Raw genomic sequence first — 122,072 nt, forward strand, 5'->3', positions numbered from 1 at the left:
GGACAGTAGCTGTTGTGAAAAGTAAAATTAAAATTTATGTTATTGAGATACATTACATGCTACAGTACAAATTTATGAATTAGGTAAAATTGCAATTCAAGAAATTAAGTCAAGGTATGTGGTGTGGAGATGAGAAAGTTAGAACTTGAATCCCAACAGATCCTTTCGGAAAAAGATTGCTTTAATCAACTTTAGGAAAAGCACAAAAGGAAAGAAATAGGAAGAATCATTTCATCCAACACCAAGTCATTCTTGATTCTACTCCTTCAACAAAGAGCTTTGGTCTCAACGAATGGTCTAGTGTGCAAACCCTTTTTTCTCTCAAATTCTGTTTAACGGCCGATTCAGATTTTTCACTGCTATCTAAAATTTGTCTCACAGTTACTTATTTATCACTAGTGACAAAGCCAAGAATTTTATGTTGAGCCCAAAATACTGTTTACAATTGTGAGAGCTCACAATGAGATGATTATGAGAGAGAAATAATTAGAAAATTAGTGATGGAAAGGGGGTCGAGACTATCGATCAACACAAAAATTAGGGAGATTATACCTTTTCATATATGATTATTTTCTTGTCATTTACTTTGGAAGTCACTGTTGGTAGGTCAGGGTTATAATTTCAATTTTGTATTCGAATATTCATGAAATCAATTTGCATCTCATGTGTGCTTTCCCTTTTTAACTGGGCCATCTTTTTCTTGGTGATTTAAACTGCTAGTCAACGCGTTTTACTTTTAGTTGAAGATTATATAGATTTTTTCGTATTATAATTCTTGGCTGGTTGAGTTGAAGAAAATGTAAAATTAAACATTTAGCTAGGCAATGGCTACTAAAATGTTCTTACTAGTTAGGCCTCTTTAATGTTCATTTTTAAAAAAATGAACACAAACTACATATTGAGACAAGAATTACTCGAATTTATGTTTGATTCCGTATAAATTCGAACAACTAGTAGTGTCTACTCAAACAGAAAAATATGGAAAACAATTATGGGATAATGATTCCAATCAGAAAGGTGTATTGTTCAACTTTTTCCTCATCATCATGTGTCATCATAAACCTTTGGAGTCCCACCTCCCACTTTCATTTCAAGTATAAAATGTTACTACAAGATTATATTTTATTGTATCCCGAATGCAAGCTGTTAAAATATTTGTATATCCGAGGTAGGAGAGAGATTGTCCATATGGCCCCCCTTTAGCTACTTAATGAGATTGAAAAACATGATAATTTGGCACTCATTACCTCCTTTTAATGCTTTGCTTAACACAAAACCTTCCATTACTCATCATCTTCACTCAAAACACATAGTAGTAGATATTTTCTCCCTTTCCAAAAAAAGGTCGTTGTAAGAGAAGATGACAGATAACGAATCCACCATTTCGAGTCAAAACCCATTAACAAGTGGATCCAGTCCCCCACCAAAGAAGAAGAGAAATCTGCCAGGCACCCCAGGTAATTAACAAAAATTCAATTTCTTTATGGGAATATTCTTGAATGGGAATACATGTATGTGTGCAGATCCTGAGGCGGAGGTGATAGCGCTGTCGCCAAAGACGCTGATGGCGACCAACAGATTCGTGTGCGAGGTATGCGGGAAGGGTTTCCAAAGGGATCAGAATCTGCAGCTGCACAGAAGAGGCCATAATCTGCCGTGGAAGCTGAAGCAGAGGTCGAGCAAGGAGGCCAGGAAGCGGGTGTATGTCTGCCCCGAGAAGGCCTGCGTCCACCACCACCCGTCCCGGGCCCTCGGAGACCTGACTGGGATCAAGAAGCACTTCTGCCGGAAGCACGGCGAGAAGAAGTGGAAGTGCGACAAGTGTGCCAAGCGCTACGCGGTGCAGTCTGATTGGAAGGCTCACGCCAAGACTTGTGGAACCAGGGAATATAAGTGTGATTGTGGCACCATTTTCTCAAGGTTTCTTTCTTTCCCTTTCCCTTTCCCTCTCTCCGTATATATATATATATATATATATATATACATGTGTGTGTGTGTGTGTGTTTGAGATTATAATTCATGTGGTATAGTAAGCCCTCAATAACTATATTTTGTGCTTTGACCTTAGATTAGAGCTTTCTAGACTATATTTGGAGTTGTACATCTCCAAAATTGGATAGGGTAGCCTAGTTCGGCCAAATCAACTGAGCATTTTTATTAGTTATAATGATAATGAGTTAATTAGAATGGATAGTACAGATGGTCTGCGTGCACAGGTAGCTCAGCTGGTGTTCAAGGAGGTAATTAAGTTTAAGGTCTTGGGTGATGGTTTTATTTCTAGTTTTCTGATTATTATCACAAAATAGATACCTTATCAAACTGTGCCTAAAAGTGCATCTACATTCATCATCACAACTGAACTAATTAATCTCTGTCTTTCTCTTTCAGGAGAGACAGCTTCATCACCCACCGCGCATTTTGCGACGCATTAGCCCAAGAAACAGCAAGAGTCACAGCTGCAACACATGCGCCAAACCTCATCAACTATCATTTCCTAGGCATGCCCCAACACTTCCCCTCCATCTTCAAGCCCATCAACGACCAAACCCTCGATCCGATCCACGAACTCACTCACTCAACCCAAGACCACCATCCACCATTCGCCAACCCATCCTTCTCGAACCTTCCACCACCCACATTCTACAACCTAAATTGGGATATCACCCACACCTCACCAAATATCCCCAATCACAAAGAAGCAACCGTCTCATCATTGTTCAGCACTCATCAAAACCAAACCAGTAGCAACCACGAAGCCGAAGCTTCCGCAAGGATGTCTGCAACGGCTTTGTTACAGAAAGCTGCGCAAATCGGGGCGACCACGACCGATCCAGCGATGATCTATGCGGCACGGATACGGATACGCGTATCAGTATCCGAAGGATACGGATACGCGGATACGGCTCTTTCCCAAACAACCCGATACGCGGATACGTTTTAACTATTTTTTTAATAAATAATAATAGTGCATAATAAATTACAAAATAGATATTCTAATGTTATTATACAAATAAAAATAATAAAATTACAAAATATTAAAAGCTAAAGTCAATTTCTTTTATGGTCGATTACACCACATCGATTTTTTGGTTATACTTATCCATATTACCAATAATATTGATCAAAATATTTATTTATAGTTACAAAATTAGACAAAGTTAATGGAGTAATAAATTGGCCCAAAAATGAGCCCCAAATATACTCCTTTTCCATCGTGACTACTTCTTGCCCAATTCATTCTCCCATTTCCAATTTTCTTCAATCCCTAGTTGAGGCAATAGCGGCGCCTCCCCCTTCTTCTTCTTCTTCTTCTTCTTCTTCTTCTTCTTCTTCTTCTTCTTCATATCCGATTAACTGTCAATTTTGTTCCCAAATCGGATTGAAGTTCGTAAATTGAAAGTTGCGAAGTTCTTCGACAGAGATGGACGTTGATTTCGAAGAGGAGAACCTCAGATCTTTGCAGATAGAGGAGGATGAAGGCCCAATACGGCCCAGCTCGCGGATACGCCGAAGGATACGTATCGAATCTGAGGTTTCCCGGCCCAATACGGCCCAGCTCGCGGATACGCCCAGGATACGTATCGACGGTGTATCCGTCGCGTATCGGTATCGGATACGTATCCGATACGTGATACGGCAACAGGGTGGCGTATCGGTGTTATATAGGCGATGATACTAGGGAGTTTTGGGGTGAAGTGCAACGACATTAATGGCTTGGATGGGAACAGGCTTTGCGGGTTGTACAGTACAAGCTCGGTGACGAGCGGCTTTGGGAGTGATGTGGAGAGCTCTGTGAATGAGAATTCGGCGATGAATGGGCAGTTGCAGATGTACAATTCTTCGAAACGACGTCGGGTGCAGAGCTATGAGGAGGAGGGAGGGGAGACGAGGGATTTTCTTGGAGTTGGGATCAATCCTATTTGCCACCCCTCTTCTATCAATGGGTGGATATAATTTTGTGGAATTTCACAAACAATAGTGGAGGGAAACACCTTTTTAACTCCATTATTGCTATCTTGATTAATTATGTTTATTAATTAATTGTTGTTGATTGTGGAAATAAAGAAAAGGTGTTACAAAAGGCAACATCAAGAAAGCGATTGTGTAACCATTAATTAGTGGAGTTCTATTTACAAAAGGTGTCACAATCCTAAAAGCAGCCACTACGTACTGCTATTCAAAAAGATACTAAAAATGGCTGACATTCTCGACACTTCTGTTTAACAACATGCGGTTAGTACCACTGCCGGTACTCGAATCTAATTATACATTTAATTCAGTTTGGAGCCGTTCGGTTTGCCCGATTTGCCCAAGATTCTATTTCATGATGCCTCAATCTACTGTTCGGTTGCCGAGACATAGATAATCTCGGCCCGTAAGGCCGGCTTCAAGCCCGTCGCAGCTGACATAGATAATCTCACATTGTAGTGTTCAGGTCCGATTATTTAATCGCACCACATACCCTACGATTATTTCTATCTTACGCCTCTCTCTTCTATGTCTCACTTCCTCTCCCATCCTTTGCTCCACAGCCTCCACTTCCACCCCTCGTGACTTTCACCCTCTCCATCACTCTTCATGATTTACCGAAGTTAGTTGATTTTCTGCAATTTTGTTGGAGAGATTGATTGATGCAGGTTTTTTAGATATGGTAATTGTTATGATATCGCTTTTTTGTTAAATTTAGATTAGTGATTAATTTGGGGAGAATTTTGTTCATGAATACAAAATTTGGAGGAGCAGATTCGAAGAATTAATATGATGAGTTCATGAACAAAAATTGGGAATGAGGAGGAGATGGGTTGGTTGGGCCGTTGGGGGCGTTGGTGTGGGAATATTAGTGTTGTTATTAATATTGTCAACCAAATATCAATATAAAATATAGTAATACTAATTTAGTCCAAGACAAAGCCCATCTTATCTTATCCTATATTGAATCTCATTATTATTTTATCTTTACAACCGAACGCCACCTTTATATACTACTCCATACATCCCGACTCCTAATTAGTTAGGCCACAAGTTTTAAAAAATTGTAAAGAAAAGTCAACTGAATAAATTAGTAGAATATGAGTCTCACTTATATAGTATATTACTTTTATACTAAATGTGAGTGGAATATGTAAGTGAATGTGGGGCCTATTTACTATTTATAGTAAAAGTGAAATATGACTCTTAAGATAGGACAAATGAAAATGGAAAAACAGGACTCTTAAGTTGGGACGGAGGGAATAATTTATAAAATGCAAACTGAATTAGTTCAAGTTCCATACTCGGTGACCCTCGATATTATAGTATTCGTTATAAGTACAATGTAGAAATCTTGTACATTATATATGTAGTAAAAAGAAATTGCAAAATTATCAAATTTCAAAATCTCTATTTGTTGCAATTCGCCAATAAATGTCTCATTTTAAATCAACTCAGATTTTTAAAAATTATTTGACTTTATAAAAGAAGGTAGGTAGGAAAAGTTAGTGAAATCTTGACCTACTTTTATATATTGATTTTATAATAAAATGTGAGTTAAATGAGTTGGTGAAATGTGGAGTATAGTTAAGTGAAACATGACATTTAGACTCAGTGTCATTAGTCAACACTATAAAGGACACATAGTTAGTACTCCTTGCAAGTGTAAACTAAGTTTCGTAACCTTAATTAATAGAAGTTGGACGGTCTGTGGTTAATTATGACAATGGGAATCCGAAGTTTGCTAATCTTGATTACGATACCAGTGTGAATAACATTGAATGAATGCACGTTTAAGTCTTTCTTACTTAAAAGCGAAAGATGATACCTCAATTATTATAAGTTTTTAATATTTCTATAGTATTATAATGAATATACGATATAAATTACTATAGTATCTTTTAATTCAACAAAAATGGGAGATATTTTCATAACTCAACAAAATCCTGGAATAAAAGGTTGTACCCAATGTTTATTGGGCTGATACAGAGTCCTATTGGTGGCCCAATTATGTAAGTTCATATAAATAAATACATGAATGATGAATAGCCCAAATTACATATAGACCTTAGTATTGTTGAGTTTTAAATTTTCAGGTCTCTAAAACAATTGTTTGAGCCTCATTAGTCTTTTATAAAATACGCTGAATAATTATGTGAATTTTAGTTTTTGTAATTATAAAACTCTATATATACCAACACATTTCACTCCTTATTTTTTATGATTTGTAATGGATTAATTTACAATGATTTTTCACTCATCTGATTAAATGGTTTGATTTCATGTCGCGCCAAATTCTGTCAGGATAGTAACATTTCATTCGATCAGGATTTCCACGTGGTGTGGTATGACAGTAAACACTGTAATCCACTAAGATTGTTTGAAAATGGGCCGAGACTTTACAATTATGCGTCGAGACAATTATGGATATTTATTTTGAAGTAAAACGTAAAAAAAAATACGTGGATAACCGATATTATTTGTAGAATGTAGACAACATCTAGTTCTGCAAACTATTATTTGAAAGAAAACAAATTGCATTAGTCACTTTCATTACATTAAAGTCTAAAAAGGTACAAAATACTTGTGGCCACATAAATTCCTTTTATACCAAACGATGGGAAGAAAAATCTCCACTTGTACAAAATTGTTCACATGCAGGATTTAATGAAATTCCAATAAAATTTATAGTGGTATAAGTTTTTGAGTTAGGTTTATTTTATGATTTAAACTAAAGAAATAAGTATTTAGCTTTGATTTTGATGTGATACTCATGTAGTAATAGCGAGGTGATCAATTGCTAACTAGTTAACAATCCAAAATTAATTGATATAATGTTAAATGGATTATATTTTAAATTTAAATAATTAATAAATAAAATTAAAGGTATTAATATCAATTCTCTCTTATTAAAATTATCATAAAACTTTAAATTTACGTAATTCTCTCAATTTAAATTATTTTTTCGCAAAAAATATATCAAATTAAAGGTAATTTTATAAGGATTCTAACGAGATCTCAATTGCATATGTTCCGACGTTCGGATGATGAAATTTGATGATTTTTATTTATGTTTTCGTATATGTTGATAAGCAAATTTTTTATCAACAAATACATCAAAAAATCTCAATATAATGCATATAAAATCTCAATATAATGTATGTAAAATCTCAATATAATGCATGTGAAATCTCAATAAATCCGTGTTGATATTTTGTCTACTATTTATTGAGATTCGTAAGATTTAATCTCATCCACTCATTTTAAAATTTAAGGATGGAGATTTGGTCTTGATTTTGAATTATGATGCTATTAAGCAAGGAGCCGCTAGTAATATGTTATAGGTTCAACTATTAAAAGTATTTTAAAAGGCCAGAACATTGCTATGTAGTTTGATTTAATTTGCCTCGAAATGATTTTCTTCATGTGTCGTATATATATAGACGCATATCATGTATTTAGGAGAGTCGTCATCCTACCACTGATATTCCTATCGTGTGTGATCGGCCCGAGGCTCAACGATCAATTGTTCGCCGCGGCCCGCGGGGATCTTTCTGTTCACCGGAACTGGAGCAAAAGTAGGGGTACTTTCTCACTTGTAGAAGAAAGGAATGACATTCAATAAAAAGATATTTGTATTTCTTGATTAATTAATTCATTATAAAAGATTCTATATATATTTATACATATAGATTAAATCATGTCCTTGTATATAAAAATGGTAAATCTCTAAAATATCTAAATAGAATAACATCATATAGAGGCTCGTATCATATACATTGACATGAATCTTTCTATATACATCACGGCTAAAAACATTGTTTATAGTTTTATACACTATGTTCGAAGTGTTGTTTTGTTTATGACCAAGAAATCTCATACTACAGGTTGATTATCGTAGTCACATATCTAGCCTGAAAAACTATTTTGGGCCATAAATCAAACTACGAAGAAAATTTTTTTGACTTTAAAATATTTTTGATGATTGAACTTTACAGTGTTATGGCTATTTAAATATTTCCAATAGTTAATAAGATTAAATAGCTTCACACAAAATCCAGATTTCAGACTATAAAGTATACTGTAATTATTTTTTAAATAAATTCCACATACACTTTTTTTCTCGCTTCTAAGCTAACAGTAAATTATACTACTCCAGTAAATTATACTACTCCGTACATCTGTTCTACTATTAAAAATAAATTATTTTTTTTGAATTGTTCAATAAAAATGAAACATGTTTTAAAATAGAAAAATATTATTTCTATTTTTTTCCCTCTTTAATTTTTTTATTAATTTATACAAAAAATATTAAAAAAATTTAATACTATAAAAAATCATACTTTATAGGGAGTACACAAAGTCTCAAAAGTATATATAGGAGTAGGATTATGCTAAGATGACAACCCTTCTTAAAGTGACAACGTACCACCAATCTCGTGCTGACACATGGCAAGTTATCAAGCAATATTAGAGACGTATCCAACAATATTAATTTAGTATGCGTTTACAGATTGTATGATAGCAAGGACGGAGCCAGGAATTTATAATGGGAGGGGCAAAAATATACATAGGCAAAATTCAAGTATTTTAGATGGGGCAATTAGTGAGAAATTAAACTAATTAATTTTTATATTATATAAATTATATATATGTGAGGAAAATGGAGGAGAGGGCCCCTTCTTGATACATGTTGGATCCGTCCCTGCATGATAGTAATAGGTGGATTGCAATGTAGATTGTTGAGTATTGCAGTATAGGCATAGAATGTTTCAATTGCAGTATATATATAGACATATTGCTTTTTTATACCGTTATTTTGCATTATTGACAATAATGCAATACCCAACACTCTACAGCGCAATCCACGTATTACTATCATGCAATCTGTAGAAATCCATCTAAAACGTTTATTATGATATTACTGGATACGCCCCTAATTGCTGGATAGCGTGCCACGTGGCAACATGAGGTTGGTGATATGTTGTCACTCTAATTGTGGTGGCACCTAATGCTCCTCGGTAGGAGTATGCATAAGTATTTGGGTTCACTTTTTACACCACATAATTTGGGGGATGGATCCCCTGCTGTTCCAAAAACACATCATATTGTGCTATGCACAAAACGCACAATCATAGGTATGAAACACAGCCCATTTTCTTTTTCTTTTCTTTAATGTTTTCATTCTTATTTAATACTCCAACTACGTATTATTAGTATAATATTGAATGTTAAAACCCATTGTAAAATTTATTTGTTAATATATTACTACTTATTACAATTATCATTTTTAAAATGAAATGATTCGCTGAAAAATGAGTTATCCTTATTTCTTTACATATATTGAACTATTTAATTATAATTGATGATTTCCTCAATATTAAATTAGAGAATATATTTATCATTCAATTTTGAATATTTGAGTTAATCATTTTATTTCAGAAGTGATTACATAATTAATATTTTTATAGTTCGATTTTACAATGTTTTTTAGTATTTAAAATTGTACTAACATTAGTAATAATGAAAACATTAAAGAAAAGAAAAAGGAAATGGGCGGCGTTTCATTCCTATGATTGTGCGTTTTGTAATGTGCTGTGTTTTTGGAACAGCAGGGGATCCACCCCTAATGTGAACTTACTTGACCGGAAACAATGACACGTGCTATTCTAAATGACGTCATATGGAGTATTAAAGATATGTTAGGGTCAGATTTGATGTGATTGAACTATTATTAGGTCTCGTTCAGTTCGCATGATATGCCAAGAAATGGCATTAATTATGGGCAATACAGCTGTTTGGTTTACTAGACTCATTTCTGGAAGGCCCGAGTATTGTCAACCGACCCGCACTATTCCTCTTAGAAATGGTGTTTTTGAATTCTTGGATGGAAGATGATTTTTAATTCTGTTCTTGAAAAACACAGCCAGAAATAAAGCTAAACTTACTAATATACCCCTTCACCTATTTCTACTGGGCGCAGATTTTGGGGCATTTTAAAAAATTTAGTGGCAATTTAGTCAAAGTCTACAAAGTGGCAGTGTCATTTATTACCACAGAAGGAAATCTTTTGCCAAAACCGAATCCAAACCTTACAACATGAACACTAGAATTAATTAAAAAGGACGTGAGCCCTACCCAATTTAATCTCACAAGAAATAATTCTACTCATTCCTAAACAAGCAAACTGAACGAGTCCTTAGTCTATTCAATTCTATGGGCATGGGCTAAAAACGTTGCAAAATCATATATTCTTCTGTTCTTAATTAATTACTTCCTCCACCCCATAATAAAAGTCTAATAAACAGTAAATAGGTCTCACTTTCCACTAATTCACTTTCACTCACATTTTATTATAAAACCACTATAAAAAAGTAGGCATCATATTTCACTAATATTTCCAACTCACTATTCTTTACTTTTTTAAAAATCGGTTCACACAACAAGAGTGACTCATATTGTGGGACGGAGATTCTCATTTTAATATACTCATGAAAAGTACTCACTCCGTCCGACCTAATTGAGACGTTTTTATTTTGGCACAAGATTTCAGATAGTGGTGTTTAGTTGATTAAATTATTAATACTAGTAAAGTAAGATAAATTAAGAAAAAGAAATTGAAAAAAATATGTGTGAAAATAAAGTAAAAAAGTGAAAGAAAGAATAAAGTAGGAGAAATGATAAAGTAAGACAAATACGAGAATAAAGTAGGAGAGAGAAATGCGTTAATTATTGCCAAAAGAAAAAATATCTCACTTAGATTAAAAATATATCAAAAAGGAAAACGTTTCAAATCAAGAGTCTAAATCATCAGCCCCGAAATGTTAATACGTTCAACAAAAAAAGTCAATAAGGGTATTAAGGTCAATTTACAACAAATTAGTTGGAACTAACTTTTGAAAAATAACACATAACTTTAAAATGCATATAACTTTCTCGATTTAAACTATTTTTTTGCACAACATATATCAAATTAAAGATAATTTCATAAGGATTCTAACGAGATCTCACTTGCAAATGTTTCAATATCAAAATTTGAAAAAAAATAGAAAATCTTCAATTTTTTCGTACAACAACAAATGTCAACATAGTATATAAAATATGTCAATATAATACATGTAGAATGTCATTATTAAAGCAATGTGTTGACATTCTTAAAACATTGTGTTGATATTTTCAACTCACTATATTGACATTTTCATCCAAAACCCTAATTTGGTAGTTTTTTTTATCTTTTTCGATTTAATTAATAAAAACAAAAATTACACGTGACAAATTTTAGACCACTAGATTTCTAAATCCTATGGTCTTAAATTAGTTGTAGTTAGCAACTAGAGAGTGAGTTAGCAATTGATCACTCCCCATATACAAAATATATTAAATTTTGCAATAATAAAATATAATAAAAAATACATCAATAACATTAAATCTTAACTATAATTAGTTATATATGTGAAATTATAAAATATAAAAATATTAAATACAGTGAATGATAAAATATAATTAATTTTTTTTAGTATATGGAGTATATATTACTTTCTCCGTGCCTGAAATTTTATCACATTTTTCCATTTTTGTCTGTCCCACAAAATTTGTCACATTTCACTTTTTACCATTTTTTATAACGGACCCCACATTCCACCAACTTATTCCCACTCACATTTTATTATAAAACTAATACTTTATAAGTAGGACTCACATCCTACCAACTTTTCAATCCACTTTCTATTACATTTCTTAAAACACGTGTCCGATCAAACTATGACAATATTTGGGGGACGGAGGAAGTATTAGTTAGTGTATATACAAATTAATATTTTAATATAAAAATAGATAAAGTTCATAGCAGTTATCATACACTCCTCCCATCCCACAATGATTGTCCCATTTTTCTATTTTCGTCCGTCCCACAAAATTTATCTCATTTCACTTTTTACAATATTTTGTAGTGGGGCTCATATTCCACTAACTCATGCATACTCACATTTTATTATAAAACTAATATATAAAAATGGGACCCACATTCTACTAACTTTTTCAACTCACTTTTAATTACATTTCTTAAAACTCGTGCCCGGTCAAAGTGAGACAATCTTTGTGGGACGGAGGGAGTCTTATATATAATTAAAACATGAATTGTTAGTTAGTTTTGGTAACAAAAAACTACTCCTATATTAATATCAATAATTAGTGTATAATTATATATACTACTTTATGGGAATATTAGGGTGTCACCATATTTAGAGTGATATCATACCACTAATCCTAGCCCTTAGATCTACAAGATGAACGCGATGAACGCTTAGGATTGAGTTGATAAGAGTTCGGATTGCTGTCTTATGTGTTGGATATTGCTGTCTTATGTGTTGGATATTGCAGTCTTATGTGTTCGGATTGCAGTCTTATGTGTTGGATATCCCCAAGGACATCCCGACGGACTTCCCACAATAATAAAAATTCACAAATTCACTGAATTAAACAATTTACGGAATTAAAATTTCGACACAAATAAGGAGAAATTGCAACCACTTTATTTAAAAAAAAAACATAAAATAATCGGGACGTCCGCGCGGACGTCCGTGGGGTCAACGCAATGGTGGACGTCCGCAAGGACGTCGCCACGGACATCCCGGGAACGCCGCGGAACTCCCGTCTCCGTGGCGCGCCCATGCCCCCCGCCGCGGCTCTCCTTACTGTGGACACTCTTAGTTGGATACACAACAGAAAACAGTTTATTTTGTTTCACAAAATTTGAAACCGGAAGTGTACTGGGAGGGTCTCATAGTGCCCTAGTTGGTGGTGACAGGATAATATAATAATATTCACACGTGAATCTTTGAATAATTTGGTCATATAAGTAACACACTTTCTTTTTATTAAAATATCTTTGAGTTGGAGTCCAGCGACACTATTTCTAAATTTCTTTTATAAGAATTATATTCATTATTTATATGTATAAAAATATTTTCCGTGAGTCAATTTTTTATTTAATTTTTTTATAATAATCAATTTATAGTACTATAAAAGAACTTGCAAATCATCGAGTTCCAATTTCTTTTATCCTGAATAAATTGTACAACTTGCTCATAACTTAAAAGAGTTCTAATTTAGTAACAAAAATCATTTACGACCAACCGAATTAAAATGATAAAATCGTTATCCATATATTTGCATTACAAAGCCAACTAAAATCCGATAGTAGCATTTCATTAAAAAAAATCACGATGAAACAACTTCACAATTTTCTTAAAAAAATTGCATCCACACGTTCACAAATCGCACATAGTGTTCCATAGCATATATATGTATGAAGTGTCTGTGACAAGCCAAAACAAAAGATATAGAAACAAATTTGCAGAGGCCGCCCCCTCTCCTACACAAATTGTGGTCGAAACCGTTTCTCTCTCTCTCTCTCTCCCAAAGCGTAAACCGAAAAAAGGAACACAGCGGTGACCTGTACATAATGCACTGACCTGTCTGCACTGCTTCCATTATTATTTCAATTTCATTCAAAAGAGTTGATAATTCAAAATTCAGTGGGGATTAATGCTCGCAGTGAAGCATGAGAGAGGAATCGAGGCATTCTCAATGGAAGACACAGAATTTGAAGACGAGAATTTGCTCGACACCATTAATTTCGACGACATTCTCATCGGAATCGGAGACGGCGACATGTTGCCTGATTTGGAAATCGATAACGAATTCTTCGCCGAATTCTCAGGCTCCGAATCTGAGACGAAATTAGAGAGTGAAAATATTTCGCTAGAAGATGCCGCAGCAGATTCAGTTTCCGATGTCGATTTGGAATCGGTTCAGAAACCCGAACCCGAACCGGAAGTGAAGGATCCGGATTTGAAAGAAGCGGACGACACGAGTAAGGTATCGTCGTCTCGCTGTAAAAATCCACCGGGGAAGAAGAAAACCAAGGTACTTAATGTTGCATAATCTCTGCTCAATTCTGTTGCAATTAATAAATGTTGATTTATTCAGTCAGAAATTAGAATTGTCTCTGTCGCTATAGGTGGATTGGACGCCGGGTGCAGGCGGTGGAGCAGCTAGGGATTGACAAGGCGGTGCCGTCGAGAATTCTAGAAATCATGGGAAATGACTGCCTTACACGCCATAACATTGCCAGCCATCTTCAAGTATGCTTCAATTCTCTCATTCTCTCTCTCAATACATTCCACAAATTGAGTACATGTCAAATTCTTTGCCTATGTCCAAAAAAATTAGCCACAATTTGTTTGGCATCATAAATCAAATATCCAAAAATTTAATTAAACATATATCGAATAAAATATATTAACATAATTAATTATAATCAGATAACATCTTAATTTGACACACCAACGTAGATTATATTATCAATTTTGAGTTTTGCTTTATTATTTTTTAATATACTAATTGTTTGCAATAAGACACGTCGTCCCCTTCATCTGCATTTTTCAAGTTAATCATTTTTGCATATCATTTCAATGCACAACACCAATTCTCAATAGTTAAAAATGAAGTAGATAAAAAAATCGTGTCAAATTAAAATTATGAAACACTACTACTCTCTAATATCACCCGTATATATAGCTACGAAGACTAAAAAATTGACGTATAGCTAGGAATCAAAAATCCAGAATAGATCAAATTCTTTTTACGTAATACTCCATTCATTTTTTTAATTGAAACACTTCTTTTCAATAAAGAGATTAAAAAAAGATGTTTAGTGTATTAAAGTGGGTGAATAAAAAATACTAAGAGAAATAATTAAGTAAGATAAATGAAGAGAAAATAAAGTATGAGAGAATAAAATAAGATAGATGAATGAGAGTATATAGTGTATATCTAATCTCATCTCCACAAGTCCGAGTTAAAAGTATCAGGTTTTTTTCTCCTTTTGTAGGAGTATTTATTTGATCATTTCATATCAAAATGTCTGGGTAAATAAAGAAAGTTACATCTCATCTCGTATCTTACTTTATCAAGATATATTACCGACAAAATAGTAATGTCACCTTATCAAATGTTTAATATACCGAATTTGATTAGAGTCTTTATTGAAATTATTGTGAAGTTGAAAACAAGGCACTTAGAGCATCTCCAATGGTCGGCGTCACCACCGGAGCGCCGATTTTTCGCCCACGCCGGTTTGACGCCGAACCATTGGAACCGGCGTGGGCGAAATCGGCGTCAAAATCGGCGTCGCCATGCCGATTCCCGCGCTGACGCCGGTTCCCACGCCGATCCTCACGGGCGCCATTGTGGCTCCCGGATCGGCGCCAAACCGGCGTCGGATTTAAATATTTTTTTTTTTTTTTCGCAAAACACTATATATACGCGCGTTGAACCTCATTTTCATTCGCACCACTTGTTTTAACGAGTAAGGGACCAACGCGTTTGTGGCATGTCGACTGCATTGCTGATATAATGTATGTCTGTATTATCATGCACAACATGATCGTCGAAGATGAAGGTGTACAACTGACTGATTGGGCCACCGACGATAATGAAGCAGGTCCAAGCCACGGCGTCATCACCGCCAACGTACGAGGTGGGGTACCGCACGATGAAGAAGCCCTCCTCCAAGCACATGCCGACATGCGTCAGACGGAGGCTCATATTCGACTGCAAAATGATTTAGTTGAAGAGTTGTGGGCGCTGAGGACTGCAAGGCGGTAGTTTTTATGCAAATTTATGTAATTTTTTAAATGTAATATTTTTAATTATTGTACTTTTTTTATATTAATGTAATAAAAAAATTTTAATATTATTATTCGAATTTTCCGTATTTGTCTCGTAATTTAAATTCCGTATGTTGATACAAGTGTAAATTAAATTATATAATTGTTATTAGTGATGTGGATAGGTAGTGTGAAGGCTATTTGATGGCTATTTGATGTCCAGTTGATGTGGCAAGCTGATGTGGCAGGAGAATTGTAGTGCTGATGATGTGGCAGTGTGAAGGCTATTTGACGGCTATTTGACGTCCGTCAGCATTGGAGATGCTCTTAAAAGTGTCTGGTAGCCCATCGTTTCATTTTCTTGGTCGATTTGTGTCAACGTGGAAAAGCGATTTGCTGTATGATAAAACCTTTTTTAAATGCTAGCTAGTACTACTAATTATTTGATAATGTCGTGGACTTCTGGAGATGACTACATTAAACAGTAAATTTTATATTTCTGTGGATCTTTATTAGTAATTACTTTTACTGTAGTTTGGAAATTGTAATTCGTTTCTACTTTATTATTCAATAGATCAAATATTGAAGCCAAAAGTTATATGCATGGAGTACAACAATCTTATTTTAAACTTAATTAGAATTTATTATCTTAGATTCTTTCTTTTAATCATAGTATTAAATTAGTTAGGACGAATTCCAGATGATTTTCTAAATATGATTATTCGATATAGTAGTGTAGTACATTATAGTGAGATATTCCAGATGGAGTTTTTCACTGAAGTAGTAAATAATAGAGGTTGAAATTCTCTGACCTATGTGTACCATTTTGAAATATTTGTACTAGTATGTCATTGAACTTATTATTAAGGAGTATTGTTTATTGAGTTATGCTGGTTTGTTTTGTCTCTATAGTGCTTTGGTTTACCATTTCCTTCGTGACTATGTGACTTGCCCTTGGCTCTTTTTAGTCTCTTACTTTGGAGTATATTTTCTTTTGGTTTTTATCTTTTGCTTGATGCATATAGGTCATATTTTGGTCATGCTCACCACCTTGTTCGTTTGAGTGTTTTATTACACTTATAAAAAAAAAGGAGTAGTGTTTATTATTAAAATATAAACTTATAAAATAAGGAGTATACTGCAATTAACATTTAAATATTAGTAAGGAGTACTAGAAACAGTTTTAATGATGAAATAATACTGATAGAATTATTAACTAAATAGTTTAGATTTTAAAGATTAAGATGCCTAATTGGATTGATTTGGTACAAATATTACAAAATGTACGAGTAATTTAAAATTATATTCCAGTATTTAAGAAAAACCAAAATTTATTAGCCAAATACCTAAGTAAAAATAATTTTGCAGAAATATCGATCTCACCTGAAACATGTGCAAGCGCGGGAAGCAGAGGCGGCGAGCTGGGGTCGGCGGCGGCAGATATACGGAACCACGGCAGATGTGAATCCTTGGATTGCACCCTTCCCTCCGAATTTTAGACCCTTACATGTATGGGGTCATCCATCCGTCGACCAATCATTGATGTACACGTGGCCTCCACCTCACGCTTGGCCGGCTGACCCATCATCCCTTTGGCATCCACATCACCAATATGTAAGCCTTTTTTAATGTTTACAACACCAATATTCACTCAAAACTACTAATATACATTTGTGTAATTATGTATTTATAGGTTCCGCCGCCGGCCACAATATATTTTCCGCAGCCGCAATTTCAACCGACGGTCATTATATAACTCGCTCTACTTCCATTCTTGATGTTTCAGTGCGTGCATTTTTAAAAAAAAAAACTTTTGTGTTTTTTAATTTGTTTCCCTGCAGAGATTTCCACGGCCGCCCACTGGAGTGCCGGCCGTGCAAACGGCGCCGCAACCGCCTTCCGATGTTCATCCGGTGAGCTTTCACTTTTCTTCCTTGATGATTTTTGAGTTGTCTTTTAAAGATAAAATGCAAGAGGAAACTCAAGTCACAAAACAACATTTTTTAAGTCTACCGTAACTATTAATTTAGAATAAAATCCATTTTGACATGGTTGAAAATTATAGTAGGAGTACTATTTATATTTCATTCAAGGATTCTAAAACATCTAAACGGATTCCTCAACTTACAGTCTAAAGAGAGAATAGATGCAGCCATTGGAGATGTTCTAGAGAAACAATGGCTGCCGCTGCCACTCGGATTAAAGCCCCCGTCCATGGATAGTGTGATGGCCGAACTACGGCGCCAAGGCGTATCAAAAATACCTCCCACTTAGCCTTTGATAATCAACTTGCTTCCAACTTCTCTTCCCAATAAATATGTGAGTTTTTATTTGAAATTAATTATTTGCATGTAAATGTGTTTTTACCAAATTTCTTGTAGTGTGTTTGATTTTATGAATATGTGTTTGCAGGCTAGTAGGAGTACTAGGACTAAGATTTGGTGTGTGGAGTGGTAGCGGATATGTTTAAGTTCATCATATAGGGAGTAGATTATGCGTATTTGGTTGTTAGTACAAAGTCGGCTTGTTTCAATAGTACAAGCAATTGTGCGTATTTGGTCACTAGCTACCACTAGAATAATTGTATAACTAAATATTAAAGTACAAAATTGGGAACTCTCCATAAAATGAATACGACCTAACTCCACATACATCTTCGTTTTTGCGGACTTGCTCCGTTTTCACTGCATTTTTTCTTTTAGAAAAAGATGAACAAAAGGGTTTATTGCATAAATGAGTTTATATACGCTAGTTTTTTGCTAATTAATTTGCAAAAGTAATTCATTTGGATAAAATAATTATTTTGTTAAAATTCAAATTAATTATTTTTATACTTTAGGCTATAAGAAGCAATCACAAATTATTTAGAATTCTGGCCCTACTGCTACTATAATTATTACGTCCTTTAACTGGTTTAGACCCACTTATAAATTTTAATATTATGGAGCCCAAATATAGGCGGTATTATATCTAAAAGCCCAATTTTATTAAGTAGGGATGAGACTAATTTGGATTGCGTAGTAAAATATTTAAAAAAGATCGAAAGCCCTAAATTTCTTGGAAACATTTTTAGTTGAGTTTATTGAGCCCACTATTAATACTTTACCAAAACTAAAATACTTACTAATAAATTGCTGGTTAATTTAAAGTTGCGCTCCCGTTCCGTAGGCGTTTGGGCGATGGTCGATGTACAACTCTACAAGAACAAATTTAGGTGGTAATGAGATGAGATTTGGGGATGGAATAATCATGAGAGTGGAATTTGAAACGAAATAAACATTTTTATGGATGGCAATGGTATATTAGGGGTTCCATAAAATAGGATCGATAAAAGGAGTGACTAATAGTACTATTTAATTAACTTAATTAATATCACAGAAAATGGACTTAGTCACTTATATGCGTATGCAAGGTAAGTTTATTTTGGGAGGAACTCGGAGCTCGACGCTTGGATGTGGGGATTTGGAGATGGGGATCCAGTTGATGGCGCTCGACGCCTGGATAAGACGACATAGCACCGCTAAGTGTGGTTGTGACATTTCGATCACTTCCTCGTAGGTGACAAATTTTATTAAAGTAAATTATTATTAATACATCAATCTCATTTTTTCCCTCTTCGTTATAAAAGACATACTTTGACTTGTATCGAATTTTAAGAAAGATAATGAAAAAAGTGAAAAAAATGGATCATATATTAATTTTAAAATAAAATTAAGTGAAATGTAAGATCCATTATTTAAAGTATTGAAAAATAAATGGGATGATTATTTCTAATTACCATTTTTTCTCTCACACCAATATAATCAAATATATTTTTCTCTGTCTTAAAATCTTGTGACAATATTAAGTGTGATATTTATTTTGAGACGAAAATTGTAAAAAACTATGAAATGAATAAATTAATAAAAGCGAAATAAATGGACTAAATTTGAAATGACAAAAAATCTTTCTTATTGCAGGGAATAGTATTTTGATCCCAACATTTATTCTGTATATTTGTCAAACGTAAATATTAAAGTAGATTTAAAGAAACGGTGCAACTGCAAACGCAATCAACGCTCGCACTTAGGTGTGAAACATGAAATTAAAAATTGATGGTTAGAAATTAGAATCATATCATAACTAACTCAACGGCCGACGCTATGATTGATCCCTATTGCTTTAATTTCGTGCTGTCCCATTCGATAATTAATCTTTCGACATCTCTAACTATTTTAGAAGAAAATACAACACTTTTTTGACTAGATCTTGTTCAACACAATTGCTACTTTCGAATCTAATTATTGACCCCCACCAATTTCCTAAATGACGGACATTCCTACTTCATTTTGAAATTTTGCATGTTTTTTTCACCTTTAGGTCTTGTTTAATACTACTATAGAAAATTATGGTAAATGTATATAAAGTGCTATTTACAAAACCATATTCATGAATATGTTATCATTTAAAAACCAAATGACGAGGTGAAAAACATATGAATATGCTTACTATCTGTGACTTAAGTTATAAAAAAATCACTTTTTATTTGTCCGCGTGGTAATAATAAACACACTATCCAAAAACCATAAAATTTATATAAAGAACTCAATCCAAAAAAATGGCGATAATCATGGTATAGTGAGATGTTGATGCTTTAGGCTCATGACTCCCACATGCTGCTTTACAAAATGTCGTAACAATAGACCCCACATTTCTTTAATTTCCTCAATTTTCGCATCACATTTCGCCTAACAAACCCAACAAACATTCAAGTTTCATTCTTACATATCCCTCTTTATATACACATATTACATACTATAAATCTTCACATCAACCAAATCAAAAAGCCACTTCAGTTTCTTGCTCTTACCACCAATGGCAACACTTGTCAAACCAATTACTTATTTCATTCTGATAATTTTAACGACATGTTGCCCAACTCAAGCTAGAGAGAGCAAATTCTTCTCCAAATATGCTCACCTAGCCACAACCAATTTTGTGTCAGTACCTAGTAGTACTAATCTCAAAATAGATGTCCCCTCATCTCCATCTCCATCCTCAGCTCCCTCCCCATCCACAAGCCATATCAGTGGCGTCCCAGCGGGGTCGCCCACGGCCCCCTACTCCAGCCCATCCCCGTCCCCTACAACCCTCGGGGACGAAGAGAGCCCATCCCCGGCCCCCACCATTGTAGACACCGAATACAGCCCGGCACCTAGTCCTACCGGGGCCGGAGAGAGCCTTGCCCCGACTCCAGAGTACAGCCTGGCACCAACCCCTAGTGTGACAAGCTCCAGAGATAGCCCTGCCCCGGCCCCATTTGAGGACGGGGAAGAAGAGGAGGAACTGAACAACAACAACAAGTACTACTATAACAACAACAACAAAGAAGCCTACACATATGCGAAGAGCGGGGCACAAGGCATGAGTGATACGAGAATAGAAGACAACAAGTACTACTATGACAACGAGCATGAGCACGAAAGCCAACCAGAGGGGATGAGCGATTCGAGAATACAAGGCAGCAGTGAGTACTACTACAATACCAAGCACGACAGCTACAGCCGTAGTGGCCGCGAAAGCCAACCACAGGGGATGAGTGATACGAGAATAGAAAACAACAAGTACTACAACTACAGCCCAGTGGGAGGCGAGAGCAGCAATGAGGAGGGATACTACTACAATGGGAGCTACAACAAGTCCAAATATGAGTTCGATTCGATGGAAGAGTATGAGAAACAGCAGGGTTATGCAGATGTTCAACAGGAGTTCATCAATCCTTGAACCATTTAAGGGTATCTTTTTGGTGATGACACAAGAGTGTGTGGTTTCAAATTTACTTGCAATGGGGTTCTGTTGTAGACTAATACTTCCAACTTCTTTGCCTTTTTTTGCTCTGTTTTTCCCTTTGCATTGGGCAATTGCCAAGTTGATGAATGGAACTTCTTGCAATTAATTACTCTATTTTTTCTTTCTATATAATATTTCAATTTAATATATACTCCTATATCAGTTGACAGACAGAAAAGAAAATTAGAAGGAAAAGTTATAGATATAGTATATGGTTCGTTACTCATGCTGCCATGCGAGCAATCAAGTAAAAATAACTTCAACTACAAGGTAGGCACTAATCATTTCAACTATAACATTCATCCACTGAAATAGAATGAAGCACTTAGTTCCGACTTCTTTTTGAAAAACCAAAGGACTACTGTCTAAAATATCAATCAAATTAATTGAGATTTCATACTTTTGAATTCATCAATTCAAATAAATTTGTAGTAAAGTGACAATAAATTCTAGAGAAGTACTACTATATATGAAATTTTAAACAGTAACTCTGTATAATAAAAATTTAACTATGTCATATAAGTACTACCTTCGTCCACTACCGATAGTCTTGAGAATGGACTTATGACCACTATCAATAGTCTTAATAGTTGACTTATGAATTTTAATGTAAAATTGGTTAAGTAAAAGTGAAAAATTAGTAAATGAAAAAAAGTGATTACGTACTTGTTAATGAAAAATAAGTTTCACTTCATTTTATTAGAGATATAAACCAGCCAAAAATGTACAAAAATTGTGCACAATTTCTGTGAATTTATCAAAATGGAAAGATATAACTATTGATTGAGGACGTGGCTAGTACAAAATTAAATCTAAAGGTTTTTTTGAAAAAGTTGAACACTGGACCAATAAAAAACCAAGAAAAAAAAAGTTCCAAGAATGATGGTGAGTGGTGATGTGTTAAAGGGAGAAGTTCCTTAACTCTAGATTTTGATCAATCTGGCGTCAAAATGGGTTTGTGCGTTTTGCACGTTTGAAAGGAAAGAGAGTAAGAGAAAAATAAAATTGATATTTCTTAAATGAATAATATGAATAACAATGTTCACTATTTATAATAGTGGATACTAACTTAATGAGCAAGACAAAAGATATGGAAAAGATATGCAAATTTATAATTAATTAACTAACTAAATAATAATAATAATAATAATAATAATAATAATAATAATAATAATAATAATAATAATAATAATAATAATAATAATAATAATAATAATAATAATAATAATAATAATAATAATAATAATAATAATCGTATCATGATGCTTGTGAAATCGTCAATGTTGATATGTCATCATCACAACTTGGTAAAGTCGATGACACAATACATCAATGTAAAGTCGATGACGATACATTTCTGTATCTCCGAGAGAAGTAGGATTAAGAAGATCCAGAAATTGATAATTGCGAAAACATTCAGGAACTTATATTCATTTTGTAATTCTGGCCATATATATTCAAGCCATTGCTAAGGGTGTCCACTATAAGGTGGACACGCCCAATAGCCCCGCCCCAGTTTTTTGTCCATAGCCCCAATTTTTTGTCCATAGCCCTAATTTTTTGTGTCCGCCACTATAGTGGACACCTCCAATAGTCCCAAATTTTATAATCAACTTTCATTTTATAATATTTCAAGTAATTAAGAACAAATTTATCGGACTCTTATACGAATTAAAAATAAAAATAAAAATAAAATACAAATTAAAATTAAAATTAGAATTACACACTAAATTAAAATTAAAATCACACACTACATTGAATCTAGTACAAATCACTACCAAGTTTACACAACGCCACTACCTCCCCTACGTGCCCACACTTCTTCAATCAAATCGGCCTGCAGTGTGTTCATTTCCGACCCCAAATTTTAGTGAGAGAAATTTGTATAGATGTTGTGTTTGAATGGTGTGAAAATAATGAATGGAGTGGGGTGTATTTATAGGTGAATTGAAATGTAAAAAAAAAAAAAATCGCATGCAATAGCCGCGGCTTCATCTTCGTGCCACTATAGGCGCCGCGCCTATAGCCCGGTCGCCGCGTCCTCGCCCCGCACGCGGCGATTCCGCGTCCGCCGTCTCTCCCCTCACCCGCCGCGTCCACCCCCACGGCGGACACCCTTCCCACTATAAGCCGCCCCGCTCGCGGCGACCGCCGCGTCCACCTTATAGTGGACGCTCTAATAAAATAGTAAAATCTTTGAAATTTTGGCCCTATCAAAAGAGGACCTGCATATATGGACTAAATTCCTGCGAAGAAGTTGGACCAACGATGTATACAAACCTCTCCAACGACATTTCAATAAATTTATTAGTATAAATTATTTTATTATAAGCGTAGCCCAATAGATACCCTTAATAGAACCATCATTAGACTATTTAGGTTTTCGTAGCGATAAAATAGATGGGGCTGGTCAATGTGTTTATAGCACCAAGCCATTTGGACTGATTGAATAGATGGGCCTGTAGACAAATTTAAGGAGTAAACTCTGATATCATGAAAAAGAAATGCTGAATTAAATATGTAATGGTTAAAAACTTGCAAAGTAACATAGGAATGACGATGACCGAATGAGAAAGACAAGAGCAATTAGATTAAGTGAGATAAGAACGTATTGATTTCACAATGTTGGAATGGACACGCGTCGTACAGAAAGTGGGCAGCACAGGAAATATTGGGCCCTCTGAGTACGGATAATCCGAGGCGGCTGCGGCTGCGGCTGCGGCTGCGGCGGCGGCTTATTACTCCCTCCGTCCCGCACTACTCGCACATTTCCTTTTGGGCACGGAGATTAAGGAATGAGTGATAGACAAAGTCAACAATTACGGCTGTAGGTATAAATTGTTACTAAAAATAGAAAGAGTGCAAATAACTTTGGATGTCCAGAAAGGAAATAAGTACAAGTAATGCGGGACAGAAAGAGTATTACATTCCAACATGGGCGGCCTACTCCCTCCGCATCTGACCTTTTTGTTCTGCTACCTCTTCTCCATTCTTTTTTTTTTCTTTCTTTCAATTTCAACGCCCCACTTTCTCAATTAACTTTTGTTTAGTATGCGTAAAACAATAATTGGACATCTCTTTATTACTAGTAATATTTTGTTTTTTTTATTATTATTTTGATCAGCTAAGCTAAGTGCAAAGAAAATCTAGGCGTGGAATTGTATACGAAGAATTAAAACCTAAAGCGTAATTAATCCCGCACACTGCACTCAACCACTCGGGCGGCGCCTCCCCCTATCCACGTCAAATACCTCGCTGAACGCGCCTAACAAGGGGCCCCACCACCAATCCCCATAACCGCCCCCCCCCGTCGCTATATATTTTTATATACTCACATCCTTATCCGCTGCACTCCAATTTTTAGTTTAAACAGCACAAAAGTATTCCGGTAAAAACTAAACGACAATGGCGATGAAGGAGAAGCCTGCAGGCGCCAACGAGCTCCACTATAGGGGGGTGAGGAAGCGGCCGTGGGGCCGCTACGCCGCCGAGATCCGCGACCCCAACAAGAAGACACGTGTCTGGCTGGGCACCTTTGACACGGCCGAGGAGGCCGCGCGTGCCTACGACGCCGCCGCCCGCTGCTTCCGCGGCTCCAAGGCCAAGACCAACTTCCTCCTCCCCACCGTCGAGGAGATTCAGTTCCTCCGACAACATCAAAGCGGCCAGCGGCTTTTCTACATGCAGCCGGAGGAGGAGCATCAAGCAGAGGGAGTTGAGGAGGCGACGGAATTGAATCTTGATCTCAATCTTGCGCCGCCTTTGGCAGCTTGAATTACACTAGTTTTTTTTTTTCTAAATGAACTGACTTTTCAGCGTAGTAGTTTGATTATTTTTGGACGTATTTTGGTTTTCATCAATCAAATCTAAGCGTTTGATTCAATCGGTCTGACGTATGTATTACTACTATGAAATCTGATTTGTACGGAATACCAGAATTGAGTGTTCAAGTCTATGAATCTCAATCATACCTTTGTTACATACTGTCTACTCGTCAACAATATCCACAACTCCTTCCCCTAATTATTTATGAGTGTCCGACTCGTTGGATTATTGGGCAAGTTCTGGTTGGTCGTTGACTTCCTTCGCCAGACTGCTAAGTTACCTCTAGTTGAACTGATTAGCGTCTGCTGACCAGCATTTGTGCATTGGTTTGTCTCTCTGTCTTCTATCTTTCATTTTTTTTACCATAAAACTCATCAAGCACCACAAAATACTAAGTGAATGATAGGAGCATAGATTAAAGCACACATAATTCACACAATTTACCTCAAAACAACCGAAGTCTAACCCCTTACAACATCAATAACAATGGTCCCTTAGAGCATCATTAACGCAAGGGGCCGGGCCGCAAATCGCGAGTCCCGGCCCGAGACGCGCGTTGGAGGGGGAGGATTTGCGGCCTGGGCCGGTCCCGGGGTCCGGCCGGAGGTCGCGTTGGATGGTTCGGGGCCGTGACAGAGCTGCAATTTTTTCCAAAAATTGGAAGAGGGAGGAAGAGGAAGAAGAGGGAGAGGGAGATGGGTGACGGAGCCCAATTTTCTGATTTCTTTTGCATTTGGAAGAGGAAGAAGAGGGAGGGGAGGAAGAAGAAGAGGAGGGGCGGCGGATTCAATTTTCTAATTTTTAATTTTTTTGCATTTTTTATGTTATAATTTTTAGTTTCTTTGCATTTTTTGCATTTTTTATGTTATAATTTTTAGTTTTTTTGCATTTGTATTTTTTTTCTAGGATTTGTAATTTCTTTTTTCAAATGAACAATTTATTTTTCCGATTTGAATTCTTCAACGTATTGTATTTACGAGTCAAATAGGTTGAAGTTGTGAATAGTGTCAATTATTAGTTGTGGTCCGGGTTGTGGCCTGCAGGGTTAAAGCAGTTGGGGCCTGAGACTCAAATTTGGGAGAATGATGACGTGGAGAGGACTTGAGGCCTGAAACCGGGCCGGGGTTAATGATGCCCTTATTCATTCGATTCCTTAACCATACATGAGCTTCATATAACGTGGCTTTACCTATGGACAACATCTACAACCATCTATCTAATCCCTTCACCGTTCATGGATCTCATTATTTTAATTCTTCAATTTAAAACATACTTAATTAATAAAACAACATTTCATTAATAAAATTTCATTAAAAATCCAAAAATTACGTAACAAATTCCAAAAACAAAACTAGAGAGAAAAAATAAGTAAAAAGAATTATCGTTATTTATAGATAGTTTTAGAATAAATTGAAAGATAAAAAAAATAAAAATAAAAAACAAAATAAGCTAAGGGACGTGACAGCCCTCTAGACCGGGAAGCTCTGAAAGGATATGGGCTAGATTAGATTAATATGGATTAAATAATTATAGTTGGGCTACAATTATAATTAGTCCATAAGCCCAACAATCTAATAACCCTAATGACTCTTTGTCTATATATAATGATTATTTATTCTCCATTGTGGAAGAAGAAAAATAGCGTAACATTAGAGAGAGAATACGTAAAGCTTTGTAGAGAATTCCTAGCTTTCTCTATAGAGCGATTGTACCGAGGAATTGTTCCTGCATCGGATCAGAATACACGTGGACCTCGATAGTAGTGGATTCAACTTGCAGGACACAATCGTAGAAGAAAACAACACAACAAGTAAGATTTAGTTCCGTTGTGTATTACGTGCTCAACTTGCAATATGATTATGAATCTAGATCTGTTATTCTTGTCTGCAATTTCCGCTGCGCTCATTAGATGAATACAAGAATTACTAACAGTGGTATCAGAGCCCAGGGCTCGATTCATAATTATTTTGTTTACGAATTATTTGTGGATTAACCGTGGTAATGTAATTGGAATAAATTTTGAATTCTGAGAATGTACAATCACATGAGAAATTAGATTTCAAGTTTGAAAATTGAAATTAGATTTCAATCAAAATTTATAATTGGATTTCGATTTACGTAATGTAATTGGATTTCCATTTAAATAATGCAATTGGATTTCAAATTTACGTAATCTAAATTAGATTTACGTAATGTAATGAGATTTCCTTTTAAAATAATAAGGAAGATTTCCTTTCAAAATTTACGTAATCTAATTAGATTTACGTAATGTAATTAGATTTCATTTTAAAATAATAGTATATCCCAATTACGTAAATAAATATTAATTGGATTAGTATTTTATAATTTTATATTAATTTAGAATTAATATAAATAATTAAATCCACATTTAATTAAAGAATAAAATTTGATTTTATTCGTTGAGCATTATTTGATATCCTATGTGATAAGCATGCTATTTGATTTATGCTCATTAATTTAACTATAGTAGTTAGAGACCGTTTTATTGTCTGGGTAGGCGGCGCCCAGTATGTGTAGTCCGTGTTATACTATGTCTGGGTAGGCGGCGCCCAGTATTTGTAGTCCGTGTTATACTATGTCTGGGTAGGCGGCGCCCAGTAATTGTTTGAAATTTAATATTGGATATTATATTCACGAAACTAGTATCACACTTTTCCCCATAAAATATAAGTCTTGTTTTGATACAAACGCATCGTCCATCATAATTGTTTGATGTTCCTAGCCTTTTCGACCACGAGTTTTACGCCAAAGTGTTTACTCTAAATCTACAAGGCCTAGGCTCATTCATAGATGCATGGTTGGCATCGTGTGATGGGGTTGACTTGCTTAAATTGTTTAGTGACGCCAAAGCGACCTAAATAGTTTATGGATGCATATTAATTGGATTAATAAACCAAGAATTGCAAAATAGTTGTTGCAATTGGCTTTGAGGCCTACCTTGTGATATTATTGTAGTGATCAGCCAAAGCAGGGGCTGCAATAATATAGACTTGGATCTTGGACCACTAAAATTTATATTTGATATAAATTCGTATTTTATGTTTGGGGGACATAATATATGTTAAAATTAGTGGGAGCTAATCAATACAATAAACCCTTGTTTGATTAGTGATGCGAATGTGATCTTTGTATGCTTTTCTAATTTGCTTTTCGTTTTATTTTCTGTTCAGATAATATGTCAAACTTATCTTATGAGTGTATGATGGAAACAAACAAATTGACTAGGTCAAATTTCACGGAGTGGCAGAGAGACTGCCCAAAACTCAAGGCACAAGGTGCAATGAGTGGGAGTTCAGCTATGTTTGTCATTGAGATAAATATGTCTATGAATAACTCACAATCCTGGGTATTGGATACCGCTTGTGGTTCACACATTTGTAATAATGTGCAAGGTTTAATTGACAGCATGAAAGTGAGACCTGGGGAAGTAGACCTACGTGTTGGAAATGGAGCAAGGGTTGCTGCCGAACGCGTAGGAACTTATAGATTAGATCTTCCCTCAGGACATAGACTAGATTTACATAATTGTTATTTTGTTCCAGTTATTTCAAAGAATATTATTTCCATTCCGATGTTGGACATCGAAGGTTTTTCCTTCCATTTTGCAAACAGCAGATGCTCGTTTTCTAATAATGGATTGTTTTATGGAAATGCCTCTTTAGAGAATGGATTGTATATGCTTGAATGCAAACGGGACATTCTCAATGTGCAAAATAAAAGACTTAAACTAAGTAATACGAATAATGCAACTTATCTTTGGCATTGCAGACTTGGTCATATTAATGAGAAAAGAATAGCAAGATTGAGAAAGTTAGACTATCTCACTTCATTTGATTTTGAATCATATGGTGCTTGTGAATTCTGTCTCAAAGGAAAGATGACTAATAAGCCACTTTCTGGGAAGGGGGTGCGTGCTAATGATGTGCTAGAGTTGATCCACACAGATGTGTGTGGACCGTTTCCAACTCAAGCAAAAGGTGGTTATTCGTACTTCATTACTTTCACTGATGATTTGACAAGGTATGGATATGTGTATCTTATGAAACACAAATCTGAGGCCTTTGAGAAATTTAAAGAGTTTAAGTGTGAAGTTGAGAAACAACTTGGGAAAAGTATCAAGACTCTCCGATCAGATCGAGGAGAGGAATACTTGAGCAGGGAATTTCTTGATTACTTGAAATCACATGGAATTCAGTCAGACTGGACACTTCCTGGTACACCACAATTGAATGGAGTATCTGAAAGGAGAAACCGAACATTATTAGATATGGTTCGATCCATGATGAGTTTAGCTAGTCTTCCTTTATTCCTATGGGGTCATGCCTTACTAACGGCTATTTACATTCTAAATAGGGTTCCTTCTAAATCAGTCGAGAAAACGCCATATGAGTTATGGTATGGCAAAAAGCAAGTCTTAACCATATCCGGACCTGGGGTTGTCCAGCTTTTGTTAAGAAAATGATGACTGATAAATTGGAAACTAAAAGTGAGAAATGTTATTTTGTGGGATATCCTAAAGAAACTAAAGGGTACGATTTCTACTGTCCTGAAAATCACAAGGTGATAACATCAAGGAATGTGACGTTCCTTGAAGACAATTATGTCTGCAAGGAACAAGGTCAAAATACAGTAGATCTTGAAGAAATTCAAGAACCACAAGTTAACAATGAGGATGAGGTATTATCCACTGGATTGGACAATAACTCAGTGGGAGTTTTTGATAATCTATTGGGAGGGGAAATTACTCTTAGAGAGGACCTTAGAGAGACTCTCGAAGGACCACCTCAAGACAATGAGATGCATCAAAGACAAGATGATACAATAGTTGCATCACCTCTACCTCAAGAAGATCATAGTGATATTCCTGAACCTTCTCACATACAGAATGAACAGCCTGAACCAGAGCAAAACCAACTCAATAGGCCTAGGAGGATTCGTCGTGCACCTGAGAGACTGAATCTAATGGTTGAGAACCAAGATGATGAAGTTGATTTAGATGACGATGAGCCTAAGACCTATACCGAGGCGGTGTCGGACACCGATCGAGAGAAGTGGCTTGAAGCTTTGATATCTGAAATGGACTCGATGTACTTCAACTTAGTCTGGGAACTAGTTGACTTGCCAGATGGGGTTTACCCCATAGGCTGCAAATGGATCTTCAAAAGAAGAGAGATGCAGATGGCAAAGTACAAACCTACAAGGCTAGGTTAGTGGCAAAGGGTTATAGTCAGCGCGAAGGCATTGACTATGATGAAACCTTTTCGCCCGTTGCTAAGATCAAGTCCATTCGGATATTACTTGCAATTGCTGCATACTACAACTTCGACATTTGGCAAATGAATGTCAAAACCGCATTTCTCAATGGAGAATTAGAAGGTGATGTCTATATGACACAGCCTGAAGGTTTTGTATCGAAAGAAAGGCCGAATGCAGTGTGCAAGCTAAAGAAGTCCATCTATGGACTTAAGCAAGCTTCGAGGAGTTGGAATATTTGTTTTGACAGAACAATCAAATCGTTTGTTTTTGTCAGAAGTAAAGAGGACCCATGTGTTTATAGTAAACGCGAGAATGGAAACATTGTCTTCCTCATCATATATGTTGATGACATCTTGATTATGGGAAGCAATCGTTCCATGATGCAATCCGTGAAAGAATAGTTGTCTAGTTCCTTTATGATGAAGGATCTGGGTGATGCTTCCTACATCCTTGGAATCAAGATCTATCGAGATAGACCAAATAGGATGTTAGGATTATCACAATCCACTTACATAGATAAGTTGCTAAGGCGCTTCTCAATGGAGAATTCTAAGAAAGGTTTTCTTCCTATGGGACATGGCATTGTATTGTCGAAGAAGGATTGTCCTTCTAATGACAAAGAAAGAGACAACATGAAAAGGATCCCGTATGCTTCGGCTATAGGATCTATTATGTATGCCATGATTTCTACTAGGCCAGATGTGGCCTATGCGCTTAGCATGACAGGCAGATTTCAGCAAAATCCCGGTGAGGAACATTGGAAAACTGTTAAGACTATTCTTAAGTACCTTAGAAGGACTAAAGAATATTTCTTAGTCTATGGTGGACAACCAGAGTTATCAGTTATTGGGTACACTGATGCTAGTTTCCAAACAGACCATGACGACTATAAGTCTCAGTCTGGATATGTTTTTGTCCTCAATGGTGGAGCAGTGAGTTGGAATAGTTCCAAACAAGGTACAACTGCCGATTCCACCACCGAAGCCGAGTATATTGCTGCATCTGAAGCTGCCAAAGAAGCTGTTGCTTTGTTAGAGTTCGTTAAAGAACTGGGTGTAATTCCGAGTGTCAATAGTGCAATACCTTTGTATTGTGACAACACTGGTGCTGTTGCGCAAGCAAAAGAACCCAGAGCTACGAACAGGAACAAGCATGTTCCCAGAAGATATCATCTGATCAGAGAAATAATTGAAAGAGGCGACATAAAATTAGAAAGAGTACCCACTGATGATAATTTGGCTGATCCTTTCACCAAACCGTTATGTATAGCAAAACACAACAAGCACTTTGAGAGCTTAGGTGTTAAGCATCTTGGTAGATGACTTTGAATCAGTGGGAGTTACAGTTTTATATGTCTTAGAAACATTTTGTGTTGGGACAATATTACTTGATCACATTATATGAAAATTTCATTTTCTATGGGTTTTGTGCACTTATTGGAATAATTGTTTTAAATGTTTGATTTTATTCTAAATATTTGTTCCCTTGAATTATGACTGTCGTTAATGGTGTGAGACATTAATGATATAGTATAATTCTAAAATAGCCCTAACCAATGATCATTAAGAATGGGATATTGATGATATGTTATAGGTTAGCATGGGGTTTGCATCACATTCTTCGAGAATGTAGTTGTTCTCACAACTATGAGATATTAGATACTCGTGATGGACACATGATATACTTTGGAGAGTATTGGTATACCCTACTATTAAACTGTTTTGTTAGGTGTCTATAGTTTATTGGTGCATGAAGTATGTAATAGTCCTTGGATCTGAGGTCATTACACATTTTGTTTGTTGAGTGGTGTGCTTTGATCTTGTCCTACACTTTGCCTCCCCTCGGAGGATTAAGATACGGACTTGTGTTGGGTACATCATAAGATAAATGGAAATGGTAGTTGAGCCAAGAATGAGATTCATTCCTCGATTAGAATTTCGAGAGAACACTCAAATTCTCTATATTACTTGACCATTAAGTCATTGGCCAATGCAAAGATATATTCAATTAAAGTAATTGAATATGATCGAATGGGTCATTTAATAAAGATGAGATAAAGTGATTGAGCTATTTGGATGACACATGACAAATCTTAGGCTCAATCGGGTGGTTCGTGAATGAAAGGATGTTACTATAAACTTTGTGTAAAGGCTTGTTTACCGGATTCACGTAAACGTCCTTCATATATCGAGCTACGCTGCCAACGCAGTCTAGGAGTTTTGTGCAGACTTCGATTAGATCGTCGTCGATAATGAGGGCCTAAAGGGTCACACTATAAGTGTATTTTGGATCCGCTCAAGGGTACAAAGTTGGAACTGCGTATTATATCTAATGCTAGTCCAAGTGGGAGATTGAAAGGATATGGGCTAGATTAGATTAATATGGATTAAATAATTATAGTTGGGCTACAATTATAATTAGTCCATAAGCCCAACAATCTAATAACCCTAATGACTCTTTGTCTGTATATAATGGTTATTTATTCTTCATTGTGGGAGAAGAGAAATAGCGTAACATTAGAGAGAAAATACGTAAAGCTTTGTAGAGAATTCCTAGCTTTCTCTATAGAGCGATTGTACCGAGGAATTGTTCCTGCATCGGATCAGAATACACGTGGACCTCGATAGTAGTGGATTCAACTTGTAGGACACAACCGTAGAAGAAAACAACACAACAAGTAAGATTTAGTTCCGTTGTGTATTACGTGCTCAACTTGCAATATGATTATGAATCTAGATCTGTTATTCTTGTCTGCAATTTCCGCTGCGCTCATTAGATGAATACAAGAATTATTAACAAGCTCATGGAACGAGACACCTACAATGGCATCCGTTAACCATCCCGTCCCAGAGGGACGGAACAGCCCGCCACAAAGGGCAACGTTGCAGATCGATTCTCTTAAAATATGTAGATTCCATGTTTATCAATATAATGTCTTCATTGACAAGCACTAACAAACTCATGATTTATGTATTTTTAAGAGCTTCAAATGACTTGGTTTGCTTAGATTTATCCTACTATTTTTTGTTAGTCTAATATTTCACTAATTGAGTGCTTTGGTGAGTTTTTTGGACTTTGACAAAACAAAAAATCTAAAATGGGTAATTTCCAATCACTCTCCAGTGGACACCAATGTCTTTCTCTTCAAAATAATTTCGTGTGCATATCTCGCACATCTCAACTAGAGTTCGGTAGAAAATGTTGGGGCGCCGTTTTATGAAGATTGTGCAAGATCAGGTACTTGGCCGGGTCTATTTGTGTCAATTAGTGACTCGGCCTATTTACTCATGAGTCAGTTGGTGCAACCAACACACTCAGTCGAGTGGGGTCGTAAATGCAAAAAAAATTTATTTTGAAGATATGTACTCCCTCCCGTTCACCAAAAAATAGTCTCATTTGTGGACCAAGAATATTGTTTTAATGTGAAACTAGTAAAGTATAGAAGAGAAAAAAGTAGGTAAAGTAAGAAAGCTATGGGAGAAAAGGTCGATAAAGTATGAGAGAGGGAAAAAAAGTAAGTAAAGCAGGAGAGAGATACTTTTCATTTATTTGAAATGAGACTAATTTTTGTGGACATCCTAAAATAGCAAAATGAGACTATTTTTCTTGGACATTTTAGGATTTCGAATCATAGTAGATCTTAGTCTCATATAACTTATTGTTATGATCTTTTAGGATCTAAATAAGGACTTGTAATTATAATACTTTAGGAACTATACTTCACATATAACTTATGTGGAGTACTATTATTTCATCATATGTACGCGTTTTGAAAAGATTAAGCAGAGCAAGGAATTTACAGAATATGGAGGAAGAATCAAAATTTTGCGCCATTCACCATCAAATTGCAATCATCCACCGTTTATTGCATGGTAATTGAATTAATAATCTCCGGTCGTTGGTCGTGATTTCTTGCAGTATTTGGGAAAATTCAACTTTTAAATTTCATAATAAAAAAAGTATTTGCAATATTCCATAAAAAGTACTCCGTACAATTCCAATAAAATGACCTGTATTTTTTTGGGCATACGAATTAAATAATTATACTTTTATGTCAAGCTGTAGAACATACCAAATTTGAGTAATTTTTCGGATATAAAGAGTTTTTTGTAAAGAGGCCGTTTATAATGGGATCGACTGCAGTTCAGAAGATGAAATATTGCTTTTATATGCTTATTGGGATCATGGGATGAGAGTATATGAATGAGTTTATATATAAATGTTGTTACGCACATCTAGGGTGCAGTCCGCAACCCGTGTGATAGCCCGAATAGCTCATTATATAGCCAGTCCCCTTATTGCAAATGAAATAGAATTTCGATATAATTGAGGCACATTGTAGAAAAAAAAAACTATCATGTTCCAAAAAAAAGTCCCTTCATTTTCGATCTAGGGTGCAGTCCGCAGTCCGCAATCCGTGTGATAGCCCGAATAGCTCGTTATATAGTCCCCTTATTGCAAATGAAATAGAATTTCGATATAATTGAGGCACATTGTAGAAAAAAAAAACTATCATGTTCAAAAAAAAGTCCCTTCATTTTCGAACAAATTCCCAAATTCAATTTAATTGAGTATTTAATTGTTGAAAGTGTATGAATAGTTGAATAAAATCTACCATTATAAGAGTAAAAATCTCAAAACCTCATTTATCACTCCCCAAAAAGTACCAATACAAGTATCTTTTTGAAAAAAAAAATTTATATTCCTATTTTATCTCATATACACACCATATTTAATACTAGTATGATGGATGCACTCGTTTCACAGCTCGGATATTGCCGCAGATAAAAATCGTCATAAAAATACATAAATATGATATTTTATACACAGTTGAAGTGAATCTATTTCGATGACAGCGAAAGGAGTCGTAACTGAAACTCGCAGAAAAAAAATAGAAACTAAAATAGTGAAAAAAAAGTTGTGTAGACGATGTACTGTTTCATATTCTAGTGGTCGTATATAAAAGTTGAAACGGAACAGCATTTCTCGTGTGAAACCATATCCCTAAACCCACAAAAACAAATCGATGCCGCCGCAGAACCACCGCCGCCACCGCCGCAAGCGCACGCCTACTCGGTTTATCAGTGGTGCTGCTCCGCCGCCTCCACCTCATCAAGAACTTCAACATGCTCCACCGCAGCAACCACAAATTCAAGAAACTCCACCAGCAGGTTTCCTTATTTATTTTACGTGTTTCCTTATTTATTTTACGTGTTTCCTTATTTATTTTACGTGCACGCCGATATTTATCGATTTTGAAAGAATTTATGTTTGTTTATTTTAATTTATTTTCGTTTTCGAATAATTAATTTTTTTTATTTTTCACTTCAGTCTTGGAGTCCGACGATAGTGTATTTATCGTTTATAAGCCCAATTAGGTTAATCAATGGTAGCAGTATCTATTGTTTCGTTTATATGTACATGCGCTCAATTAGGTTAATCAATGGCGGCGGGATCTATTGTTTATCTGCACATGCGCTCAATTGGGGCAATTGAGGATAGCGGTATCTATTGTTTATATGTACATGCGCTCAATTGGGGTAATTGAGGATAGCAGTATTTATTGTTTATATGTACATGCGTTCAATTAGGGTAAATCAATGGTAGCGGTATCTATTGTTTATCTGCACATGCGCTCAATCGGGGTAATTGAGGATATCAGTATCTATCGTTTATATGTGCATGCGTTCAATTAGGGTAATCAATGGTAGCGGTATCTATTGCTTTGTTTATATGTACATGCGCTCAATTAGGCTAATCAATGGTAGCAGTATCAATTGGTTATCTACACATGCGCTCAATTGGGGTTATTGAGCATGGGTGTATCTATCGTTTATATGTACATGCGTTCAATTAGGGTAATCAATGGTAGCGGTATCTATTGCTTTGTTTATATGTACATGCGCTCAATTAGGCTAATCAATGGTAGCAGTATCAATTGGTTATCTACACATGCGCTCAATTGGGGTTATTGAGCATGGGTGTATCTATCGTTTATATGTACATGCGTTCAATTAGGGTAATCAATGGTAGCGGTATCTATTGCTTTGTTTATATGTACATGCGCTCAATTAGGCTAATCAATGGTAGCAGTATCAATTGGTTATCTACACATGCCCTCAATTGGGGTTATTGAGCATAGGTGTATCTATCGTTTATATGTACATGCGTTCAATTAGGGTAATCAATGGTAGCGGTATCTATTGCATATCTGCGCATGCACTGAATTGGAGTAATTGAGGATAGCAGTATCTATGGGGTTTATGTACATGCGCTCAATTGGGGAAATTAATGGTTGCGGTATCGATTGTTTATATGCACATGCGCTTAATTTGAGTAACCGAGGATAGACATATCTATCGTTTATATGTACATGCGCTCAATTGGGATAGTAGACAAAGGTAGATGATATCTATTGTTTATTTGCACATAGGCTCAATTGGCATTTCTTTCAATGATCCATTACTACTTCCTTCATATTGTGTGTTAAATTTCATTTTGATTTAAGTACACATATTTTGTGATACCTTATTAACTTTATATTTTCATTTTTTATGCAGAGTCATTTCTGTGTCACTTTCTGAAGTTCGCAGCAATGTGCAATGCGTCATTTGTTTAGGTACCTTTTTGTGTGCGTTTCACTACTTACATATATTAGAAATGAGATGACACGAGGAGATTTGACTATTTAGTCGAATTGGTGAATTAAATATTATACTACATATATAAACACAGGCATATTGAAGAACACAAGGACTGTAATGGGATGCTTACACCGCTTTTGTAAAGAATGCATAGACAAATCTATGAGGCTGGGGTACTTCACTCTTTCTCTCTCCCACTCTCACACACACATAAATATGTGTGTCATGTTTATTTAATAAATTATTTGATATTGCCTGTTAGGAACAAGGAATGCCCTGCTTGCCGTATGCACTGTGCAAGCCGTCGCTCTTTGAGAGACGATTTACTCTTCGATAAACTAATTAGCTCTCTGTTTCCAGATTTGGACTTGTATGAGAAAGAGGTACCTCTCTCTCTCTTTCTTTCTTGAATGCCGTATATCATCTGTTTTAGTTCATTTGATAAGATTAATTGGATTACTTGTTTAGGAATTGGTTCTGTATAATGAGGAGAAGGCAGTTAATGAGCAGGTTAGATGATGAATTTGATGTGAAATGTTTTGCTTTGAGGTGTTTCATTTAAATGTTAACTGAGGCGCATTTCTTGGAAGCTTCAAGCATCAATGAATGAATGCTACCAACGACAAGCAGAAGCTAGCAGGCCGCGTAAGGGTAAGGTTGCAGCAGCAAGAGTGGATCAAGAATGTTCCAGGCAGAGTGGGTCGAAATTAGAGTTTGGTGGTCCGAGCAATGGAGATACGAGTGGGCTGATCTACAAAGATAATCATAATCAGCCTACTGTCTCTGCAATCCCAACTCCTTGCATAGTTGCTGATCAAGAAGGTGCAGAGGGCGCCTCGTCTCCAGCAAAAACAAACTTGCCCGGCTGGGGTGGAGCCGGCTTCAGAAGCCAGGCTCGACGTGCTGCAACTGGCAAAGGCACGCAGAGCAGCAGAGTGGACAGACTGGCAGAACATCTAGCAAATGTGGAGAAGAGTGATCACAAGGTATAATTGAGTAGTATTACTTTCTTGGATTGCTGATTTAAAAGAAAAGTTGAATGTGTACATTTTCAAGTGGATGCATACATTTTTCAGTGTGTTTCTATTACTATTCTCATATATAGTACTACTTCAATATTTGCAGCATGTTGTGACTACACACCTCCAAAGTGACGCACTTATATGGCTCAAGGATTACAATGATTCTGCGTTGCCCGATGTTGAGGCAAAGGCGAAGGCGATGGCGCGGGCCAACGAGAAGATGAAGGCGCCACATATTTCAGGTGTGTGAACTATGATTCATTATGTAATAATAATAATAATAATAATCTTATTATCACAATGAATATTATTGACATAGTTAAAGCAGTAGCGAAATACTATAAAAATATGAATGGCAGAGTTTTCAGTTCATCTGATTAAGTTAGTGTTGATGATTCTTTGTATGAATTTGCAGGGTCTGTTTTGGATCTCGTGTTGAAGGGGGGGAGGTTATTGGCTGAAATGAAAAATTAAATGAACTCGTAAGCAAACTACAACATATTTGTAGTATTACAATTGTTTGTTTGTCTTTGATCTTTAGAGTGATACTTACATACTCAAACATTTGAGATTATTATTCGAAATTTATAATCTATCAATATCTAAAGGGACAGTTTTTGGGAGTCTATGTGGCACATATTTGAGCGGGAAAACTATCTATTGGGCAAAAAAAAAAGGTAAATATTATTAGATAAAAATTGGCCCAATGAGATGTAGAAAAAAATGGCTTCTATGAGAAGTTTAAGACATTTATAAACTTAACTTCATTAACCCTGGCCATCATTCTTTCTCTCTCTCTCAACTGGTTTTCTCCAAATATGAGTTTGGTGGCAGGGTCATACGAGCGTTTCATTTGGGGCTACAAACTGAACCGTTCACTAACCCTAACCCCACTCTTCTCCTTCCCCTCCCACCTCTCCACCATCAAAACCGTCGCGGTCGCTGTCCCAGACGGCAAAGACGACTGCGTCAAAATCTACGACCTCGGCGAGCGTTGCCTCAGCTCTCCGATCTGGGGAGTTCAGGCCAAAAAATTAAAGACGGAGAAATCAACGGAGATAGGAGAAGCCGACTTCGGCGAACTCACCGGGGAAGCGAGGAACGACGGCGGGCGAATTTGAGAGAGAAGCCGCTGCTGCTGTCCCCTCTCAATCGAGGGCTCGACTGGTAAATTTGGTTTTGTGAAAGAGAGAAAGAAGGATCGGAGGAAATGGAGGGGAACGGAGCTGGTGAATCTCCGGCGAGCCACGCGAATGGCGACTCGCCGAGAGAGAAGAGAGGGTGAGCGAAGAAGAAGAAGAAGAAGAAGAAGAAGAAGAAGAAGAAGAAGAAGAAGAAGAAGAAGAAGAAGAAGAAGAAGAAGAAGAAGAAGAAGAAGAGGCGCCGCTGATTTCCTAGAATATGGTTTTGATTTGGGGAAGTTTTAACAAAAAAAAAGAAACAAAAAGAATGAGAGTGAAGGAGAAGTCGCGTACAGCAGGGAGTATAAATTGGGCCTCCTCACCAATTAATTAGGTTTTGCCTGGAGTATAATGTTTTTTAGGTTTATTTGTGTTAAAATTTTAGTCTAAGGAATGTATTATTTAGGCTTTATTTTTATTGGATTTATGATTTTGAAAAAATTTATGAAAATATAGTTTTAAATTGGGTGTTATGTATATATCATTATATTTATGTTTACAAATTAGGTTTTAATTTTGAACTATTAATTTATTGGACTTTGTATAAATATTTTTAATTTAAATTCATCTTTGTAATTAAGTTTATGTATTGTTATTTTGCCTTTTATTTGAGTTAAAATTAGAATTGTGCTAAAGAGTTTAATTTGTCTTCTATTTGGGTTAAAATTAAAATTTTATTCATCATTGTAATAATTTCTTCACTGAATTAATCTATAAACTAAATGGCAACACAAATATATAATTTAATTTTCATGCTATATTTATTTAATTAAAATATTTAATATTTCATCCTCATAAAAATAAAGACATTTTTTATATTCAATTCAATTGAATGGCTGAAAGTTTTAATTATTCTTAAGTTTAACTGAATATTAAAATAATACTACTATTTTTATACGAAGTTGTAGTATGTCATTGAAGTGTAATTGCTCTATATGTATTATATATTTTAAAGTGTTTTAGTTAATATTTATTTTAAAATTTATAGTTAATTAATTAAAATATTTTTTGAATTATCTAATATGAGTATACTGTTATTGTACGTTTCTTATTCCAATTTCTACTTTTGATCTTTACTCACACATATTTTCTTTATTTGTATATTTATTCTAATTAACTTATATTCTTTGATCCTTAGTTACACATATTCTTTTTGTCATTAATTTTATTGTTTTTACTCCACTTGGATCATTAATTAAAATTGTATATAGATAATACATTCATTAAGGAGTAGTACATTTTTTTTTAAATCTTCACATTGCTTTGAGTTCTTCTTTTCTATATTTTTATTATATTTTGTATTCATTATTTGGGCTTTAGTTTAGCCTTTTTAGGTATAAAGTGGGTTTAGTGGGTTGGATCTAATGGAGGATTTTAGATTTAAATAATTTGTAATCGTAAATTTTTATTTGAATAGAGTTTTAGTTTGGGTGTTGGGTTCTATTATTATGTATTTTAAATTTTTTATGTATTGGGCTTTGTAAATATATATTTTTTAAATTAAATACTTTTTCATTAGCTTTGATTTAATGTATTAGATTATATAATGTTTTTAAGAATCTTACTTATATCTTTGGTCATGCATATCAAGTTATTCCATGGTCTGAAATTAAACATAAGAAAATAAGTAGTCAGCTAAGATGTAATTAATTAAGAAAATATTTTAAAAAAATCAACTTTTTGTGTTTAATTTTTATTCTTACAAATTTGTAAAATCTCATTTTAGTATTATCTTTAGTCTAAATTACAAATGGAGTTTTATTTAACATTAATTGAACTCCTACTTTAGATGTAGTTTGATGAAGTTAATTAGTTTATAATCTTTTTGGATAAATATGATGTTCGTGTTTATTTGATTGAGCTCTGATAGTATATCCAAGTTTGATACAATCTCTAATTATTTTGCTGAATAATTTGAAGTCGTTTGGTATTCCTAATCATGCATAGCTTTTGAAGGTTGGTTTTCATGTTTTGTTGATAAGGAACATTGATCATTCTAATGAGTTGTGTAATGGAACTCTGTTGATAATCACACGTTTTGGTAATCATGTTTTCGAGGTGAAAGTTTTGGTTGGTCATAACATTGGTGAAAAAGTTTTGATTCCTATAATTTCTTTAACTTCTGATCCAAAATTGTCATTCAAGTTTTACGCACTGTCAATTCCCTTTGACTATTGTCTCATGGGTGATTTAATTTGAAATATTTTAGTACGCAACCGTTGTGATTAAAGACATTAAGGTTACTATTGTTAATATTTTAATTATAATATCCGTGTTCCAAATTATTCATCATTTTTATTACCATTTGCATTATGGGTATATAAAGAGGATAATATGGAAACGATTGATAAATTTTTTTATGTCAACGTATAGATAGAAATATTTAAGTGTGCAAATGTGATTATAAGAATTTTGTTTAATGCTACATAAGATTACGTAAATATATATTTCCACATGCATAGAATTTATTTTTTGAATACATATGTTTTGTTGATTAAAATTAATGAACTATTTATTTATTTAAATTATATGATTTTTTCGTCTCATATCCTCATTTGCACATGTATTTTCTTTTATTTATATATCTTATTCTAACTAACCCACTATTTATCATTAATCGTGTATCTCATGTTTGTCATTTGTTTTATTTTATTTTACTCAACTCATATCATAAATTAATATTGCATAAAATCGTTTGCCAAACATAAATATTACATTTCTCTTTTTGTTACTGTTTATAATATTTTTAATCCTTTATAATGTTATGAATACTTATTATAATTAACACATTTTTTTAATCATAAATATTATTAATTCTCTTTATCCTCTTTTTTTTTATTTTTCTTATATTTAAATTTAACTTCATTATTTAAAAATCTTATGTCCCGTGCATAGCACGGGTGATAACACTAGTTTGATAAAATTTCAACTTGATTGGCCCGTAACACAAGATGAGCTTATCCAAAATTTGATAGGCTCGTTCAATTGTTTGTTTCTCTTTAATCTTTAGAGTGATATTATATAGGTTAATTTAAATAATTTTTTTGTGTTATGTTTTTTTCATCGACTTGACTTCAAAATTTTCTGATCTAATCCGTTGTAAATTGATATTGTACTGATGTAGAGTTATGGTTTGAAATGTGATTTATATAGGGCTAATTTGCCCTATCTGAATTGGGATAGACTTGAGTTTAAGGGATAAGATAGCTTCAAATTCTTGCCTGATTCAGAAGACCTAGAGCAACTTAGCGGACCGCTGGGCAAGACTTGAATGGTTGTTGACTCTGGTCGGCAGACCGCTGAGTCAACCCATGTCAAACTTGGCGGACCGCTAACTTGTGGTAATGTGTTAGTTTAACTCTGCTCTTTGTAACTTTTTGCTAGAGAAAAACCTACGTAATTCACATGGAATGTAGTTAAAACAACTTGCACCCAATCCCTAAATCATGAACATTACGTGTTTATCGCCAATTTTTCACAAAATCAAATTTTGTCCAAATTAAATTCAATTTGGTAATTCAGAATGTCCAAATGATATTGTCTTTACCTAAAGTGATAAATCGGAATGTCTAACTAGACCAAAACTACTTCGTTTCATCACAAAATACATAATAATTTAATTTTAATTGAAAAATGACTAAAGTCTCATTTTGGTCCTTAACATATTGTGATTTTTTTATATTGGTCCAAAACATTATCTTTTGAATTATTCGGTCCACTGCCACTACATTTCCCCTTATGAAACTCGCCCTCATAGACATCCCCATTGGTGTATGCTTGAACATAACACCCGGAAATGACCTTCTTATCCGCCTTCTGCCTCGAACCAATCGACCAAAGCACTGGAAAATGAGGTCGGCTCACCCGGCCCCTGGCATTTAGTAGGACTTGGCAAGCACCGGAAAATGAGGCCTTAGGCATGGTTTCGGAGTATATAGGTTTTACACTGGTGACGTACATTCTCAACGGAGGGGGTGATGATGTAAGGAGGGGGCGAGGCTGAGGGATGAGCCGGTGACGACGGTGGTGGGGGCGATGAGGGGGAATCGAGAGGCGGGGAGGGCGGCGGAGATGGTGGAGATGCTGGAGGGGGGAGGAGGTGGGGGGGGGGGGTTATTTTATAATTATTATTATTATTTTTGAATTAATTAAAAATGATTAATCATGTCAAAATCCGATAAATCCACGTTGACTGTTAAATTTTAACAATTTCGTCCATTTCGGACTAAATGTGATCCGATTTCAAATGTGAGGGACCAAATAATTCAAAAGATAATGTTTTGGACCAAAATCAAAAAATCGCAATATGTTAAGGACCAAAATGAGACTTTAGTCTTGAAAAATCTATCTAATTAATCAACAAAAGGATATTGTCATGATGTTTTTATTTCATTTAACATTAGTTTTGTCGTGTTATCTCTAAGTATTTACAATTGTCAATGTATATACCACATAGTGTGATTCAACCTTATGAGAACACTTGATCTTGGCAAATTAGCTACGCATTAGAAATCATACAGTAGTAGTATTTTTTTCCCCAATCAAAAAAATTCTGAACACATTTTTATCTAGTAGTCCAATAGTTTACAGCTCAAGGTAGTGAAGATCTTAACTGACATATAACTAACATATTTTTGGCTAGTAGCCCAAAAGTTTACAGTTTACTACTCAAGGTTTGTAAAGAGAAATATATATAGTTTGAGATATATTTTCATAAAACGCTATAAATTCAAATATTAAATCACAATTTTCTATTACAACCATATATAGTAAAATATTTACTAATGAAAGCGAAAGAGGCCGAAACCGTATAAGATTTTGATTTGATATGGTCAAAACACGTTTGCGTGTTGTTTGTTTATCATGCACTTTCTTCCATTTTGTATGTTTATCTAATTTTGGTAACTGGTTTCAATAACTGCTACAAATAATAGATGGAACATGAAATATATCTCAACACTTTTATTTCATTAAAATGAAACCTTATCACAGTGACTTCACTAATGCACCCTAAAACTACGTGTCACGACGCGAGATAGAATATTTTTTAAGACTAAACTAATTTTAAGAGAGCGAACTCATTTTTATAGGGAGTAATTTTAAGAGAATTTTTTAAGATCAAACTTATTTTAAGACAATTTTAAAACTCATTTTTCATTGAAATCGAACTCCCAACTTATTAATAGTATTGATTTTAGTTTGAAATTTTATTTTGATGAATACGCTGAAGCAGAGTAAAAAATGTTATTTGAAATTTTATTAGTGCATTAATTAAAAAAATAAATTCCATTATGTAAATTGAATTTATTTTTCAATGAATTTCATATTTGAAATTTTCATAATACTATATTTTTTAATTTCAATAATATGTAATTTTAAAAATTAATTATTTACTTTTCTACTTTTAATAATGTCCAATTTTAGAATTTTAACTATATATTTAACTTTTAAATTTCAATAATTTTTGTATTTTAATTAAATTATAAATTTTATTTAATTATAATATACTGATAAATACAGTACTATAATATATAAACGTGAATAAAAATTAAAAAAGTGAAAATGCATGAATAGTTTAGGCAAAGAGACGTTAGTTATTATTTTTTAAATAAAGAATGAAGTGAAAAATGGTAATGAGATTAATTTAAAATATTAATGAGAGATATTGCGTTATGAATGCTCTAACAATTAAAGTCAATGGTTTGACAAATAAAAAATGCCCCCAAAATTTCAATTTCACATGCTGCCGCCCTACCTAATAAGTTAATTAGTCGATAATCTTTAGCACGCTAATCAATTTTGATAATCAATTATATAATGACCGCAATATTAGGTTACCAAATGCGCAGAAATTTCTTTTCCTCTGATCATGCGGACATTTACTCTGCCTTTTAAATTTCTTACTTAACTCATTTATGCATATTGATGAAAGAATGCAAAGTTTATACTATTAGTTGTCAGTTATTAATGAAAAATTATTTTACTATCTATTTTCAATTTTAACACAGTTTAGGAAATATAAGATCATCACCTTCCAATACTTTGCAATATCAATAACCATCATTTATTCCTAACATTAGAAATTTTGCATATTGAACGCAATTATTATCGAACTCAAAATGTCGTGCAACCGAATTGTGGTCACACCTGATTCGGTAAGGGTCATGTTAATACTTTAACCACTTTAAATTTTTGTTAATTTTATAGTAATACAAAAATAAAATACAGTGATATTATTGCACCGATCATGTGAAAATTGCATAATGAGTTCAAACAAGTACTCCATCAAGCAAAATTTGAACAAGAAAATAAAACAATCTTTTACATTTTGACTAAAATGATATAGCTGATTACTATAATGTCAGTTTAGCCTCTGAAGCAGCAATAAACATCATGATAACCATTTAAAATTATTTTTACACCCAGGCAATGAAATGAATTTTATTATACACAACATTATCATCACATAAGAATTATTAAAAATTACATAAACCCAATATATAAAATATAAAATCTCCATGATCCTCCTACAAACTGCAAAACTCTAATGATCTTCGTTTCAATGAATATCTTTAATTAATTCTGTATATTTAACAAAAAACGGAATTGATAGGTACAAACCGGAGAAGCACATGGCAGTTAGACCAGAACAGTTGTACATCCATTCACTGCCTCTCTAGATCGGGCAGCCCGTCTTCCTGCCCGCACGACTGACTCTGGATTCTTCTAGAAGATCTCTCTCTACTCAGAATCCGCCGGAACGAGCTCAATCTCGAGCTCGATCCGCCGCCGATCTTCGCTTCCGACGTCCCCTCCTGCGGCGGAGCCGTGGCCAATCCCTCCCTCGGCTCCGCCACAAGGCGCGGCTCCGCCTCCGTCCGGCACACCGGACACGTGGAATTGGATCCGAGCCACCGATCGATGCAATCTGCATGAAAGGTGTGCTTGCAATTCGGCAAATTCCGAGCGATCTCGCCGTCTTCGAGCGCGCTGATGCAGACGGGGCACTCGACGGCGGCGGAGGAGGCGGATTTGAAGAGGAATTTGGGGAGGGAGGCGATGACGGAGGGGTCGACGCCGGAGATTGGAGGGTCGGGGGGTCGGAATGTGCCGGGGGAGGAGGCGATGAAGCCGAGGCGGCGGAGGGAGGCCTGGCGGCGGGCTTGGCGGCGGAGGACGCAGCGGGCGTAGATGTGGAGGACCGTGACGAGGAGGACGACGACGGAGAGGGAGACGATGGCGGTGAGCATGATCTTGCTGTTGAGATCGCTGTAGTTTTGGCGAGTGAAGAAGTCATCGTCGTTGTCGTTCATTGACATCACTGAGTTTGGAATTTGGAATTGGAGTTTGTTTGATCACTTAATTTAGAGTCAGAAATGAGGGAAGCTTTGTGTGAAATTAAGGAAATAAATAGCGTCGATTTTAAAATACAAATACTGTTTCAAAGTTTTTTTAGTCAATTTTATAGTCTAGTATAGTAAATCTTTATATTTATCCGCGTAACTCATCTATTTTTAACTAAATTATTTTACACTTTAATTCAAATGAAATACATACTAATTAGAAAGTAGATGACCCGTTTATAAATAAAAATTATCTATTTTATCATAAACCTTTAACAACATTTATATATTTGTGCCTATATATACTACGAATTTCGATCTCCATAATCTAACATAATTTTATTGTGTTTTCACATTATCTGATCACTAGTTAAATCAAAATTGGCCCGAAGCTTGTACTCCAATCCATATTAAAATAGGTTAGTTGATTTAAAAATACTATAGTATTGATTTAGTTTAGGTTTAAATATAATGGATCACTTTTTAGTCTCAAATACATATAACAAAGGCATGTTTCAGCGGCGAGACGCAAGAGGTTGACGTGAAACGAACAAAATTGGTTTGATTTACGTAATTTCCTCTTCGAATGTTCAGTGAGTGACAAAATTTCAAATGCATATTTTCTTGGTGAAATTTCTTGGCATTGAACATTCTATTACGTTAGATTTGGATATTAAAATCTGATTATTTTGTAAACCGATTTCCAACATTAGTCCTTCAATATTTTGGACATTAAATCTCACGAATCCACCGCCACATAATATCTACACACAACAATAATATTGACATGGTTAAAATATTTTGTTGTCCGTAGTAGGGCTGGGGAAAAATACCGAAATGAAGAAATACCGGTCTTATCGTACCGAAAAAATACCGAAAATACCGAATTTTCGGTATACCGTGATTTTCGGTACGGTATGATACCTTACCGAAATATTCGGTAAGGTAAAGGTATGAATTTTTATATACCGCGGCATACCGAAATTCGGTATATACCGTAATTTAAGGTATATACCGTAAAATATGAATATAATAATATATAAAGTATTTTATATATTTTTAAATTATAAAATTTATTGTGAAATATAATATAATATGAATAAAATATACTAGTATTTAATACCCCGTATATTATTTAAATTACTATAAAATATAAATAGTATTCTAAAAACTCAAATATTCAATTTTCATTGATATTGAAAAGTAAGGTATACCGCAAAAGTATGGTATACCGAACTTTGGTACGGCATACCAAAAATGAGGTACGATATCGGTATGAAAATTCTCCATACCGAAAATAAGGTATACCGAAGTTCGGTATACCGAAAATTTTGGTAACATAAAGGTATGATTTTTTTGCATACCGAATTTACGGTAAGGTATACGGTATTGTGGTTTCGGTAAGGTATACCGTACCTACCCACCCCTCCGTAGATACTTACTCTCAATAATATTGTGAATGTGGATTTTATTTTGTTTAGTCACAAAAATAAGATATACTCCATCCCTCCTTCATTTTATTGTCTACTTTTATCATTTTCATGTCCCTTGTTAATTGTCCACATTCACCTTTTACCATAAATGAGAAGTAAGCTCTACATTACACTAACTCATTTCACTCACATTTTATTATAAAATTAATATATAAAAGTAAGACCTATATTCAACTAACTTTTTAATACACTTTCTTTTACATTTCTTAAAACCCGAACGGAAATCAAAGTGGACAATTATTGAGGTACGGATGCGTATGAACTAATATAACTATATAAATATATAATGTGTATCAGGGGCGGAGCGCCAAGTTTTGTAGGGAATGGGGCAAATTTACCTATGAAGAAAACTTAAGAATTTGAGGAGGTGCATTTAGTGAAAAAAAAAATTTATAATCGGTAATATATATATGGAGTAGAAAATTTGAGGTGGGGCAAATGGCCCTCATATGGGCATACTAGATCCGCCCCTAATGGGCCAGGACCCACTTTTTCTATCTGCTCTCTGGCAAGAGCACAACACCCACAGCTGTGCTCTTCCGCAAGGACGAGCACAATTAATTTAAAATTTAATTAAACAATAACATTTCCATAATAATAAAATTCATTAAAAAAACCTAAATAAAATTACAAATGACAAATAAAATAAAAATGACATAATTAAAATCCTAAAAATTACACAATTAAAATACTAAAAAATAAAAAAACACTACTCGTTGCCGAATTTCACCCACATGTGGTTGATTAGGTCTTCTTAAACCTGAATGTGGGTTCGGGTATCGCGCATTGTGTGCCTTGTCTCGATCCTCTGGCCAACCGTCGTATGCTCACCTCGGCGTGGGGGAGACCTCGCTGTTGAGCTTCCGGCTTCATCCTCGTCGTAGAAGCTAGCCGCCCTCGGCCCTTCGTCGATTTTTTTTATTTTTTTTATCATTATTTACAATTAAATACCGATTTTTAAGTTAAAAATTTTTTTGAAGGCAACGGCTATGCCGTTGCCCAATCCCATGCCGCCACGTCAGCTGCTCGCTGGCGCGGCGCGAGCGCAGCGGCGGCGGTGCTTCGCCTTGCCAGCGGCGCGGACGGCGGTGGCGACCGTCGCCACCGTTGCCGATGCTCTCACTGTAATTTGTAATGTTATTTCCCTCACAAAATAGGGGGAAATTCATTAAATTTTAGTTTTGGTTAGTAGTACTACTTTTTTTTTTAAATTCAAGTAGCATAATTAAGCATATTAACTATTTATTCCTCAAGAATTTTCGATGAAGTCCTTAGTCTTTTAGCTTCTGGATTTGTAAAACCATCTCTAAAGATACTCAAAAGACTAAAACTAAAATGGAGTACACTGTTAGCTCTAATGGTACTATAAACCAATATCATTTTAGGTTTTTGACTAAAATATAGTACATTTGTTTTTTTGTTTTATACTAAAATAAGCTCAAAATCATGTTTTTAAATTTTGTTAATAAAATAAATAGATATAGACAATATTCTTTTAGGTTTGAGTTTAGTATAAATAATTGGAATGAAATCACTAATAGATTTACACTAAAATGAAGTTGAGTTTAGTACAAATAATTAGAAATGCTATAAGAGCATCCACAACCGTGCTCTTGCCAGCGGCACGGTTGTGGGCCCGGGCGGTACTATTCATGTCTGCTCTCTGACAAGAGCACAACACCCACAACTGTGCTCTTCCGCAAGGACGAGCACAATTAATTTAATATTCAATTAAACATAAATATTTCCATAATACTAAAATTCATTAAGAAATCACAATAAATATTACAAAATACAAATAAAATAAAAAAGACATAATTAAAATCCTAAAAATTAAAAATTACATAATTAAAATACTAAAAATTAAAAATTACATAATTATTGGCTAATATTACCCGAGGAAGACTACTCATTCGTGGGGGTCATAGATGACCTATCGGCCATATTGAGTTGGCTTAAGAGCATCCACAGCGAGTTGTTCGGGGGTGGAGGTGGCACATAGGGAGCAAGAGCGGCTTCGGGAGTGGCTTTGGGAGTCGAGCCGCGACGACGGTTGGCCGCCGCCTTCTTCCTTCCTTGGGGGCGGCGTTGGGAACCGCTCGGTCCGGCGTCGGGGCTACCCAAGTTAGCTCCGGCGAGTTGGCTAGCCACTTCTTCCGAGCCGGAGTCGGATAGGGCTACCGACCTTGATCGTTTGGAGGAGCCGCTAGAGGAGGATGTTATGCCTCCCTTATACTTCGGGTGCGTCCGCGTCTCCTGCCAAACGTTAAGATATTTGAACGACTTACCGTTCATGGATTGGTAGGTGCTCAGCGCGGCGGTGATGATGTCGACCTCGCTTCGGCCGCTCCCGGCATTCCGGGACTCCTGGATGAAATAGCCGTTGAACTTGCCAATTTCTTCGTTGGCTCGGCCGATGCAGTTGCGCACCATACTCTCGTTGCGCTCGATCGTTCCGGGCGGCCGGTTTGCATTGTACCGGCTAGAGACGCGCCACTAAAAGTGATCGCCGGATTGGTTCGTTCCAACCACCGCATCTTCGGAGATTTCCAAGTACGCCTTGAAAAATCTTTCCATCTCCGCCGGTGAGTACGGTGTGCAGACACCGGCGCGAGATGGAGGAATCGGCATTTGGGAAGGGGCGCGATGCCTAGGCTCCGGTGTCCACCCGTAGCGCCCTTCGGAGGCACCTTGGTCGTCGATTGGGTATGGACGGTAGCCACCCGGAACGGCCGAATCTTGGGTTTGAGGAGGGGCTGAATATTCCGTTTCCGGACTAGAAAACGGTTGTGAACCGAACCATTCGGGGTTCCAACCGTGGGAGCCCGAAGGGTTATCGTCTTGGCCGGACATAGTGATGTTGTAGGGTATGAGAGAATGAAGATGAAAATGGATATGAGAGAATGGAGATGAGAATGGATATTGGAGAATGATGATGAGAGTTGTGTAGTTTGATGTGAATTTTTGGGGTGAAATTGGGGGTATTTATAGATGAAAGTGTGTATTTTTGGGGTAAAAAAAATGAAAAAAAATTAAAAAGGTGTAAAAAACGGTTATAAACGGATATATTTTTTTGGGGAAGTGAAATTTTTTTTTTATTTTTTATCGGTTTTTTTAATAAAAAACCAATTTTTTTAAAAAAAAATAAAATTTTTTTAAACACAACGGTCGAGCCGTTGACGAATGGGAGCGCGCCACGTGTGCGTTCGCTGGCACGGACGTGCTCGATACATCGAGCAGCGCCGTGCCAGATGCGCGAGCGCAGCGGCGGCGGATGGCGTCCGTGCCAGCGGCGCGGACGGCGGTGGCGACGGACGCCACCGCTGCGCATGCTATAATGTTGTCATTTCTTTCATTCCGCACATAAGAGCATCCACAACGGAGAGCACGCGCTCGTCCGTCCATGCCAGCGGCGCGGCGCGAGCTGGCATGGCCCTGCTCGATGCATCGAGCACGTCCGTGCCAGCGAGCAGCGTACGTGGCAGCGTGTGATTGGCCAACAGTATATCCGTTAAAAAATTATTTTTTTATTTTTTTAAAAAATCGAAAATAATACCAAAAAATAAAAAAATATATTTTCCCAATCCCAAATGAATGGCCTTTTTTTGCCCGTTTTTCTGTATTTTTTTTATTTTTCCCCCCAAAATCATCTATAAATATACACATTCATCATCCATTTTTCACATCAGATCATCTCTCATTCATATTTTTCACACAACTTATCTACACCTTCATCTATCACTCAAAACCTCAAATGGATTTCACTCATCTCATAGCGGAAGCGGAGCGCGAAGAACAAGAATACTACGAACAACATCGTGCCGCTTATGAAGAATATGTCGCAGCGAATACCCCTGCCCCTCCTCCTCAACTAACTAGATCAACTCGCCGCTACATCCATCGTGACCGGGAGGGAGCCCACGAAAGGCTCGTTGCAGACTATTTTGCCGACCCGCCGTGGTTTCCGGAAGATTACTTTAGGCGCCGTTTTCGCATGTCAAAGCGCTTGTTTATGCGTATTGTCAACACATTATCCGCCCGTGTAGAATTCTACCAAACATGTCCAGATGCAGTCGGTCGGTAAAGTCTCTCGGCGTTGCAGAAGTGTACGTGTGCCATCCGACAACTCGCTACTGGGAAACGGCCGACCTCTTCGACGAGTATTTGCATGTCGGTGAGTCGACTAGAATCCTTTGTCTTAAACATTTTTGCGAGGGCGTTCGTACAGCTTTCGGTGATGAATTCCTTCGGGCACCCACCACCGATGATTGCCAACGGTTGCTTCGTCTTCACGAATCAGTCTATGGCTTTCCCGGTATGCTTGGCAGCATTGACTGCATGTATTGGAGGTGGAAGAATTGCACGACTGCTTGGAGGGGGCAACACTTAAGCGGCCACAAAGGAGGCGGCCCAACACTTATCCTTGAAGCGGTCGCCGACTTTCGCCTATGGATTTGGCATGCATATTTCGGTGTTTCCGGATCCAACAATGACTTGAACATGCTCTATTCTTCACCCCTCTTCAAGGATGTGTTGAATGGTGTAGCACCGGCGATCAACTTCACCGTCAACGGAAATGTATACCACATAGGTTACTATCTCGCCGATGGTATCTACCGAAGGTGGTCGACTTTCGTGAAGACGCTCAGCGTCAAGAGTCCGGGCGGAAAGACGTCGAAAGAGCCTTTGGGGTCCTTCAAGCCCGATTCAACATTGTTAAGGTCTCGTCTCGGCTGTGGTACGTGAAAAATATCGCCGACATCATGTACACGTGTATTATCTTACACAACATGATTTTAGCCGACGAAGGACCGAGGGCGGCTAGCTTTTACGACGAGGATGAAGCCGGAAGCTCAAGCGCGAGGTCTTCCCCACGCCGAAGTGTGCATACGACGGTGGGTGAGAGGATCGAAACAAGGCATACAATGCGTGATACCCGAACCCACATTGAGCTACAAGAAGACATAATCAAACACATGTGGGCGAAATTCGGCCACGAGTAGTGGGTTTTTTTAATTTTATGAATTTAATTATGTAATTTTTTATTTTAGGAGTTTAATTATGTAATTTTTAATTTTTAAGATTTTAATTATTTAATTTTTATTTTTTAAGATTTTAAGTATGTAATTTTTTATTTTTAATGTATTTTGTAATATTATTCTGGGTATGTTTAATGTATATTAATTTTGTGGAAATGTTTTTATTTAATTTGAATAATGGAATGGTGAGACCCTTGTGCTCGTCCTTGCGGAAGAGCACGGCTGTGGGTGTTGTACTTTTGCTTAAAAGTAGGCAGAAAAAGTGGGGTCGTGCTCACAAACGTGCTCGTTGGCAAGAGCACGATTGTGGATGCTCTAAGGTGTGAATGAGTTCAACTATGATTCCACAATATTCTGCCCGTGGTTAAAATTTAATACTACTGTCTTGTTTTAAAAAATAGTCCATTTTTATCATTTTTGATCATGCTCTAAAATTAATCCATTTTTATTCTCAGTAATTTTCTTTTAATTAAGTGATAAGTCCTATTTTTTACTAATAATATTTTAATTATTTTTAATCTCTTTTATTTTACTAATTTTACAGAATCCTTGTGGAGTATTTAATTCGAATGACAACAAGAAATGCAATAATAATCACAAACATTTAGTTAAGAAATAATCTTTCAAGTGGATCTCTAAACAAATTTATCATTCTTCAATTTTGGGCGAAACCGGTCTAAATCGGCATTTTGGGCTTCAAGTAGTATGGTACAGCCCGTCTTCAAATTAAGGTTTAATCGGGCTAAATCGGCATTTTGGGCCTCAAGTATTATGGACCAGCCTGTTTTCAAATTAAGCAAGATTAAACATTTATAAATATAGGTAATTAGGTAATTCAAATCACATCCACAATTAATTTTTTTTTTCATTTTCACTTATTTATACGCACTCCGTCCATGAAAAATAATCTCATTTACGGACGACACGGTTTAAATGATAAATTAATTAAGTAAGAGAGTGTGAGTAAAAGAGGGTGTAAAATATGATAGAAAATTTTCATTTATGAAATGAGATTATTTTGGTGAACATTATAAAATAAAAAAATACTACTATTTTACCACTTTCTTTTAATCATATCATTATTGTTTCAACCATAACGATTTCAAACTAACACCGCCGGACAAAATATACTCATAATTTTCTTTCTACTAGTATATTAAATCTAGAAATCCAACTGCCTAAAAATGATGGTCGTTAGTTGTTATATTCGAAGTTGTAGTTATCATTTTTAATTATATCCCGTCAATAAAATATGTATATGGATTGTGACTTCAATTTTATAATAAAAATAAGATATACGAACTATAATCCCATACTCTCAAAGAGAAGTTGATCACAAAAGGAAATTCACCAATTGCCCTTATTTTACTTAATTCTACTACTCCTATAATCGGCTCCTACTACTAATTTAATATACGAACTATGAATTTTTTCTCGAGAAGCCAGCCACCTTGGCTCAATGACAAATCATCCTTTCCTAAAAATGTGCAGACATGAACTTATTTTATAACACACAACAACCCACAAAACATATTATTTTGAATATTTTCTCTCTTTTTTTTATCCTTTGCGAAGACAAATTAAATCTATAGGTAGTTGTGCACTACAATGTGATAAGGTTTTTGTTTATGTTGGCACTATTGAACTATTACACGTAAAAAGGTTCCTTTTTCTGATAATATAGTAGTTTGCAACTAATTCTAGTTTTGACTCTTCTAAACTGCTAATGCTAGTTAGTCACAGAGACAAAATTGTGTATGGGGCGGTTCGGGCGGAAAAATTAAGTGTTGGTGGAATCTCTTTTTATATTACTAATACTCCATTTCCAAAAATGCTTGCATATGGACTGACGTGGGATCCTTAATTTTGTTGAAATTAATTATTAGGCTTCTTGGATTATCTTATATTAACCGTATATAATATCCATACCACAATATTCGCTTAACAAAGATAATCACATTGAATATGTTTTTGTCCATCAATTTTTATGAGGTGGGTGCACTAAGATGACCATAGAATATTTGGAATATTAGTACTCCGTATTTTGAGTGTTTTTTTATTTACCATTTTAATTAAATTACTTCTTTTAATATTTCGACAATAAATTTTTCTCATTATTTTATGATGTAGTTTTTGTGATGGATAGATAGAAATTGTTTACCCTAGCCCAGTATCTTTCTTCTCAGCCATTGACTAGATCAACACAATTGCAACGGGTTAATTTGAATTGAATTGGACACATAAAAAGTAATGTTCGAGTTTTTTTTATGTGAAATTCGTTGCATTTAGACATGCATTATTTTATTTGAATTTGTAACTTTTACTAAATAATGGATTGTTCGTAATAGTTTATTTCTCAATGATACTCTCAATTATAGCATGGATTTTCTAATGGGAATAATTGTACTAACATTTTTCTGTTATATTTTGATTGAAGTCCTTCAAATATCTATATGGGTTTTTTTATATTGCTTATAGCATAATAATACAAAATTAAGATCTAATCTATCTCCTTAGATTTTAAAATGAGTGTATGGGATTAAATCTTACGAATTTCAATAAATAATAGACAATATATCAACAAAATGGTAAGATCGTCATTCTGTTATCATATCATAATTTTTGTCTTTTTTATATATATTACAAATATCAACACAATAACATGAATATTTCAACACAAGTACATAAAAACATCAACACAGTTTTATTGAGATTTTATATGCATTATATTGAATTTTTTTTATGTATTTGTTGATAAAAATTCTACTTATCAACATATACGAAAACTGAAATAAAAATCATCAAATTTCATCATCCGAACGTCGTCGGAACATATGCAATTGATATCTCGTTAGAATCCTTATAAAATTACCTTTAATTTGATATATTTTTGGCGAAAAAATAATTTAAATCGAGAGAGTTACGTAAATTTAATTTTATGATAATTTTAATACAGTAAGAGATAAATGACATTAATACTCTTTAATTTTATTTAATAATTATTTAAATTTTAAACATAATCTACTTAACATTATATCAACCACTAAATCGCCTAATGTAATGGTTAAGAATTAGTCTTAATTTTGAATTGCTAATTAGTTAGCAATTCATCACATTCCTCTCTCTATATAGATTGAAATATTCCAGGTTTAAATTAGTGGGTTCAAACTACTTTATGCTAGCTAATGGATATACTTTATTTATTTTTGTTTGATTTATACTTTTCATTGAATTATTAATGAAATTTAGTATTTTTTGTGTGTGTAACTAAATAAATAAACTATTATGTAACCATAGAATATATAACTTTTAATGTATAAATTAAGCAAAAGAGGAATAGGTGAAACGACACGAGGAATAGGTGAAACGACACTCTTTGCTTTTGAGCAAGATGCGATAAATCTCACATGTAACTCACTCACCAAATTTCAATTGAAGACAAAGCTACACGTTTAATTGATACTATACAATTTAAAAGGAAGCATCATTTTGGATATGGGCCCTAATCTATTTTAGGACCTCCATGTTATCTTAATTATAACTTAAATTTTTTTTTAGCAAAGCAATGGTATTACTTACTTATCTTCTTCCACTTTCTCAGTGTACATTTCAATTTTCATATGGACACGAGATCGTTATATCGATAGTTCAAAAGTTTAATACTTTTAGATATGTTTTTTATATTCAAATGTGGTCAAAAGCTGGGAGTGACACATCATGAGGTATTTGCAATATATCAAAAGAAACAAATTTAGAAAAGATTTTTTAAAACCTTTCTTTTAATTAGATCCACAATTCAAATATCGTTCAAGGAAGTAAATCAAAATTCAAAGAGTAGAATATTCATGGAAATAATCAGGTGATTATTTTTCTTAATAACATATCCTATTTTCATATAAATATTCTACCTTCGTTTGTACGTCTATTCTCAATTCAATTAAAGGGTGTATCAACTGTGACGGAACCAGAATTTAAATAAGTCGGCGCTGATATTTTAAAAATATATATAGTATGAAAATGTTTAATTTTACATATAATGTCAGTACAATTTTTACGACACACTAGATGATACTCCCTTTGTCCGCGAATAGGAGTCTTGTTTTTCATTTTAATCCGTCCGCGAATAGGAGTCCCGGTTCCTTTTTACTGTAAATGGTAATAAAATCTCACATTCCTCTAACTCATTCCAATCACATTTCATTTTAAACTAATACTATATACAAGTGGAATTCATATACCTCTAACTTTTTTTCACCCACTTTTCTTAACATTTCTTAAAACATGTGCCTTCAAGAAATGAGACTCCTAATGGTAGACAAAGTAAGTAACTGTTTTCAGCAAATAGTCATATCGCTAAGAATTGTATATTTTTAATTTTTTTTAAATTTCTTTCTCAGTCTTAGACAACTAAGATATCATTCCCATTTATCTCTCATTCTACTTTGCAAATCTATCTTAATAAGTTGTATCCAAATTAGATTAAGTCCAAATCCAAGTACCAATTAAATTAAGAGGCATTGAGTCATACAAAATTTCTAAACATGAAAAGCACAATTACGTACTGCACTATTGCTGCAAGTCAGATTATTTTATTCGATTTTATTAGATTTTGTAATTTTATCAAATAATTAACATTTACATACCCTAATTTTATTAATTTTGGCTAATTATGTCAAAGCATCATTAGTTAATTTTAGCCCTAAAGGCCAAAAATAAAAAGCAGCCCAAAAATAATGATGCTTTTTGTCTTTGTCTTTGTCTTTGTCTTCTCCCCAAATTCAATTTCAGAGACGAAGAGAGCGGCGGTGAGCGGAATTCGCTGGAACTGGACGATTGGAGTGCAGGGGCGGATGCCGGTAGGAGGAAGGCCGTATAAGGGGGAATCGGGGTCTGGCGCCGCTGTGTATAACTCTATAAATGGAATACAAATATGGTATGAGAGCAGAAAAATCGTATCATATACTTGAAATTACTAGAGCTGCTGGTCCAAAGCAGTTGCTACATTAATATACCTCCTAAACCGTCTTCCTACCTGAATTCTCAACTTAAAAAATCGCTTTTTACATGATAACTGATGAGTTAATGATAGATTGTGGATGTTTATGGGATGACTTAAGATAATGCGAATACTTCATATTATTCATATAAAAAGTTGAAACCCCAACCCTAAGGGCCCCCACATCCTAATCCGACAGTATTGTGAGAGATGTTAAATAAAGGTACGCAGTGATCCGCTGAGGGTGAGAATACTTCATATTATAAATAGTGCAAGGGATGGGGAAAATTGATATCTTATCGTAGATGCCCTTACGCTTAGAAGCTTTACGGAATTAGGTTATATTTGAAAAAAAGGGCCTAAAATTGGGATTATAGGGGAGGTGTGAACGGGGGAGGTCTTTTTAAATAGAAAGAAAAAGAAAAGGATAAAAAAATAATACTACTACTAATATTTTAATGAAACGATGTCGTTCTAATAATCACAAATAACATTACTTTGATCATCGAACATTTTTCGATTACACATCACCATCGACTTGTGGAATTGACTAGAATTTAACCAAAAAAAATTGTAAATTAAAGAAATACCATCCTTATATGTTATGTTTAATTTCTTAAACTGCATTTAAGTTCGAAAATTCCACAGCATTCCTCTGCTCTTCACAAAACAATGAATTTATATTCAGTAACAAAACTAATTATTTTTGGATATAAGTATTAAATAAATTTTCAATGTAAAGAACTTTAAATGTTAATTCAAGCATATATCACATAGATTGTGAGCGAATATCGTGATTTATCAAATTTGTCCTATCCTAAGTTAAATAATTTGCGCCGCCAAGCCATGATAGAAATGCGTAGCCAACAATTAATAAAAGATATAGCATTATCAATGAGAGAAAGCGAAGCGTAGTGAAAAAAATATTTGACCAAATAGATAAACCAAAGATGAATGGGATAGATTACAAAGAATTTGTCGAAATGTAAAGAAAAGACGACAATATCTATAATCGAACAATATATGATGACACCGTCAAACCAATGTGATCAATTGTAATAGGATTGCAAAGCTATAGCTGCATCGAAAATCCTAGGTTTAGTATCTCATCAGATGTGACCCTTTCCCACTTCCTACTTTTGGAAATATCCATTTCAAATAGTTTATTGCAAAATTGTTTGTTAATATATTACGACATATTGGATGGTCTACTGATAGAATCGGACTAAAATCTACTTCCTTCGTTCAATTCAATATGTCCATATTTTCTTTTTAGTTTGTCTCATTCAAGATGTTTATTTTCATTATTTGGAAATAAATCTCTCTCGCTCTCTCTCTCCTTTCTTCTCATTAAAATATTCATTTGCTTTTTCCACTCTACTTTATCACAAACAACTAATTCACCTAAAACTTTATGCTACTAAAAAATGTGGACATTTTAAGTGAGACACAAAGAATACTTTATTTTACTCCACTTTACTCCATTTTGTAACTGTGGTAGTAATTTTACTACTATAGACATTTTTGCCAAGAAACAAGAAAAATTGGTTATTATATAAAAAATCCTTATTTTCAATTCGTTGAATTTATCAATGTGAAAGGGCACAAGAAGTCATCTCTTAACCATCTCACCTCACCCCAATGTTAATAGAGTTATTTTTCAATTTTGGGATGTTTCAAAATAATTGAGTCATTTCTATTTTTGGCAAAAAATAAATCTCTTTTACTATATTTTTTTTATAAAAAAAATGTCTCTATTAATAAGGAACGAAGGAAATACTTGATATTGCATTTCACTATTATTTTGTCGAACGAACTGAAACTAAAAAAAGGGATATGCACATCTTAAAAACACTTACTAGAAAAAACATTTTTTTAAACGTTACTTTTACCATAACACTAACATTTAATTTAATTTAATTTAGTGGAGTAACTAATAAAGTTGATCTAATAGATCCCCATGCGTATGTATAATACTCCATGTAGATAACCTTCATCAAATAAATAACCAGATCAACTAAAAGCAACAATTAAGGATTCTCAGCCAATTATTCCTTGTCTATTAAATATTCTCGAACCAATTTATCCTTGTCACATTGGTACTGATACTATATGGAATAAACAATCATCCACGCAAGAACTTTTGTCCATTTATTAAAGAAAACGGAACCCACATTTTCTCCACTATTATCTGTCCCCTTCACTCTTTATACACTTTATCCTATAAATAGCCATGCAAACCTATCATTATCCATGCAAAAACTAGGGTTTCATTTCTCTATTTCTCCAATTTCACTTGCTTTCACTCCTAATTAATCCCAATGGCTTCCTCCACAATTGTCTCCTCTCTTATACTCTTCTTTCTCCTCCTCTCCGCATCCGCAGCTCGTGTACCCTTAGCCATGGCCAACGAGGCACACATGCAACTTTTTCAGAGAAAAATGGGGATTAATCGAGTTGAGTTCGAATTGTATATGAGACGATATATGAAGATGGGCTCCGATAGAGTCGCACCGGGTGGCCCGGACCCTCAACATCACAATATTGCACCAATATCCCCATGATTATCCTCAACATTTAATTAAATGCGTCATTTTGAATGTTGAGGGGTTTATTAAAACGGGTTGTGTGTTTGTTTCATGTTTTTTTTTGCTTTATTAAATGTTACCTTGGCGAAATGTAAGTTTATGTTTTGCTATAGTTATATATGTATCCCCCTCTCCCTTGAAAAATGCAATGTTGCTCCGTAAACATTTATATATATTTCAATCTTTGAGTTTCTTCCTCCTTTTATATTTCATGAAAAACAGGCTGGCTAGTGAATATAGACATAAATGCTACAAGACCTTATTTTTCCATCTCATATTATATTTGCCAAAGTAGTCAAACTAAAATTGATTTGAAATAGTACGAAGACAACTACGAACGAGTACATGATGACACTTACTTTCAATTGCTAGATATAGTATCGAACTAATTCAGTTCTATCACTACATTAATTCCATTAGTTGGACTTGATTTGATATTAATGCTTAAACCGATTATAAGCTGCATATCTCTTAAATTCTTAATCCCACCAATTAAAGTATTATAAATTCGAATCCCAGCATATTTCAGGTCAAGTATGTCAAATGATCATGCTTCGGAGATGATTAGATATTTAGATCCGAGCAAATTTTATTTATAACGCACTTAGCATTTATGAATTTTTCATGTCATCAGCAGATAAAAATAAAATTCATCGATGTATAATAACACAAGTTTGGTAGAGTGTGATGAGAATGCGAATAAATTCAAACTTGGGGAACGTACATTTATGGACTGTTAATGAGTTAGGGTATTAATTATATTACTGATATTTTGGTTTTTATTATTAGTCTTAGTTATCTTTTTATTTAGTTTTTTTACTAGACGTTATCTTATACAGTAAATATTTATCCACGACATCATTTAATTTTACAATGGAAAAGATCAACTAAAGTTACTAAACAAATATTCCCCGGTAGCTATAATTTATTAAAGCGTTAATCCACATGATCACGGATCAGTTTTCCACCCCATAAACAGAAAGAACTTTAATTTTTTTTTCCAATTAAACAATTGAACATATTCTTTTGATCATTTCATGTACTATTAGAAAAAAAAAGCTAAGAACTCGTTATAAAAATAAATCAAATCTCTTACTATATGTTAATCGACTTGGTCAAAATCTCTTAACCATTAGACCTAAATTACACTTCAAACAAATTTGAATATAAATAAATATGTATTACATCTTATTCTTGGAACCTCTTTTCCAGAATATTCATTGATACACTTTAAAGGGCAATATGACAAGTATGAAACACACAGATAAGACCATGTTTCTCTGATTTGGATCCACATAGGACATATAAAATTAAATATAAAACCCTTGGATTAATTTATTAAAGTCAAATTCCAATATCAATTCAACTACTAGGCATAGCATTAACTATTTTCAGATAAACTTTTCGCTTTATGTATGGACAACTTTCTGTGATAATGAGAGGTAGTTTATCGTTTTACAAATAGTACTAATACACTAAAGCCAAGCCATGGACTATTCTAACATCGACTAATTTTATGATGGTAATGAGAGGTAGTTTATCGTTTTACAAATAGTAACACTAAGACTATTTTGATACATGAACTAATTTAATGGGAGGAACAAAAATAACAAAATATATAGACTATTTTTTAGGAAGGAATATGCATTAGATATGCAAGCAACAGATGGTGCATGCATACATCTAAATAAAGATATTATACATGGTGCATACATGGAAATAGAGACTGAGTGTTGTGTTAACTAGAGCTTGTTTGTTTGTCAACAAGTAATGTTATTGGAGATTATGATTCCTGATACATTACTATCTTATGTTTGGATATATCAAGAAAAGTTGTTAGAATTTTAAATATATATTAATCAATTAAATTCAATTATTTAATTGACATAATGACTGAATTAACTAATTGTCGTAATAATCGGAGTAAAAATATTTTAATTAAATCTTTGACTAAAATTATAACAATAGTGATAGTAATATAATTTAAAAAATTAAGATTTGATTAATAGGAGTATTATAGAAACATAATACTAATAATTTCTTTAAGACTTGTTATTATAACTATGTAGTATTGCAATACTAACATAATAATAACAATAGTAAATAATATGATAAAAAAGTGTTATAATTATAATTATACTAGTTACTTATTAGAAGTATTATTGTTATTATTAGGTATGATTAAAATGTTAAATTAAATTAAAATTTTCTTAATTAATTATTAATTTTGAATGAAAATAACTACAACAATAGTGCTAATAATAATCATTATTTTTTTATATTATGATTCATAATTTGAATAACATTATTAAATTCTTAACAAGTTATTATAGTTATAATTATAATTAATAATTATACTTTCTCCATCTCGGAATGTGAGTATCTTTTTCACCTGACTCGAATTTTAAGAATTGTAAAGATAAGTGGGTTAAAAATTAGTAGAATATAAGTCACATTTTGTATACTGCTCCTAGTTTTATAATAAATGTTAATGAAATGAGTTAGTGAAATTTGAGATCAACTTACCATTTATAGTAAAAATGAAAAAATAAATTTATTGTGAGACGGACCAAAATGACGAGAAATGACTTATTATGGGATGATGAAGTATTATTTACTATCATAATTACATATGACTCATAATTTTAAAAATATTATAAGTTTTTCTTAATAAACTATTAATTTATAATTGTATTATTATTAATATTGATATCAAGTATAATTGTATAAGATAATAAAATATATAATTTTAAAATTGGTAAATAAAGCACCTAATAAAAAATAGAGAAATCAAAATCCTGCAATCTTTTTTTTTCAAAATTCAAATTACTTTTATAAACAGAATATTGGCAAATAAAAGAATTTTTGAATTTTTCTCTCACATGGCGAACAGAACACAAATGGAGCTGCGAAGAGGTGATTGACGGGAGATATTGGGGCATTTAGTAGGATTTAATCATAATATTTTTCATAAAATAATACGGAGTAGTACTTATTTTATTTTCTGTGAGTCCCAAATAAAAAATTAACCCTATAAAATACCAGCATTGGGCTGGGCTGCTTCTCTTTCACATATTCAAAATGAAGTGTTAGACACAGCAAATCCAGTTGGGCTACCCATTATCAAATCCTACCACATAAGATAAAAATATTATAATTGTACTAAAATAAATAAAGTGAATATTATGAAATAGTAATAATAATTGAATGAAATTTGTAATGTTGCAGCCGGTGGTGAAATCGAGGGCAATGCTCTCCGCAGCCATACACACAGTCCTCTTCCGCCGCAAACCGCCGAGATGCCACCAATGCTTCTGCTCTCTCGCGACAATCGACTATCCCCCGCTCCATCACCAGCCGCAGTGGTCCGGCCTCCACAACTGGCGGCGCTGCCCGCTCAACCGCGACCGCCATTGGGGCCCAAGCGGACCGATTCACCACAATAATGAAATTGAACATGCTTCATCAGCTCCTAACTTCACCTCTTGCTCTTCTCTGGCGGAAATGGCCGCCGTAGTTCTCTCCACCCCAGACCCCCTCGCAAAAGCTAAGCTTTCTCACGCTGCTTACTCCAAATGGCGACGCGAGGGTTTTCCAATTGGAGTCTCAGATGCCCCTTCTAGGCCTGCTCTCCCTGCTAAACCTCAATTGGTATGTTTCTTCGACTGCTCAAGGCCTTTGATTTCTGCAATGTTGTGGAAATTTATGAATAGTTTTTTCGTAATTTTAAAGGAAGCTCTACATTGTTAGAAATTGGTGGTGTTGATTATCGACTGAAATTTTGGTAGATTATCCATTTCCGTGGAGGATTTGTTATTGATGAATTTCTGTTTATGTATAAATGACCATGATCAAGCTTATGCGCTGTGCCTCAAATCACAATGATTCAAGCTTATGACGAATTCCCAATATTTACCTTTTGATTCTTCCTCAATTGTTCTTGGAGTAACATAATCTGTAGATTGGTTGAAATTGTTAGCATTTTCTACAATTGTTCTTGCTCATGCATCATTTATGCGAGTGAATAAATTGAAGCAGTTTATGATTCGTATCTTGCTTTTTCTCTCTCTTGTCCTTTGATTCAAGCTCAGATTTTGTATGGATCGCACGGACTATTTTCGCGTATATTCACCAAGCTATAGGGCGATAGGCTTGACTTATTTTTTTGACTCTTGATCTCAGTTCTCCCCTTGATCTGTTTAGTTTATCAAGCAGAAAGAGAAACTGAAGTGAAAATGATGATGTTTTGACTATGAGATCTGCTTTCAATTTTCACTAAAATCATACTCCATGATGAATCTCGATCGGTTTTCTTTTATCTAGCTGGAAGACATGCTAAAGTGAAATGTTACTTGATGCTCTTAGTTTTTTGTAGATGTGCATCTAGGTATGTTTATTTCTCTCATCGACTCATGGCATGTCTTTAGTCCAGGTTTCCCCAAAAGACATTCCCTCGCCAAAGAGTTCGGGTCTACCTCTCAATGCCTACATGCTTCATAACCTCGCTCATGTTGAGCTAAATGCTATCGATCTTGCATGGGATACTGTTGTTCGGTTCTCACCATACCTTGAGCTTCTTGGTGAAGGTTTCTTCGCAGACTTTGCTCATGTAGCTGATGATGAGAGCCGGCATTTCACTTGGTGTTCACAAAGACTTTCAGAGCTTGGATTTAGGTAATCTGTAGGTCAAGCTTGAGCCTTGGTAGTGAATTCATTTAGTTTCTGCAATGACCTTCGAATTCGTCTTCACTTAGCTACGGCGACATGCCAGCTCATGGTGTTTTGTGGGCTGAATGTGAGAAAACATCGGATAATGTTGCGGCTAGGCTTGCATGCATCCCATTGGTTCAGGTAACATTTGGATATCCCATAGTATTTAAAATGAGTAAAACAAATCCCTAATTCATTGATACTGAATTAGGAAGCCAGGGGGCTAGATGCTGGACCACGACTTGTGAATAAACTGACCGGCTTCGGGGATCAACGAACCTCGAGCATTGTTGCAAGGATAGCCGATGAAGAAGTTGCTCATGTTGCAGTTGGTGTGTACTGGTTCGTCTCCATTTGCCAGAAACTGGGCCGTGCCCCGAGCTCTGCTTTTGCAGGCGAGCGGTGTTCTTACTTATAATAGTATCATAGTCAATTTGCCATAGAGAAATGTATAGTAACCATATCAATGGACTGTCCCTTGTTGTTGAGCAGATATTCTGAAAGAGTATAATGTAGAGATAAAAGGTCCATTCAACCATTCAGCTCGAGAAGTAGCTGGTATTCCTCGTGAATGGTACGATCAAAGCTACGTTCTGCACTTGATATTTTTGGACTCTGATGAAATGTGTTATGATGTTTGCAGGTATGACCCTTCTCCTGCAAGTGCAACTAACAACGAAAACAAGCTTTCTGAGGTATCATACCACAGCCCATTCTATGTTTAATGTTGAAAGTTCGTGCTTTTTCTCAAGGATACTATAATTATTTCGTACTGTCATAATTGTAGGTATATGAAAGGCTTGCTTGCATCATCTCTAGACATCACCAAACCGAACCGGCCCAGCTGAACCGGCCCGGAACCGTCACCGGCGGTTCCGAACCGGAACCGGAACCGTCGGCGGCGGTTCCGAACCGTGACCGGAACCGGCGGTTCCGGCGGGCCGGTTCAGGTTCATGAAATTTGCGAACCGTAACCGGCGGTTCCGAACCGCCGGTTTTCACCGGAACCGGCGGTTCCGAACCGGCGGTTCGCCGGTTCCGACACCTTTTCAGGCTACCACCGGCCTAGACGTAGCCTTTTCAGAAACCGGGTCAGAAACCGCCGGTTTTTGTCAGAAAACCGTTGACGAAACCGGCGGTTTCTGACCAAAAACCGGCGGTTCAACGAGTAAATCGGCGGTTCCGGCGGTAAACCGGCGGTTCCGCCGGATTTCAAAAATTTGAAATTTTTTCTTTTTTTTTTCTTTTTTTTAATCACATTTTTCCCCTATAAATACCCCCTCATCTTCATTTTCTACTTACCCCATTCTTGTGTTGATAAGAATTTCTCTCTCAATCTCAATTTCTCTATTCTCCATCCTCTTTCTCTCAAGTTGTTTACGTTATTTGCGCTCATAATTTACTCACGTTGTTCTTGTTTACGTTAATATCACATAAACACTACTCTCTATTCTCTACTTCCAATTTCCATAATATCATGTCTTCATCTCGTCGTGGTGGTGATCGGGGCAAGGGAATTGCCCAAGATCAAAGTGACTCTCGTCGTCGTCGTGCCCCTTCTAGAGCACAAGTTGCGGAGGAGGTGGGAAGGCGAGCCGCTCTTCGATTACAAGTAAGTTCTAAACTTCTAAATTAAATGTTTTACTATGTTAATATGTTATAATAAGTTTTAATATGTTAGTAGTTTTTTAATATGTTTTATTATGTTATATGATATAAGTTTTAATATGTTAGTAAGTTTTAATATGTTTTAATATGTTATATGATAAGTCTTTAATTTGAGAGCACCATTTGGTATACTTGCTCGGAAAAAGATTATGTGCGGACTACCGCCTTTTCTTATATCCTTGTGCAAGATGGCCTATTGTGGAATGCCTCAGCGTCGTCCTTCCTTTGATTTATATGTTATAAGTTTTAATATGTTTTAGTAAGTTTTAATATGTTAATATGTTTTAATATGTTTTAATATGTTTTAGTAAGTTTTATATGTTTTAATATGTTTTAGTAAGTTTTAATATGTTTTAATATGTTATATGATAAGTCTTTAATTTGAGAGGACCATTTGGTATACTTGCTCGGAAAAAGATTATGTGCGGACTACCGCCTTTTCTTATATCCTTGTGCAAGATGGCCTATTGTGGAATGCCTCAGCGTGGTCCTTCCTTTGATTTATATGTTATAAGTTTTAATATGTTTTAGTAAGTTTTAATATGTTAATATGTTTTAATATGTTTTAATATGTTTTAGTAAGTTTTAATATGTTTTAGTAAGTTTTATATGTTTTAATATGTTTTAGTAAGTTTTAATATGTTTTAATATGTTATATGATATGTTTTAATGTGTATAATTCTCGTAGGAGGAAGAAGATCGAAATGCGGCCTTGTTACTTGCCACCCTCGGCGACGAAGAGCCACATTCGGATTCGCGTTTCGAATACGATGTGAATCTATCATCGGACGAAGGCGACGATGGATCGCATCAATTCCCACCTTCTAGCGCCGGCCAAGTTGGCGAAAATGACGAGGAGGCCGAACCTCCTCCTCCTTCCGGGAGACAAAAGAAGAAGATGCCTCCAAAGTTGAAATCCGACATCTTCACCAAACATTACAAGAAGGTCCCGGTGGTAATTTCTAATCCTGATGATTCGACCACTACCGTGGAGACAGGCGAGTTCAAAGCTTATTGCAACTATTGCGATAAAGTCTATCCATTTGTAATCGGTGGGGGATATGGTACTCTCACACGCCAATTGAAGGCAAAACACCTCGTGGAATTTGGGCATTCTAGATCCCAAACCCAAATCAACTTCCCCGCCGGCTCATCGTCTCAAACAGGTACGCCACTATTTAAATACGATCCCAAAAATACTACCGATACCATGGTAAGATGGGCGGCAATGAAACATTTGCCGTTTAATTTTTTTAATGACAAAAAATATGAAATGACTATGCAACAAGCTTTTAATGTTGCTGCAAAAAGAATTTCCCCCTCTACTGCTCAAAGATCTAACAACCGGCAGTATTTTGAAAAAAAAATGGAAATTGCAAAGAGTCTATCCACCTTGGGGCACAAAGTTAATATTTGCTCCGATGTGTGGACGGATTCTTTCCAACGAAATTCTTACATGGGTATTTCTTGTCATTTTATAGACAATAGTTGGTCTTTAAATAAACGTTTGATTGGTTTTAGACAATTTCCTTCCCCACACACCGCACAAGCAATTGCTTCTTTAATTATTCAAGTTTTGAATGAGTATGAGTTATGCAACAAGATATTTTCGGTTGGTTTTGATAACGCAACCGCCAACACCGCAAGTATATCCGATTTAATTGCGGCTTGCTCCCCGGTGATAAGTGGTAAGTATTTTCATCAGCGATGTATTTGTCATATTTTAAACTTATGTGTACAAGATGCTTTGTCTTTATGGCAAAGACATATTCAACCTATTACTACAGCTGTATCCTTGATCCACTGGAAGCCTCAAATTGGCAAGGCGTGGAAGAAGTATTGCCACTCGAAGAAAATAAGGTACACAAAGTTTACTTTAGACGTTTCTACTAGATGGAACTCTACATATGACATGTTGCAATCTACAATGGAGCATATAGACTATTTAGTTGATTTTTATAGAACTTACCCTGTTGATGATTTATATCTAACATCTTCTTGTTGGGAACAAAGCCTGAGTTTATTTAAATTATTCAAAAATTTTCGAAGTGCAACTATGGAGTTATCGGGTGTGTGTTATTGCACATCCGTTCGTGTTTTAGAACATTGCATGATCATATCACTTGGTTTTAAAACTGCAATGAAAAATTCCGCAAACAATCTTGAGCTTATGTGTGTTTTATATTACATGGTTGAAAAATGGCTCAAGTATTTCAATGAGATCCCAACAGTTTTTTTGCTTGCCAAAGTTTTGGATCCAAAGTGGAAACTAGTTGGTACTTTCAAAATTTTAGAATTTTATTACAACAGTTTAGCTTCTATTGATCTTGAACCACTCCGAGCTTTGCAAACTGACGACGACGACAACTACATAAACCTTGCCCAAACATTCCAAATAAACCTCCCCCACCTCCCAAGCCTCCAAAGAAATTTTGAGTTCGACTTGCGGTCTCTCTTTCACGATTACGAAGTCAAGTACAACACTACCCACCAAGTTCGACCTAGACCCCCCCGTCAAACACAGAACTTTGGCTTCTTCCAAGTTGATGACCCCGACACCCAATCCCAATTGGCGGACCTATACGCCTTCAGCAGCGGAGGAAGGACGGCACATTCGGTAAGTGAGTTAGATTTATATTTAGACTCACACTTTTCATTCAATGAGGAAGAAGGAGGTCCCGTTCCCCAACAAATCGACGTCCTAGATTGGTGGTCTTCACACGAGAAAGATTTTCCCATCCTTGCATCAATGGCCAAGGAGATCTTTTCGGTTCCGGCTTCCACTGTCGCCGTCGAGTCCGCCTTTAGTGTTGGAGGCAACGTCTTGGACGACCGAAGAAGTAGGCTCACCGGACAAAACATGGAAGCCACCATGTTACTTGATGATTGGTGCTCCGCCGAAATTAGAGACCAAGAACCGGATTGGGACAAACTAGTAGTACAACCCGACCAAGACTACTTCCCCGACGAAGAAGAGTAGGCGCCAATACTTCCGATCAAGCCAAATAGGTAAGCAAGGTAAGAGAACTACGTGGACTTTGATTCCAAAATGCAATTGAGCATTGAGGATACGTAGGCATCTCAACTTATATTTCAACTTAAATTTTAAATTTAAGTTTAAATTTAAGTTGAGCTCAAGTCCTTTTCCTTTATTTCTTTTTTCTCCCCTTTATTTCGAATATGTAATTTTGTAAATTGTAATGAAGACTTTAAGTCTTTTGTAATTTATAATTTTGAAATTGTAATTTCTAATTTTTATGTTGTAATTTGTAAATTTTAACTTGTAATTTGTAATTTTAAAGTTGTAATTTGTAATTTTGAAGTTGTAATTTGTATCAATAAAATTACATTTGTACATCGCTTCATTCTAATGTTATTTACGCAAGTTTTTTTTACATTTTAAACTTGAATTACAATTTACAAAATGCAAAAAAAAAAATAAAAAATCAAAACGAACCGCCGAACCGGCCGAACCGGCCCGGAACCGGCCAATCACCGGCGGTTCCACGGTTCACTTGAACCGGCGGTTCCACGGTTCACGAACCGGAACCGCCACACCTTGGCCAGGCCGGTTCAGGTTCATCAATTTATTGAACCGGAACCGGCGGTTCCGAACCGTGAACCGCCGGTTCCGGAACCGTGGTGACGTCTAATCATCTCCATGGAGCAAGAAAATTCAAGTTTGGGAAAGCCACCCAAATGAGACGATCTATTTTTGTTAGTTTTTTGACTATGTAAATCTATTAGTTAGGTTGTTTCCTTCCTTTCTTTAAATATTGGTAGAATGATATAATGGAAGCATGAAAATTTATTATATTGAACTTAGTATGAAAATATGTTCTTCAAGAACTACATTACTTTGATCATCTGTTCTTCAAAAACTACAGTACCACACATACAACACGACACTAATCCACACAATCAACAGAAACACAAGATTGACAATGACACTAGACACACACTCTCTATATGTCTTTGCCAGTGCCTTTGTACGTCTCTTTCTCGTCTTCATCTTTCCCAAGCAGAGGATGCTGCCCTGACACAAGATCCTTTGTCGTCTGCCCTATCTCAACTAGAGTCTCGCCAATCGCCCGCATGATGCCCCCTCCGATTGCTCCTTGCTTTTGTCCGCCTTCTCCTCTGAAGGTGTCACGCTCTTCCTGCTCCCCTCCCCTCTGCTGTTGCCAGTCTCCGCCCTCTCTTCCTCCTCCCCATGGTTTGCCTTCTTCTCCTCCCCACTGCTCCTTGATCTTTTCAGATGGGCGGTAGAATCCCTCTTTGCTGAATGTTTCTCCCCCTTCTTCCTGCATAAAACCAAAACTTGGACACCAACCACATTTGCTTATGTTCAATCAAAACAGTTGTATTTTGATTACTGTTTGCGGTGACGATCTCTTCAATTCAAGATCCCTTTTAGCCTCCTCATTCTTCCTTGCAGCATACTCCGCCGCGCTCTCCTCAGTTGCCACCACCGTATCCTTCACAGCTGCGAGCTTCTCCCCTGCATACCCCGCTACCGCCTGCCCTGCTCCAGCAACCTTATCCTTGGCCGCCACCACCACATCTCCCGTGTACCCCGCCACCTTCGAAGTCACATTCGCCACCGTCTCAGTCGCCACTGCCGTCTTCTCAAGGGTGAAACGCGCCGCCTCCCAGCCTGCCGCCACCGCCTGATCCTTCACCCCTGCAGCCGCCTTACCCGCATATCCCACAGCTCCTTTGCCGCTCTCAACCGTCACATCCTTCGCAGCAACCGCCTTTTCTCCAATGTACTGTGCAGCAGTCTTGGTTGTATCAACTGTTGTATCCTTGGCTGCCGCTGCTTTTTCAGCAGCGTATTGTGCAGCGCTCTTGGTCGTATCCATCGTCGTATCCCTTGCTGCTGCTGCTTTTTCAGCAGCGTACTGTGCAGCGCTCTTAGCTGTACCGACCGTTGTATCCATGGCTGCCGCCGCCGCCTTCTCAGCTGCGTATTGTGCAGCAGTCTTTGCTGTATCCATCGCTGCAGCGGCCTTCTCACCGGTGTATTGTGTAGCAGTCCTTGCTGTATCAACCGTCGTGTCCTTCGCTGCCGCAGCCTTCTCAGCGGCATATTGGGCCGCCGTGAATGTGGTATCCACCGTCGTATCCTTGGCCGCCTTATCCTTCTCAGCGGAAATTTGAGAAGCGGATTGGCCTTTACTAGAAACCACATCCTTAGCCTCCACCGCCTTGTGCGCCGCGTAATCCTTAGCCTGTTGGCCTTTCTCCATCACCGTATTCTTCGCCCCAGCCGCCTTCTCCGCGGTGTAATCCCGAGCCTGTCCGCCTCTCTGCGCGGCCGTATCCTTCGCTTGAGTGGCCTTCTCCGCAATGTAGCCTTGAGCCTGTTGGCCTTTCTGCACCGCCGTGTCCTTCACCTCCGTCGCCCTGTCAGCCGCTTGTCGCCCTTTCTCCGCCATCTTACTTCTCCCCTGCTGGCCTCTCTCCGCCGCAGTATGTTGAGATCGCGCCTGCTGCATCCCTCCCTTCTCCACCGCAGTATGTTGAGATCTTCCTTGCATCCCTCCTCCTCCTCCTGTGCCGCCGCCTATCTTCGCCTTCTCGTAGCACTCCTCAGCCGACCGGATCGCCTCCATCGAGTTCTGCTGCGCTTGCCTCCTCATTCTAGAAACTTCCTCCAACGACGGCTGCTGCTGCTGCTTCCCCGCTTCCCTTCTCGCTCCGCCGCTCTCCACCGTGATCCCGGCAACTCTCACCGGAACCACCTCGATATGAATCGTTGTCTCCGCACCGTGATGAGGCTGATGCTCTTCTTTAGCCTTATCAACCAGGGATTCGAAATGAGTAGCCAATTTCGGAACTCGATCTCTCTCCACCTCAACTTTTGGTTCATCCTTCACATGCTCACTCCTCGCCTGTTCCGACGCCATTGTTGCAAACTCTTTTTCAATACAAACGCACACTGGTAAGAGAAAATATATTTGTATGATGATATGATTGTTTTTTGCTGTTTGATTTGGTATAAAAAGAGCAGCTTGGGTTTGTACTATTTTGGCGGGTCAAATTTGAAGATTCGTCACCTCTTTTACGCCACGTGTCGGAAAGTGCAATGTGTGTTGAATCTTACGTGTCGCCGTGCATGAGTTATAATTTTTTTTAACGTGCTAATCTTTTTTAAGTCTACCAATCGTGAAATTGGTTTATATCCTATATTGGATTGGATCCTCCGAACTCTTCGCCAAGTTATCTACTCTCATACTTTCCTATTTTTATCCACTCCCAGTATAATTGCAAATTTGCAAGTGTTTACTTATTATACAAGTACTTTCCTTAATTATCACAATCTTTGATATTTTTATTAATGTAGAGCAATTAAATTCCTAGCTAATTATGTGGTAATTCATTTACTAATTTATTAGAGAGTAAATGGTACTCCCTCCCTTCAACGTATTATATTGGTTGAATTATATTTTTTCAGATTGCAGAAAGTATTTAAGTCATTTTTTTAAGATCGTCCAAAAATAGTTTTGAGTCGTTGTTTTCTATACCAAAATGTTATTTTCTCTCCTATTTTACTCTTTCTCTCTTTTACTCTATTCATTTTAATATTTTATTTTCTTCCTTTTAAATACCCATTTCTCTTAAATACTCATTCTCTTTACGCTGAAAAATATTATGTCCATTACTAAAGTGGTTGGAGGGAATATACATTAATTTAACTTATTTATTGGTCCATTTCCGATAAGCAATGATGAATAAATTAATTAACTAAGAAATGCAAACTGTAATACATATGAGAGAATTGGAAAATTTAAAAACTATATATCATACATTGGAAAAAAAGTTTTTATTGCTATGCAGCATAAAGCAATTAGAGCATCCACAATGGCGCCTAGCGCACCGCCTAGCCGAGCGCCGGCGCTAGGCGAACCATTGGAGGAGCCGAAAACCGCCGAGCGGTTTTCCGGAAATCAATTTCGCCTAGCGCTAGGCGGTCAAAATCCGCTGGGCTATGCGCTGGGCGATCCGCTCGGCTCCATTGCAGCGCATAGCCCAACGGATTTTTTATTTTTTTATTTTTAATTTTCGAAACACTATATATACGCGATTTGCACTTCATTTTCATACGCGAGGGAGCCGGCGAGTGATTTTTTTTAAGTAATGTACTTTTTGCGATTTTGAATGTAATTTTTTTTTATTAATGTACTTTTTTAAAATTTTTGTACTTTTTTTAATTTATTGTATTTTTTTTAAAATTAAAATAGTACTATTAATGTTTTCCGTATATGTCTCGTAAATTAAATTTCGTATATTGTGTTATTAGTGATGTGGCTATTGATGTGGCTGGGCTATTTATGATATGGCTAGGCTATGACTGAGCTATTTATGATGTGGCAGGAGGATTTTTAGTATTGATGATGTGGCAGGAGGAGTTTGTGGCTAGGCTATGGCCCAACTATTGTTGGGCTATAACCACTGTGGATAGGCATGCACAAACCGACCCGGCCCGGGGATTAACCGCCGGTTCGGGCCCGCCGGTTCATGAACCGGAACCGGGCCCGGAACCGGCGGGTTGAACCGGCAGAAGGGTTGAAGGGTCGGAAGGGCCGGTTCAGGTTCGGCAATATATTGAACCTGAACCGGCGGTTCAAAACCGGCGGTTCGGCGGTTCGAACCGCCGGTTCAAAGGGTTAAATAGTGTTTTGTAGGTTAGGGGTTCGTAGGGGTTTAGTATAGCCGTTGGAACCGGCGGTTCGCGGGGTAAACCGCCGGTTTGAGGGGTAAACCGCCGGTTTGTCGGGGTAAACCGCCGGTTCGGGAGCCGGTTTCTGACGGTTCCGGCAACTTTTCAGAGGCTAGGCCGTAGGGTCAGTGTGTAGGCCTGCAAAACCGGTCAGAAACCGGCGGTTTTCTGACGGAAACCGTGGACAACCCGCCGGTTTAGGGTTGAACCGCCATATGTTTTTGTATATGCAAAAACAATTACATAATTGTATTTGTATATACTCTAGTCGATGAAGTATATTTCTCTATACGGCTAAATGAGGGAAACTTTTGACAATTCTACTATATTTGTTGATTGTTAGACGAAACTCAACATTTAAAGTTGAATTGCTAAAGGTGTCCTTAATTTAGTTATGTAGAAAGATCTTCGCCGGTTAAGAGTATATATATAATACACTTATACGTTTAAGAACTTCAACATCGTTTCTTGTCATTTGTAATTAGTTCTTCACTAGTAGTCTCATTTGTATTTAAATTTTGTTTAAGACTTCAAGACCGCCATATGTTTTCAATTTGTAATTGTTGTAACTTGTAACGTGTAATTTGTAAACATGCAATTTCAATAAAATTGCAACTTTATCCGTATTTTTTTCAATTTTATTTACTCACATTTCATAAAAAAACAAACTTGAAAAGTGTAATGTAAGTTGATTAAAATTGAAAAGTTGAAAAATGCAAAAAAAAAAAAAAAAATTCGTCGAACCGTCGAACCGGCCCGGAACCGGCGGTTCAAGCCGAAAACCGGCGGTTTTGAACCACCCCGTAACCCGCCGGTTATTTTAACCGGAACCGGAACCGCCGGGAGCTAGGCGGGCCGGTTCAGGTTCATACATTCCCCGACCCTTGAACCGCCGGTTCATGACCCTGAACCGCCGGTTTTCGACCCTTGTGCATGCCTAACTGTGGATGCTCTTACATTGACTACAATTTATGTCCAGCGCACCTCAATTATTTTTATTTATTTATCATTTTATGCATGTCCCGTGTGCCTTCATTATTTTTATCATTTACTAATCCATATTTTAGAGTATTATGCCATATTATCCAATTCACATTACTTTTGTGTTAGAAAAATGTTATTATGATGAATTGTACATATTCAAGAATTCCCAAGCACATCCTTTATTCTTCGCATCTCTTTTTCCATTCATACTTTTATTATGCAAAAACATAGTGTTACTGTTAGTGATTAACAGTACTGCCTAAAATGGAAGTAGAAACATACATACAGTGCCTAAACTATCATCTTATTCAAATATTGAGAACTTAATACCATTCCAACCGGACAGAAACTGGCAATACTCAGGTACTTCGTTATAGATGGAGTATCATATGATTTTTATGATATTGACATATAGAAGCAAACAATGCCTTCACTTCTTTTTGTTGCATGCTAGTTTAGATGCAGAGCACATCATCTTCTCCAATTATTCACAATTTTATAGCATCTTCATATTCATATATAAGAGAGCCCTTCTAAAGAAGCTCCCAATCTGATTCAACACATTCACAAGCTGACAGTTTCTGTTCCTTGGAATCATCAGCACGAGCACGAGCTCGAGCACGACCACACCTCTCTTGCTCACCTTGGGACGGTACATGCTGCTCATCTTTCCTTGATCTCAACTTGGATGAAATTGCTTCACGGATCCTTTTCTGAAATACATTTCTCCACTCAATAAAATGGATGTAATGCAGAGGGAGAGGGTGAGAGAGAGAGAGAGAGAGACCTTGTATGACTTGTGTTTCCTAGTCCCTTGAAGATCAAAATGGAGCTCGTCTCCATTCACGAATATACAGCTTTCCTCCAAATCATCCCTACATTCATCGGTCTCAATCGGTTCTTGTCTCAGCTCAGAAACCTTGTTGTTTTCTACAAACTCCTTATCAAAGCTATCTGAAAGCCAAAATGAGATGTCAGCCAAGGTTGCTAAGAAACACAACCAAAAACATTTTATATAGAACTCCCTCCGTCACCAAAGAATATGCACTTTGGATCCGGCACGGATTTTAAAGTAAAGTTGATAAAGTAAGAGCGAGGTAGAGAGAAAAAGTAATTAAAGCATTGTTAGTGGAGAATGAGTCACACCTCAATAGAGAGAAAATACTTTCCAAAATTAGAAAGTGCATATTCTTTTGGGACAAACTAAAAAGGAAGGAGTGCATATTCTTGTGGGACGGAGGGAGTATATTTTTTGTGAGTTCTTTAAATGACTACTGTATAGTATATCATTGTCCATGATCAATTGATCATATCGAAGTTCCCAGCATTTTACTCATAGTTCTCTGCAGCTAGCAATACACACTATCCACAATTTTTTTTTAACTCGATAGAACTTCTCAAACCAAAATCACGATCAAACAGATAGTTTCAAAGTTATACACGTCTAATTTAGAGTACCTTTAGTAGTTGTGATGAGATCCTTGTTGCTAGACTCAGCATTGCATGATGGAGAAATAGCAGTTGACAAGCAATCTGTAATGTATGTACCTGCAATAGGAAAACAAGAAAGTTGCTGATTTGCTCTAATAAGGGCTATTGTTCACGGATGCACGGTGCAGAAACTTGTGTAGATCTACGGATGCACGGTAAAATCAATCCCAATTAGGATTTATTTGTGTCTAGTTAGGTTTATTAATAAAAATTAGGATTTAATTAGAGTGTGCCTAAAACAACAAGAGTATACATACCTTCACTAAACACAGTAACTCCATTTTCCTCATATTCAGGACTGCAAGCCTTACTTCTAGAACCCGAGCCCCCAACAATATCATTCACAGACGCACCTATGTGAAGTACAAAATATTTATTCAGGAGAAACCACTAGTAATAAACTAAGCAAAACTATTGATAGTATAAAAATACCTGTCGAATCTGCAGGCGAGCATGAACAGGATGCGGTAGACTCAGGATCTCCTTCCAACCGCACCGATTCATCTGTTAAATTATTTTCAGAAGCAGGAGGAACACAATCAGAAATATGTTCAATTTTCCTCGTGGATTCGGTCTCTAGAACTTTTTTGGAAGCAGGACGCTCGATTAGATTATCTTGGGGAGCCGTGTTTCCATTTACTGCTTCACCAGGTTGCTGCCTCACCGTGTCCAATGAAGTTGGCACAGTCGAGTCATCAGGGGCCACCCTTGAACTATCAGGCCTTACAGATTCAGAGGATAAAATTTTGTCAGAAGCAGGAGACTCAATTGGATGATCAAGACATTGTGCATTTCCTTTCACTGCTGCTTTCCCAGGTTCACACCTTCCAACGGAGTCCAAGGATGGCGTAAGGTCCGTATTGTTAGAGGTGGCCATGGACCTAGGGCTGTCAGAAGTGGCCCTGGACCTAGTTCTCGTTTCGCAATTCGCAAGCTTGCTCCTCTTATCTTCTGATACAGAATTATTCAAACACAAGTCTTTTGAAGGATTGTTGCTTTTGGAGATTCTTTTAATGCCAATTCCACGCCTCTGTATCCCGATTTTCTTAAATTTCTCAGGGGATTTATTCTCAATATAGATTCCAGGGGACTGAGGCAAGAAAAGGCCTATATCTCCATCACTTGGCAATGATCCTTTTTCTGCAGTTGTAGTCGAGAGAACTTGATCTTGATTATCTTTCTTCTTTATATCCCGATTATCACCCAATATACCTGGTGTCGGTTTTTTGTTGACATCAGCATAACCATAAGAGATGAGAGACATGTCATCAGAAGTAGCGCCTGTGGGATCTATGCATGAAGGAGGATGCTCACTGGATCGATGCATGTCCTCCATTACTTCTGAACAGAACTTCTTTACGCTAACACCAACTTTCTGCGCCTGATTTTCAACGTACTTAACTGTATCCTGTCAGACCAAACAAAAATATGTGTTTTAGCCACCAATATGACTACACAACTTACTGAGAAAACGCAACAAACATACAGCTAACACCATTGCAAACTACATCAATTAATAAAAATTAACTTTTATAGGCTACTAAGCTCATTTATTCCATCAAGAGATCACCAATTAGATTAAACAGAGAAAGTGGGAGGATATGAGCTAAAGAGATTATGTTTCTCTTGACTAGATGTCTTTTCCTATTTCAAGTTGGTATAAGACAAAAAAATAATGATCAGCAGATACATTGGCAGCATCGGCAGTTAAAAATTTTCACATTTTTCATCTATATACACATAAGAAGAAGAAGAAGAAGAATAAAGATCAAAAGTGCAGAGAGACGAAATATAACAATTGTAGCATACAAGATATGAAATAAGTTCTATAGAGAGAGAAAGAGACAAGTGGGAGAGAGAAGAAGATGTAGAGAGATTTCAAGACTCTCTGTTATTAACGCTCGTGAGTTGCAGCATGAGACCGGGAGAGAAAATTTATCTACCTGGTACATAGCTTCTTCCACCTCCAAACACATAGCCTCAAACTTTTGGTATACATTTCCAGCCCATGTTATACCTTTGAAAGACAAAGTAGGGAATGAATTTGACATCATGCTGCTTTCTATGCCCGCAGCCTAGACAAGTGGCTAAACAGCTGCAAGAATTCAAACACAATTGAGTCATTGAATTAGCAAGTTTCATTCAATTCTCCTTTATAAACAGAATGGCAAATTTTGTGCCAGCTCAAAGCAATAAACATATAAGGATTCAACCAATCATTTTTAGGATAATATTAACCTCTTCAAATTTATGATTTCTCAGACAAGAAAGATTAAGTCATTATTTACCCAGAAAGAGGGTAAACAAGGTTCTTCAAATGAGAAATCAGTTAATTATTCATCATCATTCATTTCCCAGAAATATAGAAGTTAAAGATGCAATGAAACTGCAATTCAATGTACACAAGGATGAATATTTCACACTAACTGCATATGTTAAGGTGATATAATTACACAACCAACAAATCAGAACCAAGCACTACAATCTCAGCAGAGAACAATAACAGATTAAAGGGTACTCTACCAATTCCTCATGATATATAAGACAAGAATTGTGGAAAGGCCTAAAAAAACTAAATTGCTTTAGCTTGTTGTGTTCTGCAAAGTGCAAACCCAAACAAAAGGACATCAACAGTTAGAAACATCCTCGGACAAGAAAGCCCTTACCTTAACTTCAGAGAATAAACTCCAAGATTCCTATATTCTATGGAGCTACAAATACTTCTCCACAAATTTTGCCCCAAAACGAAAACTTTTTGAGCCCTCTCTAATCTCTATGTATTTGGAATAATTCCTCAGAATTCTTTTCACACCTTCAATCATATACTGCTATAACCATAAGCAGGTTGTTTTCAAATCTCAGCTAAACAAGAACAATTTTTCTCAAAACAATTTCTATCTTAAGTCAATCATCTTTATCACAAAAGCTCAAAACTTTATTCCATAATTGCCAAGAAAGCCAATTTATTATGCTAAATATATCCCCTTCAGTTTTTCTTTTTTTAAGTAATAATTTATCCGTAGATAGAACATACGATCAAGGAGTCAGCATCAGGGCTCTTATAGAAAGTAAGAAATTTAAAATAAGCAGCAGGGATTTTATCCTAGACATGATCAAAAGCATAAAAGCCAAGAACAAGCTCTTATAAATAAATAAACAACAGTAGTGAAAAATATAACTAGAAAAAAAGTGGAAGAAGATGTGCTTACAGAGTAAAGATGAGAAAATCCCAGGAGCAGAAACTTTCATATATCGAATTCTTTTGAGATACATACAAGTGAAAAAACGAGTAGAATACAAAAACATACGCGAGAGAGAGAGAGAGAGAGGGTTGAGTAAAAGAATGATAAACGTAAAGGCAGAGTTCATCGGGTTTCCATCGACATGGGATCTTGACACGTGTACAAAATGGTTGCTGATTGACCCTACAAATAAGTTTAATTACGACAGATGTCTACATTTATCAATATTTTTAAGTGCCACAAATTTTGATAACCCAATTGATTTGTTACGGTGTTGCTATTAATTACTCCCTCCCTCCGCCGGTACTCTTTATTTGCTATTTTACTCCCTTAATCATTAGAAATCTCAATTCCCTTTTTCTTTAAATATTCACTTTTAATTAATTCATTTTACTCCCATTTTATTATAAATCAATATATAAAAATTGTCCTCATATTTTATTATTTTTTCCCACTCACTTTCTTTTACATTTTTAAAACACGTGTCAAACTCAAAAATGACTCCTAATAACTGACGGAGAAAGTATTTCATTATGTATTCAATTAGAATTAAGTTTTGAGATTTTTTAAATTGCATAGACTAATTGATTATTCATCTAAGATCTAATATAAGATACTTATAATCTTTTGAATCGGGCAAGTCTCACAAGTCTATTCAACTTGATCATTATAATGTGTAATGGCTTAGTTTTATTTATAACGTCTATAAAAATATCTTAGTAATTGATATTATAGATTTTAATATAAAATTAATAAAATAAGAGAAGTAATATTACTAAAACACAGAGTCCACCTCATTGAGAAAAACTTACATAATAGATAGTACTACTACAATAATACGTTGGATAGTGAAAAAAATATTAGTAGTACTACTATTTTTCGTAAATTAATAATTGGATATATCAAATCTCTTTTTTGGAGTGACTTGTACTTTTCAAAATGACATAGTTTATCCCTCGCGTTTAAGTTATTCAATTCCTTTTTTGTTGGTTAATAAATCAGAAAATAGAAGTTATAAGATTACGCGCCCAATGCGTACAACTGAATGATATACCAACATAAGTAGCATATCTTTGGCGATTTAGTTTGATTAATTAAAAGATCAAATTCGAGTGATATTTGAGAATTAAATGAACTGAAAATTTGATTTTAGTTTTTTAAGTACTTGAAATTAGAGATGTAGAGAGAGAAACTTGTTAACACAAGTGGTGCGAATGAAATAAAATTCAACGAGCCGTATATATAGAGTTTTAAAAAAAGAAAAAAATTTAAAAACGGGACGTTCGACCGGACGTCCGGCTGGACGCCACAATGGCGGACGTCCACCCGCCCGTCGTGCCGACGTCCGAGGACACCCGACGTCCTCACGGGACGTCCGTATCCGACCCTAAACGCCACAATGGCGGACGTCCCGATCGCCCGTCGCGACATCCGACCGGATGTCCGACCCGACGTCCGCCATTGGAGACGCTCTAAGTCCAAATAAGTTTCAAAGTGGCATACATATATTTGTCCACAAGCTTATAATTGGCCGACGCTACACATGAAGCTTTAGTGGATGTATTTTCGTGATTTGGCTTTATCCTCGAATTTGGAATTACATTTGATAAAGAACTTCAATATCATAGCGAATACATGATATTTACTTTTTTGGTCGGTAAACTGTTCTTTTATTAATAATAATAATTTTTACCCACGTGCGATGCACGACTAAATATTTTTTTTATCATACGGTTTTAAATTGTTAATTGATTAATACAAGATCAAGTTTTGATTCTGAAAACAAATTGGTGATATTGCAAGTTTTAAAATTGGACGATAGCTTTTCAAACCTCAAAACGGTTTTAAAATTGTATTTTGAAGTATAAAAATTGTGTGTAATCTAATATTGTCACAAAATTGTGTGTAATCTTTTTCGTATTTTGTATCCATTTAAATTAGTACTATACTTTATCATAGTCGAGCTTCATTACATTGCAATATAGTGACCCTAATACGCTAAAAACCCAAACCTTGAAACCTAAATCCTAAACCCTTAACGTTAAAATATAATCATCATGACAAACAAATGAGTCAAATATAAATAAAATCCTCCCTCCGTCCCAGTTCAACTTTACTTTATTAATCACTTTAAAACAAACTTTAATAATAGAAAAAAAATAAAAAGAATATCATAACTTCATGTTAAACAGTATGAAGAGTATTGGAAAATATGGAGGGAGTGAAAAACGTGATGAAAAAAATGTGAGTGGATAAATTACCAAATGTCATATATCTATAGTCCAAAAAATAGAAGATAACTCCGCAAAACTTTTTCACTTTCTTCACCTATTATTAAAAATTTTAAAACCTTTTAATTTCCCAAAAATTAAAAACTAAGTGTTACGTAAATGTTATCAAATTTTGGAAAATGAATGACAATAATTTCCGCCATTGTATTTGTATGAAATGAGTAACGAATAAATGTATAATAAATTTTGGAAAATGAAATGGAAGGCCATTGAAGCAATAATCTCATAAATATGGCTATGTGTGAAACGAATTCGGGTCTGAGTAGGGCCGCAAACCTTATCAGTCTGTGTACACTGGTGGGATCGGGAGCTGTCCTTGCTAGTCGGCAGGTCTCGTGGGCGAATAGTGTGGCCACACTTTCGTCGCACTGTGGAAACATGATGTGATTGTTGGATTGTTGAGAAAGTGAGGGAGATTGTTTGTCTGGCTAGACTATGAAACTGTTTTGGTCTCTTGAAAGCAAGTATGAAAGCAGTAATGTAGTTCTTGAAAGCAAGAGAGGTAAACCAGTCTGTCAATATCTTGAATTGTTTATAATTTCATGTATATTGAGTAATCGGTGATGTGATAATTCTACGAGTTAAGTAAGGTAAAACCGAATAGCCGCAAATCTCCAACTAAACTATGTATTCCCATATGATAATATCTATTTTTTTCAAACCAACAGTTTGTGGATTCATATCTTGGTGTAGAATTGTTACTTTTGAAGCTTTTTCAAGGCAAAAGTATACCTACAAAAATAAGTGAAGATTTTACAAAATAGTTGCCCACATATATTTTTTAATTGTTTGTAATAATATAATGAATAGAATAAAATTAAAAACAGAAATTAGATTAAATAGCTGGGAGAGAAAGATAATACTCCACATGATTTGACGGACAGAAGCATCTCTACTGAAATAGTATTTTTTTGATTAATAGAATTGGTATTTATAGAAGATTTGATAGTAACTCAATGGTATAGTATTATTTATTGTAAATTAAATTAATAATAAATATCCTTTATATATTGTGACCTTTCAAATTATTCAAGTGGAAGTGAAGAGACAAAACACATTTTTTTTAAATTAAATTTGGCCGCTTGTAGCGGCACACTACGCACCTTTGTGAGAAAGTTTTTATTCTTAAATGTCTAGATTGTAGTATTTAAATTATATATTTAAGCTTAAATGATAATTCCATAAATACCCCAAAACTCCCCCTTTATATATAGGTTAAGTCTAAATTAATCCGTAAATTTGGCAAAAAGAAATACACACATATTACTATTAATATGATGTTAGTCTAAATTAATATACTTATGTTTGTTTTATGAATAATAAACATTTACATATCAATACATTAATAGAATTTAAATTTTACTATACAAAGTGTATTGATGTGCTAATGCAACTAATAGTTACATATATATTTTAAAAAATTAAGGTGAGCAAAGACAATATCATTTTATATTTACATGAATGTCATTGTATATTATTTTCATTTAATAATTACAAATACAATATTAAAATTCAATAAGACAGTTTAATATTATAACGATAATTTACAGCTAAAAAAACTTTCATCAACCTCAACATGGCTATCATTTTGTGCATTTAATGCATAAGATTGTGTGGCCGATTTGGGTGTATCCATTTCCATAAGTATCCATTTTTTTGTAACCCGCGTATATAGACCAGTATTTCAAAAAGAATCATTTTTTGTAACTCGCGGATATGGTAAATGCCATAATGTCAGGAAAGACTTTCATATAAAATAACATAAAAATATATTTTCTAGATATTTACATTTAAAATATTAGTAACCAATACTAACAATAGATTTCAGTCAAAAAATTATAACAAATGACAATACACTCGAGAGTAATAATTCACAAATTATTAGCAATACTATTCGCACTCTAATATACTTACCATATGAAATTAAGTAATAGCAATAGAAAAACGTATCAACACGTAAGAAATTGAAGGAAAGGGATTGTAATTTTTCTAATTGGCCAAACTATTTACAAAAAATATAGAAATATCTTGGACTTTCGTATCATCAAACATGAAAATGTATATATGGAGTACTTACAAACATTAATTCTAGCCACCACCATCATCACCACCTGTACACTAAATACTCTTTTCATATTGTTCTACAAATTCCAAATCCTTTGTCACTGCAAACTTCAAGACCGATGTTAATTCTATTTTTTCAAAACGATCGTCAAATGAAGACCGACGTTAATTCTATTGCTCCAACACTGCCACTAACTGAAGTAGTAGCGCTTCCACCTGAAAGGTACTATTTTGTTCAAACATGTTGTGGTTTTCAATTGTGGTGCAGATTTGTTAGAAAAAAATGTTAAGATATGATGTCAGTTGAACTTACATATTGCTCTTTTCCTCTTCTAATCTCTTCTTTCGTTTTCTTGCGGCAGGCCATGTTGCTGCAAAAATATAGGTTACATGATATTGCAAACAAATATGAAGATCTTCAATATAAAAAATATATCAAATCATAAACATAGAGAATACAATCTACATATTAAATTAAAAATCATTAATCGAGAGACGATGATATACAATATAGACATGCATTTGATTAAAGGAATCCAAATTTATAGAAAATGTAATACCTTTTGGCATTCTTCTCAATCTTAATTATTTGCACTTATCCTAATGTCATTTATTATGGAGTAATTTAAACAAATAATTGGTACTGCAAAAATTTTTTGACCTTTCATATGATGTAACTGCAAAATTAATGTAGAGGCCCTTTAGAGATCCTTTAATCATATAGTTTTAATATTCATTTAAATATTTATAATGGCACATTATAATCCCAAACCAAAATTTTTTATTTTTAAAATGCTCCAAAACTCAACTTTTATATATATATATATATAGATAATAATTTTTTATTCATCATAACAATCGCTTATTATAATTGCTTTAGCATAATAAAATTGTTTCTATAATTCGTAACAATTGTTGCTTTTATAAATTAGTTGCTAGTCAAACTTCAAAGCTAATCGAATCGCACAAAAACGTGCATTTATTTAGTATGTACCGAAAAATAGTGGTTGTAATTTATTTGTTGGGTCTAAACAAGCACAGCCCAATCAGATTCAAATATCTAAGGCTAAGAAAGTGTATGCCTTGGGGAGGGAAGTTGATGGAAACAAATACAAGAACAAAAGAGAAGCATCAAAATGGCGCCGTAGCAGTGACAGTTGTGTGCCTAGGATCTGTCATGGCTGTCTGCACGTTGGCGAAGCCGGCTTGCTTCATCACTCCTTCAAGATCCGTCAGATAGTACTCGTCCAGAAAAGGCTCCGTGCTCTTCATCAACGTGAACAGCACCGGTGATAGTTCCTAAAATTTGCCATCAAATGTTATCACCATGTTGCTTGCTTGCTAGTATACATGAAAAACAATCACTCCAAAGTGTTACCTGAAGAATCTTGGATTTTGGCTGCAAATATGCAAGAAACAAAATATTTAGAGCTAGCTAGTACTAAATATTTATGATGTATATTTACATATGTATCATATTCATACCGAGTTATCTGTCACAGCAAACGTGCCACCCGGTCTAAGCAGCCGGAGAGCTTCCTCCACCATATTCTTGATTGCTCTTTGAGGGCACTCATGAAACTGCATCAAGCAAGAAACTCATCATCATCAACTTACAACCATACTGTCTCAAGTAAGACAATGAAACAGAATCAGAACAATGGAAAGGAAATGAGGCATACCACATAAGCAATTGAAACAAGGTCGAAGGAGTTTGAGGGCAACCCCGTGTTTTCACCATTTCCATGGACCCATCTCACTCTATTCTCCCCCTCATTTCTCCTCTTATCGTTGCGTTGAGCAACAGCAAGGAAGTAAGGAGATAAATCGAGTCCCTACACATATACATCCACACTAAAACTTGTCACACTCATTCAAGAAAGTAGACCTATAACAATATGGACTACTACAAATTAGCATACAGTTATTTTGGTGGAGGGGAACTTTTCAGCAAGAAAACGCGTGCTGACGCCAACTGAGCATCCAATATCAAGAATTTGACCAATTTGCAAGCCTCCGGAGTGCTTCAAATGATGGTCTTCTATAGCTTGGAGCCAATTTCCGCGAACAATTTGGTTTGCTTCTTGGAGGGATGGGGCAGAAGGTACAGCCCTTCTGACCATTGACATGGTGGCCGCCTCTGCTTCTGCTGCAGCCTGTTCAAGACAGAGAGCCTTAGTTTCACCAAAATCTAATCATCACAAAAAAAAAATTGAAAATCAGTTAGTACCAGCCAAGAAAGGTTCCCCTCATCATATGCATGGAAAGGATTGAGATAATCTGCACAAAAGAAATTGTTTTCTGTAAACACATCACATATTGATTATAATAGAAAACAGAAGTGATTAAGTGAAGATAGAAGTTGAGGAGATTACAATCTGGATAAACGATTGAGTTATCTTCAATGGAATCTTTTTCCTTGTAAACATCGGACTCCAAAATCTCCTTAGTCATATCCCTCCAAGGAATGCTTGTTTTCTCAGCTGTACTGTCCAAATCCGTACCAAATATAGAGTTGAGAAGGAATTAATTTGTACTAGTAGTAGTAGTTTGTTTAGTTGGATTAACATTTACCTGATCAAAACTTGTCTAGCGCCAAGCTTCATAACAGAATAGAGGGGTTTGAAGGAAATCAGAGCTCTGACCAGCCGAGAAAGCGGCGTCTCTCCGGTCCATTTGGGTCTCTCCAGCTGCCCCTCTTCGAAATCTGCCGTCACTCCGCCGCCACTCGACTTGGGCGCAAGTCGGATTCTTGGCGGCGCACTTCCTCTGTGAGTGCAAGAATCGCGATGGATGGCCCAAGTAGTACCATTGCTGGGCTTTGAGATGGTGCTGAATGACATTCTTGCGGCGGAGTGGTGGTATTGGAGTTGGTTGGCGGCGGAGAGGCTCATGGGCGTTACGGCGGTTGGGAATGGGAAAGGCGCCTTTGAAGCTAGCTAGAGAGAAGGATGTCATCCGCTTGCAAATCTAGTTACCCAATGATATTGCGACACGTTGGTAGGAAATGAGTGTATGACCGAAACGAAGGTAATTTATTCGTATACGAGGTTTTGAAGTTTTGACACTCGGATTCATCGATGGAGTGATGAGAATTGCAAACCATCATCCATAAAAAGAACATATTTAAAGAGTAGCATTTTCTTATTCATGAGATCATATCTGAGAATTTTTTTTATTTCAAATTTGATGCATATTTCTTGCGTTTTATTCAGATTAATATTTTATGAGTTAACAAGTAATTTTCATAGTATGTATTTTGTTTAAACTTTAAAGTTCTCTGTTTTTTTACGTGAATCGATTCAATTCAATTCGATTTTAATTTCCTAAAAAATTCGATCAGGCAAAAAATTGATTCAATATTGAGCTTACATATTTAAAAGAATATTTATGAATGATTCTTGATTGCTAGTATGAACGTATAAGAGACTAAGAGCATTCACAATGAAAAGGTAAATAGTGAAGTAAAGAGAATTAATTAACTATCAATTTTATCTTTTTAAAAAATAAAATAAAATTCATTCTTAAGTGGAAATGATATTTGAGAAGTATTATACATTCTTCAATTTTGAAGATAAATCTTTAATATTCTTCACATAAAATGTAAAATATTAATTATTTTTGTTTATTTTTTTTAATTTACTTTTTTCTTTTGAAGTTCGTTATTTTTTAAGAAGATATATTTACCTTTTTGAAAAAGTAAACGAGAAATATAACTTTCTATTTTATCTCACTACAACAAAAAAAAATTGTTAAAGACATTTTCAATATAATTAAGGACACTAATTTGTGTTACTAAATAACCACCAACACTTCAAAAAATGTCATTATTGTTGGTGTCCCAATTAAAATAAAAGGACGCAAATGGAAGTGTCCTAAAAAGTAAAGAATTAAGTTAATCTATGTCTCAATTTTGCTGCAGCGTGCTGGTGCCGGATTTCATCACAGGGATGTCGCTCACCGCTGGAGTGATGGGGGCCTTCTTCCTCTTCTCCGGCTACTTTCTCACCACCGATTCCATACCGAAATGCTGGAATTTCATGCAGTATTTGAGTGTTTTCAAGTACCCTTACGAGAGCTTCGTCATAAACGAGTTCGGAGGGGAGGAGGGAAGGGCCAAATGCATGGAGAGAATTGAAGGTCAATGCTTGATCTATGGCCATGGATTCTTGATCCGGCAAGGGTTGAAGGTGTCTCAAAAATGGATCAACTTGTTCATGATGATGAGTTTCATTATTGGTTATAGATTTTTAGGTTATGTGTTTCTATGGTACAAGTGTTACAAAACTAGAAATTAAATATTTTCGAGACAATAGTTTTACTATATTACATAAATGTGTGCATAAACCAAACCTAAAACATTTTGTACTGTCCATGAGTAGTTGCTTAGAAAAACTAGTGTACAGTAAAAAAGAAAAGAAAAGAATTGACTGGATGTAAATTCGCCAAGTAAAACCAAATTCCGGTTTTTGCTGAAATTTATAAATTCGGTGAGTGGTGTGTTTTAAAATTCTTCACAAATCTGCATTGAGTCAGAATTCTGACAATTCAAATGGTTGAAATAAGCATAAGCAGAGGACGAATTTGAGGATAGAATGGAGAAGTATAAGCTTTTTAAAAATTGATTTGTGTAAATTGTTAGAGGATTCCGATATCTAGGGCGTGGCCGCGCCGACCACCAAGACGAGCTTATTTTTCAATTCTTTTTAAATTTTTTTTTATTTCTACTCTATATATAAAACTCATTGCACTTTATTCTTTTAATATTTGATACACATCAATTAATTTTGTACTTGTTATTAATTTGATAAAAATAAATTAAATGGGAGGGCTAGGCTAGGCTTAGGTTGTGGCTGAGCCGTGGGAAGCCTAGAGCATTGGCTAGGTTGGGAGAAGGGCACGATAATGTAACTGTTGAAGTTTGTCAAATTTTCACAAATTCTATATCCCACATCGGTGGGCTATCACTTGTTTGGGGGTGTGGCTGCCTATAAAAGGAGCTCATCCCCCATTTTGTAATACATCCCAAATTTGTATTCTCTTCTCCGTCTATATATAAGCGGGCTCTGCAGAGGGTGCTCGGAGACGTAGGCAATTTGGCCGAACTCCGTTATCAAAGTTTCGGGTGTGTTCTTTCTTTATTATTTATTTTGTTCCGCATTTATTTCTGGCTTTATTTTCTGTTGGGATATTGTATTCAATATTATTTGCGAGTTTGGTAGTAGTGTTTTGTACGGTTCTTTTGGGTGTTTTTATATTGTGATAAATACACCGACTGATAAATTCTGTTAGGAATCTGGTATTTAAGAGGGACAGTGTCCTCACCAGTCTTTCCAAAGAATTTATTTGGAGAAGTAATTTTATCGAGTAGACCCAATTGGGTTAACTCTGAAATTAATGAATCGGTTCATTTCACTATTTGAGAGAAAATTATCCAGTTTTCTCAAGAAGTGGTATCAGAGCCAAGGTTCGTCCTTGGTTCTATTTGTTTGTAATATTGAATACTTTATTTCGAGTCTGTAATGGTGGGGAATGATCAAGAAACAAAGACTAGTTCTTCGTCATCGTGGTCGAGGTTTCCACTATCAAACATGAAATTGACGGTGGAGATATTTGATGGTACTGGCCATTTTGGTATGTGACAGGGGGAGGTTCTAGACTATCTTTTCCAGCAGGGTCTTGACATTGCCATTGAAGAAAAGAAACCAGAAGATATAGATGATAAAGATTGGAGTACTATAAATCGGTTAGCTTGTGGAACAATTTAGTCGTGTCTGTCCAGGGAGCAGAAGTATGCTGTCAAGAATGACACTTGTGCACATAGATTGTGGAAGACACTGGAGGACAAATTTCTGAAGAAGAGTGGTTAGAATAAGCTCCTTATGAAGAAAAGGTTGTTCCGATTTGAATACCGACCAGGTACCACTATGAATGAACACATTACTTTGTTTAACCAATTAGTAGCAGACCTGCTAAATTTAGATGTGAAATTTGAGGATGAGGATCTGGCATTGATGTTGTTGTCGTCTCTACCTGATGAATTTGAACATCTGGAGACCACATTACTCCACGGTAAAGAGAATGTGTCTTTAGATACTGTATGTTCTGCTTTGTATAGTCATGAATTGCGAAAGACAGATAAAATGAAAGGCAAAGCAGTTACAGATGAAGCATTAGTGGCAAGAGGTCGTCAACAAGGCCGATCAAAGGAGAGAAGAGGAAGGTCCAAATCGAAAAGGCGAGTTGCCAAAGATGACTGTGCTTTCTGTTATGAGAAAGGACATTGGAAGAAAGACTGCCCAAAGTTGAAGAAGAAAGAAAAGGCTCCGCAAGATGCAAATGTTGCTGAATGCAAAAATGATGCTGAGTCAGATTGTTCTTTGACGGTTTCACCTTCAACATCGCATCCAGACGAGTGGATATTGGATTCAGGTTGCACCTATCATATGTGTCCCATCAGGGAGTGGTTCTTTGATTTTGAAGAACTCAATGGCGGACTTGTTTACATGGGAAACGACAGTCCATGTAAGACAGCCGGGATAGGCTCAATCAAGCTACGGAATCAGGATGGATCCACCAGAATTTTGAAGGATGTGCGGTACGTGCCCCAGTTGAAGAAGAATCTCATCTCATTGGTGGCCTTAGAATCTAAAGGCCTAGTTGTGATGATGCAAGATGGAATTCTTAAAGCAACTTCAGGAGCATTGGTGATGCTGAAAGGTGTGAGGAAGAACAATTTGTATTACTATCAAGGTAGTACAGTTGTTGGGACAGTAGCAACTGCAACTTCGAGTAACAAGAAGGATGCAGAGGCGACGAAGCTTTGGCATATGCGATTGGGACATGCTGGTGAGAGATCATTGCAAATTCTCGCCAAGCAAGGATTATTGAAAGGTACGAAGTCTTGCAAATTAGAGTTTTGCGAGCATTACGTTCTGGGAAAACATCGAAGAGTGAAATTTGGCACTGCAATCCATAATACAAAGGGAATTCTGGATTACGTGCACTCAGATGTGTGGGGACCTGCCAAGACTCCGTCACTTGGAGGTAGACACTATTTTGTCACTTTTGTTGATGATTTTTCCAGGAGAGTTTGGGTGTACACTATGAAGAGCAAAAATGAAGTCCTTGGGATTTTTCTGAAATGGAAAGCTCAAGTTGAAAATCAGATGGGGAGGAAGATCAAGGTTCTCCGATCAGACAACGGTGGAGAATACAAGAGTGATCCTTTCCAAGATGTATGCCAGGAGTGTGGCATAGTTCGGCACTTTATAGTGAGAAATACACCACAGCAGAATGGAGTGTCAGAGCGTATGAATCGAACACTAGTGGAGAAAGTTCGTTGTATGCTGTCTAATGCTGGGCTAGACAGGACATTTTGGGCTGAGGCCATCTCATACGCTCAACACATTGTCAATCGTTTGCCATGTTCTGCCATTGATGGCAAGACTCCTTTAGAGGTATGGTCCGATAAACCTGCAACTGATTATGATTCTTTGCGTATTTTTGGTTCTATTGCATATTATCATGTGAATGAATCAAAGTTGGATCCACGTGCAAAGAAGGCTTTGTTTATGGGTTTCAGTGTTGGTGTTAAAGGATATCGGTTATGGTGTTTGGAGTCTAAGAAGACGATTGTAAGAAGGGATGTTACCTTTGATGAATCTTCCATGTTGAATAAGGTAAATCCAAATAGTAGTGATACTTCGCAGCAGGTGGAGTATACACCGAAGCAGGTGGAGTTCGAAGAAGCAATTGTGATCCCAACTACGAACACCACAAATGACTCTCCTATGGAAGAAGAGGAGTCAGATAATGAAGAGGTTCCACCCCAAGAACCTTCGCAGCAATCAGAGCCAATTGCAGTCAGGCGAACGAGGCGGGAAAATAAGAAACCTGCTCGATTTGCAGATATGGTAGCATATGCGCTTCCAGTTGTTGATAATGTTCCATGTATCTTTTCGAAAGGTATTGAAAGTTCAGAAAGCGATGGTTGGAAAGGTGCTTTGGAAGAAGAGATGCAATCTCTTCAGAAGAACAACACGTGGAAGCTGATGCCATTGCCGAAAGGCAGGAAGACAATTGGATGTAAATGGGTTTTTGCAAAGAAAGAGGGATTTCCTAACAAAGATGATGTTCGCTACAAAGCAAGATTGGTAGCTAAAGGCTACGCCCAGAAGGAGGGAATTGATTACAATGAGGTATTTTCTCCTGTTGTTAAACATTCCTCCATTAGAATTTTGTTGGCTTTGGTAGCGCAGTTGAATTTGGAGCTAGCTCAACTTGATGTGAAGACCGCGTTTTTACACGGTGATCTTAAGGAGGAAATCTATATGACCTAACCGGAGGGATTCAAGGTTGCTGGTAAAGAAAATTGGGTTGCAAGTTGAACAAATCGTTGTACGGATTGAAGCAGTCTTCAAGACAGTGGTACAAACGGTTTGACAAGTTTATGAAGGATCAGATGTACACAAGAAGCAAATACGACCACTGTGTGTATTTGCATAGACTTCAAGATGGTTCCTACATCTACCTACTCTTATACGTTGATGATATGCTGATAGCATCAAAGAGCCAAGTTGAAATTGACAGATTCAAGGCTCAGTTGAGTAAAGAGTTCGAGATGAAGGATTTGGGGGAAGCCAAGAAGATTCTCGCTATGGAGATAACAAGAGATAGAGAAGGAGGCAAGCTTTGGCTGATACAGAAGCAGTATTTGACCAAAGTACTACAGCGTTTTGGTATAAATGATGATTCCAAACCTGTAAGTACCCCACTTGCTCCTCATTTGAAACTTAGTTCTCAGTTATCTCCAAATACGGAAGATGAGCGAGGATATATGGCGAAAGTTCCCTATGCTAACGCAGTTGGAAGCTTGATGTATGCAATGGTGTGTACAAGACCAGACATATCACAGGCCGTTGGTACTGTGAGCAGATACATGCATGATCCAGGCAAGGGTCATTGGCAAGCTGTAAAATGGATTCTGCGGTATATTAAAGATACTGTAGATATTGGTTTGCTGTTTGAGCAGGATAAATCACTTGGTCATTTTGCGGTTGGATATTGTGATTCCGACTATGCTGGTGATTTGGATAAGCGAAGATCTACTACTGGCTATTTGTTCACTTTAGCGAGTGCGACAGTTAGTTGGAAGTCTACCTTGCAGTCAACGGTAGCTTTGTCTATGACAGAGGCAGAGTACATGGCCGTTACTGAAGCTGTGAAGGAGGCAATTTGGCTTCATGGGTTGCTGAAAGAATTGGGTGTTGGTCAGAAACAACTTGAAGTATATTCTGACAGCCAGAGTGCTATTCATTTAGCAAAGAATCAGGTCTTTCATGCAAGGACGAAGCACATTGATGTTCGCTATCATTTTGTGCGGGAAGTTCTCAAAGAAGAGGAAATTGTCATCCGAAAGGTTCCGACTTTGGAGAATCCTGCAGATATGTTGACCAAGGTGGTGACGATGGCCAAGTTTGAACATTGTTTGGACTTGGTTAATATTCTGCGATTTGGAGTTGGCGCTTGACTGCGCCAATATGAAAGCACCGCGAGTCGTCTGTTTGGATGGAGAAGAATCGTGTTCGGTGGGATTTGAAATTTTGCCAAGGTGGAGATTTGTTGAAGTTTGTCAAATTTTCACAAATTCCATATCCCACATCGGTGGGCTATCACTTGTTTGGGGGTGTGGCTGCCTATAAAAGGAGCTCACCCCCCCATTTTGTAATACATCCCAAATTTGTATTCTCTTCTCCGTCTATATATAAGCGGGCTCTGCAGAGGGTGCTCGGAGACGTAGGCAATTTGGCCGAACTCCGTTATCAAAGTTTCGGGTGTGTTCTTTCTTTATTATTTATTTTGTTCCGCATTTATTTCTGGCTTTATTTTCTGTTGGGATATTGTATTCAATATTATTTGCAGGTTTGGTAGTAGTGTTTTGTACGGTTCTTTTGGGTGTTTTTATATTGTGATAAATACACCGACTGATAAATTATGTTAGGAATCTGGTATTTAAGAGGGACAGTGTCCTCACCAGTCTTTCCAAAGAATTTATTTGGAGAAGTAATTTTATCGAGTAGACCCCATTGGGTTAACTCTGAAATTACTGAATCGGTTCATTTCACTATTTGAGAGAAAATTACCCGGTTTTCTCAACAGTAACAGGCAGGAAGAATTTTAGGTTGGGTTGTGCTAGGTTATGGCTGGGCTTTCGCTATTATGGATGCTTTTAGGTTTATTCACATTAAATTTTATGGGATGATATAGAATTTGTTTCAAGGCCCATTTTTTTTATGGGCTACTCTCTAGACTCTCGACTATAAGTGCAAGAAATAACGTTTTCTTTTTGTTAAAAGCATACCATAAAAATAGGGACTTGAATGAATCTTAATGCTAAATTGTTATATTAGAGGAGAGATACAAAGAAAAAGTGAGGTGTTGTTAAATTCGAAAGTCAAATCTCAAGTTGCCAATACACACATTAGACTTAATTGCTCATTCTAATATTTTTCATAAAATTGAAACAACAAATCATACATCCTAAAATCATATCCCAACAATAACTCAGGAATCTCAAATGCATAAAAATACCTCTGAAACTATAGGAAAGTGAACTCCCCAATACTAATCTAATCCACTCCTCCATTCAAGCATTGCTGCTATTTTGGGGGAAAGAAGCTTACACTGATGCATAGCTCGTCGGCGTTATACAAGAACTCGCAGATGCACGAGTCTTTGACACCCACCATGTTCACATTACAAAGGCTTTTCCAGCCTCCGATGTAGAAGATCCTCCGGTCCGTCCACATCTTGCGTTTGGCGGGAAACTGCCTTCCTTTTGGGTCGAGGAGCGTCACGTTCTCGGGCAGTTTCAGGTTGTAGGTTTTGATCACATCCATGGGTATATGCTATCATTGTATTAGCAACATGTTGGTCAAAAAATGGTTGATTCTATCAAAATACTAAGCAAATGTGTTGTGTATGCTTACCAATTCACTAGCTCTGGTTCTTAGTTTTTTGGTCACGAAATAAGGATTCAGGGGCGGTGGAATGAGCCCGGTTTTGATGAGCTCTGCACCGTACCAGTCGCGGGTTGTTTTGATTTTACATTTGCTAGAACTGGCCGTACCTGATTGGGCAGAAGGATTACAAATATGTACTCCAAATTGCAAATTGCATCACTTTGTTTTACATTTGAACACATATTCATGGCAGTGGGAACGGTACACTTTTGCATAAAAAACATTGGAAACACTAAGAGCATCTCCAGTGGGCGGACATCCCACTCGGACATCCACTAGGACATCCCAAAAACACCTCCTGCCACGTCACTAGGACATCCCACCCCACTGCCACATCACTAGGACATCCCCTGCATATCCGCCCTTCCCATCGCCCTTCCCACTAGGACATCCCGCAATTAAAAAAATCACAATAATTTAATTTTAACATAAACAAAAAGTACGGGAAAGCAAAATACGGAAAAATTACGGGAAATACTTGAAAAGGGCAAACATACAAAGTCATAAAACATAAAAAAAAAAACAAATTTAGGAAAAAAAGAAAAATACATAATCATGAAAAAAAAATACATAGTCCAACATCCCCGGCTCACTCCGCACTGTCCTCGTCGTCCGTGCAAATGAAATGAAGTTCAACGAGCCGTATATATAGAATTAAAAAAAAAAAAAAAAAAATCAAATATCGGACGTCCGACCGGGACGTCCGACCTTCGCCACAGTGGCGCCTGTCCACCCGCCCGTCCCCGGGACGTCCGAGGACACCCGACGTCCTCACGGGACGTCCGTATCCGACCTCCGACCTCCCAACGGCGGACGTCCCGTCGCCCTTCCCGGTGTCCGACCGGACGTCCTACCGGAGGGGCGCCATAGGAGATGCTCTAAAACATCTCAAGAAAATAAAACATATGGACAGCTTTACCATCCGTGACTCGATCCCCTCGAATACGATCATGATCATCCCTTGGATTCTCTTCTTCAGACGTGGAATCATAATCGTCGTTATCATCTGATACAAATAGAAGGTTCAGATTGATGGACAGACAGAAAATCTGCAGAAAAGAAACCAACTAAGAAACTTAACCATAATTATCATGTGAGTGTCCTTCACCGATAGGAACAGAATCAGGTTTATCAGTATGATTTACAACGCCATCATCTGATTCTATCTTTATACTCTGCTTCTCTTCAATATTGCGAGTAATCCGACCTCCGGCACCTTCAGTTAAGCAAGCATTGCCTCCATGAATTTTGAAGTCGAGTAAACCGTGAGAGAAATACTCATATATAAACATATCCCCTCCTTTTATCTTATTATCATCGGCAAATTTTTCCCAACCATCTTTGAAGTACCAATCACCGCCAATCATTTCCACTTTCACATTCCACAAATTGTTATAACGGTCACGAAGTGACCACTTCTTTGGCCAGTTTCCTGGAAGAGATTGAATAAACCTTGGAGGGATTTTCTGTATGCATAAATATCACCAGCCAAGTCGATTAATATTATTCCATATAAACACTTGATACATTAAAATCCGTACAGAAAGGAAAATACAATTACATAGTAAACAATTTCCATTGTGTCAACCAAAACGTCATGCTAAACCTCTATCAAAAAACAGAAAAATTGAAATCAAAGAATATATATGTATATACATTAATTTTTTAACGTGAAAAGGTATAATCGAGACTAGAGAACTAAACTAATAGAAAAAAAGTACCTGATTTTCTTCACCAAGCCAAGGCACATAAAACTTGAAGAATGCTGGACGATTCACCATTTTTCGCACCAAGAAATTGAACTTTAGTGCTCCACAAAGAAGAGTGCAGCCAAATTTGATGAAATTAAAAACGAAAACTGTTGAAATCAAGAGAAATGAGAAGAAATCAATTAAAATCAAGAGGACTGAGAAGAAATTATGGTTTGCCTGAACTCACAACTGAAATCCCAGCCTTGTTTTATAGTGTTAATTTCTCTGCATGCCGTTGAAAAGGTGCAAATTATATTAAATGCTATTTTCCCAAATTCGGTTATTACTATCTTTTATTCTTCTTTTTGCAAATAAAATATTTATGCAAGTTTGCCACCAAATTCAAATTGGCAAATTATATTAAATGCTATATTCCCAAATTCGTTTATTACTATCTTTTATTCTTTTTTTGCAAATCAAAAATTTATGCGAGTTTGCCACCAAATTCAATTTCGCAAATTATATTAAATGATATTTTCTCAAATTCGTTTATTACTATATTTTATTCTTTTTTTGCAAATAAAAAATTTATGCGAGTTTGCCACCAAATTCAACTTGGCAAATTATATTAAATGCTATATTCCCAAATTCGTTTATTATCTTTTATTAATTTTTTGCAAATAAAAAATTTATATTAAATGCCATATCCGCTCGGTAGATGGCTTTCCACCTTCCACGATGTGTAGAGCCATATCTTGCGGCTCACTTTCATGAATCAAGTCGGTAAAGACAGAGGGAACAATCTGGAAACATGTAAATTATATCAACACAGGCCTGTAAGGCAACAATGTCCAAAAAATTTGCTATTAGTTCTGTGCAGTAGTTTACAACACTTTTAGTACAGAAGTTTTCATTCTCTCTATATTTCACCAAAATAGTGCAAACCAAGTTAGTCTAATGATACATTACTAGCATTGCTTATTTTACATCATTTCATTGCAAAACACAATAAATTATATTATTGCCCTCAATTTGTGTTGTTACTACATTATAGAACATCCACGAGGATTTTCATCGCTAAAGGTATCGCCCGTTCGACCTCCAAATATAGTGGAGCTTGCACTATGATGCATCCGAGTATGATCGTGATTGTTGTAGCCGTGCTTGTAGTAGTTGTAGGAAGAACCTGATGTCTGAGACGCGTAGAAGCTCGAAGGGCCACCGTAATTGGTTCCGTTGTGGTCGTGGTGACCCGTGAAATTGTGGTTACGCATCTCCGGATTGTATGGAAATTGCCACAACTCGGCCCTTCTTCCGGTCTTCCTAACGCTTTTTAGGACTTTCTTTTGATCAGCCCATCCGCTTGCTGTCACCTTCTGTAGGCTCATGTCTATATCTACTTCTTCAACTCCTGATTTTTCATCCAAATTTTAATCACCAATGATTTACTATATTTTTTTAGAAGTTGAAGATAAAATGAAATTAGAAAAAAAAAATGGAATGGAAATAACTTTGACCTTATGGAGGGCTTTCTTGATCTTGCTCTCACATCCGGCGCAACACATATGCACACGCATTTCGGTTGTCTGAAAATTAAGATTAATTTAAGTATATACCACCTAATAATCCAATGAATACTTCAAATGTCCACAAAATGAAATTCACTATTCATATACTTAGAGCATCCACAACGGTGGTGGGAGTGAAGGCCGCCGTCCGTGCCAGCGGCGAGGACGAGGACCGCCGCCGCTGCGCTCGCGCCGCAGGCGACGTGGCGGCTTATGATTGGGCAACGGCATAGCCGTTGCCTTTGAATTATTATTTTTTTTTAAAAATCGTTTTTAAATTATATAAAATGATTAAAAAAAATTCCAAATCCCAAAAATATGGCCGTTTTTTCCCGTTTTTTTCTGAATTTTTTTGATTTTTTTTATTTTTTTCCCCCAAAATCATCTATAAATACACACATTCATCATCCATTTATCACATCAATTCATCTCACATTCATCTCTCATTCTTAATTCTCATACAAACTATCAACACATTCATCCCTCATTCAAAACCTCAAATGGATTTCACCCATATTATGGCGGAAGCGGAACGCGAAGAACAAGAATACTACGAACAACATCGTGCCGCTTACGAAGCATATGTCGCGGTGAATACCCCTGCTCCTCATACAAGGCTCGTTGCCGACTACTTTGCCGACCAGCCGCGGTTTCCGGCAGATTACTTCAGGCGCCGTTTTCGCATGTCAAAGTGCTTGTTCATGCGAATTGTCAACACATTGTCCGCACGTGTTGAATTCTTCCAAACAGGTCCAGATGCAGCCGGCCGGCAAAGTATCACGCCGTTGCAGAAGTGTACGTGTGCCATTCGACAACTCGCTACTGGGCAAACGGCCGACATCTTCGACGAGTATTTGCATATCGGCGAATCCACTGGAATCCTTTGTCTAAAGAATTTTTGCGAGGGCGTTCGTTCAGCTTTCGGGGATGAATTCCTTCGGGCACCCACCACCGATTAGGGGTGGCAAATCGTGCGGATTGGGTCGTTATCGGGTTGACCCGATAACGACCCAACCCAATAAGGCCAAACCCGAACCCAACCTGTTAAGGAAACCCTAAACCCGAACACGAATCCGACCCGCCACCTCCAAACCCGGACACGACCCGGACACGACCCAAACACGATAGCGACACGAACCGCTTTGGGTTGACCCGACACGATAGCAACACGATATCGACCTGAATACGATAGCAACACGATAGCGACACGATAGCGACACAATAGCAACACGATAGCGACCCGACACGATAACAACACGATAGCGACACGGACCGCTTTGGGAGGTAATTCTAATTTCTAAACCCTAATCTATTTTTTTATTATTTTCCTAAGTAAAAGTTACTAAATTAAATCTAATAAAAAATAAAAATAATAAAATAATAAAATATTAATTTTTAACAGGTTACCCGCATCCGACCCGCACCCGACCCGCACCCGACCCGAATTTTTCGTGTTCTTATTGGGTCAACCCGATAAGGACACGGATCCAATAAGACTTGATCCAAACCCAATTATTTCGTGCGGATTCGTGTCGGATTATCGTGTCGTGTCAAAAATTGCCAGCCCTACCACCGATGATTGCCAACGGTTGCTTCGTCTTCACGAATCAGTCCATGGCTTTCCCGGAATGCTTGGCAGCATTGACTGCATGCATTGGAGGTGGAAGAATTGCCCGACTGCTTGGAGGGGGCAACACTTGAGCGGTCACAAAGGCGGCGGCCCAACGCTTATCCTTGAGGCGGTCACCGACTACCGCCTATGGATTTGGCATGCATATTTCGGCGTTGCTGGATCCAACAACGACTTGAATGTACTATATTCTTCACCACTCTTCACTGATGTGATGAATGGTGTAGCACCGGCGATCGACTTCACCATCAACGGAAATAGCTACCACATGGGTTACTATCTCGCCGATGGTATCTACCCAAGGTGGTCGACTTTCATGAAGACGTTCAACAACCCGCACGACCTGAGACGGGTTCTTTTTGCGCAGCGTCAAGAGTCCGCACGGAAAGATGTCGAAAGAGCTTTCGGGGTCCTTCAAGCCCGATTCAACATTGTGAAGTCCCTGGCTCGGCTATGGTATGTGAATAATATCGCCGACATCATGTTCACGTGTATTATCTTACACAACATGATTATAGCCGACGAAGGGCCGATGGCGGCTAGCTTCTACGACGAGGACGAAGCCAGAAGCTCAACAGCGAGGTCTCTGATGTGAATCAAATTGTACATTTTTATTCCCCTAACTTTACATGATTTATATAGTTTGATGCTTGCAAAAGTATGTTTTACGGTGTAGGAATGAAGCTCGGATGGTGAAAAAGCGGTTCAGAAAGCTCTCAAAATTGGCCACCCGGCCGGGTGTATTTTATGCCTAATAATTCTACCCGGCCGGGTATGATTTTCAGAATACGAAAATTCCAGCAAGTCCTCAAAATTGGCCACCCGGCCGGGTGAATTTTATGCCTAATAATTCCACCCGGCCGGGTGAATAAATTCTAACTCCAATATTGCGGTTTCATAGGCGGTTTTGGAGAGAGGGGGTGATGGGACTTTTTGGGCAGAATGAAAGAAAGAAAAGAAGGAGGAAAGGTGGCAGAGGGGAATTAAATAAATACAGAGAGAAGAGGTGACAGATTGGACGTTTTTTTTGGACAGTAGAGGAAAAAGTGAGAAGAAAGGACAGAAAGAGAGGATTAAAGAAGAGAATGAGGAAATTCCATTCCGACGATCCATCTCCAATCTCCATTCTACTCAACAAGAGCACGCTTCATACGGTTTTAATTGTTATTATTACCATGTGTTTAGGCTAAGCTCTTTATGTTGCTCCAAGTTGTGACTTAGACTTATTTGAATGTATCTGCACCTTTGAATTCACGTTTTGACACCGTTGATGTGTTTATTGTTAGATTCTATCACTTTAGAGGCCTCTATCGTTATAGATATTTAATCCTTGTTTATCGTCTCTTCAACATAGACTTGGATGGATTAATCAATTGATGTGTTGTTAAATTAGAATTGTTCAGAGGATAATTTGACGACGGATTAGGTAAGCTCGCATAGTAGATGACCTTTTATTCCCGCGCTTCCGCAGGAATTTAATTTCTTCGAAAGTTAGTTCATGGAACAAGTGTTCAGCTGACTGTGAACTATACGTCGCAAACATGTTCAGTGCAAGCGATTAGGTTGATTAATTAATCCCAAATATGTGCGTTCGATATAGGTGTAGAATAATTCTAGTCTAATGAGCAACTTGGAGTGACATCTTTTTCCTATTTGAAAAGTCTTCCTTAGTTTGTAAATTTAGTTTATTAATCTTGACAATTCTTGTTAAATAGCCTACGCCTCCCTGTGGTTCGACACTCTTTTACTACAACTGCATCTGTACTCTTGCAGAAAGTTGTAATTTTAGAGCTAATTTATTAAACTTGTGTGTCTTAATCCATTAATATAAAAGCTCGAAAAATACACATCAGTCTCCCCCACGCCGAGGCGAGCATACGACGGTCGGCCAAAGAATCGAGACAAGGCACACAATGCGCGATACCCTAATCCACAATCAACTACAAGAAGACCTAATCAAACACATGTGGGCGAAATTCGGCAACGCATAGTGGTTTTTTTAAATTTTAGTATTTTAATTATGTAATTTTTAATTTTTTAGGATTTTAATCATGTCGTTTTTATTTTATTTGTCATTTGTAATATTATTTAGGTTTTTTAATGAATTTTAGTATTATTGAAATGTTATTGTTTAATTGAATTTTAAATTAATTGTGCTCATCCTTGCGGAAGAGCACAGCTGTGGGTGTTGTGCTCTTGCCAGAGAGCAGGCAGAAAAAGTGGGGCCGGGCCCACAACCGTGCCGCTGGCAAGAGCACGGTTGTGGATGCACTTATGCTCACCCTCGGAATGATAAAAGATACTACTATTATGAGATGAGATGGAATGATGATAGCTACATAACGTTTTAATTTTGACACACATAAATGTGTATGAAGAAAGATGGATTACCGTCATCTTGGTAAGATATTTTTGATGAAGCTCCTTGTTTGTTGATCACAGAATAAATAGCAACAAGTAATCACTCACAATTTTGAAGTTTGTTCTTGATTTATTTTCCTATTTGAGTGTGTGTGTGTGTGTATAGTTTCACAACAATCATAAAAAATAACATGACACCGACCTCTTCCTTTTCTTTTGCCGCCGGCAAAATTAAACTAAGATACCATAAGTCAACATCGAATAAAATATAGTACTACTGTGTAATGAAAGAATTGTGAATTTACTAAAGGCATACAATGGCGTTGAAAGTCAAATCCAAAGTTGTCAATACAGACATTAGAGTTAATTGCTCAGCGACGCAAACGGATCATGTTTTCTCCATTTCTCTGCTACAATTATTAGACCATTATATACATACACAATATGCACACAATATGCACATGCACAGACACACACTATACACACACAATATGCACAATAAACCACAGATTTTGTGCAAGTTTGCCACCAAAATTCAATTTAAAATTAATAAGATGCGCACTTGCACAACATTTTGGTGCAGCATTTGATCCATCATTTGAGTTTCTGTATCACAACAAATTACTATTGAGCATAAATTCTATTACAGCACACAATCTTACTTCACAAAAAAAAAAACTAAAAATTTGTACAGTTTTTTGTCCTTTGTTTCACCATCCCTACCTTTTGCTACCTATATTGCAAGGAATAAACTTACCTTGAGGTGCACATCACCTCTGCCACGGCCATTGCCGATGAACTCGCAGATGAGCTTGTCACCTACATTCAACATATTCGCTCGGTAGATGGCTTTCCACCCTCCACAATAGTTCACTCTACCATCCTTCCACGGTCTGCGCTTCGTCTCGAACCTCCTCCCTTTCGGATCCACGAGCAACAAAGTGTAAGGGAGTTGGATCTTGTGGTTTCTTATCACATCTTTCGGGAAGTACTGTAACGACAGCCAAAAACATAAACATAAAGAAATATTTCATAAGGCAACATATAAATTGACATATCGCATCTATTAGATCAACTTACCATCTCATTCGCTCTCCTTTCCCTCACATCCACCACGAAGAAAGGGTTCAAGGGCGGCCGCATACCCCCGGGTTTGAAAATCTCCTCTCCATAGAAATCCTGCTTCTTCTTCCTCACTCCGCACGTGCTAGTACCGGCCACCCCAACTAGTGCAATCACAAACAACATATGCACAACGATTGACTTAACTAAAGATCACCATGGTAGGAAACTGTAATTAAGGAACTACGAAGTAGAACTCACCATCCACCACCTTTTCCGTGTCTCGTTTTTTAGGAGGCTTCTCGGCAATGTCATCACCAGCCTCAACACCCTCAGTCTTTACTTCCACTTTTACAGTTGGCAATTTCGTGGTCTTAACATTGAGATGTTCGATTCTGACATCTTTACTACCAGAGGAACTCATAACTTTGAAATCGAGCACACCTTTAGAAGAGGATTGATAGAATAACACATCACCCCTTTGAATCATGTTATCTTCTACAAATTTCACCCAACCGTCTGTGAAATACCAACCATCAATAAATTTTTCTATTTTGAGGTGCCATAGATTGTTATTACTGTCGCGCAGGTCCATATCTTGCGGCTCAGTTCCATGAATCAAGTCGGCAAAGACCGAGGGAACAATCTGGAAACACGTGAAATCAGATTAACACAGATAGTAATGTCTTCAAACACTATCATATAAGCCAACAAAGTACAAAAAATTGCTATTATATCATTAATATTTTGCACTAGTTCCGTGCAGTGCAGTGCACTAAATGAGTTCATAACGCTTTTAGTGCAGAAGTTTGCACTATGTCGGTGCACCAAAATAGTGCAAACCCAGTTAGTAAATTGTTACATTACAAGTATTGTTTATTAGTATTATATGATTTTGTTTACAAGCTAGTGTGCATCATGGATTGCAGAACACAATATTACTTCCAAAAAAATATATATATGCAACACTCAATACAAGCTATTGGAGTTCAGAACACTTTTAAGTGCACAAGTTATGCACTATTTCACCAAAATAGTGCAAACCAAGTTTGCCTAATGATACATTACAAGCATTGTATATTTCTACTATTACATCATTTCAATAACTACTATATAGTGTGCATATTGATAATTAACATTGCAAAAAACAATAATTTACCTCTAGAAAAAGGTTGTAATCACTAATCACTCATAATTTATTCGTCACAGTAAATATGTTCAGGTTTGATAAAATGCTCATTTTATTCTGTTTCTTAATTTCATTTTATTGTTGAGTGAATTGTTGGAACACACAATATATTGGTACATTGTATTGCCCTCTTCCCATAAACCAAATATCTAGGCACCCCCACCATCTCAAGCACTGTAAAATACTTAAGTAAAATCCTACCTAAAGTTGAGTCACACACGACTATCCAATTTACAAAACCAAGATCCTTTGATAGACGATATCTAAGTATGGAAACTAACAAAAAAAATTATACAATTCAATAATATTGAATAAAACGAACGAAACACAAGATTAGTGTAAATTATAAAAGAAATGAAGCAACAAAAAAATGATAGAAAGCAAAAGACTGCACACCGAAATTGATAAAAATGATAGAAAGCAAAATAAAAATAGAAGGAATGAGCACACTACATTTGGTAATGACCGTCTCTGAACGATTTTTGAATCCCCACACGACCCCATCTAAAATCGACCACTTCACCAAAAACACCCTTAAATAAGAAAAATTTTAGATGGAAGATGAAAAAAAGAAACTTCGAACCGTTTTATAGGTGAGAAAAAAGAAGTATTTCGGGTAAGAGTTCGATGTGGGATAAAGACTCTATATAGGTGAGAAAAAAGAAGTATTTCGGGTAATAGTACGATGTGGGATAAATAATAACTCGTTGTTTGATAAAAAAAAAGTAATACTCTAAAAACGATTGTATCTTCTACCAACATTACAAATGTGACTATTCTCCAATAATAGTTAGAATACACAATAACTACCAAAGATAACATGCATTTCATAAAATAATCTCCTACGATGACAGGGCTCACACCATTCCACTTGTATTGTGTGCAACCAAGAGTCTCCTTTTTTCATAGAATTTACTATGCCTATCTCTTTATTTTTTCATATAGTATATACCTCATTCGACCTATGGTTTTCTTCCCTAGCAAGCATAATAGTGCAATCCAATTAGAGTTGGACATTCCTAATATCCTTGACACCCCATGTATCTATAACCAAAAGTTGAAGCATCATTACATGTATGGAAATTATAAGCCAAAATAGGAGGGTGGTAGATCATTTCACACAATTTCAATCTATCTTCGAAACTTTGGTAGCTTATGTCCACTCAATATGTTTAATGGATGGATGGATACTATCAATCTATTGTTTATTTTGAAGGATTTATTAGATTTCAACTTGTTTGGTTATTTAATTTTGTGAATGACCATGAAAAGTAAATGGTCACTTGGGATATTGATGAAGTGATAACAAAAAATTAGTACAACTTCTCATTTTGGATTTCTTTAGATCACGATCCCCCAATATAACTATTCTTCTGATAGAAATGTGATATGCTGTTATTTTCCATAAAGCTCATAGATTTTGGATTCAAGGATTTGGGTATTACCTTAAAACGACTACAGAAAATCAAGAATGATATAATCTGTAAGTTATGTTTTTTACCAATTAATTGCGGGCAGTTTCTGGAAACCAATTTCACTGCTATCAATCTCAAAAAAAAAAAGAATCAAAATGCAATAATGCATTAAACAGAACTGAAACTTTTTGCAACAAAACTAAATAACCACACAACAAAAGAAGCAGAAAACTGAAGATCAAATACAAATTGCTATAATCAAAAGAATGAATTAATAAAATGGATAATACCAAACTCTCTGCGCTGATTTTGGCACTCGAGTAATAATGTGATATTCAACATTTTCGTTTTCCTTTACCGGATTTGATTGTGTTAAACAAAAGAGGAGTTTATTTCTTATCTGGAGATAAAACTGAGATTCGAATAGGTTTAGATGTTTTCTTGTGAAAATCTGTAGACAGCGTAAAATTCTGAAGTGGATAGCCAAGCAAAATGGTTAATCGAAATTTTTTATTGATAATTATTTTATATAGGTGTATATTATTGTAAGGAGGTGTTAACTTCTGCAGATATGCCCAGTTTTGGGTGTATTTGTCTTCAAATTCATATGTTCAGTTGTGTGATATGTATCTGTCCGGCCCGCACTATTCATGAGAAATGGTCCAGAAATAAAACATGACAAATGTGGGGTTTTCAAATCTGAGGCGACCATATTTGAGAGAGTTGGACAACAAAAAGGATGTGAGCTGGGTTAGCAATGGTTTGAAGGAGGAAGAGCCGAAACACGATTTCAGCTCACGGCTTGAGATTAATCAACAGCCGTTGGATCAAGAGTTAGTTAAGCAGATTAAGTCCTAGCCGTCGATTAAAAGTAGCCGTTGCTTATTGTTTTCAATTCTTGTTGTTATCACCGTTTGAGTGATATAAAAACCCTTCTTTGATTTTCCCCAACCCAGAAATCAATTGAGAAAAGCAATAAACAAGATTCCCATTCTCCACCCACAACTCTTGTTCTTGTTCTTGTTCTAATTCGATCCGGGCGTTCTCACCAACAAAGGACAAATTTGCCCTGACTGAAAATTGGATTCCCCCTAATCGTCATGGAAATCTGGAAATTGATGAGGGGTATTTTGTCACTACACTTAAATCACAATACCTTAAATTGAACAAAACTCACCCAAATATAATACTACCGAACACCATATTAAATTCAGTGATGGTGCAATGCATTTCTGAATGCCTGAACACGTTACAATTATTACGGACGCTAGATGATAATTTATTCCTCGATTAGCCATGTTTTCAATGAGTCTCATTATCAACTTTTTTTAAAAAAATTCTCATTATACTACTTTCTCTGTCCCATTTAAAGTGACACATTTTTTTTTCTTTTTTAGGATGTCTATTCTAAATAATACTTCTTTCCCATTTAAAGTGACACATTTTTCTTTTTTGGGATGTCTCACACTAAATGACACTTCTTTCGAATATAGAAATATTAATCTCTCTACTTTTTCCCCCTCTTTCTTTATTCTCTTCTCTCTACTTTTTTTCTTTTCTCTTTCTTTATTCTCTCCACTTTATTCACAAGAATTAACGAAGAATAGACGGTCTTAGTGAGTTTCGGTTAATATTGAACTATACATGTACTTTAGCGAAGAAAAAGTGGTGTGGTGTTCTGTTCATAAAAATATGCATAGTTCGAGTAATAAATTTAATCCATGATTTGAAATAGTAAAACTGAAATATAGTGATCCATACTACATAAGATTTCACATCTTCAAAAAAAATACCATTAGCGTGATATTTTCGTAAAAATTAAATATTTTGAGGCATTCTGATTGAGTTTGTCTTAAAAGAATGGAACGAGTGAATTGTGCTAATCTCAAGACAGAGCAGAGCAGAGCAGAGCTCGTATGATTTCTGTATAGTAGGAGTAATTGTTTAAAACAGTACCCTCATTTCTAAACAAATTAGTGCAACTGTTGTGCAAATAGAGTTTCAGATTCAATTGAGATAGTTTAAAAGTTTGATTTGAATTTGCAATAATGTTCTGAGTTTCATCTATTAAGATGCATTTACTATGTATTGATAGTCGATAGATTATCAGTTCAGTAGGACTGTCCAATGTCCATATTAATAATTGAAACTATAAAAGAGAATAAAAAATTCAAATAGTTTTTGTGTGTGCCATTTAGTGCAAACAACTGCAAACCAATGAGACTTTGTTGCTAAAATCCCACCATTTTAGTTTGAAATTTATTGATTGGAATAACTATTAACTGAAACAATAAATCATATACATCCTAAACTCATATCCCAACAATAACTCAGGAATCTCAAATGCATAATCAATACCTCTGAAACTATAGGAATGTGAACTCCCCAATACTAATCTAATCCACTGCTTGCTGCTATTTTGGGGGAGAGAAGCTTACACTGATCCATAGATCATCGGCGTTATACAAGAACTCGCAGATGCACGAGTCTTTGTCTTCCACATTGTTCACATTACAAAGGCTTTTCCAGCCTCCAGTGTAGAACGTCCTCTGGTCCGCCCACATTTTGCGTTTGGAGGGAAACTGCCTTCCTTTTGGGTCGAGGAACATCACATTCTCAGGGAGTTTCAGATTGTAGCTTTTGATCACATCCATGGGTATATACTGTCATCGTAGTAGCACTATGTTTGTAAAAAATTGGTAGATTCTATCAAAATACTAAACAAATGTGTTGAGTATGCTTACGAATTCATAAGCTCTGTTTCTTAGATTTTGGGTCACGAAATAAGGATTTGGGGATGGTGGAATGAACCCGGTTTTGAAGAGATCTACACCGTACCAATCGTAGGTTCTTCTGACATAACGTTTACTAGAACTGGCGGTACCTGAGTTGGGCAGAAGGATCACATAAAGCAACTAGCCACTTAAATTGAACAGAACAATGTATTGAACTTACCGTCCCTCGCTAGCTCCAGTGGAGCATCATCTCTTGATTCCTCATCTACGGTGTGAGCAACTCGGTGATTCGCTTCTTTAACTGTAGAGAGACAACCGTCATCATCAGTGTATCTAAAACTCATTGGTAGCAGGTTCAGACTGGAAGGTTGACTAAAGAAGGGTCAATTAACCAAGAGCAACAATACTACAAAATCTTCAGATAGCAGAGTTAAATGCACCAAAGGTTACATATATGTACTCCAAATTGCTAACTTAATGCGATTTTTAAACTTCACAAATTAACATCACATTTCGGACGAAGTTAAACACGGGTTTGGGATGTGGCTGACTTTGTTTTACGTTTGAACACATTCATGGCAGTGGGCACGGTATACTTTTGCATAAAAAATATTGGAAACGGTATAAGATCTCAAGAAAATAAAAAAATATGGACAGATTTACCATCCGTCACTCGCTCCCCTTGAATTTGATCATCCCATGGATTCTCTCCTTCAGGCGTGGAATCATGATCGTCTTTATCGTCTGATTCGAATAGAAGGTTTAGATTGATGGACAGACAGAAAATCTGAAGAAAAGATACCAACTAAGAAACTTTACCATAATTCTCATGTGTGTGTCCTTCACCGATAGGACCATAATCAGGTGTACGAGTAATCCGACCTCCGGCACCTTCAGTTAAGCAAGCATTGCCTCCATGAATTTTGAAGTCGAGTAAACCGTGAGAGAAATACTCATATATAAACATATCCCCTCCTTTTATCTTATTATCATCGGCAAATTTTTCCCAGCCATCTTTGAAGTACCAATCACCGCCAATCATTTCCACTTTCACATTCCACAAATTGTTATAACGGTCTCGAAGTGACAAATTCTTTGGCCAGTTTCCTGGAAGCGATTGAATAAACCTTGGAGGGATTTTCTGTATGCATAAAAATCACCGGCAAAGTCGATTAATATTATTACAAAGTAACTATTTCCATTGTCAACCAAACATTTCTTAGGTATTTAATATTGTTTTCTTTATTATTATCATCAAAAGGATATTACTACTTTATAAAGATCAAAATTAATATGTTTAACGATAGCAATATATTTATCAAGCCCTTCAAGTACGTAAAATGATATTGCAAAGTTAAGCTGCAATATCACAGTGTGTCAACAAAGCATGCTGGATAACATGGCCTACAAAAAAAGTAGCTCGTGATTGGAAACATATGGCACATTTCTCTCTACCAATTGAGTGAGAAATATAAACAAAAAAAGTTTAGCACTCTCCCATAGAGATGAGCATTTAAGGAGCTTGGAGTTGAATTGGAACGCGGAGCTGTAAACAAACTTAAAGGTAGTGAACAGAACTATAATGCAGCCATTGATATAATTTCCGGGTTGGACAAGCTGCCCTCCATTCAAAACAGAAAGCAATAGCTAATAATCTAGTAGCTATCGAAGGGCACAATATCGAGCACAAAGGAAGCATTTCAACTCTTAACATGGAAATGCCACACAAAACATGGACATAAATAATTACCATAAATCTCTACGAGTTTCAATAATTTATCACTCGTCATGCTAAACCTCCAGAAACAGAGAGATTGAAATCAACGAATACAGTCTCTAATAGCACAACGCGATAAGCATATTTGTACATAAATAGTACTGATTTTATAAAGTAAAAAAATATATATATAATCCAGACTAGAGAACAAAATTAATAGAAAAAAAAAACCTGATTTTCTTTACCAAGCCAAGGCACGTAAAACTTGAAGAATGCTGGACGATTCACCATTTTTCGCACCGAGAAATTGAACTTTTAGTGCTCCACAAAGAAGAGTGCAGCCAAATTTGAAGAAATTAAAAACGACAACTGTTGAAATCAATAGAAATGAGAAGAAATCAGTTAAATCAACAGAACTGAGATGAAATTAGGGTTTGCCCGAACTCACAAATAAAAAAAATATGCGACACTCAATGCAAGATATTGGAGTTCAGAGCACTTTTAAGTGCAGAAGTTTTCATGCACTATATATTTCACCAAAATAGTGCAAACCAACTTAGTATAATGATACGTTACAAGCACTCCTACTACTATTACATCATCTCAATAACTACCATATCGTGTGCATATCGATAATCAACATTGCAAAACACAATAAATTACTTCTAGAAAAAGGTTTTAATCACTCATAATTTATTCATCACATTAAATACGTTCAGGTTTTATAGACTGCTCATTTAATTTTGTTTCTTAATTTTATTTTATCGTTGAGTGAATTTTTGGAATACACAATATATATAGTTCCCCGAATAAAATTGACTTACACCATCTCAAGTATAGTACTTAAGTAAAATCCTACCAACAGTTGGGACACACACGACTATCCAACTTACAAAACCAAGATCCTTTGGTAGAACAAAATCTAAAAAATCAAACTAACAACAAAATTATACCCCCTCCGTCCCAAGGTAGTTGATGCATTTCTTTTGGGCATATGAATTAAGAAATTGAGATGTTAAAGGTTAAAGAGAAGAAGTAAAGTAACAGAGGGCAAAGTATGAGAGAAGATAGAGCTTTTGCCAAAAAAAGGAAATGACTCAACTAACTTGGGACAAACAAAAATGGAATACGACTCAACTACCTTGGGACAGATGGAGTACAATTCATTAATATTGAATAAAACAAACGAATCGAATAGATTAGTGTAACTTATGAAAAAATGAAGCACCAAAAAAAGAGCGCACTGAACACCGAAATTGATATAAATGGTAGAAAGCAAAAGAAAAACAGAAGGAATTAGCACGTTACCTTTGGTAATGAATGCCTCTGAACGATGTGTGTAGCCCCACACGCCCTCTATGATTGAGCACTTCACCAAATTATAGCAAAGCCAAAAACACCCTTAATTAAGGACTATTTTAGTTGGCTGATGGAAAAAATAAAAGGAAACTTGGAACCGTTTTATAGGTGAGAAAAAAAGAAGTATTTCGGATAAGAGTTCGATGTGGGATAATGAGCTAGATAGTTCTAGTTATACACATTATAGCCCATTCTGATTATTTTAAAATTGCAACATATTTATTTCTCTAATAATTATGTTGCCTAACATCTTGTCTTTCCCGGCTCCTCTAGAAGTCGGTGGAGACATCTTCGATATAATTTTGTAAGACGATCTCCTCCGATGACACTAACCATTCCACTTGTATTATGTGCAACTAGAATCTCCTTTTTCATAGAATCTACTGTGACTCTCTTTACTTTTAAAATTAGCAATGTACATGTTATGTAGTATCAACCTCATTCGACCTATGGTTTTCTTCCGTAGAATTTCCTAATATCCTTGACATCCATCTATCTATATCCCAAGGTTGATGCATCATACATGTGAACCTCTAAACATAACCCCATAATCACCATTTCTCACCAAACTATATTTAGACATGTAGCTCTTACATCCACAAACAACGAAGACCTCTTTGTGTCCTCACTGTTACCTAAGTGAATGCACATAGTTAAAATGTACTACTACTATTACTTATGTTTCAAGATTTTGTGAAAACGAATGAGAGTTGTATACTTTTCAACAACTTCTATGTTTTATTATTGTTTCACTTTGGGACAGATGCTACATCATATCTAATTGGTACAAACATTTTCCTTATTTCGGCTGCAACTACTAAAATATAACTAACTGGTATTATCCATTTAATTTTCATAACCTACATCAAATAATTAAACCACGAGGAAGTTGGATCATATCTAAGGTTGCATATAGATTCAAGGATTTGGATATTAACATAAAGCAACCATAGAAAATCAAGAATTAAATAATCTGTCATTTATGCTTTTACCAACCATTTACTGGCATTTTATGGAACAAATCTCCAACAAAACAAATAATCAAATAGCAATAATGAATTAAGCATAACTGAATGATCAAAAGGCAGAAAATAGAAGATAAAATACAATTTGTTATAATCAAAAGAATGAATCAATAAAATGGATATTAGCCAAACTCTCTGGCTGATTTTGGTACTGGAGTAATAATGTGATATTCCACACTTTCGGTTTCCTTCAACTGATATTGATTATGTCAAACAAACCTGCAAGATAGTGAAGAGAAAAGTTAAATCTTGATGAAACAGTTAAAAGAAAAGCTGAATCAAAATCACAAAAGGGAAAAAGGGGAGTTTATTTCGTATCTGGCGATAATCCTTGAAGAGGGCTCATTTTCCCAGTAAATCAGGATTTTCATCTTAGATTCGAAGAGGTTTCGACGTATTGCGGTGAAATTCGGAAGACAGATGATATAATTTTTTTCAGGCTGCAATAGAATAATGGATATTAATACGGTACAATGATAACTTTCTTTATTTTTTCCTCCTTTTTTTGGGATTTTTCAAGCAACAATATGAAAATGAAGATAAAAGTTATTAACTTTTTATATAATCTCAACTGTCCACCATAATAGTCACATTTTACCATTTCGGTCGGTTCCAGAGTCATATTTCATTTTTTACATTTAGTAGTTCTCACATTCCACTATTTCACTTCATTCACATTTTATTATAAAATCAACATAAAAAAGTAAGCTTCATATTCTACCAACTTTTTCAATCAACTATTCTTAAAACTCGTGTTCACACTAAATGTGACTCAAGTTATGAGACGGAAGGAGTATAAAGGATAAAAAGATAAAAATAAATGAAAGATAAAATTAATGATAGATCAATAGATAACTCTAATACCAAATTATAATATGAATTAGATATGACAAGTGACTCGTTGAATATATTATTCGAAGAACCCACGTATAAGTGTTTGCAACTGTCTTCCTAGAATCGAATCACTCCAAGAGCATGGAAACCTTGCCCTGATATATGATCAATCAAGAACCTCGATATTGAACCCCACAAGACATTGCTCGATGTATTTTGATTAATTGTAAACAGTCGAAACGAGAGAATTCAATCCACAAAGTCAATGTCAATTTTCGAAATAGTATGTTTTAAATATGGCATGCTTACAAGTCTATTTATAGGCTAGAATGGTCCACTGAGAGTTTCACGTCATTAACACAACTTAAAACTCATTAAAAATACTCATAAAGACCAAGACCAACATGAGTAGCAGCACATCCATCCATCCGACTTCCGACGAGCCACTGAACAAAGGAACCGGCGCCAACATGAAACCGATGGAGTAGGTGATCGACAATGAGAGGTGAGTGTGAAGCATGTCATAAAGAGACACTGGTACTCATGTCGATTTTCTAGCAAATTGGTCGACTGGGATGCCGCTAGAAGTGCATATTTTCGACTCTCCTAGAGGCTTAACGAACATTATTCTACTGTTTGAAAGAAGATTTCTAGACCCTCATTTTCTATATACACCACAAATTTTCTAAACTAATTTGTGCAACTCCTGCGCTAATAGAGGAGTTTCAATTCAACTGAGGCAATTTCAAAGTTAGATTTGAATTTGCAGTATTGTTCAAAAATCGCGATTTAATGTGCAGTTATCTCTTATTAATACTAATGGTTATTATCTATTAAGATGGATTTACTATATACTGATAAATAACCAATTCAGTAAGTCTATCCAATGCGCATATTCATAATTGAAATTACTAAAACAAAATAAAATGTTTCAAATAGTATTATTTTTTGTGTGACATTTAGTGCAAGCGACTGCAAACCATTAGACTTGGAAACACTGTTGGTGGTAAAATCGCACCATTTTATTGATTGGAATAACAAATACTCCCTAAAATCATATACTACAAAGAATAACTCAGATGCTTAACAATGCCTCTGAAACTATACAAATGTGAACTCCTCAATACGAATCTAATCCACTCCTCCATTCAAGCATTGCTGCTATTTTGGGGGAAAGAAGCTTACGCTGATGCATAGATTGTCGGCGTTATACAAGAACTCGCAGATGCACGAGTCTTTGTCTTCCACCATGTTCTGATCACAAAGGATTTTCCAACCTCCGGTGTAGAACATCCTCCGGTCCGTCCACATCTTGCGTTTGGCGTGAAACTGCCTTCCATTTGGGTCGATGAGCGTCACGTTCTCAGGGAGTCTCAGGTTGTAGCGTTGGATCACATCCATAGGTATAAACTGTAGCAACATGTTGGTCAATAAATGGTAGATTCTATCAAAATACTATACAAATGTGCTGTCTATGCTTACTAGTTCAAAAGCTCTGCCTCTTCGTTTTTTGGTCACGAAATACGGATTCTGGCGAGGTGGAATGAACCCGGTTTTCATGAGCTCTACACCGTACCAGTCGCGGCGACTGGTTGCTATGCTAGAACAGGCCGCACCTGATTGGGCAAAAGGATTACAAATATGTATTTCAAATTGCAAATTTGACACAGATTTTAAACATCAAAAATTTTAACATCACATTTTGGATCCGACCTTGTTTCACATTTGAACACATATTCATGGCAGTGGGCACGGTATACTTTTGCGTAAAAAACATTGGAAATGCTATAAGAAAATAAAAAATATGGACAGCTTTACCATCCGTGACTCGCCCCCCTTGAATTTGATCATGATCATCCCTTGGATTCTCTTCTTCGGGCGGGGAATCATAATCATTCCTTGGATTCTCTTCTTCGGGCGGGGAATCATGACCGTCATTATCGTCTGATTCAAATAGAAGGTTTAGATTGATGGACAGACAGTAAATCTGAAGAAAAGAAACCAACTAACAAACTTTACCATGATTCTCATGTGTCTCTACTTCACCGATTGGACCATAATCGGGTGTATGAGTAATCCGACCTCCAGCTCCTTCAGTTAAGCAAGCATTGCCTCCATGAATTTTGAAGTCGAGTAAACCGTGAGAGAAATATTCATATATGAACATATCACCTCCTTTTATCTTATTATCATCAGCAAATTTTGCCCAACCATCTTTAAAATACCAATCACCACCAATCATTTCCACTTTCACATTCCACAAATTGTTATAACGGTCACGAAGTGACCAATTCTTTGGCCAGTTTCCTGGAAGCGATTGAATAAACCTTGGAGGGATTTTCTGTATGCATAAAAATTACCAGCCAAGTCTGATTAATATTATTCCATATAAACACTTGATACATCAGAATCCGTACAGAAAGGAAAATACAATTACAAAGTAAACAATTTCCATTGTGTCAACCAGAAATGCCATGCTAAGCCTCTATGAGTTTTAATAAACTCTCAAAACAGAAACAGAAAAATTGAAATCAACGAATATAACAACAAAAACGCCATCTAATAGCAAAACGCGGTAAACATATATGCATATAAACATTAATTTTTTAAAGTGAAAAAGGTATAATCGAGACTAGAGAACTAAATTAACAGAAAAAAAGACTACCTGATTTTCTTCACCAAGCCAAGGCACGTAAAACTTGAAGAATGCTGGACGATTCACCATTTTTCGCACCGAGAAATCGAACTTTAGTGCTCCAAAAAGAAGAGTGCGGCCAAATTTGATGAAATTAAAAACGAAACTGTTGAAATCAAGAGAAATGAGAAGAAATCAATTAAAATCAAGAGGGGTGAGAAGTAATCAATTAAAATCAAGAGGACTGAGAAGAAATTATTGTTTGCCTGAACTCACAACTGAAATCCCAGCTAGTTTTATAGTGATAATTTCTCTGCATAGCCGTTGAAAAGATGGCAAATTATATTAAATGCTATTTTCCCAAATTCGTTTATAATCTTTTATTTATTTTTTTTGCAAATAAAAAATTTATGCGAGTTTGCCACCAAATTAAACTTGGCAAATTGTATTAAATGCTATTTTCCAAAATTCGTTTCATTAGCTTTTATTCATCTTTTTGCATCTTACCTAACCCCAAAGATTTTTACACACCGATTTTATGCCACCAAAATCCAAATAATTTAAAATTGATAAGATGAACTTGTTACCTATTTCCAACATTTTCCACCCTTCATAATAGTTCACTCTACCATCCTTCCATAAACGATGTGTGCTTCGTCTCGTACATCCTCCTTTTTGGTTCCATGAGCAACAAAGTCTTTGGGAGTTTGATATTGTGGGTTCTGATCACATATGTCGGGAAGTACTGGCACGACAGAAAAAAAACATAAACATAATGAAAAAAATGTACTCACAAGGTAGTTGAGTCTTTTTTTTTGCACCAACTTTTAAAAAATGATACTCAAGTTATAAATAGTTAAAGTGAAAAGAAAGTAAAGCAAAATATAGAATAATACTATAAATAAGATTGTTCTTTACATTATTCTCTTACAACAGGGAATCCAAACCCCTCAACTATAGCACTCCCTTTGTTTAAAAGAATGGAGTCATTTCATTTTTCGTACTTGTTTTGAAAAAGTGATAAAATAGTTAAAGTGATAAAAGAGAAAAGTTAAAAAAAGAATAATGTAGATAAAATTCTTCTCTACATTATTCTTTCTCTTATTTTACTCATTATTCACTTTAAATATTCATTATCATTTTTCCAAAATGAATACAGAAAATGATATGACTCAACTACTATGGAACGTTGGTCAGACACAACTATCCAACTTACTAAACCAAGATCCTTTGATAGAACAAAATCTTACAATGCAAACTAACAAAAAAAATTATACAATTCATTAATGTTGAATAAAACAAACAAAACGAAAAAATTCATGTAAATTTTAAAAAAATAAAGCAACAAAAAAGAGCGTAGTGAACACTGAAAATTGATATAAATGGTAGAAACCGAAAGAAAAAACAGATATAAATGGTAGAAACCGAAACAAAAAAAAAAAGAAGGAATGAGCTCATTACCTTTGGTAAAGAACGTCTCTGAACGATGTGTGTAGTCTCACGCGTCGCCATCTATGATTGACCACTTCACCAAATTATAGCAAAGCCAAAAACAACCTTAAATAAGGGCTATTTTAGTTGGCTTATGGAAAAAATAAAAGGAAACTTGGAACCGTTTTATAGGTGAGAAAAAAAAAAGTATTTCGGGTAAGAGTTCGATGTGGGATAATGACCATCAACTAAATACTCGATGTGGGATAAAAAAAAAGGAAGATTTTCAAAACCGATTGTATCTTATACCATGAAATTCGACATTAAAAATGTGATTGTTCTCCGATAATATTTAGATTTCCACTTAGAATACACAATAACTACCAAAGATAATATGCATTTGTTGGATATCAATGGTACTCAAGAATCAATTACACAAATGGAATTTTATTCAACAATGGCGTACGAAACACCAAATACACGACACGAAGGTGTACACAACACCAATACAAGACCACACTACAATACTTTTGAGAACACAACCCAAAACACACTCTTAGATGACACACCTCATTAGATACCCGAGTGAAAATGTGATCTTCAACATTTTCGTTTTCCATACTCCTATTGATTACTATGTTAAACAAACCTGCAAGCGAAGAGTAAAGTTAAATCTCGTTGAAACAGATGAAATAAACGACTTAATCAAATTACAAAAGGGAGTTTATTTCGTATCTGGAAATAATCCATGATGATTGAAGAGAATTTATATTCTCGGTTAATCTGGATTTTCAACTGAGATTCGAATAGGCTTAGATGTTTTTGTTGTGAAATTCTGAAGACTGCGTAAAGATGGAAATATTTTAATCAAAATATTTTTGCCGATAACTAATTTAAATACACTATAGTCTATATATGTTAATCCATAGTTTAGTAATAAGCATATCTATTTAAATAACTTAATTATCACCATATACCCTAATTAAAGCTTAATTATTCTAATTATTATCTAATTAACCTATTAACTAAATTGCTACGGTGCTACGCGTGTAAACAAGTCTTGCACTTAGACCAAGTTTATCAGTGCTTCTTGACCGACCTCAATGTCATTTCCAATTTTTAAAAAAAATAAAAATTGAAACAAGAGGCCCTTCTCTCTCCTTGACCGAGGCATCTTCCATGCCAAACACCAACCGCCTGGTCTCCATTCTATTTTATTTCATCAACCAATAGATTGTCTCATTGATTGATATTTTTTTTAATTTATATATATTTAATATATTATATTAAAACTTCTAAAAATTATAACAAAATTCATAATTTTTCTTTCTCTATAAACAAAGACCATATTTGCTATAGTTTTGCATAAAAAATATCATCTTTTCTCCTCCTATAATCCGTCTTGTTTGATAGAATTTCATATTTTTTTAGTTTCTTTTGTTGCTAATTATGGAGGATGATGAGAATATTATTATTATTATTAAAAAATAATACTCCCTCTGTCCCCAAAGAATATGCACTTTGGGTTCGGTACGAGATTTAATGCAAAATTGGGAAAGTAAGAGAGAGGTAGAGAGAAAAAGTAATTAAAGTATTGTTAGTGAAGAATGGGTCCCACATCATTAGAGTGAAAAGAGTTTTTAAAATTAGAAAGTGCATATTCTAGTGGGACGGACTAAAAAGGAAAGAGTGCATATTCTTGTGAAACGGGGGGAGTATAAAATAAATATATAATGGAGTGGTTGGGTGGTCATTGATAAACCATAAAAAATTGTATGGTTGGATGAATATTGATAATGTGTAAGATGACGTGAAGGAGATAGAAATTAATTAAATATTAAAAAGATGGGTGATTGGGTTGGGTTAAATGGTTGCTGATAAACATGGTCTTAGAGGCGTCAAGTGGGGCGGTCCGGCCAGGCCCCGGTAAAGCCCGGTAAGATTTAGGCCCAGCCCTGCCCAGACCCATGTCTGAAACTGTCCGGGCTGGGCCTGGGTTTTGGTATATATGATGGACCCAGCTGGTGAGTGGACTGGGCCGGGCCAAGTTTACTAAATAATGGAAAGACTACACGCGTTGCGTATTTGCATGTACAAATCAATTTTGAAACTATGATATGAATTATGAAGTACTACGATTATGGAACTAAATTATGGGACTAATTACACACATTAAAATTTACACGCTTGCATGCATAAATCAGTTTTCCCCTCCAATATTATATAATCTCACTATTCCCACAAATTAGGAATCATGATATACTAGTATTAATATACTAGTACTATAGTTATGGAAATATTATTAATACAAATATCAATTAATAACTACTATCTATAATAATGCAAATTAATTAAAGACTAATATCTACAATTATGAAAATCAAATCAAATGTTATTGTAAATCAAATTAATATCCACGAGATTAGGAATCATGATATACTAAGCATTATACTGCTATAGTTATGGAAATATGTTAGTACTATAAGTTCTGATTTAGGTTAAGTAATTGATTTAATTGATTATTTTTTTAAAATATTATTAATAAAATTTATAATTATCTTTAAAATATACAAATATAAAATAATATACATCTAACAATAAATTAAAGATATGCAATTTTTTTACTCATGCATCTATACACGTAATGCAATAAGGCATAATAAATATGTATGCATATTACATACACAAACACCTAATCAATCACTATATTTATGGAACTATTTTTAAAAGGAAAAAATAGTTAAGAATTAATCTCTATAAGTATAAGTTTTGATTTAAATTGATTAATTGAATTCATTTAGTAATAAATAAAATAAAAGAATATTGACAGTATATAATGGAGTATGCAAAAAATAAATATCAAAAATTAAGAATATTATATAGTATAAAACTGATATGCTGTTGGGCCTGGGCCGGGCCTGGGTTTGTAAAAAAGACCAATTGGAGCCCGATTGACCTGCTAAGCCCAGCCCAAGCCCGCTCCATTTCATTGGTGGGCCTGAGATGGGTCGGCCCGGCCCGGCCCGTTTGACATCTCTACTTGCACCTAAATCATTCTTAGGGTGTGTTCACTTTCTTAGATATAGTGAGAATTGTGATTAATTCTTTGGAAATATGGGGGAAATCTGCTGTTTGGTGAACATGTTTCAATTCCGTTAGGCCCAATATTGTACAAGGGCCCGCACTGTTGCAGTCTTATTTCCCCATATTTATATCATTCAAAATTCGTGTGTTTTAATTGTTGGTTGTACTGTTGGACCATGAGTTGGACATGTAAATGACCCTTTTGCCCCCCAAAAAATCAATTCCTTCATGCAGTCAACCAAGTAAAAGGGTACGGGA

The 122,072-nt window shown here is 35.9% G+C and overlaps 13 protein-coding genes, 1 long non-coding RNA gene and 1 pseudogene across 18 annotated transcripts; 7 read left to right on the plus strand and 8 right to left on the minus strand.

Moving 5' to 3' along the window:
* Positions 1 to 1,127: 1,127 nt before the first annotated feature.
* LOC121809442 (zinc finger protein NUTCRACKER-like) lies at positions 1,128 to 4,283 on the plus strand. The gene is made up of 4 exons (XM_042210072.1): positions 1,128 to 1,457; positions 1,524 to 1,920; positions 2,389 to 2,833; positions 3,667 to 4,283. Exons 1-4 carry the CDS (start codon positions 1,361 to 1,363, stop codon positions 3,952 to 3,954), a joined length of 1,227 nt encoding a protein of 408 aa, XP_042066006.1. The 5' UTR covers positions 1,128 to 1,360; the 3' UTR covers positions 3,955 to 4,283.
* A 9,037-nt stretch (positions 4,284 to 13,320) lies between these two features.
* On the plus strand, positions 13,321 to 18,023 carry LOC121806966 (annotated as a pseudogene).
* A 2,472-nt stretch (positions 18,024 to 20,495) lies between these two features.
* Positions 20,496 to 21,404, plus strand: LOC121808752 (microtubule-associated protein RP/EB family member 1-like). Its single transcript, XM_042209335.1, has one exon. It carries the CDS (start codon positions 20,496 to 20,498, stop codon positions 21,402 to 21,404), a length of 909 nt encoding a protein of 302 aa, XP_042065269.1.
* Positions 21,405 to 24,808: 3,404 nt separating this feature from the next.
* LOC121806808 (ethylene-responsive transcription factor 9-like) lies at positions 24,809 to 25,449 on the plus strand. The gene has a single exon (XM_042206960.1). The coding sequence runs from the start codon at positions 24,876 to 24,878 to the stop codon at positions 25,242 to 25,244; it is 369 nt and encodes a 122-aa protein (XP_042062894.1). The 5' UTR covers positions 24,809 to 24,875; the 3' UTR covers positions 25,245 to 25,449.
* Positions 25,450 to 37,818: 12,369 nt separating this feature from the next.
* On the plus strand, positions 37,819 to 38,712 carry LOC121808753. The gene is made up of 3 exons (XM_042209336.1): positions 37,819 to 38,202; positions 38,342 to 38,480; positions 38,654 to 38,712. Exons 1-3 carry the CDS (start codon positions 37,819 to 37,821, stop codon positions 38,710 to 38,712), a joined length of 582 nt encoding a protein of 193 aa, XP_042065270.1.
* Positions 38,713 to 45,832: 7,120 nt separating this feature from the next.
* On the minus strand, positions 45,833 to 46,821 carry LOC121807160 (E3 ubiquitin-protein ligase ATL41-like). The gene has a single exon (XM_042207366.1). The coding sequence runs from the start codon at positions 46,736 to 46,738 to the stop codon at positions 46,085 to 46,087; it is 654 nt and encodes a 217-aa protein (XP_042063300.1). The 5' UTR covers positions 46,739 to 46,821; the 3' UTR covers positions 45,833 to 46,084.
* Positions 46,822 to 64,096: 17,275 nt separating this feature from the next.
* On the plus strand, positions 64,097 to 71,097 carry LOC121806243 (uncharacterized protein HI_0077-like). The gene is made up of 8 exons (XM_042206224.1): positions 64,097 to 64,529; positions 65,311 to 65,552; positions 65,633 to 65,729; positions 65,800 to 65,983; positions 66,081 to 66,162; positions 66,232 to 66,283; positions 66,376 to 66,396; positions 70,909 to 71,097. The coding sequence occupies exons 1-8, from the start codon at positions 64,098 to 64,100 to the stop codon at positions 70,957 to 70,959; spliced, it is 1,161 nt and encodes a 386-aa protein (XP_042062158.1). The 5' UTR covers position 64,097; the 3' UTR covers positions 70,960 to 71,097.
* Positions 71,098 to 71,221: 124 nt separating this feature from the next.
* On the minus strand, positions 71,222 to 73,179 carry LOC121808755 (embryonic protein DC-8-like). Its single transcript, XM_042209337.1, has 4 exons — positions 72,836 to 73,179; positions 72,311 to 72,748; positions 71,633 to 72,160; positions 71,222 to 71,560 (listed from the first exon to the last, which is right to left on the minus strand). The coding sequence occupies exons 1-4, from the start codon at positions 73,166 to 73,168 to the stop codon at positions 71,222 to 71,224; spliced, it is 1,638 nt and encodes a 545-aa protein (XP_042065271.1). The 5' UTR covers positions 73,169 to 73,179.
* A 3,070-nt stretch (positions 73,180 to 76,249) lies between these two features.
* Positions 76,250 to 80,817, minus strand: LOC121806180. 2 transcript variants are annotated; one of them, XM_042206125.1, is made up of 7 exons: positions 80,667 to 80,817; positions 79,401 to 79,552; positions 77,890 to 78,865; positions 77,715 to 77,810; positions 77,425 to 77,514; positions 76,754 to 76,920; positions 76,250 to 76,679 (listed from the first exon to the last, which is right to left on the minus strand). In XM_042206125.1, exons 2-7 carry the CDS (start codon positions 79,509 to 79,511, stop codon positions 76,500 to 76,502), a joined length of 1,620 nt encoding a protein of 539 aa, XP_042062059.1. In that variant the 5' UTR covers positions 79,512 to 79,552; positions 80,667 to 80,817; the 3' UTR covers positions 76,250 to 76,499. The 2 variants fall into 2 exon arrangements, with proteins under 2 accessions (XP_042062059.1, XP_042062061.1); XM_042206127.1 differs by lacking the exon at positions 80,667 to 80,817 and adding an exon at positions 80,124 to 80,659.
* Positions 80,818 to 86,007: 5,190 nt separating this feature from the next.
* LOC121806734 (demethylmenaquinone methyltransferase-like) lies at positions 86,008 to 88,083 on the minus strand. Of its 2 annotated transcripts, none has more exons than XM_042206863.1 (8): positions 87,629 to 88,083; positions 87,430 to 87,542; positions 87,285 to 87,334; positions 86,977 to 87,210; positions 86,737 to 86,889; positions 86,540 to 86,635; positions 86,433 to 86,453; positions 86,008 to 86,353 (listed from the first exon to the last, which is right to left on the minus strand). In XM_042206863.1, exons 1-8 carry the CDS (start codon positions 87,946 to 87,948, stop codon positions 86,186 to 86,188), a joined length of 1,155 nt encoding a protein of 384 aa, XP_042062797.1. In that variant the 5' UTR covers positions 87,949 to 88,083; the 3' UTR covers positions 86,008 to 86,185. The 2 variants fall into 2 exon arrangements, with proteins under 2 accessions (XP_042062797.1, XP_042062798.1); XM_042206864.1 differs by having other exon boundaries at positions 87,430 to 87,537; positions 87,629 to 87,755.
* A 10,729-nt stretch (positions 88,084 to 98,812) lies between these two features.
* On the minus strand, positions 98,813 to 99,361 carry LOC121808019 (heavy metal-associated isoprenylated plant protein 28-like). The gene is made up of 2 exons (XM_042208358.1): positions 99,282 to 99,361; positions 98,813 to 99,182 (listed from the first exon to the last, which is right to left on the minus strand). Exons 1-2 carry the CDS (start codon positions 99,344 to 99,346, stop codon positions 98,813 to 98,815), a joined length of 435 nt encoding a protein of 144 aa, XP_042064292.1. The 5' UTR covers positions 99,347 to 99,361.
* A 1,015-nt stretch (positions 99,362 to 100,376) lies between these two features.
* LOC121807785 lies at positions 100,377 to 100,809 on the plus strand. Its single transcript, XR_006052037.1, has 2 exons — positions 100,377 to 100,621; positions 100,740 to 100,809. It is a non-coding gene; the product is annotated as an uncharacterized LOC121807785 (long non-coding RNA).
* Positions 100,810 to 103,849: 3,040 nt separating this feature from the next.
* On the minus strand, positions 103,850 to 106,164 carry LOC121807392 (B3 domain-containing protein REM20-like). Its single transcript, XM_042207607.1, has 4 exons — positions 106,033 to 106,164; positions 104,652 to 105,036; positions 104,409 to 104,554; positions 103,850 to 104,319 (listed from the first exon to the last, which is right to left on the minus strand). The coding sequence occupies exons 1-4, from the start codon at positions 106,081 to 106,083 to the stop codon at positions 104,062 to 104,064; spliced, it is 840 nt and encodes a 279-aa protein (XP_042063541.1). The 5' UTR covers positions 106,084 to 106,164; the 3' UTR covers positions 103,850 to 104,061.
* Positions 106,165 to 109,239: 3,075 nt separating this feature from the next.
* On the minus strand, positions 109,240 to 114,257 carry LOC121807940 (B3 domain-containing protein At5g60142-like). Of its 3 annotated transcripts, XM_042208273.1 has the most exons (8): positions 113,913 to 114,257; positions 112,755 to 112,815; positions 111,678 to 111,815; positions 110,549 to 110,870; positions 110,393 to 110,473; positions 109,950 to 110,030; positions 109,739 to 109,878; positions 109,240 to 109,657 (listed from the first exon to the last, which is right to left on the minus strand). In XM_042208273.1, exons 3-8 carry the CDS (start codon positions 111,735 to 111,737, stop codon positions 109,409 to 109,411), a joined length of 933 nt encoding a protein of 310 aa, XP_042064207.1. In that variant the 5' UTR covers positions 111,738 to 111,815; positions 112,755 to 112,815; positions 113,913 to 114,257; the 3' UTR covers positions 109,240 to 109,408. The 3 variants fall into 3 exon arrangements, with proteins under 3 accessions (XP_042064207.1, XP_042064206.1, XP_042064208.1); XM_042208272.1 differs by having other exon boundaries at positions 112,755 to 114,257; XM_042208274.1 differs by having other exon boundaries at positions 111,692 to 111,815; positions 112,755 to 114,255.
* Positions 114,258 to 115,563: 1,306 nt separating this feature from the next.
* LOC121807941 (B3 domain-containing protein REM20-like) lies at positions 115,564 to 118,875 on the minus strand. The gene is made up of 7 exons (XM_042208275.1): positions 118,761 to 118,875; positions 117,887 to 118,044; positions 117,330 to 117,465; positions 116,684 to 117,005; positions 116,483 to 116,608; positions 116,147 to 116,280; positions 115,564 to 116,074 (listed from the first exon to the last, which is right to left on the minus strand). The coding sequence occupies exons 3-7, from the start codon at positions 117,387 to 117,389 to the stop codon at positions 115,826 to 115,828; spliced, it is 891 nt and encodes a 296-aa protein (XP_042064209.1). The 5' UTR covers positions 117,390 to 117,465; positions 117,887 to 118,044; positions 118,761 to 118,875; the 3' UTR covers positions 115,564 to 115,825.
* Between the last annotated feature and the right edge of the window lie 3,197 nt (positions 118,876 to 122,072).

Source organism: Salvia splendens, chromosome 6 (genome assembly GCF_004379255.2).
Source record: "Salvia splendens isolate huo1 chromosome 6, SspV2, whole genome shotgun sequence".
NCBI lineage: Eukaryota > Viridiplantae > Streptophyta > Magnoliopsida > Lamiales > Lamiaceae > Salvia > Salvia splendens.

Excerpts from the sequence above, each read along its gene's own strand:
- LOC121809442 (XM_042210072.1), top strand. The coding sequence starts at position 1,361 with ATGACAGATAACGAATCCACCATTTCGAGTCAAAACCCATTAACAAGT. Across the intron at positions 1,458-1,523 it reads AAATCTGCCAGGCACCCCAG|ATCCTGAGGCGGAGGTGATA; the intron begins GTAATTAACAAA and ends GTATGTGTGCAG. Across the intron at positions 1,921-2,388 it reads TGTGGCACCATTTTCTCAAG|GAGAGACAGCTTCATCACCC; the intron begins GTTTCTTTCTTT and ends TTTCTCTTTCAG.
- LOC121808752 (XM_042209335.1), top strand. The coding sequence starts at position 20,496 with ATGGCAACACTTGTCAAACCAATTACTTATTTCATTCTGATAATTTTA.
- LOC121806808 (XM_042206960.1), top strand. The coding sequence starts at position 24,876 with ATGGCGATGAAGGAGAAGCCTGCAGGCGCCAACGAGCTCCACTATAGG.
- LOC121808753 (XM_042209336.1), top strand. The coding sequence starts at position 37,819 with ATGAATGAATGCTACCAACGACAAGCAGAAGCTAGCAGGCCGCGTAAG. Across the intron at positions 38,203-38,341 it reads TGGAGAAGAGTGATCACAAG|CATGTTGTGACTACACACCT; the intron begins GTATAATTGAGT and ends CAATATTTGCAG. Across the intron at positions 38,481-38,653 it reads GAAGGCGCCACATATTTCAG|GGTCTGTTTTGGATCTCGTG; the intron begins GTGTGTGAACTA and ends ATGAATTTGCAG.
- LOC121807160 (XM_042207366.1), bottom strand. The coding sequence starts at position 46,738 with ATGTCAATGAACGACAACGACGATGACTTCTTCACTCGCCAAAACTAC.
- LOC121806243 (XM_042206224.1), top strand. The coding sequence starts at position 64,098 with ATGTTGCAGCCGGTGGTGAAATCGAGGGCAATGCTCTCCGCAGCCATA. Across the intron at positions 66,163-66,231 it reads GCTGGTATTCCTCGTGAATG|GTATGACCCTTCTCCTGCAA; the intron begins GTACGATCAAAG and ends TGATGTTTGCAG. Across the intron at positions 66,284-66,375 it reads ACGAAAACAAGCTTTCTGAG|GTATATGAAAGGCTTGCTTG; the intron begins GTATCATACCAC and ends TCATAATTGTAG.
- LOC121808755 (XM_042209337.1), bottom strand. The coding sequence starts at position 73,168 with ATGGCGTCGGAACAGGCGAGGAGTGAGCATGTGAAGGATGAACCAAAA. Across the intron at positions 72,749-72,835 it reads CTGAGGAGTGCTACGAGAAG|GCGCGATCTCAACATACTGC; the intron begins GCGAAGATAGGC and ends GGGATGCAGCAG. Across the intron at positions 71,561-71,632 it reads AGAGATCGTCACCGCAAACA|GAAGAAGGGGGAGAAACATT; the intron begins GTAATCAAAATA and ends GGTTTTATGCAG.
- LOC121806180 (XM_042206125.1), bottom strand. The coding sequence starts at position 79,511 with ATGATGTCAAATTCATTCCCTACTTTGTCTTTCAAAGGTATAACATGG. Across the intron at positions 78,866-79,400 it reads TGGAAGAAGCTATGTACCAG|GATACAGTTAAGTACGTTGA; the intron begins GTAGATAAATTT and ends TTGGTCTGACAG. Across the intron at positions 76,921-77,424 it reads TCTCATCACAACTACTAAAG|ATAGCTTTGATAAGGAGTTT; the intron begins GTACTCTAAATT and ends TTTGGCTTTCAG.
- LOC121806734 (XM_042206863.1), bottom strand. The coding sequence starts at position 87,948 with ATGAGCCTCTCCGCCGCCAACCAACTCCAATACCACCACTCCGCCGCA. Across the intron at positions 87,543-87,628 it reads GCTAGACAAGTTTTGATCAG|TACAGCTGAGAAAACAAGCA; the intron begins GTAAATGTTAAT and ends GGATTTGGACAG. Across the intron at positions 86,454-86,539 it reads TTGCTGTGACAGATAACTCG|CCAAAATCCAAGATTCTTCA; the intron begins GTATGAATATGA and ends GCATATTTGCAG.
- LOC121808019 (XM_042208358.1), bottom strand. The coding sequence starts at position 99,346 with ATGCGTGTGCATATGTGTTGCGCCGGATGTGAGAGCAAGATCAAGAAA. Across the intron at positions 99,183-99,281 it reads AAAGCCCTCCATAAGGTCAA|AGGAGTTGAAGAAGTAGATA; the intron begins AGTTATTTCCAT and ends GGATGAAAAATC.
- LOC121807392 (XM_042207607.1), bottom strand. The coding sequence starts at position 106,083 with ATGGGGTCGTGTGGGGATTCAAAAATCGTTCAGAGACGGTCATTACCA. Across the intron at positions 105,037-106,032 it reads AGAGACGGTCATTACCAAAT|ATTGTTCCCTCGGTCTTTGC; the intron begins GTAGTGTGCTCA and ends ACGTGTTTCCAG. Across the intron at positions 104,555-104,651 it reads CACGGAAAAGGTGGTGGATG|TTGGGGTGGCCGGTACTAGC; the intron begins GTGAGTTCTACT and ends TGATTGCACTAG.
- LOC121807940 (XM_042208273.1), bottom strand. The coding sequence starts at position 111,737 with ATGGTGAATCGTCCAGCATTCTTCAAGTTTTACGTGCCTTGGCTTGGT. Across the intron at positions 109,879-109,949 it reads ACTGGAGCTAGCGAGGGACG|GTACCGCCAGTTCTAGTAAA; the intron begins GTAAGTTCAATA and ends TGCCCAACTCAG. Across the intron at positions 109,658-109,738 it reads GAAACAGAGCTTATGAATTC|TATATACCCATGGATGTGAT; the intron begins GTAAGCATACTC and ends CTACGATGACAG.
- LOC121807941 (XM_042208275.1), bottom strand. The coding sequence starts at position 117,389 with ATGGTGAATCGTCCAGCATTCTTCAAGTTTTACGTGCCTTGGCTTGGT. Across the intron at positions 116,281-116,482 it reads AGGGGGGCGAGTCACGGATG|GTGCGGCCTGTTCTAGCATA; the intron begins GTAAAGCTGTCC and ends TTGCCCAATCAG. Across the intron at positions 116,075-116,146 it reads GAGGCAGAGCTTTTGAACTA|TTTATACCTATGGATGTGAT; the intron begins GTAAGCATAGAC and ends ATGTTGCTACAG.